Raw genomic sequence first — 138,254 nt, forward strand, 5'->3', positions numbered from 1 at the left:
TTCTCAAGGAATAAAGAACATGTAGGAGAGGACCTGAGGAAGGAGGCTCAAGCAGGTGAAGAGAGGCAATGGGGACACTCTTCCCAGAGGTAGACGCATGGGCAAAGGTCCCAAGGAAGGAGGGGGCTGGGGTCCTGCTGCCTGAAAGAGCTCTGAGCTTGTGGTGGGGGTAATTCTGGAAGTTCTATCTGATTAGGATTTGCCCTCTTCCTAAGAGCAGTGGGGGGCGGTGGGGGGTTTCAAACTAGGCAGCGTTCTCCACAGACAACTGGTAGCCACAGGGAATGAGATCGCAGCAGGTTAGAATTTGAGAGAAGGTGGAAGTCCAGGGTGATGGCTGATAAGTGTGCTGATCTCAATGTTACTTAAAGGTGGAGCCAGTTTGCCTTGATGGGAGCCACAAATAATGAATGGAGGTGAAGCTAGGCTGCAGGATTATGGTGTGAGCCTTGGGGCAGGCGCATGCCCTAAGACAAGAACACTGGAAGGAAGGAGCCAGCTTAGCCATCAGCGCTGGGGAGAGACTCTGGAGTATGCCATGTGGGGGCTTTGGGGGTGGGCCTCAGGTCTGGGTTCCGAATCAAGCTGCTCTTGCAGGTCAGGAGCAGACAGACACAGACCTGCATGGTGGGGAGGTTACCCCACCCACCTCCAGGAGAGGAGAGGTGTGACAAGGGGAAGCCTCATTAAGTTCTGAGCCCTTCCATGACACAGCCAGAACTACAGCAAACAGGTCGACCTCTGTCCACGCCAGCGGGTCACAATTAAGCAAGGATGCCCCCAAAATCAGAGTGCCCCAGGAAGAGGAAGGGAGCAGCTGTCAGAGCAGAGAGGCCACCTATCAAGAGAGGAGAAGGTCTGAGACTGGTGAAGGGCTGGGAGGGGAGGGGCTGGAGAGCTGGTGCAAAGGGCTCAGGGGCAGGGGGGTGGGGAGGACCCAAGGGGCTGGGGAGGGGATCTGCTCGTCAGAGCGGGTAGAGGTGTGTCCACTCTGGCTTTCCCTGGGTTGGCTTCCTGTAGAAGCCCAGGCACAGGGATGCCCTCCCAGACTCTGGAAGGCCCTGGCTCCCAGCATCCCAGAAGTAGGGTTCTCAGGGCCTGGGATGGCCACACTCAGCACCGACACAGACAGCAGCTGGGACAGTGTGTGCCCAGTGTGTTCTCTGCCCAAGCCCTGCCCCAAGACAGCCCTGGGACCCCCAACTTCCCCAATGGCCCAGTAGGAACAATGGGCCTACAGGAGTAGGGGAAAGAGAAAGAGACCAAGGCTGTAGGGACAGTCGGAAACCCAAGAGGGGCAGCCTCAGATGTAGGGATCAGCAGAGGACACGGGTGACATTTGCCACATTGGCCATGGCTGGAGACTATACCCATAGACATAAGCCACGCCCATCACAGACTCAGCATCCTTTATTGCACAGCGAGACTGCGATCTGCCACTGGTGTGGGTGCAGGTGGAGAACCTCTCAGCAGCTCGGCCACAGGAGGGTGAAGGCGCCACGGCTGCAGCGGAAATCCGGCTCTGGCTGCTCCGATCTGGGCTCCACGGATACCAGGCGCCGGGCCCCGCGCTGGGTCAGGGGGATGCAATCGGACACGCGGACCTCCAGGGCCCGTCCCTCCCTGAAGGAAGGAGGTCAGGGTCAGGATGGGCCAGGCCCCTCAGATAGGCAGCCGCTGCCCTGCCCGTGCCCAGGGACTCACCCCTGGCAGTGCGCAGCCAGCACCCCCACCAGCTCCCCGATGCGGTTGTCCAGTGGCGGCTGGGAGCGGTGCAGACACACCACCAGGTCGTCATAGCCCCGCGCATGCAGCACCACCAGCTGGTCCCGCCCGCTGGTCACGCTCAGCCCGGTCACCTGAGGGGGGCAGGGTCGCAGGGTGAGGGGTGCAGCAGGCCCTCCACCCCGACCTTGCATTCTGGAGGGCCCCAGCATCCCAGGAACACATGTCCGCCCAGCTGTCTTCCCCTCCCAGCACTCTGCCCTCTTCGGAAAACCTCTTCGAGCTCCAGTCCTCCATCCTCCCTGCAGGCTCTACAGTCCTGCTGTCCCCTCTAGGTCCCCTTCTTCCCTTTCTGGTCCTGCCCATTAAGGAGAGGGTTGGGCAAGGTGCACCGCACAAGAGGACTTTTGCCGTGATGGAATATTCTAGATCTGCGAAGTCTAACATGGCACCATTGCTCACCTATAGCTTTCTAGCACCTGAATGTGCTGGTGCAACTAAGAAGCTGAACTTTCATTTTTCTCTACTTGTCAATTGTATTTAAAATATCCACACTGGTAGTGGCCATGGTACCAGACAGTCCCTCATCCTGAGAGTTATAGGGACCCCCAGCCTCAGTTTCTGCCCTGGGTTGCCCCTTGTCCTGAGGGAGTATGAGCTGTAACTCCAGGGAGTAGTGGGCCATAGAGCTGGGCAGAGGGGTGAAGGGAAGGGACAGGGTCCCATGGGTGGCAGCCACACACTGCAGCCAGGACCATGTGGTCCAGGTAGGGAGGACCCCAGGCAGGCTCAGGCGCAGATGTGGGGAAGAGGGGCCGTTTGGCTCTGCCCAAGAGTAGAGCAGGAGGAGGGTGAGCAGGCTGAGCATGGAGTTTGGGGCCCTACACCCATGGGCAGGCTGTTCAGTGGGGGCTGAGGGGAAGCTGCCATCCTGAGCCGATGCTGAGTTCTAGATAGCTCTGGTCATCCCAGGGAGGCCTGAGGGGAGGGGCCCAGCAGCAGTGCCCAGCAGGACACTGGGCCTGCTGGAGCCCGGCGAATGCCTCTGCCCTCCCACAGGACTCACCGCATCCAGGGGCACGGCCCGCATCACCCGGTACTGCCGGCCTGGCTCCAGCTTGTAGAGGTGCCGATCTGTGAGCAACAGTGCCCGGTCCCGGCTTTTGTTGAAGCGATTCACCTGTAGGACGGGTGGTTTCAGGGTCACTGCCTGGCCCGGGGGGGCTCCCCAGGAGGTGTGGCTGGAGGCCTCCCCTCTGTGAAGCCATTCTCTCACTAACTGGGTTGGAGCTGAAGTTTTTGAAGTTCAAGAGTAGCTGTGAAACCTCTTAGCTGGGCCTGAACCAGGGCTGTCATCAGCCAGCAGCCCTGAACCCACTGCTCACCTTTCTGACGTGGCTGGAGAAGAGCACGGCCCCAAAGCCGTCTTTTTCCCGAAGCGTCTTCAGTCGCTGAGCAAACAGGCCTGAGGCTGTGGGGTTGTCTGTGGCCTGGGGACAGTTGGGGGTTGCTTAGGGTGAGGTCGTGGGACCATGCGTGATTGACCACGACTCTTAATGAATCCGCACAGCTATCCTTGACCTCAGAAAACCTCATCATGTCATGCACGGGCCTCCCAGTGGGCCCAGCCACCACGCTGGGTTCCCTGAAGCCCACCACACAGACCTCTGCAGCCCTAAGGTTCTAGGCACACGTCTGAGCCCCCCACACCCATTCACCCACCCAGCTCCTCAGGCCAGGCCTGGATAGACACTGAGATGGAAGGGGCCTGGCAAGACCTGGCTCCTCCATGCTAAGCCATTCATTTGGGCCAACCTCACACCCCTGAGGCTTTGGCCCCTGCAGAACTGGGCGAGGGGGCCACTCACAGAGCCCATGTGGGCCAACGGGAGCCACAGTGTTCGGTTCTGGTCAGGGGGCTGTGCCTAACAAGGGGGTCTGTGCCTGAGAATGGGGGGGTTGAGAACGGAGGAAAGGGAGTGGGAGTAGGGTAGAGGAGGCTCTCAGTAAAGCCTACGTCAGCTGGTTCTGAGTGAAAACCCTTAAATTGTGGAGGCAAGGGGCAAGGACACAGGGGGACAGCCCACAGGACAGCCAGGCCCAGAGACAGGACAGCTAAGGTGGACACAGGCAAGGTCTCAGCCTGGAGCCCCTTCCTGGCAGCCAGCCCCTGCAGCCCCGCACTTACGGAGGACAAGTAGTCCCGGGCCCAGGCCCGCCGGCAGCCCCAGTCCTGCCGTAGCTCCTGCAGGGCCGCCATGGCAGCCACCTTGGCCTTGATCTGAGCCATGTCCGAAGGCGGGATGTTCTTCACCAGCTGCCGGGCCCGCCACCTGGAGAGGGCCAGGTAGTCAGATGGACCGCTGTGAAGGCCTTGCCCCTCCCCACTCCTGGTTCTGCTCCCTTTCCTGAGAACACACGTTAAGGACTTTTCACGTCCTTTACCCCAGTAGGAGAAGGCCAAGCCCCTCAGCCAGGCACTGGCCGACTTCTGTGTCCCAGCCTCCCTGGTCTCAATGGAAGGTGGCCTCTCCTGTTCTGAGCACACTGGTTGCCCTTCACACCTTGTCCTAAAGAATTCCTAACTCAGCCTTCAAAGCCTGGCTCAGTTACAGAGTTTCCCCCACTTCTAGCTTCAACCCACTACCCACCCTGCAGGGCCCTAGGAAGGAGATAAAGGCCTGCAAGCCCTCCAGATGTCCGGAATGGTGCTGGAGACATTAGGAATCTTCTAGCGGTTGTGAGGTGTAGGCTGTCAACGGATGCGCACAGCCCTCTGTCTTCCTGTTTATCCAATGGGACTGTGTGTCTCCTAGCTGGCTCTGTGGGGTTCAGATGACCTGGTCCAGGTGTTCAATGGGCTCTAGCTGAGTGGAAAAGACCAAGGTGGGTGGGGGCGGAGAGCAAGTACCTGGAGAAGAGGGCCTGGCAGATGTCCTGGAAAGGCTGCAGCACGGTGGGTGGTGGGGGCCAGACGAGGTCACGGCCATAGTGCGGGGGCTGCCGCGCAGCCTGGAATCGCCGCTGCAGCTCTGTCAGGTGAGCACGCACCTTGTGCCTCCGGAAGCAGCGCATGATGGTGTAGATGGCCCTCAGTCGCCGGCAGCGCCTCCTGGCCAGCGTGCCCCGCCATGCCTGGGGAGCCGGTAGGAGGTGGTGCTCCGTCAGGCCGTGCCAGGCCCCACCTCCCTCACATGTGCTGCTGTGCTGTGCTTAGTCTCTCAGTCGTGCCCCATTCTTTGTGACCCTATGGACTGTAGCCCTCAAAGCTCCTCTGTCCATGGGGATTCTCTAGGCAAGAATACTGGAGTGGGTTGCCATGCCCTTCTCCAGGGGATCTTCCCAACCCAGGGATTAAACCCAGGTATCCCACATTGCAGGTGGATTCTTTACCATCTAATCCACCAGGGAAGCCCCTCCCTCATATGGGGAGACCCCAAATTGGAGGGGTACCCTGAGAATGTGACCATCAAACCCAGACTGGAGACCCTACAAGGTAAGCAGCCCAGTGAACTCACAGATTAAAACCTGACTTGAACAGACTGAGGATATGACTGGGGACATGTGGTTACTGACTGGACGGGACACAGGAAGTCAGTAACAACTTTCTAAATCCTATTTCTGGGATGGTGTGGTATTGTGTCATGTTCTTAAAAATAACCCTGTGTGTTAGAGGAGATATCAGAGGTAACAACAAAATGCAATGTGTCATCATTCATTGGATTCTGGGTTTTTAAAAGACATAACGGGTCATAGTGGAACCCATTCAAATTTCTTTCGGAAATTTGAATATGGCCTACATGTTAGATATTCAGCTATGTAGGTTATATTTTATCAGTGTTAGTTTTCTTGAATGGGCTAATGTCGGTGTGATTATAAAGGGGAATGTCCTTGTTCTCAGAATACACACCTGATAAAGGATTTAGAGGTCATTACTTTATGTGGCTAGGGAAAAAATACAAATATATGGGTATCTGTATGTGGATGTGGAGAGAGATAAAGACAGACAGAGATGGAGCAGTGGGTGAAAACACATAACTGTAGCTATCCAGGTGAATGGTACATTGTACGAATCTTTCCAGTTTCTATAGGTTTGAAATGTTTAAGTAAAATGTTATGAGAAGAGGTGGGAGAGTCCTTATCCTTTGGAAAGGCATACTGAAATGATTATAAACTAAATGACTTGATTCAAAATAATGGGAATGAAGGTGAGGTGTCTACACAAAACCACAGGGGTCATAAGGCAGGGCAGTCAGAGTGTGGGAATTTAGTACACCATTCTGCCCGATTTTCTCCAGGTTTGAAATATTTTAGGACAAATGGAAGAAAGGAAGGGAAAAGAAGAAAGTAAAGGAGCCAGATTCCTGATTATCTTGTTTTGAGCACCTGGGCCTGAGGCTGGTGGCCACAGGACAGAGGTGACCTGAACAGAAATCCAAACTTTTTGCTTGTCAGTTTCAATCTCCGTTTGTCACCTGTGAGCAGGGGACTTCTCTAGTACTTGGAACAGTGTCTGTGGTCTCCTCAGTGCAGGCACAGCACCCCTGCCTCCAGTGGTGCACACCCATCTCTCCCCTACCCCCAAGTAATGCTCAGAGCGCTCTCCGGCCCCTCTCTACATCGGCCCTGGCGGGCGTCCAGCCGGCCGCACCTTCTGCAGCAGCAGCACGATGATGGGGATGAGACAGGCGCGGCTCTGCTCCAGCGTGACCAGCGTCCGGGGCGAACGGATGAAGAGCTTGCTGTGGCCAAAGGCCACGTCCCCCTGCAGCCCATGCTGCTCCAGGAGAGCGCCCACGGCCGCCTTATCGGAGCCCAGGAGATGATTCGGCCACGTGTACTCACAGGTCATCTTATACCTGTCACGGCAGGACCGGGCTGTGGGCGCTGGGCCCTGGGGAGGGGTGTGGACTTAAACCCCCATCCTCCTCCCCTCTCCTCCCCCGACCCTCTCCCTCCTCCTCTCCTCCCCCTCCTCCCTCCGACCCTTTCCCCGAAGCCACTCCCACTCCAACGCCAGCTCCCTGCCACGCCCACACCCCGTGCCACGCCCACACCCCTCCTTGCCACGCCCACCTCAGTCCACCCTGCCTAGTCCCACCCCTTGTGTCACGCGAGGGGCCTCCAAGACTGGCAGTGTCCCAGGGTCAGCAGCATCCTGCAGGCTTCCGCACTGACGTCTGAAAAGCGCTCGTTGCTTTGGGCACCCCCTGCCGGCTGATGGAACTTCTCAAGGACCAATCCCCCGCCACGGGAGAAGGGGCCGTACCTGAGCAGGAATCGAGGATAGGGCTGGCGGGAAGCGAAGCCTGCCCTGCGGACCCTCACGTTCTCCAGCAGCCCCAGGTATGCGACTTGGTGGCGACAGTGGCCCTCGTCCAGCTTCCCGGCCACCTTGTCCTCATTGGGCTTGATACAGCGGACGTAGAAGGGCTCCTGTGAGGACAAAGGACACTCGGAGAGGCCAGTGTCACAGCCCTACAGTTACTCAGTTACTGGACAGGGGCAGCAAGGAGCTCAGGCCTGTCTCTATCCCTCCCATGCTGCCATCCATAGGGTAGAGGATCTCTCAGGGGGACAGGGAGGCCCAGGGACCAAGGGCAGGGAGAAGGGCAAGGCCAGCCAGGAGGAGAGTGGGGATGAGGGCATGGTGGGCAGAATGGGACCTGGGAGCTCCAGTGCTGGGTGTGGGCAGGGTGCTGGCCCACATTCAGGTCCTGACAGTGCAGCAGAGCCCCTCAGCCCTTCCCCTTGCCTTCCCAGAGGCCCTGCAGAGTCTCTGGACATTCTACTATTAAGCTGGCCCTGGCATCCTCCCGCTGCCCTCTCTGACTTTGGGCCCCAATTTCTGCAAGATGTGAGTGCCACTTTCTTGTCCTGGTGCCTCCAGCTTCCAGAAAACTAATCCTGGCTCCAGGCAGGACCAGGGCTGGGCCAACTCAAGTTCTGGGTGAGGTCTCCCCTAGCCCATCCTTGAGAAGCAATGGGGCCAGGGGAAGGCTACAAGGATCTTGTGTTTACTCAAGCCTTGGCCCGGCTCAGGGCATCGTAACCTGAGCAGTGGCAGGTCCCTTTCTGCTGGAGGAGGTATGGCTCACAGCAGACAGGAAAGGAACACCCTCTTATGATGCACGAAGGCAATGGAGGACCCAGCCTAACATCCAGGCACAGACAGAAGGATCTGGAAGGATCCAGATTCAAGGTGGGGGGGGGCCGTACCTTGGAGGCCAGGTTTTCCACCAGGGCCACCATGGAGTTCTTGAAGAGTGTGCCGGCCGTCAGGGGGCGCTTGGTCACCTCTGTGATGTCCTGCTGCCCATCTGGCCACATGGCCCGCAGGGTGGGATCCTTGCTGTGGACATAGGCCGCATGCCCAGATGCCCTCCAGGAGGACAGCCCCCACCCAAGCTTGGCCATGTGTAAACTTCAAGACCTTGGGCTGTGAGAGTCAGACCGAGTGTCTGAAGGCCCTTCCAGCCAGAGTGCCTGGGCCTTCACTGTCTGGCATCCACACACATGCCCAGAGAGCCCCCCTCACCTGTTGTACAGCAGACGCTTGAAGTCCTGGAAGAGGAAGTCTCTGTTCTTATCAATGAAGCCCTCCACGGAGTACCTGGGGGAGGTCCGGGGGAGGGCCAGTGAGGAGGTAAGGGGCTTCTGACCCCCTAGTATGCCCCTCCTCCTCCTCCCATCTGGTCAGCCTCCCTTCCTTTCTCCTCACGTGCTCCTCTTCCTTCCCCTCTCCTGTCTGCTTTCCCTCTCATCATATAAGACCTCTTCCCTCAGAAGTTTCTCTCCTGAAAGATGAGTCAAGGGGTTATGCCCACGGAGCCAAATGTTGCATCACTGAATCCTGGCTTTAGCACATACATGCTGTGTGATCTGGGACAAGTGACTTAAACTCTCTGTGCCTCAGTAGACATCACACCCTCAGAACAGTGCCTACTGAGTTTCCATAAATAAATGTCAGCGATTGCAGTTACAACCAGGAAATCCTGAGTCATTGGTCTGTTTGGCTCCTTGGCCTGGAGGACCTCAGATTCATCATTCTAGCCTTTGCTAGAAAGCTCAGTGCCAAAATCTTGGCTTCACTTGCAGTTCCTAGAAAGTCTCAGGGCCATGGGATCTGACTCCTGGCAGCTTTGTCTTTTCGATTCTATTTCTTCTCCTCATGAAGGACACGTGGGAGACTTGTGTCTTTCTCTGTGAGTCACCTCAGATCCAATTCCGGGTGAGATGTGTGACAGGGGAATTAATAATAATCATGGCCACTTCTGGAACACACTAGGGACTTTGGTGCTCAGTGTGTGGCCTGAGGACTGGCCATGTCCACCTCGCCTGGGAGCTCATTAGAAACACATCATCTGGCCTCTCTGTTCCTCCTCGCTGACAAAAGGTGACAAGAACTGGCCCCAGGGCTTTCCTGATGCTCAACGGTAAAGAATCTGCCTGCCAATGCAGGGGACGTGGGTTTAGTCCCTGGTCTGGGAACATCCCACGTGCCACAGAGCAGCTAAACCCATGCTCCACAACTGTTGAGCCTGGGAGCCGCAACCACTGAAGGCTGTGAACCCTAGAGCCTGTGCTCTGCAACAAGAGAAGCCACTACAGTGGGAAGCCTGTGCACCGAAACTAGAGAGTATCCCCTGTTCTCTGCAACTAGAGAAACGTCCACACAGCAACAAAAATCCAGCACAGCCAATAAAGAAAGAAAGAATTTTTTAAAAATAAAAGTACTGGCCCTGGGCTCAGAACAGAGGTCCCACCCTAGCTGCACCTCTGAGTCTCCAGCCGCTCTACCAGAAATTGGCTTTTTCTTTTTTAAAGCTGCCCAGAAGATTCTAGGATGCAGCCAGGGCTAAGAATCACTATCTTAAAAGCCCTAATTGATATTTCTCATTTGTGAATCTGGTGAAGAGCATATTTCCAGTGTCTTAAAAAGGGGAGGGGGCGGTGGGGGGGGGAACCAGATGCCCAGTGGGGGCCCCTTACGTGACATCCCCTGCATAGTGCTTGATCCGGAAGTCTCGGCCAAACTCCATGGTCTTGTCTGTGGGGCAGAGCTATGGATGGGGACAGCACAGGTCAAGACCTAGAAGGTGTGGGGGGATCTAGGGGAGAAAGGGGAGACAGCCCTGCAGAGGAGGCTGAACCACCACCAAGACCCCCTACCCACCCCAAGACAGGCAGTGTGGCACCGTGGGGTGCCCGCCAGTGCCGGGACCAGCTGGATGGGCACAGGGTGGGGAGACCACAGGGGCAGAGGGGCACCTGGCGGCTGGTATAGTGTGGGTGGTGGCGGTGGTGTGTGTCCAGGGTCTGCAGGAAGATCCGGTCAGTGATGGGGCCCGCAGTGCTGCAGGCCTCATCCAGTACAGCGAGGATGCCCCGGTGGGGCCGCTCCACCAGGTCCACGATGGTGGCGTTGTTGAAGTACTCCACCTGCGGCAGGCAAGCACGGCAGCTCCCGAGCCCTGTCCGCCAGCCTCCTGCCTGTGTTCCTGCCCAGTGTCCACATCTTGCAGCCCTCCTCTGCACACCCGCCGACCCAGCACCGTCCCTCCCCCCATCTCCCTCCCACCCGGGACCCGCGGGTGCAGGGAGGGCCGGGCACCCACAGTCTGCCAGGCGATGCCCTCCCGCTCATATTCCTCCTGCTCCTGCTTCAGGATGAGCTGGATGAAGAGCTGCTGCAGCTTCTCATTACAGTAATTGATGCAGAACTGCTCGAAGCTGGAGGAGGGGTGGGCAGAAGGGCCGTTCAGAGTCATGCCTCGACCACCCACACTAAGGCTTTGGCTCTGTGGAGAGTGAGTGCAACCAAAGCAGCTGTGCTGTGCTGTGCTTAGTCGCTCAGTTGTGTCCAACTCTTTGTGACCCCGTGGACTGTAGCCTGCCAGGCTCCTCTGTCCATGGAAGTCTCCAGGCAAGAATATTGGAGTGGGTTGTTATGCTCTCCTCCAGGGTATCTTCCCAACCCAGGGATCAAACCCAGGTCTTCCACATTGCAGGAGGATTCTTTATCATCTGGGCCATCAGGGAAGCCCAATGAATAGCAGGGATCCCCCCAGATAGATGCCCTGAAGATCGCCTGAGGGGTCTGGAGCCAGGCACCCCAGTGGCCTGCCAATAGGGGTGCATCTCTCACTCTGGGCTGCTCTTTTACCTGGTCCCTACTCCCTAGCCCACCCAGCACATGTGCCCTGAAGTGGATTGAGGAGTCCCTGTGAGGGGAAGTAAGCCAAGTTCTTGCCATCCCAGGCACCAGGGGTGGTGGCACAGCTGAAGCAGGCTTGAAGACATGAGCCTAGGGGCCAAGGACCAACCATGATGGACACTAGGCATCCTGTTCCTCTGCCCAGCCAAGCTCCCCAGGACTAAGAGTTGGGGCGGGGGTCAGAGTGTGGGATGTGGTGTCGGAACTACCCACCTATTGACGGGGAACACCTCAAAGCCATAGATGTCCAGCACACCAATGACTGTGTCCTTGCCGTCACGCCGGGGGTCCCGGTCCCGGGGTTCCATGACATGATTAATCCGGTCCACCACCCACTCAAATAGTCGCTGGTACACTGCCTGGGGAGAGGCAAAAAGCCAGCTGCTTCTGACTGCCTCTGGCCTTGTCTCCTCTGGGAAGGCCTCCGGGGTTCCCCACCCACCCCCTAGAATACCTTGGCACAGGCATCCCGGGCATAGCTGGCCTCGGCTGCAGTGTGGCCCTTCTCAATGACCTCCCTGCCTCCAGAGGCCACAGTGCGAGCTAGTAGGCAGCGCAGCACTAGCTCCCGGGGTGTGGCCGTCAGCTCAGCCACGTGGTCCACCAGCACTTCCTCGGTCACCGCCAGGCGCCCCTGCTCCAGGTTGCTCTCCAGCTCCACGAACTCAATGTTTCCCTGGTGATGGTAAATCGTCAAGAGTCAGGCTCTGTGTCTCAGAGGAGCCTGTACACTTATGCCCAGGGAAGGGAAGGCAGGGGCATGGGGAGCTGCTCCTGGAGCACACCAAAGCCTTCCCCAAGGCTTCCCACCGGGAATGTCATGTGAGTGGGCCCACCGTGTCCTCCTGTAGCTGGTTATGTGCTGCCCACACCTCATGTTTCCTGAGAGAGAGCAGAGGCTCAGAGTCACTGAGTAACCTGCCCAAAGTCACTCAACTTTTAGGTGACAGAAGCAAGAGCCAGGTCTGTGTGTTTGTTGTCAGTTACTAAGTTGTGTCTGACTCTTTCAACCCCAGGGACTACAGCATGCCAGGCTTCCCTGTCCTTCTCCATCTCCCGGAGTTTGCTCGAACTCATGTCCATTGAGTCAGTGATGCCATCCAACCATCTCATCCTCTGTTGCCCCTTCTCCTCCTGCCCTCAGTCTTTCCCAGCATCAGGATCTTTTCCAATGAGTTGGCTGTTTGCATCAAGTGGCCAAAGTATTGGAGCTTCAGCTTCAACATCAGTGGTTCCAATGAAAATTTAGAGTTGATTTCCTTTGATTGGTTTGATCTCCTTGCAGTCCAAGGGACTCTCAAGACCAGCAGTTCAGTTTGAAAGCATCAGTTCTTTGGTGGTTAGCCTTTATGGTTCAACTCTCACATCTGTACATGACTACTGGAAAAACCATAGCTTTGACTAGATAGATCTTTGTCGGCAGAGTGATGTCTCTGCTTTTTAATATGCTGTCTAGGTTTGTCATAGCTTTTCTTTCAAGGAGCAAGCATCTTTTAATTTCATGGCTGTAGTCACCGTCTGCAGTAATTTGGGAGCTCAAGAAGATAAAATCTGCCACTGTTTCCATTTTACTGAGCCCAAACTGCCCTTACCTGCTAAGTACAGGCTAAACTACCAGACGTGGACCAGGCACGTTATGGGAACCCACAATCGAAACAACTTGGGTTTCAGCAGAGGGAGGAGTGGGCCAGTTACACTGCTGGGTTGTTAGAGGCCAGTCTTCTCCTTCACGGGAGGTGCCCAGCCAGGGCACCACATGGGGAAGTGGCTGCAGTGCCCACAGGCAGGCTCACCAGGTGCAGTATAGCAGCCAGGATCCGGTGCACAGAGGCCACCTCCTCAGGACTGAAGCCGATCACCCGCATGGCCTCCGTCACTGCCTGGTGGTGGCTCTTCTCATCGATGTCCAGGACCTGGGGGGGAAAGGGCTCAGCACACCACTGCCACACTGAACCTCAATTCCTCTGCCTCAGTGCACTTGCTCGCCATTGCACCCCTTCCCCACTCTGAGCCCTGATTCCTCCAACTGAAAGCCTGCAGAATCAGGCCCCACAAGTCCTGCTGAGCCATTCATACCACCCTGGACCTAGCTGAAGCCACTGGTCACCAGCCCCAGGGTCCTGGGACTAGGAGTGACTAGAGCTTGGGCTCCCTGCCCCCACTCACATTGAGCCCCGCCCCCTGGCGGGTGAAATTATACACTGCAGGGTTTCTCTGAAGGTGTAGTTCTTGCAGCTCCTCATCCTCACAGCCCCGCAGCACCTGGAGGACCCAGACATCCCTCTGTTAGGCCCCTGAGGTCCAAGATATGCCCCCTCCCACCATACACCCTACCCACAAACAGATGGCATCCTTCAACCACTGCTGATCCAACGAATGCATGGTATGAGTCAGCAGGGTGATGGTGTGGACAGTGCCTGAGCCCAGGGAGGACCCACTTCTAGGTCAGACATGGTGTAGATTCTGAACAAGTCTGAGGAGAACCCACTCGATGTGGTGTAGACACCACTAGAATCCAGGGAGATCCCATTTTGGTGTCAGACACTGTGTAGAAACTGCCTGTGTCCTGGGAGGACCTACTTCAGTGATCAGACATATGTAAATATGGCCAGTGTCCAGGCACCCACTTTGGTGAGTCAGAAAGGATGTAGATACCACCTCCAAATCCAAGGAGATCCCACCTTAGTAGGTCAGACATGGTGTAGACACCACCTGAGTTCTCAGTGGGTCTTACCCAGTGTAGACACTATCAGTGCCCAGAAACCACCTCAGTGTCAGACACAGTGTAGACACTTCCCTGCCCAGGTCCAGGGAGACCCCACGTCAGGGCCAGATGAGGTACACACACTGCCATGTCCAGGGAATTCCCAGCCCAATGGGGGTGGCGAAAGACAGGGGGAGGGGAGGGGAATGGACTGTGGGTGGGGCCAACAGGACCCCCCTTGCAGGTCCCCACCTGCCAGCTTTGGCTCACCTGATAGAAGGCGTGGAAGTTCCTTTCACCTACGTGCTGCTTAAGTACCCGCGACTGTGGAGAAAGGGACAGCTGGACTCATGCCTGGGACCGGCCCCATCCCAGGGACCTGTCCCAGAGCCCCCAGGACAGGGCAGGTAGGGGGTGGCGGTGGACCTGGCTATGGAGGGAGCCCCGCCCTGTGAACCTGAGACATCAGAGAAGGTCTGTTCCTGCGTCCACGGCACCAGGGCCGGGAGAGTCAGCATGGTGGGACGGCTCTGCCTGGTCCCCCTGAGAGAGGCCTGTGTGCAGCCCACCTGTCCGGGGTCTTGGTAGCAGGGCCCACCTTTTCCAGCAGGTAGCTGTGGATGTGTCCCCCCACGGGGTCTCCTTTGAAGTCAAAGTTGATGTCCATGTACTTGCCAAAGCGGCTAGAGTTGTGGTTGCGGTTGGTGCGAGCATTGCCGAAGGCCTCCAGCACGCATGTGGACTTGAGCAGCACGTCCTTGACCCTGCATGGAGTGGGGAGGCAGAGGGGCCAGGACTATGACACGAAGACCTTGCACTCGGGACTGTGTCCCCATGCAGGATAGCTGCCTGAGGCTTCCCAATCACAGGAGGAGAGGGAGTCTGAGGGCCGGTCCCACCCTGCGCTGCCCCTTGCAGGCGCTTGACTCTGAGATGCTGGGAAATGCACCTGCCAGGCACTCATGCTGGTGACTGTGAAGCCTTGAGCCTTGAAAGGCATTGACCCGCCTTCTCAGACCAAAGTTGTAGCCCAGTGAGGAGCTGGATCTGGACACTTGGCACTGCCAGGCATGTGTGCTTGGGAATTTCCATCGCTGCTGCCACCCCAATCCTACCCCGAACCCCACCTTACCCCACCTTAACAGGAAGAGGCAGAGCTCTCACACAGGAAGCTGCTCCCACAGATCCCTGTTGGTGAGCTGCCAGCAGGTAGATAGGTCCTGGTTTCCGGGTTTCTGGCCCAGCCCTGACACTGGCCTGGCATCGAGGGCTTTTCTTACGGGCAGCCAACCTCTCTGCTCCCATTGGGTCCCCGTGAGGGCCCAGCACCTATCTGTTGGCCCTCTTCACCTCCTCCCTTTCCCATCCGTAGAGGAAGGGCACCCCTATGCTGGGCCTCGCCTCTACTTGTGTAGAGAGGTCCTAGCTGTGGGTCACTTAGAGTCTTACTGACAGCCACTGAACTTGGCCTGAGCTGGACTCCATTGTGTTTCTTGCCCTCCATCAGGCACGAGACACAGGCCAGCCCTTCCCTACCATCCCCACCCCACTGGCCTCACCTCTCCACCTCGGCCCGCTGGCTTGGGTTGGTAACGGCTGCGATGTATTGCATGATGTGCTTGCTGGCTTCTGTCTTCCCTGCCCCACTCTCGCCTGCCAACAGATGGACAGTCAGAATTTTTGGCTGCTCCCCCTTAACCAGGTCCCTGTGCCCACCCGTACTCCCAGGCACTCCAACCACCACACCATCATTGACAAATGAAAATACTGGGACCCAGGGAGGTTGTGGGCCGGCACCTGGGCCCCGGATGCTAGGCGGGTACCTGAAATAACAATGCAGGTGTCCCTGGACCGGCGCTTCATTGCTCTGTAGGCGGCGTTGGCCACAGCATACAGGTGGGGTGGCCTCTCATAGAGCTCGCGGCCCTGGTACCTGGCAATGGCTTCCGGCCCGTACAGGGGCAGCTCCTGGTAGGGGTTTACGGACACCAGCACCTCACCGATGTATGTGTAGATGCGGCCCTTCTCGAACCTGGCACAGGCAGGGCAGGTCCTCAGTGTTCAGGGCCAAGGGGACACACACATAGATTCTGGGGCATTGGGCCCAGGTGGGAAGTCTTGGGGCCCTGGCCCACCCCCAGGGCTGAGGGCAGAGAAGTGTGTGGGGGGGAAGTGGTGGGGTTGACTTGAGTCTTCCGTTGCCATCTTGCTAGGAGCCTCATCCACACACAAGGTAGTGTTGGGGTCCAAGCTGCTCTCCATGGGGTGGAGTCACAGGAATCCTGACTCTGTTTTATCAAGGGACTGACTTGCCCAAGGCCACACTGGGCCAGGCAGAACAGGCAGCTTAGGTGATGGAGTTGAGCCCAGGGAGGAGATAGGGGTGGGAGGTGGAGGGAGGGACCTCCAGTTGTTTCCGTCTCAAGACCTGGGCGGGGACCCAGAAGCAGAAGCAGGACCCGCCCAGCCCCACCCAGACAGCAGACTGGGAGGCACTGGGAGGGTGCCTGGGGCAGCAGTGCCGCCAGCCCCACCCTGCACTTCCTCAGACCTCTCAACCCTCAGCGTGAACCTAGTCACCCGCGAGGGTGCCTGTGTCCCTTGTCTCCTGACCCTTCTGCTCTGGGAGGAGCCCCAGCCCCCCTGCTCCCTTCGGTGTCTGGGACCCGCCCTGTCCCTGACTGCCGGTCCCGGGTTCCCCTTCCTCCACTGCTTCAGACACGGGAGTTCTCCGGTTTGGCTCCCTGCACACCCAGGACCTGCTGGAGACAGAGTCTCCACCTGCAAGCCGTGTGGCCCCGGGGTCAGGGTCCCAGTGGTAATATGGTGATGGTAGTACCTGTCTCAGAAGCTAGTTTGTAATCTGCTTAGTTCTAACAGAGAAGCTCATTTCCGGTCTGACTCTCCATCCCACAACCCTGGCCTTGACTCAGGGCCCGTGGTGTCTGACTTCAACAATCTGGGTTCAGGGGGACCTGTCCCTAGGCTCTGCACAGTGGGTTACCATCTGCTCCTCATGGCTGTTCAGGGATGAAGCCAGCTCCTGCTGCCACCCCTCATCACCACCAGCAGCTCCTCCCTGCCCTCTGCCCTCCGGCAAATAGGGCCCTGTGTCACTTCTACCAGCCACACCCTGAAGCACCCCACATGTCCCTTTGAGAGTGTCATCTCAGTTTATCCATCTGCACCCCAGGGAGGCACCTGACCACTTCCCTTTGAGCCCCTAGGGCTCAGCACAGCCTCACTAGGAAGATGGAGCAGCCACTCGGTCCAGATGCCTGGCACCTGCCTGCCCCTGCCCAGAGGAAGGCTCAGGAGACACCTGGGCTGTGTGGGAGGCACAGGCCTGGGGAGCCTGCTCTAGCACTGGCTGACTGTCCTGGCCCTGAGGGGACAGTCCTTCCAGCCCCCACATCTCCCTGAGGTCACCCAGATGGTGGGCTGATGGAGACCAGTTGGGGATGGGGACAGGGAGAAGGGGAGCCCATGCCCTGGGTCTACCTGAGTTTCAGATTCTCCATGAAGTCTTCCATGGTCACTTGGTCCAAAAGCACAAAGTCGGGCTTGCCACACTCAGGACCTTCATCGTCCTCCATCCTGCCGGCAGGGAAGCACCCAGGCCAGGTTGCCCCAACCTTCCTGTGCAGAGCGGCTAAGGGGAGGGGTGCTCTCGCACAGGCCCAGCCCTCCCTGCCCGCAGCCTCCCCGCCTGCCGCCCCAGCAGTGTGGTGAAGTAGGAAGTGGGTTCTTCTGGCCCCGGGAAGGGGTTGCCCTCCCCGCTTGCTGTCCCCTCCCAAGGGGCTCTGACCCCTGCTTCCTGGTTCCCTCCCCTCCGGGCGTGCCTAACGGTTGAGGTTGAGGCGGTCAAGGAAACTCCGACCCTCTGTGATCTCACCCTCACCCCAAGCAGAGGAGCCTCTGCAGTCCCCGGCCCTGCTGGTCACTTGTGGGACCCTGAGAAGAGATTTCTTGCTGTGGTCCTGGCTACAAAACTGTGTGTGTCTGTCAACTCTCAGACCTCAACATCAACACTAGGTGGATTTTTAGGGTAGGCACATTGTACCTTGAGAAAAAGTCAAAGAATGCTGATACCCAGGCCTTTGGGGCAGAAACCCAGGCAGTAATTTTCGAAGTGTGCGAGACCACGCCAGGATAAATGACAAATGACAAAGCCAGCTTCACGGCATACCCCGCCACGACCAGGGGCCTGATGTTTTGGGTTCATCATGCTGACATTCAGTCTTCCAGGCTTCTGGATGCTTCCTGGAAGAGTCCTGTGTCCTTGAGGCCCACCTGCCTGTCCCTCTAGTAGTAAGGACAGGAACTGCTTCAGGAGCCCCCCGTCCCACCTCAGTCCTCACCGCACAGAGGTGTGGCCTGACTTTGCTCTAGACCACGCAGCACCTTTAGAAGTGGCCAGACTGGCCAGCTAAGATTTTGACAACGTGGGGTCTAGGATTGGGGTTGAGGACGGGACGGTTCTCTCTTATCCCTCTCCTCACACAGGGAGGACAATGTTTCCCAAATTTCAGTCATCTCTGTACTAACTTTGGGATTCTGTACTCAAAGAGCTAGTTTATTTTGAAATATTGTTTGATATGCAAGGGTTTTTTTTCGCTTCAAATACCTTAAAATGACTCAATAGACATAAGTTTGAGCAGACTCCAGGAGATAGTCAAGGACAGGGAAGCCTGGTGTGCTGTAGTCCATGGGGTCACACAGTCAGATACGACTTAGTGACTGAATTAACATCAAAATTGTAAAGTGCTAATTTTCAAATGCCTGAAAAAACCAAGCCTCGCATTATTACACACCACTGTTCTGAGGGGACCCTTCTGTTAGGATCAAGCTTTGGTTCCACCCTGTGCCAGGCCTGGAGCTTCTTTTGAGCAAACTCTGGTCAGGTTTTATCCTCCCAGTCTCTTAAAGTCACCCCCTTCATCCCCTGCCTCTTGGGCTGGTGCTTTTGAAGGGTTTTCCAGACCAAAGTTCAGGAGTATCTGGGGAGTTCTCACAGAGCCTCAAGGTTTCACTTCCCCAAACTTCAGGCCTCCCCAACCTCCTGGCCCGGGGTTTACATTAAATTAACGCGTGTAAAAAATGATACGGTTGTTCCAGTGAAACTTGAGACACTGAAACCTGAACTTGATAAAATTTTCATGTCACAGAATAGTTTTCCCATGTAAAGATGTCAAGATTGTTCTTAGGTTGGAGATTGGCCTGTGGGTGGAGCTTGCCAGATCCTACTGCTGTGACCCTGAACTGCAATCATGACTACTCTCTACACTCTGACAGCTTGCAAAAGGACTTCCCCACTCAGTACCTCGTTTATCTCACGAGGCTGATGACAGCACACCAAAACTCCTTTCCCCTCCTGAATCTGGCTGGACCTCTGGGTCTGCTGGCCCCTGCCTCTTGTCAGGCAGGGAAAGTGGTGGCCCTATTTGCCACTTCCCCCGGGGAAGGGTGTGACAATCTGGGGCAGTGACTAGCTAACAGGTGGGTGAGGAAGGACAGCTGGGAGGGGCTCCTAGGGGCTGAGGGTTAAGTTTCACTGGTTATCTAGGTCAATTTCAGGATGCCACCCTCTAACCAGTCCCTTCAATAACCCCCGCTCTGGCTCCCCTTGCTGATGCCATTGACCTGTGTAGCAGGACTCCAGTTCCTATTTCTTAGCTCTCCTACACAGCTGTACCCATTTTAGGATTTGCTTTTACTTTCGCCTTGTCTCAGAGCACGCTAGTTTTTAGTTGCAGGGAAAGGTCCATCGAAGGGCCCTGGAGCCACCTATATCCGCAAAGGCCACATGACCTAGCCTGAGGGTGCCTGTGAGGAGCTGCTACCTCTTTTTCTCGTCTACTGGGGAGCTGTCAGGAGGGTTTCCCCTGGTATGCGGTTCTGAGGTGTGAGAGAGGCTTTCTGCCTCTGCCCCCTCAGGATGTAGCTGCAGTGACTCAGGGTGAAGGAACCTTTCGGTACTTTTCCATTCATGACATCAGTAACAAACTGAATGTAAATATGGCTTACTTAACTTTTTCTGGCTCAATCAGCCTTGGCCTAACCTGCTGACATTCCTTGAAAAGACCACCAATAACAAGCTAAATAGACTTCAATTATAAAACAATTTATCAGATGAAAAAGATCATGAGGATGGAGCAACTCATCATAAAAGTATCAATCCACACGCTGGAGTCTCAATACTTTGGTGTGTAACCGAGTCTGACCCACACTGGTATAGAGGACAAGAGCCAGAGAACCCTGTCAAGCCAGTGGAACCCACTCTGGGATGCAAGGTACAGCTCCTGATGACAGGTCCTAATGCTCTATCAACCACTCTGCAGTCTCAAAAGCAATGAGAATGGGGGACACCTCAGGGGCTCCCTCAAACTTGGCTGAAACTCCTTCAGGAAGGGCAGGGCCCTCCTCTTTGTACCTAACACACAAAAAAGAGAAACAGAGACTGGGCTGAATTACAAATTTTAAACTGTTTTATTAAATATCGCTTCTCATTCAGGAGATGTCAGAGGGGCCTGGGTCCCGATGTATAGCGAAGATCCTTGTTCTGGAAGTAGACAATATGGCATCCAAACCTGGGGTCAGAGGTCAGTCAGATGTGCACATGGCAGCTGGGCCAAGAACCAGAAACTCCTGACTCCTGGAAGGGGAACAAGTGAGGATTTAAACTTCTTCAGAAAACTGTGGTGCAAAGGCCTGAGTTCAAATTCTGCTGCACCTTCACCAGGGGCATCAATGCAGGCAAGCCACCACCTCAGTTCCCACTTCTTCATCTGTTAAAACAAGCTGGAAACAGAATGGAGGCCTGCTGTAAAAATAAAGTGATGTAAGGATATAGCCATGGATTATTAAATTAAGTGGATGGTTTTGAACCTCTTGGCAGGGAGACCTACAGCAAATGAATAGAAATGATCTGCTAGGACAGACCCGGCATACTCACCACTGCAGATTCCCTGGAATAATCTATCATCCACAGAAGGGATCGCCTTTCAAGTCTCTTCTAGCTCTCACATCCTGGGATGTCTGCTGCTGAAGCTGGAGCAGGAACACAGTGCAGAGTCTGCTGGGTTGGGGGAAGTGCCTGTCAGGAACTGTGAAGGACCTGATATACCCACAACCAAAGGCAGGTGACAAAGTATGCCTGCCAGTTACATGGATGCTGGTAGGAGTTGCTTATTAACCACAGCAACATGCAGAGCATCAGTGTTCTCCAACTGGCCCCATTTCCCACAGGTGACACAAGGGGAGCCAGAAGGCACCCGCACATGCAGTGGGCTGCATCACAGAAAAGGCTCTCTGAGCACAGGAAAGCCAAATCTTTTACACCAGACAGCAGGCACACCTGCTCTCTGCCCTAGAGGCACTACGTCAAACGTCCCAAGGCTGTGTGTTACTTGAATATCTTTGAAAATAAAGTCAAAAGGCAGCTAGCATCTCACTCCGAGGATTGCAGAAACATGAGACTCACCGAGAAGTGCCTCTGACAGCAACTTCAGGAGACGGGCGTGTTCAACGCTTGCACTGAAGAGACGGATCCAAATTTGCTAGAAGCTTTGACCTTCAGGGGAGAAGGTGTGGTGTGATCCCACTGTCCAGGAGCACAGGAGCTGTGCTGCTCCTGCTATGACCACGCTGGTCACTCTTTCCGTCCTCGCATTTCTGTGCCTGGACCCAATAGCCCTCACACCAATGGCATTTCCCTCCAATCCAAACTTCCTACCCATTTCTGGATTTCATTCTCCCCTCCCTGTCTGGCATTCTGGAAAAGAGCAGACTGTAGGATTGGAGAGGTCTGACTTGCCATTTTCTGGTTAGGAAAGTTGGGCACACAATTCTGACCATGACTCCTTCATCTGCATTGACCTAAGGCTATCTTATGGTGGTCCTCAAAGATTTAAATAGGGTCCTCAAAGATTTAAGATTTTGCGCCCAACTTAATTGGGTGCAAAACAGAGTTCAATCAACATTTGTGCCCTCCTAGCCCATGAGGTCTTCCTTTACAATAAATGCATACTGACCTCACCCTCTGTAAGTTCCATGAGTACCCAGCACTGTTGCAGAATTTAGCCTTTGGGTCTGTCTTGTTTACCAGCTAATAGTAACAGCCTGTATGTCAGTCCCTCAGGGCAGGGCCTATCCCCATTCTTTCTTTCTACTCTATACTCCCTGCTACTAGTCTAACTCCACCTTTACCACTTCCTCTGAGCTTCATTTTCTTCTGTGAGAATTTTGTTTGAAAGATATAATAAAATTTTCAAAGAGCCCGCAACACAGCTAACACCTAAAGTCCAAAACAATTTCTGCAAAGATAATCAATGTTCTCTAATCTGCATGGTCCAATACAGTAGTTTCTTGCCAAATGTGGCTACTGAGCACCTAAAATGTAGGTAGTGTGAAGGAAAAACTGAGTTTTAAATGTAACCATGTGTTGAGTGGTCACCACATCAAACAGTACAGGTCTGTGCGCTGACCAGAATGCCAGATAGGGAAGGGAACAGGCAACTGTCTGAAATTTCTATAACCTTGCTCTGGATGGAGCAGGGCAAGGCCTCAAACCGTTTCAAAATTTTCTTGCAAGCACTGTAGGAATGCACAGGGTCACTGCAGACCCAAGCACGCTGGAGGCTTGCAGCCCACATTCCTTCAAGTCCCTAAAGCTCTGGGCAGACAGCAGTACTTTCACTGAGCACCAGCCTGCACCAGAACCTGCAAGAGATCATGAGGTTCAATTAGGCCTACTTGGGTTTTCCATGGACACAAATAAGACAGACAGTAGTGAAGAACAGACGAGGGACAACAATCTCTTCTGGCTCAGAGAGTGAGGGAAATGGCCCCGGGGCAGGCAACCTTATCAAGAAGCTGACAGAACAGGGTTAACTTTAACTTCATTTCTTACGAGATGAAACCCTCACCATCACATCATTATACAAAATAGCTCTGTCTTCCATATTCTCGGGTGTGTTTTTTTTTTTTACTACTCAGAGAATACTTAGGAACGGGGACCCACTTCTGGGAGCGGGGAGCTGGGCCGGAGTAGCGTCACTTACCAGCGTATCTTACAGGAGCTCTGCTGCGGAGGAGCCGAGGGTCGTCCACCTGGAGGCGGCACACGGTTAGCTAGAGGAAGGTCTCGTATAGCCTCCCTAATTCTCGCCCCTTGGGAGGCCATACCCAAGACCCTATTCCTGCCGGCGCCGCCCGCCAAACCCGCACGTGTACTCCAAACAGGACTCGGAGAAGATCGGTTAGAGTCCCCCTGCAACCGCGGGATCAAACCGCCGGGGCCGAGCACCCGGAATGCGCACCGGACCGACGGGGCCAAGAGCGGGACAACTTGGGGATAGCGCGCCAGCTCCCACTGGGTCCAGCGCCCGGCACGTCACACCCTAGCAGGACCTCCAGCCTCCACGATCCTCACCTGTACTCAGCAGGTCGCAGGCACCAGCTGGCACCCTCGATGGCAGTGGATGGTAACAACGTCCAGGAGTACCCTCACCACCGCAAGCACACATGCCTGCAGCCGCGCACATTCTCCTTGCGTCATCACGCCGCCCGCCGGCAACGGTACGTGCATCACGTGGCCCGCGGTCCCGCGCGGCGCCAGGAGATGACGTCACGAGAGCGCCGGGGCGAGGCGGGGTACGCTTTAGCTGCTCATTTCAGCTGTCCTGAGAAGTGGATGGGAGGCGCGCCGAGTTACTGCTATCTCCGGGCGGGGACTGAGGGACTGGGGAAGCGGGCTTAGCAAAGGAACCGGAGTACCGGAGCCGGCGGGGAGAGGGGCGCGGGCAGGCTGGTTCAGGCCGAAGGCCGCTCACAACTCAAGATTATGTTTCAAAGGGCCTGGGAACCCTGTTTCTGAAATATTGTTAAGGGACTGAAACTCTGATCTCCTTGTGTCTTGGAAGGTTAAGAGCCCACTTGTCGCCTGACTTCAAATTGCATAAGCTGCCTAGGGTAACGGGTTATGTGCTTTTAGGTATATAGAAGAGTAGGATTTCTATGTTTGCATTTTTTTTTCATTGTGATGCGCATCACATTCTGGTTTAATGCTTATCCGATAATAAAATTGTTTTCTTCTAACTTTGTGGAGAGGTTCTCTGAGTTGAGAGGAAATTTTGGTTTTTTGTGTGTGTATTTTTTTGGCTGTACTGCGCAGCTTGTGGGATCCTAGTTCCTCCACCAGGGACTGAATCCTGGCCCACAGCAGGGAAAGCATTGAGTCCTAACCACTGGACTGCCGGAGAATTCAGCAAGTATTTCTGCCACACAGGCTTAGAAAAGCACATTGGAAGTTACTGAGACTAGCAAGGCATGGCTTGTTGGAGATACCGTAAGTACTAATGGGATTTTAAGAGTCTTTACGTAAGGAGATTGATGAGAACTACATATTCAAGTCTTCAACATCAGGCTAGGAAAGCAAGAACTTGGTTCTGTAAAGAGAAGGAAGCAATACTGGAAACTCATTTTATGTATGTGTGCATGCTAAGTAGGTTCAGTCATGTCTGGCTTTTTGCGACCCCATGGACTATAGCCCACCAGGGTCCTCTGTCCATGGGATTCTTCAAGCAAGAGTACTGGAGTGGGTTGTCATGCCCACCTCCAGGGCATCCTCCCAATGCAGGGTTCAAACCCGTGTCTCTTACAGCCCTGCATTGGCAGGAGCGGTTGGGGGGGTATCTTTACCGCTAAAGCCACCTGGGAAGCCCATTTTTATGTCTAGTACTTAGTAAATATATTCAGTTCGACTTGGAGAATTTTGAGCATTCCTTTGCTAGCGTGTGAGATGAGTGCAATTGTGCAGTATTTGAGCATTCTTTGGCATTGCCATTCTTTGGAATTGGAATGAAAACGGACATTTTCCAGTCCTGTGGCCACTGCTGGGTTTTCCAAATTTGCTGGCATATTGAGTGCAGCACTTTGACAGCATCATCTTTTAGGATTTGAAATAGCTCAACTGGAATTCCATCACCTCCGCTAGCTTTGTTCATAGTGATGCTTCCTAAGGCCCACTTGACTTCACATTCCAGGATGTCTGGCTCTAGGTCAGTGATCACACCATCGTGATTATCTGGGTCATGAGATCTTCTTTGTATAGTTCTGTGTATTCTTGCCACTTCTTAGTATCTTCTGCTTCTGTTAAGTCCATAACATTTCTGTCCTTTATTGTGGCCATTTTTGCATGAAATGTTCCCTTGGTATCTAATTTTCTTGAAGAGATCTCTAGTCTTTCTTTTCCTCTATTTCTTTGCATTGATCGCTGAGGAAGGCTTTCTTATCTCTCCTTGCTATTCTTTGGAACTCTGCGTTCAAATAGGTATATATTTCCTTTTCTCCTTTGCCTTTAGCTTCTTTTCTCAGCTATTTGTAAGGCATCCTCAGACAACCATTTTGCCTTTTTGCATTACTTTTTCTTGGGGATGGTCTTGATCACTGCCTCCTGTACAATGTCACAAACCTCCGTCCATAGTTCTTCAGGCACTCTGTTTATCAGATCTAATCCCGTGAATCTATTTGTCACATCCACTGTATAATCCTAAGGGATTTGATTTAGGTCATACCTGAATGGTCTAGTGGTTTTCCCCACTTTCTTCAATTTCAGTCTGAATTTGGCAATAAGGAGTTCATGATCTGAGCCACAGTCAGCTCCCGGTCTTGAGCAAATGCTCAAAATTCTCTAAGCCAGGCTTCAACAGTATGTGAACCGTGAACTTCCAGATGTTCAAGCTGGATTTAGAAAAGGTAGAGGAACCAGAGATCAAATTGCCAACATCTGTTGGATCATCAAAAAAGTAAGAGAGTTCCAGAAAGACATCTACATCTGCTTTATTGACAACACCAAAGCCTTTGACTGTGTGGATCACAACAAACTGGAGAATTCTTAAAGAGATGGGAATTACAGACCACCTTACTTGCCTCCTGAGAAATCTATATGCAGGTCAAGAAGCAACAGTTGGAACTGGACATGGAACAACAGACTGGTTCCAAATAGGAAAAGGCTATATATTGTCACCCTGCTTATTTAACTTCTATGCAGAGTACATCATGTGAAAAACCAGGCTGGATGAAGCACAAGCTAGAATCAAGATTGCCAGGAGAAATATCAATAACCTCAGATATGCAGATGACACCACCCTTATGGCAAAAAGTGAAGAAGAACTAAAGAGTCTCTTGATGAAAGTGAAAGAGGAGAGTGAAAAAGCTGGCTTAAAATTCAACATTCAGAAAACTAAGATCATGGCATCCAGTTCCATCACTTCATGGCAAATAGATGGAGAAACAATGGAAATAGTGACAGACTTATTTTGGGGGGCTCCAGAATCATTGCAGATGGTGACTGCAGCCATGAAATTTAAAGATGCTTGCTGCTTGGAAAAAAAGCTATGACCATCCTAGACATTATACTGAAGAGCAGAGACATTATTTTGCCAACAAGGGTCCATCTAGTAAAAGCTATGGTTTTTCCAGTAGTCATGTATGGATGTGAGAGTTGGACTATAAAGAAAGCTGAGTGCCAAAAAATGGATGCTTCTGAACTGTGGTATTGGAGAAGACTCTTGAGAGTCCCTTGGACTGCAAGGAGATCAAACCATACCATCCTAAAGGAAAACAGTCCTGAATATTAATTGGAAGGACTGATGCTGAAACTGAAACGCCAATACTTTGGCCACCTGATGCAAAGAACTGACTCATTGGTAAAGACTGTGATTCTGGGAAAGATTGAAGGCGGGAGAAGGGGATGGCAGAGGATGAGATGGTTGGATGACGTCACCAACTGGATGGACATGAGTTTGAGTAAGCTCTGTGAGTTGGTGATGGACAAGGAAGCCTGGCATGCTGCAGTCCATGAGGTTGCAAAGAGTCGGACACAACTGAGCAACTAAAGTGAACTGATGATGTTCAGTTTATAGTACTCAAATCCCATTATTTTGTTAAATGTCATGTGACAGAGTAGGAACAGTCTGCTAACATGGAAAGTAAGTGTGAAAAATGTGTAAGTGTTAGTTGCTCAGTCATGTCTGATTCTGTGACCCATGGACTGTAGCCTGCTGGGCTCCTCTGTCTGTGGAATTCTCCAGGCAAGAATACTGGAGTTTGTAGCCATTTGCTTCTCCAGGGGATATTCCCGACACAGGTAAGATCCAGGTCTCCTGCACTGCAGGCAGATTCTGAGCCACCAGGGAAGCCCCAACATAGAAATTAACCTAGAGAAGTTAAATGGCTTGCTGAAGATCTCACAGAAGGTTAGGGCTTGATACAGGTTGTTTAAGCTCAGAATTTACTGCTCTCTCCATTCTGTCACTGCCATGAAATAATCAAAGAGAACCAGGAAAGTAAATGGTTATGAAGGGTCAGAGTATGGATGTGAGGGGGTGTGTGTGTGTGTGTGTGTGTGTGTGTGTGACCAAAAATGGTGGACTTGCCAAGGACTGAAAGAAAATTTTTTTTCTGAAATGATAACCAACAAAAGTCACTAGAAAGGGCAAGATGCTCCAAGTAATAAAAAATGATACCAAAACATTAAAAACCACAAAATCAAAGCTCAACTGCCTTATATGAGGAGGCTGCATGAGGCTGGCACAAAGAGAGACAGACCTGTCAGCAGTATTTAACTACTTCAAATATTGAAAAGAACTTTTTCTAAAACCACATCTCCAGACTTTCCCAATGGTCCAGTGGTTAAGAATCTGCTTGCCAATTCAGGAGACACAAGTTCAATCCCTGGTCCTGGAAGATTCCAAATGCAGTGGGGCAACTAAACCTGAGCCACACAGCTACTGAGCACACACACAAGGGCCCGTGAGCCACAACTATTGAAGCCCTTGTGCCCTAGAGCCTGTGTTCCACAACAAGGGAAGCCACCACAGTGAGAAGCCCAATTGCTGCAACTAGGGGTCGCTAAGAGTCGGACACGACTGAGCGACTTCACTTTCACTTTTCACTTTCATGCATTGGAGAAAGAAATGGTAACCCACTCCAGGGTTCTTGCCTGGAGAATCCCAGGGGCAGGAGAGCCTGGTGGGCTGCCGTCTATGGGGTCACACAGAGTCGGACACGACTGAAGTGACTTAGCAGCAGCAGAGAGTAGGCCACACTCACGGCAACTAGAGAATGTTGGCACACAGCAACTAAGACCCAGCACATCCAAAAACAAATAAAAATAAAACCACATTTCCAAAGAGTAACTTCTTTATTCTTCCAAATCAATTGGGATGAATACCTTGAAATAAAGCTAGTGATTTGGCTCTGAAAGAATATATATATATATATAAATATAATATATATATATATATATATAAAAAGAATATATAGAGAGTAACAACAACCTGGAGACTTCAGTGATGGTCTAGTGGTTGACGCTTCCACGGCAGGAGGCCTGGGTTTGATCCCTGCTCAGGGAACTAAATCCCACGTGCTGCAACTAAGACCTGGCACAGCCAAACTAACAACCCTGATAAACAATAAGGAATCTGTTTTCCTGAGTTTTGTGAACCATTCTAACATATTATTTGCGTTCAAGGAGGGTATCCTGGGAACCTCCAATTTATAGCTGCTTAGTCAGAAGTACAAGTAACAATATGAGCTTTTAATTGTCATCTGAAGTGGGATGCAGGTCAGTCTTGTGGAACTGAGCCCTTTACCAGTGAGATCCAATGGTCTCTACAGGTTGCTGTATCAGAATTGATTTAAATATAGGACAGACAGCTGGTGTCAAAAAATTGCTTGGTGTGGAAAAAAAGCCCACACATCTGGTGTCAGAAGTGTAAATATGGTAGTGTGAAAAAAGCAAGGGAGAAATACAGGAATTGAGTGAGTTTTTCCTAACACTAGATTAAGGGAAGTTTTAGCAGGGTTATTTACAACATTATAGCATGATGAGTATGCAAAGGTACATTAGTGGAAGATCTAAAATATCAGGCCTCTTTTCAGTGAATGGTGGGGAATAACCACTGAATGCATTGCATTATTTGTGTCTGTTAATGTGGGAAGCTTAATTATTGCAGGAGGGAGATTGAAAAGTCATTTCCCACACTTTGGCTTTATGTACCAAAGGGACTGGAATGCCTAATGCCTAATCCCTAATGCCTTCAGGGAGTACTAGAGACCACTCATTTCTTTGGTATATTTATCAAATAGGGTTCAATCAGGAGATAGAAACAGTGTAGGAAAACTTAATAAAGAATTATTAAGTATAACAGAAAATTAGGGTAACAAGGGAATCGGTATTAAAGGCGAAGAGAACTCTGAATACAAGAATAGTAGATATAAGGAGCAACTATTATACTGAAGGCTACTGCAGGGAACACAGGCTCTTCCTCCCCCTGGGGCTGAGGTCCAGACTTTGTTGGAGATAGCATAGCTACAGCTCACGGAATGGCAGACAGGTGCTGGCAAAGCTTGCTGAAGTCTACCCTCTACTGCAGGGGCACCCAACCTTTTTGGCATAGCACCAAGGACCAATTTCGTGGAAGGCAATTTTTCCACGGGCATGGTAGCTGGGATGGTTCAGGTGGTACTGTGAGCAATGGGAGCCATGGGGAAGGCATATGAAACTTGGCTTGCTGGCCCAATGCTCGCCTCCTGATGTGTGGTGGCTTTGTTGCTAACAGGCCTCCCAGAGGATTGGGGACCCCTGCTCTAGAGTGCAGGGAAAACTGTTCATGGAGGGGGTCTTGCTGACCACTCCGGATATAAAATTTCTCAAGATGAGTACTGGAGGAATCTGCCGGCTGCTGGGTGTTGCTGGCAGGCCCCCACTGCAGCGTCAAGTGCTTGGGCAAACCCGGAGTTGGACAAACTACCCCTGATGTAGGAAGGTGCGCGCCTCAGAGGCCTCTTTAGGCATGTGCCTGCCAAGAAAACTCACTGAATCTAGGTAACAAAGCCCCTTCCCTCCCACACTGCCTCCAAGCAGTTTCTCCTGGCAAAGCTTCACACTGGGTTACTTGGCAAAGGACTAATGCTCAAAAGGCCCAGGTCCATCCCGCGATGAGAACTGAGAGTGAATGTGAAGCTGAGAGATAATCTACTGACCGCTGCTACAGGAGGCAATACTCTTTAAAAAGATCAGTTGAGGCAAACAGCGGTTTGTTTGCTGTAAGTTTGCATGCTACCTGTGCTGCAAGGTTCTTACTGGCAGCGTAGTCGTGGCAAAAAAGTGGGCTTGCTGCTGCTGCTGCTAAGTCGCTTCAGTCGTGTTCGACTCTGTGCGATCCCATAGACAGCAGCCCACCAGGCTCCGTCGACCCTGGGATTCTCCCGGCAAGAGTACTGGAGTGAGTTGCCATTTCCTTCTCCAAGGCATGAAAGTGAAAAGTGAAAGTGAAGTCGCTCAGTCGTGTCCGATTCTTAGCGACCCCATGGACCGCAGCCCACCAGGCTCCTCCGCCCATGGGATTTTCCAGGCAAGAGTACTGGAGTGGGCTGCCATCGCCTTCTTCAGGGCCTGCTGCGGCTAACTCCAATTTGCAGTGTACTTTTGGGCAAACCAATCCGTCCGGATCTCATTGTAAGACTGCTGTTACTTCTAGGTGACTGGTTAAAGTTCGAAGTTTTATTCTGTAGGGTCCGGACGTGTTCTGTTGCATTGAAACTTCCCTGACAGGTTTGAATAGGACGTCTGGAACACAGGAAGTCTTCCCAGTGCCTGCAGGAATGGAAAGTAAAGGGAGAAAAGAAAAGATTGTAGTTCTGCGCCCCTTCCCCAGGCCCGGCTCCTCGAGCAGGCCCGGCCTTTGGCTTCCCGCCTTCACCTTTCCGCAAGCCCCGCCCTTCTATCCCCGCCGCCCTCTCCGCCGGTCCTGTCCCTTTCGTCAGCTCCGCCTTCCTCTCCCACAGGACCCCTCCCATAGAACCACGCCCTACCTTCTTCCCGTCCTTTACCTTCCCCACAGGTCCCACCCGTCCCGCCGGCCCCGCCCTCCGTATCCTGTCGGCCCGAGCTCCCTCTCCCTGAGCGCGAGGCAGGCTGGGAAGTTGGCTGCCGTAAAGATGGCGGCAGACTTGAAAAGCTGGAGGCGCTCCTGTAGCTCTGAGGGGCAGGAGGACGGGCTGAAGGCGGGGCAGGCGCGCTCTGGCCCTCCCCGACGGGCGTGGGTGGTGGTGCGTAAGGGCGCGACAGACGCGCTCCCGCGGTCCTGAAGGGGCGAGGAGGGCAGGCTCGTTCTCAGCGGCTCTGAAGGGTTGGAGGCGGGGCGTGTGGGCCGAAGGGGCGTGCGCACACGGGGCGGGGCGTATTCGCGGGGGCGGGGCCGCGCCCTCGGCCCGGAAGTGCGGGGTGTGGGGTGCAGGGCGCGGACGGCCCCTGGCGGCCACGGGTGGAGACTGCGGCCGGGCGAGCGGCGCAGGACCGGCGGTGGCCGCGGGGCCAAGGCGAGCATGTAGCGGCAGCGGGCGGCGCGGCGCTCCCGGGGCGGGCCAGGCCGCGGGGGCCGCTCGCGGAGACATGGAGGAAGAGGGCAAGAAGGGCAAGAAGGTGAGCCTGCAGAGCGCGTTCGCCCGAAGGCTGAGCCGGGGGCGTGCTGGACCCCAGACCTAGGCAGGCGGAAGGCGGAGGGGTTGGGGCTGGGCGGGGAAGGGCTCGGGGGACATGGGAGGGTCCCTCGGGGCTGCCCGTCGGTCGGCCGGTACGGGGCGTGGGAAAGTCTGGCTTGGGAGCTCCGTGGAGGGGAGTTCTGATTTAGGAGGTTCGGTGTGGGGAGGTCTAGGACGGGAGTCCGGCGTGGGGAGGCCCGGCACGGGGAAGTCCGAGGTGGGAGTCCGGCGTGGGGAGGCCCCAGGTTGGAAGTCCGACGTTGGGAGGCCGGGAGGCTCACTCTGTTGGAGGTGAGAGTGGTGGGCAGGCCGGGGCCCCCCGGTGAACGGCGCACGGTCGGGCCCGGGACAGGGTCGCGGGAGTCAGTCTCCGCGCGGTGGAGTAGGAGACGAGCCCCTGGACAATGGGTTTAGGTGGTCTTTTGCCTGCAGGGCGCGCGGGGGAGGAAGGAGCCACGCCTTTCCGCCCCTTCCGGTCAGTGACTCTCCCCCAAACCTAGGCTCTCCACATGGCCTTCCCGGCGGGTGAGTGACCAGGGGCTGCAGAGGAGCTGGCCCCGATTATGGGCCAGAAAGTTTTCTAGGGATAGTGTCTTTGAGAAAATGGGGTGTAAGGTTAACGTAGAAACATTTGCTGCTTAATTGACTTCATTATTGGAGTATCAAGTAAAAACAAAAACTGCTACATGATACAGCCCGTTCACGCTTCGGCCGGCGCGGGCAGAGTTTTGCTCTACCTAGTACCAGCTGAGCGATTTCAGTGACGTTATATTTGGCAGTTGGATTTAGGACATAGTTCAAGAGGCTCCTTAGTCTGTGTACTTTTTAAACTATGTCTTTAATTACAGGCTCGAGTAATTGATAAAGAAACTCAACATTTTAAGGAGTCAAATAACCACATGGGATAAGCTATCATTGAAATGAATAGTGGATTTCAATGAAATGTATCTTTCTTAAGTACAGGCTTTATAATCCCAAGTGTCTTACTTGTTATTTTCATTTTCACGTATGTGCACTTTTATGCACAAGTTTAAAAACAGACCTTTATAAATGTTCTGATTTTCTGCTCTTCAGAGCCAGCTGTGTCCTTCAGTTGAGGATTACTCATCACAAGGGGCCCCATTTCAAAAGGTATTTCAAATGAAGTGCAGCCAGATGGTTTTCAGGAGATTGTGTCCTGCTTCTCTCACTTTCTTTACTCATTGCTTTGTTACGTTCTTAGCATGCCTGTCTAAATTCAAGTGCGGTATCAGTTGCAGTTACCTGCAAAGTTGGCTTAAGTCTGGAAAACAACCCAAGAAAGTGATTCTGTAAGCAATCGACCACAGAGGGATGCTGCCCACCAAAAAGGGAGAAATCTGAGTTTAATGTTTCTACCAAAGGTGGTAGAAGGCTCCATAAGAAATGCAGTCAGTTGCATCCTTCCCTGTCACAGATAGGCAGGTGGGCCAGGGCCCAATAGCAGGAGGCCTGTCACCAGCACTCTTGGCTGCCAGCATTCTGTAGATTAGCTGGCTCAGCTCTAGCAGAGGACCAATCCTAGCCACATAGTATCTTCCACAATCAGTCCAAACAGTGTCTGCTAAGAAGAATTACTCCTTTCAAGTGGGTACTAGCCTGTCTGTGACAGGGAAGGATGAGAATGACTGAATTTTTTCTAGAACTTTATACCAGCTCTGGAAGAAATATTTGAATATTCAGCATATTGAGAGAGAAGTGGTAAGACATTCCTGAGCTTTAGGAATAGAAGTAAAAAACCAGTGAAACTCAAGAATTTTATCATGGGGGGCAACGGAAAGATTTAAGCCTAGAAAAGATTAATACATTACATTGTCTATTAAAGGAGATAGTCTGTTAATTACATAGTTGCCTAAGCCAGGAGTTTTGTGTTTTCTCTGTATTTTGCCACTGCCCTAGCCCATTTTCCCACAGACAGACTAGACAGAAGGCTCTGAGGCATAGATTCCTATCCAGGCCACGACTTAGCACACTTTATCTCTTACTTTCAGCCAATTGCAAGCCAGCAGAACCTTTCTGCTCTCTCCCCCATTCAATGTGAGGTCACATACAGCTCAATCAGTTTGATGCTTAAGTTCTTCATTATGGTAAGTTAATCAGAGCTCTCTATTTTAAAGCTTCAACACCAGTTCAAGCTAAAGCAGCAAATAAAGACTTAATAGTTTTATGAAAATAGCATTTGGACATTTAAATTCTCTTTCCAAGTTAGCTTCCTCAAAAAATGCAGATTTAAACCTTAAAAAATGTGCATTGTAGGCTTTCCAGGTCTTCAGATACTTGTCTCGGTGTTCTGTCAAGCAGTTATTCAGGCTTGTTCTAACGTGGCCTATTTCCTCAGGACAGGACTCATCGAGCTGCCAGAGAACCAGTAGACCAGAGTGGATTTCATATAAAGTGCGCAGGTACAGCCCTGTCCTTTCTCAGGCTACCCTGGCACATATGATGAGGGTGACTTGAGCCAGTAATGCCCGGTGGAAGGTGCTGGGTGATGGGGTGTGGGAGGAGCTGGTGGGGAGGTGGGGAGGCCTGAGGGGTAAGCATGTGGACAGAGAGGTCCACTAGCTGCCAGAGGCCTGGGACCCGGGGAGTAGGAGTGACCACGGAGGTCCCTCTCCTGCCTAAATGTCCCCAGAGTAACTGGTGCCTTTCAGACCACAAGTCTTGCTTGAGGATTTGGAGAATAAGGCTGCCTCTTTATAGAACAGACCCAAGATCCATGCATTTCGATACTATTCTGTCAAGGTGTAATTCTTTTTTGTAGGAAATTTAGGTGTACATTTGAATTGTACTGTGTGCCTTTTCATAAAAACACTTGACTCAGATGAGGATCACAGCCCTTAGGAAGACATAGTTGTGGAAAGTCACTGTTGGCCCTCAACCAGGTTCAGGTCCTGGTTTCTGCTGCTTATGCTGCTGTTGGGTCTGAGGTCGCATGATTTCAGCCTGGATGAAGTTAAATCTTTTTACATTTATCCATTTATTTGTATTCTTTAAATTAAAAAAATAATTATAAAGTACCCTAGAAATATAGGACTAGGTGTAAATGATAATAAAGGGTTACTATTAATTTTGTTGGGTGTAATGTTTGTATTATGTTTTATCAAGTTCTGAACTGATAAACACATGCACTGAGATACTTATAGGTGAAATAAGATGACTTCTGAGGTTTGCTTTACTCAGACTAGAGAGAAAAGAGGGGAGATAGCTGAGTGCTTTGGCAATGGGTATTCATTATTTGTTATTCTGCCTACTTCTGTGAATTTTTGAAGTTTCCGTGTAAGAAGTAGGGAGAAAAAATTCCTCTCGGATGTGGGTCCCTTGTTATCAGCTCATGTACCTGCCAAGTCATCCCCTAGCTAATGTCTGTGAGGAACTCGGAGCTTGCGGTAGACCATACCTCAGGCAGCCATACGTTCCCCACAGGTATGTGTGGGTATGTATAAGTGTTTGTATGGCTGAAATGAAAGTTTAAAGAAAGAATTCTAACTATAGGTAGTGCATGCTGGCTTTTTTGAACTGCTGATCATGGCCTAGTAAATTGCTTTTATAACTAAATTGATTCTATAGGTGTCCCAGCCATAATATGGGTTAACAGAGTGACTTCAGGCCTCTATACCTTGTTTTGTTTTCTCTCAAATAGTTGCCACAGGGATTCTTGGGTGGCATTTTGGCGCCCTGGGCTGAGGAGGCCAGAAGACCACTGCAGGAGGTATCTGGTGGGGACCAGATGTCAGGTCATCAGTTGACGAGTCCAGAATAACTGGCAAACATGGGTCTCATTCCTTTTCCGGTTTGGATAATTACCATTTATGTCGCATCATGTATTTATTACTTTTTTGCATTAGGAACTTAGGTTCCCTGTTCTTCTTTAGTTGGGTTGATAATCCACTGACGATGATAGTTTAGACTCAGAAAGCTCATCAGAATCTTAGTAGTACTTTTCTGTTTCGGCTCTGATCATCATTTGAGAGGAAGACAGTAAGGGAAGACATTTCTGTGACAAGTCTAAAGAAGGAACTGCTTTGGAATAAGAAGGGATGTCAGTATTCTGCCCTGTGTGGTCAAGAACAAGTGCCTTCTGTCCCCTATAGGTTTGGTCACTGCAGTTACTGTGGTCTTTTATTTCTTCATTTCTGTCAGCACTAATAACCCAGCTGCCCCATCTTCATCACCACCCTGGTGTGACTCAGTTAAGTACTATAGATTTAGCTGATCTGTGTGAAATCATCCTGTTTATATATTTGAGTGCCTGTTTCATGCTTAGTGCAGTGAGAAGGGCTGAAGACATTGCATTTTATTTGCAGAGTAAGCTCTTTACACTATGTTAGAGAATGAGAGAGGGCCAGTGCCATTATATCAGGAGAGACACAGGCATCCGCTAATTCCTCTGGGGGACCATGGATGTGATATGCAGAAGCAGGAGAGGTGCTGGGGAGGGCTTGAGGCCCAGGGCATGGGAGGGCGGAGTTTGGTTTTGGTCCTGTGGACAGCTGAAGCCATTGGGGGTTTTCATTCATTCTTTAAAGAACTGTTCATTGCCATTGACTTTGCGCTGGGTGCAGATGCTAAGGAGACAAGTGAGCTCTGTGGCCACAGAGCTTGAGGGGAAGCTCAGTAGACGGACGAGGATGGATTTTAACGAGTGTGATTTGATAAGAGTGAATAAGGAAACATTTTTGTTACGAAGACATCAAGTACAAGTATAGAGAAAATCTAACAAAGCCCCTGTACCTCAATGTCAAGTATCGTCAGTGCATGGGCAGCTTGTTTCGGGTACACTTTTTCCTCATCCACCGCTGCCCCCCCAGCTGTTACGGGCTGAACTGTACACTGCCCCCGCCAATTCGTGTGGTGAAGCCCTGACCCCCAATACCTCAGAATGGGTATGCATTTAGAGAAGGGCTTTTAAAGAGGTGATTAAAGATAAATGAGGTCACTAGGATGGACCCTAATCCCATATGACTGTTATCTTTGTAAGAAGAAGCGGTTTGGACAAAGAGACACCAGGGATGTGCATTCAGTAGAAAGACGACATGAGGATCAGGGAGAAGATGAGCGTTTCTAAGCTGAGAAAGAGGCCCTAGGACCTTGGTCTCGGACGCGCAGCCTCCAGCACTGGGAGAAATACCTGTTTTTGAAGCCACCAGGTCTGTGGTGCTTTGCTCAGGCAGACTAAGATAGTGGGCTATTTTGAGGCTGACCCTGAATATCAGGTTGATCTGCTGAGTCTGGTGTAGTCAGTCCTGTGCTAGGATGGTTTTGGTGGGGCCCTGTCTCAATCTAGCCCAGAGGTTCTGGAACCTGGTCTCCACTGTCACTTTAGACATGGACGAGCTGCTTTAAGAGGCAGCATCATCTGCATGTGCTCTGGGCCACAAACTGACCACTGTCTGTGGTTGTGTGGCCTTGGGTCTGTGGAAGGGCGTGGGGCTGAGCCGTGTTGCCCAGCCTCCATGCTGCTATCATCCTGGCTTGGGATTTTTGTGGACCTTCTAACTACTCTGTTTGCTCTTTCTTATCTCTCAGTCCAAGGCCAGTGGCTCTTCTTCAAATGTGGTGCTCAGTTTTAACAGTTACGCAGTTGAGAGGGAGTTTAGATTTGGATTTGTCAATTTAGCAGGGATAAAAAGGACATTTTTTCTTAGGTCTGTGCCAGTGCCAAAAATGTTACAGTTTTTCCTCCTAAGTATGCCTGAACAGTAGCAGTTTTCTGCTGGATTGTGTTAAGAATTAGGTGATTTGACCACAGGCATTAAATGTGTACAGTGCCATGAAAATAATCCTCTTTAGGGAGTGCAGTGGGAAGTTGGAGTTTGGGCTTTTGTTTGAGGCTTAGTATGGTGAACTGCAGTGCATATGTATCTTGTAACCCAGGAGGCAGAACGAATAGTTGAATTCCAAAAGTGAGAAAAATGGTCAGTCTGACCCTATTATGTTACTGTTCTTCAGTAAAACCTGTTATGGGAGTCACCCGCTTGGGCTTGGGTATGTTGTTTCACCTGTGTTGTTACCTGTGACTCTGAGAAGAGAAACTTTTATTCGAATCGTTTATTCTTCATTCTAATTTGAAATTACACGCACTTATTTCCCCAGATATATAATGTGCTTCCATGTGTTGTTACAGTAACTCTGCAGTCAGGTGTGGTTTGGAATATTCCATTTTCCTTTTGCTGTTTACATGGTGGGGATACAGTTGTATTAATTAAAATGCCTCGAACAGACCTGTGTGTTAGGTATGTTATCCTCCTTGTCACATGTCAGGAAATGTTCTGGGACCGACTGTGTCTTAAGTATTTTATTACTGCTGGTGGACATATCACTCTTCAGTTTTGTTCTGAGATATGCACAGTGTCTGGAGTGGACTTGCCCATGGAAATCTGATGTCAGACCTTTTTCAGCTCTGTTCTAAGGCTCCTTTCCCAAATAATTGAGAATCTTCAGCCCCACTTCTCGAAAGAGGAGTATGCAGCCATAGTCTGCTTCCTCCACACCCAGCCCCACCCCGAAACATTTTAAAGGGTTTAAATTTTTATTATGTATTTATTTATTTGGCTACACTGAATCTGAAATCTTCACGATGGCATGTGAGATCTAGTTCCCTGACCAGGGATTGAACCCAGGCCCCCTGCATGGGGAGCACGGAGCCTTAGCCACAGGATCACCAGGGAAATCCCTACCCAAGCATTTTATTATGAAAAGTTTTGAATACACTGAAGTTGCAAGAATTTTATAGCAAATACCTATATATACACTGCCTAGTGTATTCTGCCATTAATGTTGGCTGTATTTGTTTTATCCCATATCTACCCATCTCTTCATCCTTCTACCCATCCATCAACCCATTTTATTTTTCTGATGCATTTCAAAGTAAATTGCAGACATCAGTTCACTATGATCTAAACACTTCAGCATACATATCATTAGAGTTCAATATTTGTTTACAGTTTTCTGTTACTGTAGAATTTATGTATGGTGAAGCGTATGCATCTTAAATGTACATTAGCTAGGGACTTCCCTGGTGGTCCAGTGGTTAAGAATCTGCCTTCCAATGCATGGGATGCATCTACTTCTTCATTAACTGTGCTAAAACCTTTGACTGTGTGGATCACAACAAACTGGAAAATTCTGAGATGGGAATTACAGACCACCTTACCTGCCTCCTGAGAAATCTGTGTGCAGGTCAAGAAGCAACAGTTGGAACTGGACATGGAACAACAGACTGGTTCCAAATTGGGAAAGGAGTACGTCAAGGCTGTGTATTGTCACCCTGCTTATTTAACTTATATGCAGAGTACATCATGCGAAAAACCAGGCTGGATGAAGCACAAGCTGGAATCAAGATTGCTGGGAGAAATATCGATAACCTCAGATATGCAGATGACACCACCCTTATGGCAGTAAGTGAAGAAGAACAAAAGAGCCTCTTGATGAAAGTGAAAGAGGAGAGTAAAAAAGCTGGCTTAAAATTCAGCATTCAGAAAATTAAGATCATGGCATCCAGTCCCATCACTTCATGGCACATGGATGGGGAAACAGTGGAAACAGTGTCAGACTTTATTTTCTTGGGCTCCAAAATCATTGTGGATGGTGACTGCAGCCATGATATTAAAAGATGTTTGCTCCTTCAAAGGAAAGCTATGACAAACCTAGACAGCATGTTAAAAACAGAGACATCACTTTGCCAACAGAGGTCCATCTAGTCAAAGCTATGGTTTTTCCAGTAGTCAGGTATAGATGTGAGAATTGGACCATAAAGAAGGCTGAGCGCCGAAAATGGTTTCTTTGGAACTGTGGTACTGAAGAAGACAGTTGAGGGTCCCTTGGACTGCAAGGAGATCCAGCCAGTCCATCCTGAAGGAAATCAGTCCTGAATATTCATTGGAAGGACTGAAGCTGAAGCTCTAATACTGTGGCCATCTGATAAGAAAAGCTAACTCGTTGGAAAAGACACTATACTGAAAAAGATTGAAGGCAAGAGAAGGGTGAGACAGAGGATGAGACGGTTGGATGGCATCACCAACTCAGTGGACATGAGTTTGAGCAAACTTCAGGAGATAGTGGGAGAAGGCAATGGCACCCCACTCCAGTACTTTTGCCTGGAAAATCCCAGGGACGGAGGAGCCTGGTAGGCTGCAGTCCATGGAGTCACTAAGAGTTGGACACGACTGAGCGACTTCACTTTCACTTTTCACTTTTGTGCATTGGAGAAGGAAATAGCAACCCACTCCAGTATTCTTGCTGGAGAATCCCAGGGACGGGGGAGCCTGGTGGGCTGCCGTCTATGGGGTCGCACAGAATTGGACACGACTGAAGCGACTTAGCAGCAGCAGCAGCAGGAGATAGTGAAGGACAGGGAAGCCTGGCGTGCTGCCTTCCATGGGGGTCGCAAAGAGTCAGATACAACTTAATGACTGAACAACAACGTCAGTATTCTATTTTACATATATACCACAATTTGTTTTCTGTCACCTTTTATTGGACATTTAGGTTCTTTTTAGTTCTGTATTATAATGGAAAGCTTCTATGAACATCTGTGAATGACTCATTGTGTGGACATATGTTGTCATTTTTCTTCCCCAGATACCTAATAATGGACTTGCCCAGTTATATGGGAACTATATGTTTAACTTTATAAAACACTGCCAAGCCATTTCCTACTGAATTTTTGTCTGCTAATTCTGTCAGTTATTGGGAGAGAGGTGAGAGGGGGTGTTAAAATATCCAGTTATTGTTTTAGATTTGCTTGTTTCTCCCTGTAGTTCTGTTTGTTTTAGCTTTGTGTATTTTTGAAACTCTTCTTATGTATATGCATATATAGGATTACTGTGTCTTGAAATGGTTGTTTTTTCATTATGAAATGACGGTCTTTATTTCTGGTAATCCTCTTTTTGAAATCTCTTTTGTCTGATATTAATATAGCCACACCAGCTGCATGTCTGCATGCAGTGTCTTTCTCTTTTTAAATTTTTGGCTGCTCTGGGTCTTCTTCGCAGCATGTGGGCTTCTCTAGTTGTGGCCACAGGCTTAGTTGCCCCATGGCATGTGGGATCTTAGCTCCCCAACTAAGAATCAGCCCGTATCCCCTGCATTGCAAAGTGGATTCTTAACCACTGAACCACCAGAGAAGTCCCCCAGAGCTGTGTTTTTGTTATAATTACCAGAGGCAGAAAAACCCACTGCAGCACATTTTTTTGGTGGTATTTTATCACGTGGAATTCTCTGGGTAGAAGACATTCCACAGCCATGAATTTCCCAGAGTACCAAATGCCTGCTTGGGAAACCCTTGTCTCCGGAGACTCCTGAGCACCGCCTCCCTTTTGGGTTGCCGCCTCTGCCCGCCTCGCCTCGTTGGACGCCCGCTGTCAGCGGTGGGGTGGCGTGTTCTTGCCTCTCTTCGTTCTTCCATTTTTGGATCTCAGACGCAGAGGCATAGGTTAAGCATACATATGATTGGTTCCTGCCAGGCCTGTCTGGTGTTTCCTGTTGGTTTTATTTCTTCACTTATTTGTTCTTTTTCTTTGAAACCCAGTCCTCACTCCTCTTTCATACCCCTCTTTTATTGACAACCATCCTTACCTATTTCACTCAGGTCCTTTTGTTTGTGCATGCCCTTGTAAAATGTGTGTTGTTTTGCTGTGTGTGTTTAAGAATCTTTTTCTCTTGAGATAATTTCAAAGTTAAGGAAAACTGCAAAACTAGCTTGGGAACTCCTGTGAACCCTTACAGAATTAGTGCTGAGGTGGTGGCTGTCAGTCTGCTGTGACTCCCACAAGAATGAAGCTCCAGCGTCACTCGGCATGTGCTGGCTTTGGGTGGCTGATGGAGAGTTCAGACAGTAAAGACCTACTGCTCACTTTGCCAGGTGCAGGCAGACTGACTTTTGTTTTCTTCCCAGAGGGCACAGCTTTCTTCTGGAAGGCACTGGTGGCGTCTGAGGCGGGAGACAGGGAGCTACCTGTTGTAGCAACACATTCAGGCCTGTTGCCATGTTGGGTCAGGTGGGTACAGTGACCCTGCTGTTTGAGGGCTCCATCGACCAGTGGCTTCTGTTACCCTGACTCGGTGGAACCTTGAGCCCAGACATGGGTTCAGTAGTGTGTCTTGGTCCTTTAGGACTGCCAGCCACTCTTGCCGTGCATTTGACAGGGCTTGCCATGCAGGGTCACCTCCACCAGTCTCCAGGCCTTCGCATCAGCTTCTCTCTCAGTTACATGGGTCAATGAAAACAGCTAGTACAGCTCAAACGGATAAACCACAGTCAGTGTTCAGTTCAGCAACGCGGGAATATGTAGGCCATGGGGGATCAGGCTCCTAAACCTTGTCCTCCTCCCAACATACCTCCGTGACTAGTTCTCACATCCCAGTCTGGGCTCCTGTATCAGTAGCCATCTCCTCCCACCCAGTTGCTCCACAGCCTCCCTAGCCAGCTTGGCTTTTCTTTTTGTTCTGTTGGAATTCCAACTTACAATAGAAGATCCTATTTACGATAACAAATACATACTTTAGGGTTAAAATTAATAGAAACATCCAGGGAATTCCCTGGTGGTCCAGTGACTAAGACTTCAGGTTTCACTGCCAAGGGCACGGGTTCAGTCCCTGGTAGGGGAACTAAGATCTCTATGAGAGAAACTCCTGAAACATACAAACATGAACTTAAAGGAGTGGAAGACACTTGGGTAAATAAGGGCGTCATGGCTGTATCAGTTCTCCTTGAGTTAATTTTTAATATGATCCCAATAAATATACCTTTGGACTCCTCAATGGAGCGACATCACTTGACTTAAAGCTCATTTGTGTTATAAACAGGCAAGAACGATCTCTGAAAAAGAAGAAAAACAAGGGAACAACCCCAGATTGGGTCATGCTGTCATCCCCCTGATTAAAGCTTGTGGGGTTGTCCTGGAATAAGCTTCAGGAAGTGGAGAAAATACAGAAACAGACCTCACTCCATGGGGAACCTAAGAGCACAGTAAAATGGTATTTTGAAGCGGTGGGGATATTGATTGATGGGTGGTACTAGGGTAACTGGACAGGTCGCAGATCCATCCTTCCTACACTAGAGTGAACAAAGGTGGTTCAGAGGTTTAAGTAAAAGCAAAAATGATTAAGCCGTAAAGGTACTAGGCAAAAAGATGGGTGAATTCTTCATTGATGTGGGCGCTGTGGAACCTTTCATTATCCAAAATTCAGAGCAGTGAGGGAAAAATTCAGAAGATCTGATAACATGAACATCAAAAAGTAAAAATTCTTCCCAGGTGACTCAGTGGTAAATAATCTGCCTGCAATACAGGCGACCCAGGTTTCATCCCTGGGTTGGGAAGATCCCCTGGAAAAGGAAATAGCCAACTCCCTCTAGTACTCTTGCCTGGAAAATCCTATGGACAGAGGAGCCTGGCAGGCTATGGCCCATAGGGTTGCAAACAAGAATGTGACTTAGCGACTAAACAACAAGCAAAGTAAAAAGACAACAAATATTTGCAACTTACAGAACAAAAAGTAGCTACTCCCTGTGTAAGGTGCTTCTAAAAATAAGGAAGACAAAAATAGGACCTGATAGGAAAAAACAAGTCAGAAGATGGGAAAAGACTGAAAAAGGAATGTAAATGGCTTTTAAATGTGTGAAAAGGCAACTGAGACTCTTGCATAATGAGAGGAGTGTAAATTAAGACCAAAGAAAAAAAAGAATGAGCTACCCCTGTTCACCTTTCAGGCCAGCAGAAATCCCTGCTTGGTCATGCGTGAGGAACTGACCAGCACAGCCCTGACAACTTGTAAGGGGCAATGCCTGGCTGAACTAAGGTGCCCTGACTGACCCAGCATCTCACTTCCAGAAACCTCCAAGGAAACATTGGCAAAAACATGAAGCAGTTTGTGTACCAAGCTGTTCCTTTTGGCCACTTTCCACTTCTAGGATACAGGCTCACTAAACTGTGGTACATCCTCAGCAGGGTGGGAGGCAGCATGGAGCCTTGTGCTTGGATATGGATCTGAATGCTCTGATGCTTTTTAGATTGTTGTCTAGTGGGGAGGGGTTGATCTCTTAGCATGGGCCTTGTGAGTTTGAAACCATGTTTTACAGTACTACAAGTTGAATCCAAACATTTTTTAAAAATAAAGTCATTAAAAAAAACCAAAAGCAAATTATAAAAATGGCAAAACCAAACAAGATGGAACCTCACAGAGAGGAATTCTTCCGGTTAATTAAATCATAGAAATTTGACAGCAGGCCGGCAGTGGGACATGCACTAAGGACAAGAAGAGTCACAAAGAAACTTTAAACAAATCGTTTTCAGTAATCATTGTATTAGTAATAATGGTGGTGGCGGCTTAGTCACTAAGTTGTGTCCGACTCTTGCGACCCTAGGCCCTGTAGCCTGCCAGGCTTCTCTCTCCATGGGATTTCCCAGGCAAGCATACTGGAGTGGGTTGCCATTTCCTTTTCCAGGCGATCTTCCTGACCCAGGGATTGAACCCTAGTCTCCTGCATTGCAGGCAGATTCGTTACCCACTGAGCTACCAGGGAAATGTAATACTGGTATTGTTATTTTGCAACTGTTAAAATTGTTTTAGGATTTATGGAATATAGTTACATTAGCAATATTATTCACTGGCTTTCATCCTAGGAGGATTGGGTGGGTGCAGAGAATACCAAAGAAGATAATCAATCGGCTTATAATCCTAAATTTGAATTCTATAAACTCTGGAGGTTTTTCTGTTAAACACAGAATGCTTATTTCCTCACTCTCTCTGGCACAGAGCCCCAGGAGGCAGTAGCACCCTTGGTGAGTGGTGGTGGGCCTGAGAACAGCACTTTACTTTGGAAGCAGCAGTGCCCATCGGAATAGTGGCAGATTCCACTATGCCATTAATAGTGGCGGGAGAGGCCGCCAATGGCCTGTGGTGTCCTGGCGCATCCATAAGATGACTAAAAAAGTTGGCTTAAAACTCAACATTCAGAAAACTAAGATCATGGCATTCAATCCCATCACTTCATGGCAAATAGATGGGGAAACAGTGGAAACAGTGAGAGACTTTATTTTTTGGGGCTGCAAAAGCACTGCAGATGGTGACTGCAGCCAAGAAATTAAAAGAGACTTGCTCATTGGAAGAAAAGCTATGACCAACCTAGACAGCATATTAAAAAGCAGAGACAATACTTTGCCAGCAAAGGTCCATGTAGTCAAAGCTATGGTTTTTCTAGTAGTCATGTATGGAGAATCCCAGGAACAGAGGAGCCTGATGGGCTGCTGTCTGTGGGGTGCACAGAGTCGGACACGACTGAAGCGACTTAGCAGCAGCAGCAGCGTGTATGGATGTGAGAGAGTTGGACTGTAAAGAAAGCAGAGTACCAAAGAATTGATGCTTTTGAAGTGTGGTGTTGGAGAAGACTCTTGAGAATCCCTTGGACTGCAAGGAGATCCAACCAGTCCTTTCTAAAGGAGATCAGTCCTGAATATTCATTGGAAAGACTGATGCTGAAGCTGAAACTCCAGTACTTTGGCCACCTGATGTGAAGAACTGACTCATTGGAAAAGACCCTGATGCTGGGAAAGATTGAAGGTGGGAGAAGAAGGGGATGACAGGATGAGATGGTTGGATGGCATCACCAACTTGATGGACATAAGTTTGAGCAGGCTCTGGGAGTTGGTGATGGACAGGGAAGCCTGGCATGCTGCAGTCCACAGAGTTGGAAAGAGTCGAACACGACTGAATGAACTGAATGGACCGATCACCTTGGGTGGTTTCAGGGAACCGGCATTGCTGTGAAAGCTATGGCCAAAGAGAAAGGATGATGCATTTAACTTCTCTGAATGATTGGTACCTCAGGGTTACCAGAGTCTAGGAGGGAAAAGCCCTCTTTATGTAAGTATTTCTACTAATAGAAGAAGGAGGAATGGCGGAATTAGAATGTTGAAAAATATCATATCCAAATATGAGGCAAAGGGGCCAGTCCATAGCCATCCAAGGCAGGTCACTGCCCCATATCATGTGCCCCCTGATGGAAGCGTTCTTGCAAAAAACATCACACTTGAGTTAGATAGAGCCTCACAGTCTGTAGGAAATGCCCCTCCCTCTCCCTCAACTGCATTTATGAATGCTGTTATCCTCGAACGCCTCTAAACCCTCTAGAATTTAAGCGCCTGTCCAGGCTCTCATTTGCCCTCTGTGCTCCCTGGCCTTTCTCTTCCATGCCTACCCTGGTGATCATTGCATCTGTGAGAACAGAACAGGTAGGCTTACATGTGCAGCTGGTTGGTTTCCTTTAGTTTCCTCTGTTTCCCTGGGTGTGGCAGCTTTGGGGCCTTGGAAGGGTTGTGTGTGCATGCAGGGGAACCTGTTGGGGAGCAGGCAGCGGACTCAGGCCCCACAGTCAGCCAAGATGAGGCATGGGGACCGCTCTGTATCCTGAGGTCTCTGTATCTCACTCTTGATTCCCTTCCCGTCAGGACCACCTGATCCTGCTCTGTGGGGACAGCTTTTATAAAGAAGGAGAAATTGGAGCCCAGATGGTACCTGCAGTGCCCTGTGTCTCTAAAGAGATATTCCAGACAGTACCAGATGTTTGTTCAAACAAATCTAGAGTGGTATTGCTTTCCCGGTTTACTGTATTTTCTACATCTGCAGCATGTGTGGTAGTAATTAAGGCATGAAATGACTGTTCTGAACCAGTCTTTTCAGAATCTAGAAATATTAAACTTTGTTGCAGTTTAAATTGAACCATATGAAATAGTCATTTTTATGGGCAGAAAACCACTGAAAATTAGCACTTTAATTTGATCAAATCTAACTTGGCCACCTGATGCGAAGAACTGACTCATTTGATAAGACTCTGATGCTGGGAAAGATTGAAGGCTGGAGAAGAAGGGGACAATAGAGGATGAGATGGTTGGATGGCATCACTGACTCAATGGACATGTGTTTGAGTAAACTCCAGGAGTTGTTGATGGACAGGGAGGCCTGGAATGCTGCAGTTCATGGGGTCGCAATGAGTTGGACACAACTGAGTGACTGAACTGAACTGAATCTAATGTTAATTAATATTAGTAAAATTGTATTACATTTGTTATGTTTTGAGTTGTGACTGTATATGGTCACTCTAATTAACCAAAATGGTTAATTAAGTAGCTTCTCCTCTTTGCAACCATTTTGGACTATCTAGAGAGTTTAAGAATCTTCAGCATCAACAAACCCAGTTTCCCCCTTTCAGGATCAGATTTGACCTTGAAGAAGTTAAAAGTGAGCTTGCTCAGGGACATACTCTTTAGTTTCAAAGTTGTATCTTAAACTCAAGAGTCCTGGAAGCAGGTACAGGCTTTTGTAGGCTGGGGGTCATGGAGGTGTGCTCTGTCCAGGCACCCCTGGACTGCTGTGCCCCAAAGCAGACAACACTCAGCCTGAAACAGGCAGGTTGGTGCTCCCACTGCATCAGGGACACCTCGTGGTCAGGAGGGGGAGCCCCAACAGTGCGCTCAGCTTGCTTGTTCATTCTTTCTAACTTTGTGGTTTGGTTTTGCAGAATGGTTGGACTTCCAAAATAATGTCTTTCAGCTGGCTATACCATATTGGCTAGAAATGTGGGGAGGCCACCTATAGGCTCTACATGCTAGAGATAGTAGGGAAGGTGTGCTGGTTTAGAAAGAAGATGTATTGGGTTTAGTAAGAAGATATGCTGGTTTATTTAGAAGATACGCTGGTTTAGTAAGAAGATGTAATGGTTTACTTAGACTGACTGGTTTAGTAAGATGGGCTGGTTAAATTAGAAAAATCCACTGGTTTAGTTAGAAGATGTTCTGGTTTAGTAAGAAGATGCACTGGTTTAGTTAGAAGATGTGGTGGTTCAGTAAGAAGATGTGTAGGGTTAGGTAGAAGAAGCACTGGTTTAGTATGAAGATGCGTGGGTTTTCTTTGCATCTTTTTGTGCACGCAGCCTGTTTGGATTTTGTCAGGAGTTTCAGGGTGTTGCCTGCCTCTTTAACTTTTTCAAAAAACTAAACAGCTTCAGTGGGGTTTGCAGAAGGAAGCTGTGGTTTATGGTCTTCCTGTTCATTCACATGTTTTTTTCAGAGGGAGGGCGAACATCTGACCATATTTTTCAACCAGATCAGAAGTGAACAGAGGAGAATGCACAGTAACTGTCGGCAGAGGGGGAGGAACCAGAATTCCTCCAGAGAAATTCCTCCTCAGACAGACTTTCCGACAGGGTATCCCATGGAGAACGAGGTAGGTGCAAGCCCAGTGTGGAAAGAGCCATCTAGAATGACTGTTGGGTCCTGTGACCTTCACTTTGCGAGAATGGGGTGGTGGAGGGTTCCTGCTGGCTTCCGCGTCTGAGAACCGGTGGCCGGTGAGAGAGATTGAGGAGCTTTTTGTAGGTGGTTGGGTTTGTCCACATTCGCCTAAGGAGTAAAAAGACTGTGGGTGTCAGGTCTGCTGTGAATTTATAGTCAGTCAGGACCCAAGATCTGAGTTCGAAAATGATTTAGGGAAAAGGTCAGGAAAAAGTGCAGTCCTAGTCTCGGACTCGCGCCTGAGTTTCATTTATGACGCCCAAGGGAAGACGAAGGGGCCGTGTACCTGGCCCAAGTGGTCTTGGCTGCCCGTGGAGGGTCAGACGCTGGGTGTCAGTGGAGCAAGCCGCTGCAGTGGAGGGCAGGTTCACACCCAGCCCTGAGATGGGGAACTTGAGTCTGTAAGGAGGTCCTGGGGCGCTGGCTGTGTCCTGTTCTTTATTTAGGACTCCGAGGCACCTAAGAAAGGCTCTTTTTCTGTTGGTAGGCGCTGAACTACTTAACTTTATAAATTTGTTGATTTGCATACAGGGAGTGTTGGAAGGTAGTTGGAGTTAAGATAGGCAATATTGCGGTGCCGTTTTAAACAGTGTACTTATAGGAGAGAATTTGTGAGGGTGCCTTGCGCACCTGGCAGGTCTGAACCTGGGTGGAGTAGCCACTGCCTTGCCCAGCTGGACAGAACTGTGGCTCTGCCCACCCTACCCTCTGGCCTTGGTGTTTTCCCTGGCCTTGCCCTGCAGCCCTGTGGAGCCAGAGCGTTGCCAAGCTGCTGTCTTCTCCCTCCCTCAGCAGAAAGGGCCCTGGGGCGGGGACAGGGGTCCTTCAAGGTATAGCCCCAGTGCTGGGCACAGGCTTGATGCCCGTTAGACATTTGCTGAATGCCCACTGAAGGACCCCAGGGCCTTGCTCTTGAAGCCTTTGTTCAGGGGCAGTTCTGTGTTACCTACTAAAGGAGTAAATAAGGCTTCCTGAGCACTGACTGGGGCATTTGAGATTCCCAGCACGGGTTTCTTTCCTGCACTGCCACACACTTTCTCCAGAACGTGCTGAGCTGCGAGTTGTGCCCGAGGAGCGAGTTGGTAGGTGTTTTCACCTTATCATTCCTTTTGGTCTCCAGGTAGAGGCTGCTTTTCCAGGAGTGGTTGTGCTGCTTCCTCAGCACATGCATTTCTTACTGTAAATTAATAAACAGACGCTCTGACAGAGAACATAGCCTCTGAGAATTTGTTTAGGATATGCAGATACTCAGAGCCTCGTCACCTCAAGTGAAAGTCTAGGCCAGGCTGTAATCTTAACAATGCTCAAGGCCAGCCTGACCCTGGGGCCTTCCTCTAGGAAAGTACTAAGTGGACCAGAGTCAGTTGTGTGTGTTTAACTAAAAGCTACATTTGAGATTTCCAACTTCAAAAGTTGTTTCAAGCATAAGATGGAAAATACTGCAAGAAAAGTTTTTTAAAAAAATATTTATTTTTTTCTTTGGCTGCACCAGATCTTTGTTGCAGTATGTGGGATCTAGTTCCCTGACCAGGTATCGAACCCGGGCCCCGTGCATAGGGAGTGTGGAGTCTTAGCCATTGGACCCCCAGGGAAGTCCTTTACCAAGAGTATTGTAAGGATCTAGGGATCACTTTCGGAGAAGGCAATGGCACCCCACTCCAGTACTCTTGCCTGGAAAATCCCATGGACGGAGGAGCCTGGTGGGCTGCAGTCCATCAGGTCGCTCAGAGTCGGATACGACTGTGCGACTTCACTTTCACTTTTCACTTTCACACATTGGAGAAGGAAATGGCAACCCACTCCAGTGTTCTTGCCTTGAGAATCCCAGGGATGGGGTCTCGCAGAGTCGGACACGACTGATGTGACTTAGCGGCAGCAGCAGCAGGATTCACTTTGGAGCTAGTTCTAGGAAGCAGCGTGTGTTGCACGTGCGACGTCTGCATGAAGCCCTGCGTCCGCCCCCTGGCTCTGTGCCTTGGACCCTCAGCCAGTTCCTTTCAACACTCAGGGCCCCATTTCTTCACAAGAAACTGGGACGCAGATGCACTCTGGGTGGCATCAGTGCCAGGGCAACATTCACCAAGAGAAACTGTGCTTGGTGTTGTGCTCTTTCCAGGGGCTCTTTCTTCCGTCTTTTGGGTCGAAGATTATAAAATCGTTATGGTGATGATGAACACGAGTGCTCAATAAATATACCTGTTGAGTGAAGAGTAAACAGTTGCACAGGCTAAAACCATTTTTTAAAAAACTGTATTGATTTGGAGGCTATTCCAGTGAATTAAAGAATCCACAATCATTTAATGGAGTCCTGATTCTGCATGTCAAGAATATTTTTAATTGTCAGTGTATTCTTTTTTTAAGCAACTTATTGACCAGAGACGTGTTAATATGTCTTGTTACCTGAATGTTATTGACCAGAGACATCTCAGCTTTCACTTACATAACAAATCACTGGCCACAGGTGTTAGTTTCTGCAAAAATCTCATGGTCAATAATGTATTAACTGGAACTTCCTTTTACATTTCATGTTTAAAAGCACCATTAGTTCCAAAACCCTGAGGTGCCGTCTTGTTCACTGTGTTTCTGGAAAAGCTGAGGGGCCCCCACCATGCCTGCCATACCCCAGCTCCCAGCCGGTGTGCTTTCTAGCTCCTGCAGTGGGAGCTGGGCGCGCATCTCCTGTGTCACATGCCTGCTCTCTTTGGGTGGAGCAGCTGCCCCCGTTCTGCACTAAAATGGGGCGAGGCAGCAGAGGAAGGCTGCAGGTTTGCTAGGGTGTCTTTCTTTACACAATGGTTTCAACATTCCACTTTCTAGAAAGGCTCAGCCACCAGTGAAACTTCTTTGGGACATTAAGAAAAAGCACATGGTGCCTTGTGTATGCAAGGCTAAGGACTGAGTTTGGGAAGCTGTGTCTGATTCCCAGTCAGTTAGGCCACGTTCACGCTTGACCAGGTGGTCTGGTGTGCGGTCCGGGTTGCAGGGGCCGCTCCCTTTGCCTCTGCTAGCCTGTGAGCAGTGGAGGTCTGGCACCACACTCCATCACAGGGCATGCCTTGTTGCCAGGGTAGCTCCTTTAAATACAGGACATTTTGGCACTGAAGCATACCTTTGAGGCACCTGACTAGCAGTTCTCATCGTGGGTTTAGTCCCTGTTCATCTTCTGTGGGCTCGGTGGTGACCGCCTTGAGGGTGGGGATTCTGTCTCATGCCTCCGCAGCACCTTCCTGATGCCTGGCTGGCAGAGGCACCAAACCCCTTCATTAACCAGTTTTATTTCTCCCCTGAGGGGTGCTGGGTCACAAGAGGTAAAGGCAGAGGAAGGCGGGGTGGGGCTCAGCATAGGGAAAGCTGATCCCTGAGCAGTAGGGGCATCTGCAGCAGGCCGTCCTGGTTTCTTCGGCTGGCAGAGTGTCTCCTTAAGGTGGGTTGTAGGTCTTGGGCTCTGGGTCCTTTCCAACACAGACTGACTTTATAACCCGTCCCTCATTGTTAAAACAACAGCTTGGGTTGCATGTGGTGTGTGGCCCTGGTGGTTTGGCTGACCTTGGCAAAACCTCTCACCTCTGAATTGGTTTCCTGTTGCTCCCAGGTGTAGAGGAGTGGCAAGGTGGAACATCAGACAGATTGAACTGAGCTGTTTTCACGCACCGTCAGATTCAGGATCAACCATGTCTGTGCCCCCGCTGGTTATGATCTGAGAGAGTGAATTCTGTGAGGTTAATAGGTAGAAATGGTGTAGGGACAGATGTTTACTCTGGCCAGTTTCAGACATAGGTCATCTCTGTAACGTGTTACATTCCTTGGTATTTCCACAGCTCTAGGGCAGTGCCTTGTACATCATAGAAGCTGGGAGGCTCTCAGCGCAGATACACAGTCAGGGAGAACAGGACTGAAGCGTCATCTGTGTGGGATGTCAGCCAGAGATGGAATCACAGTTCAGTATGGCCTGGCCTGGCCTGCCGCAGTCACGCTGGTGAAACATGATGTTTATATTACTCCATTCCCAGCTTCCCTTTCAATGTAAAGTTTACTATCGGTGCTTGAGTGGGAAATTGTGGGTGACCGTTTCCCACCATTTCCATGTGAGCCCTGCATGGCAACAACCTGGTCCAGACCCCGCCCCCCACCCCCGAATTTCACCTGAAGTGCCCCACCTTCTTCCCTCCCACTCTCCTAACTTGTGCTGGGCTGACAGTGCCTGTGGGAGGGAGGAGAAAGAAGCCTGAGAGGACCAGGAGGGTGGTCTGTCTGAGAGCTGGGATCAGCCGTCACGGGGTCCTCAAGGGGCACCCTCTGTCCACTCAGCAGTTCTGAGACGGTGGAGATGACACTGTCTGTGTGATGATGGTATTGATTATCTTGTCCATGGCTTAAGTGTTCAGTTCAGTTCAGTTGCTCAGTCGTGTCTGACTCTTTGCGACCCTATGAACCACAGCATGCCAGGCCTTGTCCATCACCAATTCCCGGAGTTTACCCAAACTCATGTCAGTGTAAGCAGCTGTAGATGGGAACTATATCCTTAAAATAACAATGTTTTGAACAATTTCACATATATAAACAAAAAGTAAATGAAGGCCCACATGCACGTTGTCATGATCATCCCTAGCCCTGTGGGCCTCATATCAGCATTATTTTACACCCACCCCACCCCACATCCAGTATGAAGCGCTGAGGGGCTGCACTGGGGTGTGGAGCAGCAACTAGGCTGATATTCGCCACAAGGAAGGGGTTCTCCAGGATTACTACTCTGGGGGATCAGAGGAGGAAAAGGCAGATATCCAGGTGCCAAGTACTCAGGGGTAATGAGCACAGACCAAGGAGCAGAGGAGAAAACCCAGACTCTGGCTAGAAGGAGCAGGAAGAATGCTGGGGTTCACTTTGTGGAGGGTGTCTTTTGGGTGGGGTGGCCTTTATAGCTGAGCGTCTCAGTGGGTGTGGGGCAGGCCCTGCAGGATCTCCCGGGAGGCCCCCAAGGCCTCACCTGCCTTAGTGGGGGAGTCACTGCCCCTCTCCACCTGCCATCTGTGAGACTGACGGGCTGACGAGGCACCTCACAGAATCATCGGCTCTGTGGCATTCTTTTGGGTGGGATATGGCGGGTGGCTGAATTTCCCATGCAGAGGAGAAACGGAAACGAGAGGTTTTAGAGCATGTTTGGTGACATGTACATTGTTCCTATAAGTGTTGGTCAGAGGTATCCCTGCTGTGGGTCCTGCCCAGGCAGGCAAGCTGCAGCATTGTAGACAGGACAGTGAAAGGTGACTTCTCCGTCTGGGATGGGTCACCAGCTCTGGGTTTTGCTCCCGTGTTTAGTGACATTTCCCTGCCAGGTCTGCATGCTGGTGTGTTGTCTTTGCTTTTATGTTCCTTTGGGTGACTGGAAGTGGTCACCTCCAAAGAGCCCTTCGGAGCTGCTGGGAGGGGTCCAGACCTTTTTCTGGGCCCGCAGGCGAGGCTGACTTCATTCTCCCTGACCTCCCTGGTTCTTGCTCTGCAGGTTTACTTTGATTGCAAGATTGGCCTTCAGGCTGGTCTAGACACTGATTTGGGGGTGAGGTTGCTCACCTAGGTGTTGGTCAGAGCCCTGAGCCCCTGAGGCCCTGGCAGAGGGAGGGGACAGTGGAGCACAGGCCATGCTTTCACAGGAGAGCGTAGAGGTGGCCTTGCGACTGTTGACTGCATTTTCTGTTGATGCCACAGCCCTGGGCACACCTCCCCACCTTCTCCGAAGACTGCAGTGAAGTGACCCGGCAGAGCCGGGAGGGGTGGAACAATGTAGCATTTTTGTCTTGTGGGGGAATCTCCCGTTTCTGCCCTGTTTTCGTCTCCTGAGTTTACTCACCTTGAGAACTGTCCTTTGAATCTTCTAAGTGTCTGTGAACAGGTGAGGGACAAGCCCCTCGGTACCCGAGGCAGCCCTCGGCCTGGCCCACCGTGGCAGCAATGGCCAGCCCTTGCCTGCACGGGGATGTGGCAGTGGCTTGGGCCACTTCTGCTTGTTAGCCGTGGGTACAACACCAAGCCTTTGTGAATAATGAACTCCAACCATTGCCGTTTCTGCCTGCAGCCTGGAATTGTGTCGCCGTTTAAACGAGTATTCCTAAAAGGTGAAAAGAGTAGAGATAAGAAAGCCCATGAGAAGGTGACAGAGAGGCGCCCTCTGCACACTGTGGTGCTGTCCCTGCCCGAGCGCGTCGAGCCCGACAGACTGCTGAGCGACTATATCGAGAAGGAGGTGAAGGTAAGTCCACGGCCGCAGGACACACCTTGCCTGTCGCCAGCAAAGGCTCTCAGTGCACCACACGCTGCGGTCTGGGACCCGTCCCCACGTGCACCTCGGCTGACTCCCACTCGGTGGTGCACCCGTGGTGGTATGTCTGATACCCGGGTGCCCAGTCCCCAGATTGCTCTTTTCTGGCCCCATTTCTGGTTTTCTCTCCGGGAGCAAGCCGCCTCCTTACTCGTAGAGGCTGGCCGTGTGTTTCAGTTCCTTGGTAAAGGCTTAGAGCTGTCCCCTGTGTCATTGTCACAGCCTAGGACACGGGCTTCTGAATCCTGTCAGAGACTGTGCCTGCTTGTGGATTAACAGAACGTGCACTGCTGTATTTTTAGTGCTTTCTCTAAACACTGGAGTGAGAAGAAATGAATACAAAGGTATAAAACTGTGCGGTCAGAGAGAATGGGAAAGGGGGCAGCAGTAACGAGCGAGCCCCATAAACTTGCAGAAGGAGCTGATGAAGGTGGGGTAGCAAGTTCATGGTGCCCTCGGAGCTGGACCCTCGTCCCTCAGAGGACGCAGAGCCATCCAGCTGGTCTCGGGGGTGTGTGGGGGTGTAGGGAGGCACCGTGCACATTGTGAGCGTGTGGAGGGGTCCGCTCTCACCTGGCGTGGTGGGAAGTGGGAGGTCTCCCTGGTGGAGACTCAGCACTAGGGGGACTTTAGACATGGGGGCACCTGGCCCAGGGGAGGGTGGGGAGAGACCCAGTGGGAAGATGAGCAGATTGAGTCAAAACCTGTCTGGAACGGTGAGAATCGCCAACCCCGTTTCCCTCAAGCTTTCAGAAGGCCTGCAACCAGGCCTTTGCCAAGAGGGATCCTCAGAGGGATGCTTTTATATGGAAGCCACGCAGCCCACAGAAGTGCTTCCTCACATGACCCTGCTGTGACCACCCCGCCAGCCTGAAAGAAGCGATGCTCTGCAGCTCTGCCTTTGCTCATGGCTTCTGTCATGGGCAGCCAAGGAGAAGTACATGTGTGAGGAAAAACGTGTAACCTAGGGACAGAGCCCAGCACAAACACAAGAAGTAAACGTGAATGCAGTGGCTACAATGCAGAAACTGGAGGAAAAATAAAAGTATGTGGTATTGTCGGAAAAATAAGAAATACTGTTAACTGTGAGATAACAGGAAAACAGGTGGAAACGAACTTTTGGAATTAAAAATATCTTAATTATATATCATAAACAATTCTTTAGAGGGGTCAAAAGGTAAAGAAAATCATCCAGAAAGGATAACCAAAAGATAAAGTAAACAAAGAGGAGAGAGAAAAATTGCAGAATCTATCCAGGAGGTTTAGCAGCTGACTCATGAGAAGAAGAAATGGAAGAGAGTGGGAGGAAGTTGTTAAGACAGCAAGGGTGTTTTGCAGAATTCACCAACAGACATGACTCTCAGATTGAAAGGATCCCTTTCTGGTCATAATAACCAGACAAATCAGCTTTCTAAAACATGAGCCTGCAGAGCCCATTCTGACGAGGTTCCTGGGGGATGTACTGCCTTAGTGCACAAGGGTGCACCAGGGGAATGGAAAACACAGGTCCAGAACTGGAGTTTAGGCACAGGGAGGAGCAGAGGGAATTCCCAGGACAGGAATCTGAAAAACAGACTAGAGCAGCTCTGGGAGAACAGAGTGCGGATGGTTTTATATGTTGGGGTAGAGGCTGCTGATGAATTGGGAAGACAGAATGTGCTTTGGAAACAAAGCAAGTGATAGGGTAGGCGTATATTACACCATGAAAATTTAAAGTTTGGGGGACTTCTTGGTGGTCCAGTGGTTAAGAATCTACCTGCCAGTCCAGAGGATATGGATTTGAACCCTAGTCCGGGAGGATTCCACATGCAGTGGAGCACCTAAGCCCATGTGCTGCAACTACTGAAGCCTGAACTCCAGTGCCTGTGCTCTGCAACAGGAGGAACCACCACAGTGAGAAGCCCAAGCACTGCAGTGAAGAGTAGCCCCTGCTGACTGCAACTTGAGAAAGCCCTTGCAGCAACAGAGACCCTCTGCAGCCATAAATAAGCAAAATACTTTTTTGGGGGGGAAAAAAAAAGTTTGGGGACTTCTGCTTCCAGGAAGATGGAGTCAACATTTTCCCTTATTATTCCCATTAAATACAACTAAAAATCCTGGACATTGTATATGTAACAACTATAAGAAGACTGAAAGGTAGAGAGATGGCAGAGCAGACCTCAGGACCCAAGCTGCGACCCAGTGAGTTCCCCAGTTCTGTTTTCCCTCGTGTATCTCAAGTCTGGAGCTGAAGAAGCTGGCAAACAAGAAGAACCAACAAAATTCACTCCCTCTGGCCAAAAGACCAAGAAAAGAATGGCTTAGCAGGACAGAAAATGTTTAACAGTACCTGCTCAGTTCCAACCAAAGGTGACTAAAAACCTGTGGCCCCACCACTGCTTCTGCTTGCAAAGGCCAGGTGGGGACCAGAACTCACCCCAGAGGAGGCTGAGTAAGGAGCAGAGACTTATCCCTGAAGAATGCCTAGTGGAACTGAGGTAACAGTGGAGACGTGGGGAGCCTGGAATTCTGCCCTCAGACAGCAGCAGTGACACACACCAGCCCTCCTGTCAGTGGGGGCCGCTTGGGGAGCTAGAAGGCCAACCATGCTCAGCAGGGAAGACGAGCTCTCCAACTCAGGTGGCAGCAGGGGCCAGTGGGGAGTCAGCCCCTCCACCTGTGCTCCCTCCCGCTGTGGAACTAGAGCAGATTTTCTGACATTTGTGTCATCAGAGTCCTGGAGGGAGAAGAGATGGCTGGCTGGGGTGGGGTGGAGAGAGCTGAAGAACTGATTAAAATAGTCATGGTTGAAACTTCTCTGATTTGGTAAAGAGACAGACTTAAAGATTCAAGAAGTTGCGTGCACCACCAACAGAATAAACCCAACACAGTGCACACTAAGACTTGTCATAGTGAAACTTCTGAAAAGTGAATACAGAGAGTCCTGAAAGCAGTGAGAAGGAACACTTTACCCATGGGGAAGACAGAATGACAGCAGACTTCTCATCAGGGGCCAGAAGGAAGTGACGGTCATCCTTCAAATGCTAGGAGACAAGGGCTGATGAGAAAGCACTAAAGACGACTCTAGAGCACCCTTAAACAGCAGCCCAGAAATGGGCTGGTTCCTTGAAGGGCACAGACTACCACAGGTCACTAGTAAATAGATTACTTGAAGAGCCCTATAACTATTAAAGTAGTTTAATATCTAATTTGAAAACACCCGTAAAAAACTTCACCAGGCTCAGGTGGTTTCTGGAAAATTGTATCAAGTGCTTAAAGAGTTAACAGGCTGCACAATCTTCCAGAAAAACAAGAATGGAGGGAACACTTTTTAACTCATTTTCTAAGGTTAAATAAATTTCAGACATGAATACAGTTGCTTCTAAGTCACCTCAGTCGTGTCCAACTCTGTGTGACCCCATAGACGGCAGCCCACCAGGCTCCTCTGTCCCTGGGATTCTCCAGGCAAGAATACTGGAGTGGGTTGCCATTTCCTTCTCCAATGCATGAAAGTGAAAAGTGAAAGTGAAGTCGCTCAGTCGTGCCCGACTCTTAGCGACCCCATGGACTGCAGCCCACCAGGCTCCTCCATCCATGGGATTTTCCAGGCAAGAGTACTGGAGTGGGGTGCCATTGCCTTCTCCAATGAATACAGTTACTTAGGTGTAAATCTAATGAAACACGTTAGAGTTCGTATGCTGGAAGCTACACAACACTGATGAAAGAATCAAAGATCTGAATAAATGGACAGAGATACCACGTTCATGGTTTGGAAGATTCAGCCTAGTTAACATGTCAGTTTTCCCGAAACTGATACATAGGTTTGATACAATTCCTATCAAAATTCCAACAAGATATTTTACAGATACGGACAAGAATATTCTAAAATTTACATGGAAAGGTTTTGAAAAGAGAAAAATGAGAGCAGTCAGTTCACCTGATTTCAGGATGTACTTCAGAGCTTCAGCAATGAAGACTGTGTGGTAGCATCAGAGGGATCAGCATAGTAATCAGTGGAACAGCATCACGAACCCAGAAACAGACCCTCACAAATATACCCAACTGATTGTTGACAGAGGTGCAAAGGCAAGTCAGTGGAGGAAGTGTCTCTTTACCAAATGGTGCTGGAGCCAATGGACCCCCATGGGCAGAAAAATGAACTACACTCTAAACCTCACATCTTACACAAAAATTAACTCAGAATGGACAATGGAATTAAAGGTAGAATGTAAAGCTATAACACTTTTAGGGGAAAAACATAAGAGGAAATCTTCAGGACCCAGAGTAGGCAGAGTCCTTAGACTTGACACCAAAAAGGGGACAATTGGTAAACTGGACTTCATAAAATTTAAAAACCTGTGTTCTGCCAAAGAATCCATCAGGAGAGTGGAAAGACGAGCTAACACTGGGAGAAGATATTTGCAAGCCACCTATCTGCTTTGCAAGGCACCTATCTGCTAAAGGTCTTTTATCTAGAATATATAAAGAACTCTCAAAGCCTAATAATAGAAAAGCAAATAATCTGATTAGAACACGGGCAAAAGTCATGAAGAGACGTTTCATACAAAAGAAGGTATTCAGATGGCAATAAGCACATGAAGATGTTCAGCATCACTAGCCATTAGGGAAGTGCAAATTAAAATACAGCGAGACATCATTGCATACCTACCAGAATCACTAAAGTTAAAACATTAGTGAGAATACCGAGTGCTGGTAAGGGTGGGGAGGATCACTCTTGCATGGCCGATGGGCTTGTAAAATGGTGCAGCCATACTGGAAAACAGTTGGGCAGATTCTTAGAGACTAAACCTGAACTGCCATGTGACCTGGCTGTTGCATTCTGAGTATTTCTCCCAGAAATTATGAAAATTTAAGTCGACACAAAAGCGTGTACATGATTATTAAAAGCCACATTATTCATAATAGCCAGAAACTGGGAAATACCCAGATGTCCTTCAGTAAGTAGATGGTTAAACAAGTGATGGACAGCCATACTGTGGAACCCTACTCAGCTGTAAAAAGGCGAGAATTACTGATTCCTTCAACAGTTTCCAGGAATCTGCAGAGCATTAAGCTCTGTGAAGAAAAACCAATCCCCAAAGTTAGATACTGTATGATTCCCCTTTATAACATTTCTTGATATGACAGAGTTATTGAAATGGAGAACAGAGAGGACTTGCTAGGGCTTAAGGAGGAGACCAGGTCGGTGGGAAGTGGGTATGCCTGTAAAAGAGAAATGGGAGGGACCTGGTGATGGAATGTTCTGTAAATTGACCATGTAGTTAGTATCCCGGTTGTGGTCCTGTGTGATCATAGGATGTTTACCTTAGGGGGTGACACGGTGTGGTGTACAGTGGATCTCTGTGTATTCTTTCTTACAACTGCATGTGATTTATGATTATCTTAAAGATTTTTAAAAAATGAAAGGTTATGCATAAAGTTGTGATTTCTGTATGTCTTGGCACAGTCATGAAGTAGAATTATACGTAACAGAATGATATAAGTGCCAGGTAATGCTTAGGTAATAGCTAATCTAATTGTGAGAGGAAAGGAAGAAGTGGGAGTGGTGGTAGAAGAGAGGTGAATCTTTCTTTGCCATAACTGGAGATCACCAGCTCCTGTCTTAAATTGATGAATCAGGCAGTAGCAACGTAAAACCTTTATTTAGAAAGTTAGTCCTAGTCCAGAAGACCCAGAGTTGCTGCCCCTAGGGAGCGGTGTATAGCGTTGCCTATTGGGGCCAGATTGTTCTTTGTTAATAAACACTTTGGGGGACTGTGTAACCTTTCTTTAAACTTCGCAGTGTTTTACTTTGATAAAATAAAAACTGTGACAGCAACAGAGCCTGCTAGTGGTGAGGAAACTTTTACTCCCACATACTGGAGTGTGGTTCTTTATGGAAAGTATTTTGTATTTAGAATGAACATTACTAACATGAAAGTGCGGAGAAGGCAATGGCACCCCACTCCAGTACTCTTGCCTGGAAAATCGCATGGATGGAGGAGCCTGGTGGGCTGCAGTTCATGGGGTTGCTAAGAGTCAGACACGACTGAGCGACTTCACTTTCACTTTTCACTTTCATGCACTGGAGAAGGAAATGGCAACTCATTCCAGTGTTCTTGCCTGGAGAATCCCAGGGACGGGGCAGCCTGGTGGGCTGCCGTCTATGGGGTCACACAGAGTCGGACACGACTGAGGTGACTTAGCAGCAGCAGCAACATGAAAGTGAGAGGCACGTAGTAGTAGCTTTCTCTGTGTTAAATGCTTGCTGTGTACAGCAACACTGTACCATTTTAACTCTTTTTCTCCTTGAATCCCTACCCTGCCTTTTTAAAGCAGAAGCATCCTTCCTCTAGTTGCCATCCCAAGCTGACATTTGTCCTGGAGGAACACAGTGCAGTGCAGGCTTGGGCCCTGTGAACTCACACTCTGGCTTTGAATTCTGGGCCCAGCACTGGGCACTCACATGTGTGATACCAAACCCAAACCCAGGATGCTTCCCCCACCTCACCCCGGGATGCTTCTTGATGAAGCATTTAGAAGCATCATCAAGCATCTTGGTTTCTTAATGTGTCTTACTTACTGTATTTTTAAAAGTTAAATACATAAGTTATGGACATGATGCAAAATTTAGATGGTGAGGAGATTCCTGGTTTTTTGAAAAGAGGTTCCCTAGTCCCCACCCCCACCCCACCAGAAGGAATTCCTGGCATCAGCTTCTTGTGTGCCTCTGCAAGGGGGATTTGTCAGTACACAAGATCACACGTGTGTGTCCCCAGATGATTACCTAGTGGGTCCTTTGCACCTTGCTGTTTACAGGCAACAATGGATCGTGACATATCTTGGAAGGTTGAGGCACATAAAGCTGCCTTGTCCATTTCGCTGGCTGTGTAGTAGTCCATTATTTAGCGGAACCATATTTTTATGTAACCAGTGATCTGTTCGTACATATTTGTCTCTGTTACACACATTTTACTAACTCTCTAGGTTAAATTTGAAGTAGAATTTCTGGGTGTAAAGCTTTCTTTCTATTTTGACAGACGTTTCCAGGTTGCCCGTCGTGTAAGATTTAAGCTGGTAGACACTGTTGTCAGTCTGGGAGAATGCCTGTTATCCACACTCTAAGGAGCGACACAGTGTACATGCAGCTTTTTGATCTTTGCCAATCTGGTGGTCTTAGTTTCATCACAGTTCATACTTAGTGAAGCTGTATATCTTTTCCCAAGTCACATCTCTTAAGTGTCTTTCTGTAGCCGTTTTCCTGTTGAGTGGTTTGTGGTTTTCCATACATCTTCCCCAGCACTGAGTGTGGTTGGTAAGTTCCCCCTTCACCGGGAAGTGAGTTGTAAGTTTTCCCTGTTTGTTGCTTGTTGTTGTTCGGGGACGTCTGGGTTCTCTAAGAAGCAGAGCCTGAAACAGAGCCTGAAACTAGAGATCGTGTTGGATGATTCAGGCCATGTTCTCAGGAGAAGGGCAGGGAAGGAAGCAGGATGGGACAGAGGAAAAAGATACGTATCTGCTCACTTATGGGCATGTAAGTGGCACCTGAAGGCCACACAGGCACCTTGCTGTCCCTATTATGCAGCAGCTTCCCTACCTCCTCCTCATGACCCAGGCCAACCCTTCAGTACAATGCCGCCTTTCTCTGCTTGCTTGTCTGTGGCATCAGGAGGATACTGCAGTTTTAAGTGTACATCCCTTTTGTTTCCCCTCACAGGAGCATTTTATCAGTAGGGCCAGGCTCTCAGAACCTACAGAGCCAATAGTCTCAGGGCTGGGGGCACACGCTCCTCATGTGTGTCTCTTGGATTGATGGTGACCAGGCCCACTCCCACTGCCCTATTTTGGGCCCCCAGACCCATGCATTCTGTCCACTGGGGACCAAGCGTGGTGTAATGACTGTTGCATCCAGATGTGCCCTGCATCTCTGAAGAGATGGCATCCTTTCAGATGTCCTCTCTGCATGTGCCCCCTCCCTGAAGGGGACCTTGCTGGCCACCTGGGCCTCTGAATTTCAACAGTGTCTCAGACTCTCTCTTTCACCCACCTTGAACAGGTTTTCCTCGAAGTAAGTGATGGAATGGGATGGTGGGGTGGGACATCCCTGCAGTATCAGTGTTACCAGCTCACTCTCCGGGGCTTGGCCTCTCCTTCAGGCACTTTGTGAGACTAGAGTCCGGCTCAGAGATTGCTGCTCTGCACTGGAGCAGTGCACTCAGTGGTGGTGTCCTTTGTATACATCAGGCGGGACCCCAGTTGGCTCCCAGCAGCTCTCTCGACACTGGGAACCCCTCTACTCTAGTATCTCTGTAGGGCCTGCATACCAGCTTCGCCCTCCCATCCTCTGCCTTGCCATTTGACCATTTACAGTAAGTTACTGCCCACTGCAGTGAGCACGCCTGCCTGTGCTCCTGGTGGCTAAGAGCTGCCCTCCTGGCTTCTGCTTTCCCAGGGTCCTGTTGTCCCCCTCACTCCAGGAAAAGTGAAGTGAAAGTCGTGTCTGACTCTTTATGACCCCATGGACTCTATAGTCCATGGAATTCTCCAGCCCAGAGTACCGGAGTGGGTAGCCTTTCCCTTCTCCAGGGGATCTTTCCAACCTCCGGATCGAACCCAGGTCTCCTGCATTGCAGGTGGATTCTTTACTATCTGAGCCACAAGGGAAGCCCAAAGCCTGGTTCTAAAGCACCTCCTCCCTTCACCTCAGAACAGCCACCACAGAGCTGCCTGGTGGTGCCAGCACCTCTGCCAGCTCATTTGTTCCAGCTTGTCCTTGAGAATGGGGTGTCTTCTTAGCCCTCCCAAGAAGCAGGGGTGGTCTTGGGGTTCTGTGTCTTACACGGTAGATCCCGTCCAACAGGCCTACCTCTCGGCGTGTTTTGAAACCTTTATCCACAGTTCTGCCATCTCCATTGGGTTTAACACAGGCTTCAAGTTTGCTGAGCTTCTAAGCTGTACAAGCAGCGAGTGAGAGCCGTGTCCGGGCCCCTGACCGGGGTTAAGGTCTGTGGGCAGAGCTCCATAGACAGTGCTCGTCTACATGGAGTAGTAGGGCGCCATCTGCTTCCATCTGGTACCTGCTGCTTCGTCAGTATTCAGGCTTCTCCGTTTAGTAGGACCAGCAGGTCCCAGTCCTGCTATGCTGAAATTTGACTTCAGGAACAGGTCTTTGGCTGGGAAGGGAGAGGGCAGACCCCAGGGAGAAGTATTGTCAAGAGAGTTGCCCATCCGGTGAGGCCTGTGTGTAGTTTGCAAGCAAGGCAGGTGTGTGTGTGTAGGTCTCAAGTGCATCTCCCTAGGTGTCCCCCATCCAAGTCTCAGAGTCCCTCCCTCCCATCAGCACCCATGCTCTGCCATAGGAAGCTTGTAGGTCAAGGCCAGAGAGGTGCATGTTCTAGGGAGGCTGACTTAGGCTTAAGGTACAAATGGACTTTTCTTGTATCTCATTAGCAATTATTTTTGGAAGTGCTTTCGGCTGTTTAGAGCTGAAGTGGTGAGCTCACCAGCATGCTCCTGAGTCAGCTGCAGTCTCTATAAGGGCACTAGAGAAAGCGGTGGGGATAGCCAGTGCCCAGGACAGTCCACTTTTGATACCAGGGCTGATGGAGCTGATGTGAGTGCTCGTCAGATGTTCCCTTGGTCTCTTTTGTCCCATCACATTCATCCCTCTGAGTTCATTGGCACAGCATCCGACACCATGTCACCTCACAGCAGGTGTGGACTGGTCCCTGATTTTGGAGTCGGAGGCACTGCATGTTGGTCAGCACTGGCCAGGGAACTGCCCAGGGCAGGGTCAGATCTGTCCAGAAGGCCCACACTGTCCCATCTCGAGTTCTGGCAGGGATCAGAGCTGCTCGTTTCCTTTTTGGTAACATTTGTTTTACTAATACACGTTGTACAGTGAAAAAAATCTCAAATGAATGAGGCCTCACCTCTGTGAAGACAGTAGAATCCTTTTTGGTGATTTGTGAGCCTGAATTTGAAGCATTGTGGCACTTTGAGAAAGATGAGACTGGTGGTGACGTTGTGTCCCCCAGGCCATGTAAAGGCAGGGGTAGTTCTTGTGCAGCCATGCAGATGTAATACCGGGGCATTTTTATATGACCCCAACTTAGTTTTTTATTATTATTATTATTAAACTATTTGAATTTAAACAAAATTAGCAATTTTGGATGCTGCAAATCTAGAAGTGGTAACTAATATATAGTATAATATTGATTATAATTCAAAAAGCTTTTAGCAAATACAGTTATTGAGTAAAGCAATGAAAAGATTTTTTCATTGTGGCAAAATATGCATCACATAAAATTAACCATGTTTAAGTGTATATTTCGGTGGCAGTAAGTACATTGATATAGTTGTGCAGTCATCATCACCATCTACTTCCAGATCTTTTTAATCTTCTCAATCTGAAACCCTTCCCATTAAACAGTAACTTCCTATTCCCTCAGCCCCTGGCAACCACCATTCTGCTTTCTGTCTCTAAATTTGACTCTTCTAGGAATGTCGTGTAAGTGGAATCATACAGTATTTGTCTTTTGTGATTGGCTTTAATTACATTTAGTATAACGTACTCAAGTTTCATCCATGTTGTAGCCTGTGTCAGAATTCTTTTTTTTTTTTTTTTAGACTAAATACTATTGCATTGTATATATATTCTTTTCAGCTGTCAGTGGGCGTTGGTTTGTTTCTACCTTTTGACTATTCTGAATAATGCTGCTGTGAACATGGGCATACAAAAGTTTGTTCAGGTATCTGCTTTCTATTTTTTTTCTTTTTCTAATTGTGTTAAAATATAGCATAAAACATGCCATCTTAAGCATTTCGAAGTGTGCAGTTCAGTGGGGTTAGACGTGCGCGTGTGGCTGTGCAGCGTCACCATAATCCTTTCATCTTGTAAATCTGAAACTGCGCCTAGTAAATAAAGACTTCCCATTCTTTCTTCCCCACAGCCCCTGGCAGCCATCTGTCTTTCTGTGTCTGTGAATTTGACCGCTCTAGAAACCTCATATTAGTGGAATCAGACGCTATTAGTCTTTCTGTGACGGACTTATTTCACTTAGCATAGTATTCTCAATTTTTACCCATGTTGTAATGTATTACAGAATTTCCTCCCTTTTTAAGGCTGAACAATATTCTAGTGTATGGATATACTTCATTTTGCTTATCCATTCATCCATCAGTAGACACTTGGGTTGCTTCCATGTTGTAGTTACTGTGAATAATGCTGCTGTGAACATGAGGGTACAAAAACCTCTTTGAGACTGTGCTTTCAATTCTTTTGGGGAATGAGGTGTGTGTGTGTGTGTGTGTGTGTGTGTGGAGTGGAATTGCTGGGTCATATGGTAATTCTGTTTTATATTCCCATCAACAGCGCACAGGTGTTCCAGTATCTCTACATCCTCACTAACAACTTGTTGTTTTCTGTGTGTGTGTGTGTTTTAATATTTATTTGGTTGTGCTGGGTCTTGGTTGGGGCACATGGGATCTTTGATTTGCGTTGTGGCCTGCGAGCTCTTGGCTGTGGCACGTGGGATCTAGTTCCCCAATCAGGGGTGGAACCCGGGCCCCTGCGTTGGGAGCTTGAAGTCTTTGCCACTGGACCACCAGGGAGGCCCTTTGTTTCTTTGTTTTTGTTTTTCACTAGCCATCCTAATGAGTGTGAGGCACTAGCTCATTGTTGCTTTGATTGTATGTATCTAATGACTGGTGATCTTGAGCATCTTTTCATGTGTTCACTGGACATTTGTGTACCTTCTTTGTGGCTTCTCTGGTGGCTCAGTGGTAAAGAATCTGTCTACCAGTGGAGGAGACATGGGTTTGGTCCCTGGGCCAGGAAGATCCCCTGAAGTAGGAAATGACAACCCACTCCAGTATTCTTGCCTGGAAAACTCCATGGACAGAGGAGCCTGGTGGTCTACAGTCCATGAGGTTGCAGAGTCAGACACAGCTGAGTGATTGAGCATGCCGCACACACGTCTTCGTTGGAGAAAAGTCTATTCAGGTCCTTTGCCCATTTGGCATCAGATGTCTTTTGTTGAGTTTTAGGAGTTCTCTTGTCAGATAGATGATTTGCAGATATTTTCTTCCATTCTGCTGGTTGCTGTTTTACTCTGGATAGTATCTTTTAAGGTACAAAATTTCAAAGTCTGTCTGTTTTTCCCTTTATTGCCTGTTCCGTTGGTGTCATAACCAAGAAGTCATTGCCAAATCCAATATCACAAAGCTTTTGCCCTATGTTTTCTTCTAAGAGTTTAACGTCTGCTTGGAATTCTTTTACATGTGTATCCAGAAGTGGACTTGCTGGATCAAAGGTTAATTCTGTGTTTTATTAAGTTATGACCATACTGTTTTCCATATCGACTGAACCATTTTACATTCCCACCAGCGGTGTGCAAGCATTCCAGTTTCTCCATGTCCTCAGCAACGTATTATTTTCTGTTTTGAGACTAGCCCTTTCAGATGGGTGTGAAGTAATATCTCATTGTGGTTTTGATTTGCATTTCCCTAATTACTAGTGATATTGAGAATCCTTTTGTGTGTTGGCCATCTGTATATCACCTTTGGAGAAATACCTATTTAAGTCTGTTGCCTATTTTTAAATCAGGTTGTTAGTTTTTTGTTGTGGAGTTACAGTTCTTTGTATATTCTGGGTATTAACTTCTTGTCAGATATCTGATTGCAGTTATTTTCTCCCATTGGGTAGGTTGCCTTTGGACTTGGTTGATTGTGTCCTTTGATATTTAATATTTATATTTTGATGTACAGAGTTTTAAATTTTGAAGAAGTCTGATTTATTATATTTTTTTTCTTGCTGCCTATGCTTCCCCCCCCCATTAAAAGTTTTTCTTAAATTGTGGTAAAATGCACATAACGTAAAATTTACCATCTTAACCATTTTTTAAAAAATAATTTATTTATTAAAAAAATAATTTATTTATTTTAATTAGAGGCTAATTACTTTACAATATTGTATTGGTTTTGCCATACTGTCTTAACCATTTTTAAGTGTACAGTTGAATGGGTTTTGTTTTTTGAATAGTTTTGACATTCACATTGCTGTGCACCCTTTACTACCATTCATGTTCGGAATTGTTTTCACCTTGCCATACTGACACTCTGTACCTGTTAAACAGTAATCCTATTTCTCCTTCGCCGCAGCGTCTGGCAACCACCGTTCTACTGTCTGTCTCTGTGAATTTGACCACTCTAGGTACTTCATATAAGTGGAATCATGTAGTGTTTGCCTCTTTGTGCCTGGGTTTATCCGCCTTGTTGGAAGGACTGATGTTGAAGCTGAAACTCCAATACTTTGTCCACCTGATGCGAAGAGCTGACTCATTTGAAAAGACCCTGATGCTGGGAAAAATTGAGGGCAGGAGAAGAAGGGGACAACAGAGGATGAGATGGTTGGATGGCATCATCGACTCAATGGACATGAGTTTGGGTAAACTCTGGGCGTTGGTGATGGACAGGGAGGCCTGGCGTGCTGGGGTTGCAAAGAGTCAGACATGACTGAGTGGCTGAACTGAACTGAACTTATCCATGTTGTAGCATGTGTCAGAATTTCCTTTTTAACAATGAGTAATATCCCATTGTTTATAACACATTTGGTTTATCCATTCTTCTGCCAAGAATTGAGGTGTTTCCACGTTTTGTTATTGCCTGTGCTTTTGGTATCATAGCCAATAAATCACTGCCACATCCAATGCCGTGAAGCTGCTTTTCTTTATGTTTTCTTCTAAGAGTCTTAGAGTTTCAGGTCTTAAATTTAGGTGTTTGATCCATTTGAGTTAATTTTTGTATATGGTGTTAGGTGAGGGCCCAACTTTATTCTTTGTGTGTGGAATGTTGTTTTCTCAGTACCATTTGTTGAAAAGATTGTCCTTTTCCCATTGAATGGTCTTGGTCCCTGTGTCGGAGATCAACTGATACTGTGTGTGCAGGTTTATTTCTGACTCTCTGTTCTATTTCATTGCTTTGTATGTCTGTCTTTATGCCAGTTCCTCAGTATTGGTTATTGTGGCTTTGTAGTAAGACTTCACTATTGGTTATTGTGGCTTTGTAGTAAGACTTGTGGAGAAGGCGATGGCACCCCACTCCAGTACTCTTGCCTGGAAAATCTCACGGACAGAGGAGCCTGGTAGGCTGCAGTCCATGGGGTCACTAAGAGTCGAACAGGACTGAGCGACTTCACTTTCACTTTCATGCATTGGAGAAGGAAATGGCAACCCATTCCAGTGTTCTTGCCTGGAGAATCCCAGGGACGGAGGAGCCTGGTGGGCTGCCGTCTCTGGGGTCGCACAGAGTCAGACACGACTGAAGCGACTTAGCAGCAGCAGCAGCAGCAGCAGCAGCAGTAAGACTTGAAATCAGGAAATGTGAGGATAGATATGCTAAGGTCTGCATGTGGTTTACATGAGCACATAAGAAGAGGATGGAAAGACCTCTGCTAACTGTACATCTGTAGAAACGTTCTGGAGTGTTCACTTGTGACACGCTAAGTATGAGCCAGTAATTAGATGTGCCGCTTATTTATTTCTAAACTGCTCTATCAGAGGAGTGGATTCTCGGCCCTGTAGAGTGGGGAAATAAATACACAGTTTGAAATGAAGTGAGGTGAAAGTCGCTCAGTCGTGTCTGACTCTTTGCGACCCCATGGACTGTACAGTCCATGGCATTCTCCAGGTCAGAATACTGGGATGGGTAGCCTTTCTCTTCTCCAGGGGATCTTCCCAACCCAGGGATTAAACCCAGGTCTCCCGATTGCAGGTGGATTCTTTACCAGCTGAGCCACAGAGGAATCCCAAGAATACTGGAGTGAGTAGCCTATCCCTTCTCCAGTGGATCGTCCTGACCCAGAAATCAAACCGAGGTCTCTGGCGTTGCAGGCGGATTCTTTACCAACTGAGCTATCATGGAAGCCCCAATACAGAGTTTAGTTTTATTTTCTGTCCCTCACCCCCACCTTAGAAAGGATAAACTCTAAAACTTTTCAGAATAAGTATGCATTTCCTTATGGAGTTCCCCAGCACTCACTGAACAGCTTTTGGAAGCAGCTTTTCTGAAGTTTAGTAGAACTGACTGCTTAGATTCAGCCTCTGTCTGCCACTGTGCCCTGTGTGAGCTTCTGCTAGTTCCTCTCCTCTCTGTGCCAGTTTTCTTTTTTGCGTGGGCAGGTGGTTGCCAGGCACAGCAGTTGGTGAACTGACTCAAGCTTCTGTGTTTACCTTCCTTGCATTTGATAATCCTCAGAGTGACCTGCCTGCTTGGTTCCCCGGTCAGAGAGGCATCTGCAAACAAAGTTTGATTTCTTTCCTCCCAATCTATACCTTTTATTTCCCTCTCTTGTCCTATTCCATCAGCTAGGACTTCCAATACAGTATTGAAAAGCAGTGGTGAAAGGGGACATTGTTTCCTTGTTCTGATCTTAGGCCATCTTAGAACTTCTTACCATTAAGTATTGATATTAACTGTAGGGATTTTGTACATGCTGTTTATCAGGTTGAGGAAATTCCCCTCTGTTTCAAGTTTGCTTAGTTTTTGTTATGAATGAATATTAAATGTCATCAGATGCTTTTTCTGCATTTGTTTGATATTACGATTTTTCTTCTTCAGCCTGTTAATGTGATAGATCACATTAAATGATTTTGAATGTAGAGTCAACTTTGCATACCTTGGATAAATACCACTTGCTTTTGGTGTATAACTCTTTAAACATTGGATTGGATTTGCCAATATTTTGTTGAGGATTTTTTTAATCTCTTTATGAGAAATATTGATCTTTCCTTTCTTACAGTATCTTTGGTTTTGGTACTAAGGTAAAGCTGCCTCATAGAATGGGTTAGGGAGTATTTTCTCTGTTTTTGTTTTCTGGAAGAGTATAGAAACTTGATATAATTTCTTCCTTAAATAAATATTAAGTTGAATTCACCAGGGAACCTGTCTTGGCCTGATACTTTCTGTTTTAGAAGTTATTATTGATTCAGTTTCTTTAATAACTCATACCTGTTCACATTATCCATTTCTTCTTGTGTGAATTTTGGTAGATTGTGTCTTTCGAGGAATTCCACTGGGATCTGAGAGCATAACTTTATATGGTTTCTATTCTCTTAAATTTATTTAGGTGTGTTTTATGGCCCAGAATGTGTTCCATCCTGGTGAATGTTCATGTAAACTGGAAATGAAAGTATATTCTTTTGAATGATGTTGTTGGATGAAGTAGTCTGTTGATGTTAGTTATATTCAGTTGATTGAGAAGGTTGAGTTCGCCTTCATCCTTAACCATTTTCTGCCTGCTGGATCTGTCCGTTTGTGAGAGGAGGTGGGTGCTGAAGTCTTTGATTGTATTAGTTGATTCATCTGTTTCTCCCTGTAGTTCTCAGTTTTTGCCTCATGTGAATTTTAAGCTCTGTTATCAGGTGCATATACATTAAGGATTGTTATGTGTTAGTGAAATGACTTCATTTTATTTTATGTATTTATTTAACACCTGTCCTTAAAGTGGGTTTCTTGTAGACAAAAGATAGTTGTGTTTTGAATTTTTTTAGAATCTGACAGTTTTTGTTTTTTAATTGGTATATTGAGACGGTTCACACTTTAAGTGATTGTTGATATCAGTGGATTAATATTTACCATATTTTTAATTGTTTCCTGTTTGTTCTTGTTTTTTGTTTGGTCTTCCACCTTTTTGTTTTTTCCGGTTGCACTAGGTCTTCGTTGCTTTGTGCAGGCTTTCTCTGCTTCATTGCTTTGTGGAGGGATTCCCTGATGGCTCAGATGGTAAAGCATCTGCCTGCAATGTGGGAGACCCGGGTTTAATCCCCAGGTCGGGAAGATCCCCTGGAGAAGGACATGGCAACCCACTCCAGTACTCTTGCCTGGAGAATCCCATGGACGGAGGAGCCTGGTGGGCTGCAGTCCATGGGGTCACAGAGTCAGACAGGCCTGAGCGACTTCACTTTGACTTTTCTCTAGTTGCAGTGAGCAGGGGCTGCTGTCCACGGCAGTGCTCATGCTTCACCTTGCAGTGGTTCCTCTTGCTGTGGAGCACAGGCTCTGGGGCGCGCGGGCTTCAGGAGTTGCAGCACACGGGCCTTAGAGCGGAGGCTCAGTAGTTGTGGCACACGGGCTTAGTTGCTTTGCGGCATGTGGAATCTTCCCAGACCAGGGATTGAACCCGTGTCCCCTGCATTGGCAGGCAAATTTCTATCCACTGCACAACCAGGGAAGTCCCCTTTATATGGTTTTATTTGGGCATTTTGTATGATTCCATAGTTTCTCCTGTCTTAACGTATCAGTTTTACTTCTTTATGAATACTTTTAGTGGTTGCCCAAGGGTTTGCAGAATACATTTATATCTAATTTAGATCCAGTTTCAAATAACAGTACCTTGCTTCACAGGTGGTGCAGATACCTCATAACCAAATATTCCCAGTTCCTCCCTCTGTCCCATATAATGTGCTGCCATTCATTTCACTTTTCCCTAAGCTATAATCATTGAATACCTCTTACAATCTTTGTTTTGAACAAACTGTTATTTCTTAGGTCAATTACAATTAAAAAAGTAGAAGGTATTATTTTACCTTTGTATATTTCTTCTCTTATTTTTTTTCCTTGAAATAGATCAGTTGCTGACCAAATCATTTCCCTTTTCTCCGAATAAGTTCTCATTTCTTGCCAAGTACTCATGAAATCCCCCAATTTTTGTTTGTCTGAGAAAATCTTGATTTCTCTTTCGCTTTTGAAGTTTCACCAGATACAGAAGTGTAGGTTGGTGGGTTTTTCTTTCAGTGCTTTAGTATCTCACTCTTCTGTTGCTTGCATGGTTTCTGAGGACAAGTTTGATACAGTTGTTGCTATATTATTATTCTTGTTTCTTTGTAGGTAAGGTGCTATTTGCTGTTTTCTTGTGGCTTCAGGGTTTTCTCTGTCTTTGATTTTTTTTTTTTTTTTTGCAGTTTGAATATGATATGCCTAGGTGCAGTTTTTTGGTTTTGTTTTTCGTTTTGCTGTTTATCCTGCTTGATGTCCTCTGAGCTTGCTGGGTCTGTGGTTTTGGTGTTGAGGAAATTCTCAGCCATTATCACTTCAGGTATTTCTCGTGTTTCTTTCTTTTTTAGCTGTGCCATGCAACTGGTGGGATCTTAGGTCCTCGATCAGGGATCACACCTGGGCCCTCCAACAGTAGAAGTGCAGAGTCCTAACCACTGGGCCGCCAGGGAAGTCCCTTCCTGTGTTTTTTTCCCTCTCCTTTTTCTGGTAGTCCCATTGCACATTTATTATTTATACCTTTTGTAATTTTCTGTTTTTGAATATTCTGTTCCGTTTTTGTTTGTTTTTTCCTCCCCCACCCCCAATTTCCTTTTCAGTTTTGAGACTTTTTACTGACATATCTCTGAGCTCATTGGTTTTTCTCTTGTCTGTGTCCATTTGCTGATGAACCCATCAAAAACATTTTTCATTTCTGTTGTACTGTTTTTGGTTTTTAACATTTCCCCTCGATTTTTTTAGAATTTCTGTCTCTTTGCTTACATTGCCCATCAGCTCTTGGATGATGTTCACTTAATTATAGCCCTTAGCATATTAATCGTGAAAGTATTAGTTGCCACCATGAGGTTGCAAAGAGTCAGACTACAGGCTACAGGTCTGTAGCCTGCCAAGCTGCTCTGTCCATGGAATTCTCCAGGAAAGAATATTAGAGTGGGTTGCCATTCCCTTCTCCAGGGAATCTTCCTGATCCAGGGATCGAACCTGAGTCTCCCACATTGCAGATTTGTTACCATCTGAGCCACCAGGCTAAGTAATTGTTAGTCACTCGGTTGTGTCTGACTCTTTGCGACCCCATGGACTGTAACCTGCCATGCTTCTTTGTCCGTAGAATTCTCCAGGCAAGAATACTGGAGTTACTAATCATAGATGTTTTAAATTCCTGGTCTGATCACTCCAAAACCTCTGCTGTATCTGAGTCTGATTCTGATGCTTGCCTTGTCTGTTCAGTGTTTCTTTGCCTTAGCATGCCTTGTAATTTTTTGTTGAAAGCTGGGTGTGGTGATTCAGGTGAGAGGAGCTGAGGTAAAGAGGTGAGGCTGTGTATTTATGTGGCCAGGAATTAGGCTGTGTTTACTGTTGGCTGCAGCTGTGTGCTATTAAAAGGGTCCGATACATGTCATCTCCTGTTGTACAGGCGCCCGTGGATGCAGTGGGGCTGCTGGGGAGGGGAGCACACTAGCCCTCTGATGAGTAGGTCTCTGTCGTCCTGTGAGCTTGTGCCCCTGGGCTGTGACCGTCATACACATGTCTTATTTAGGAGGGACAGAGCTGCTGGGGGCCTGGAGTTGGTGTTTACCTTTCCCCAGGTGGGTCAGGCCCTGGTCAAATAGTTTTCCTTGAAAAAAGACCCTTGTTGAAGAGAGCAAATTACTGGTCATAGTTGGAAGTGGTTTCTTCCCCCCGCCCCACCAGAAGCTGCAGACAACTTCTGAGAATCCTGGCTAGGGGGGCCTCCTGGAGGTAGAGCTTAAGTAAACCTGGGACCCTGTATGACTGGCCCCAGAGTTTTGTCTTAAGCTCGTCCATGCCCACGTCCAGCCTTTTGTCAGCCCCCTTCCAATGCGCCTGCCCACCTGGCCCCTGCAGCTTCTCCCTGGGGGCTGTGATTCTCTGTCCCCTGTTGCTCTCTCCAGTTTTGGGGGAAGCAATTTGTGACCTCATTCTCTAATGGATCTGAGAAGACATGTTCATTTGTTCAGCTCTTTTCTCTTGAGAACAGTAGTGACGACTTTACATGTGGAACCAGATACACAAAGTCCATTGTCATCCTGTTAACAGCAACCTTAAAAATTAGAGGCTCAGAAATGTCGAGTGTAAGAGATCTATTCTTGGAGAGGAATCAGTAAAATCCATTAAAGCACATATAACACCTGTGGTAATTGGTGGTGATGTGAACACAGCTCTCACTGTGTCCACGCCATATTCAAGACCCTTGAGGTTTGTTAGCCAAGTGCTTCATGGCCTCCTGTCACTTCTTTCTCTGTGCTCATCGCTCAGCTGCCTGGCCCTTTATGATTTAATATGTTTCCTTTTTAGCAGATTGTTCAGAGCTATTGTTTTCAATTTCCAACTGTGATCCGGGAACACAAGCCATCCTTGTCTTATCCTTTTATTTTTTTATCTTTTGGCCACACCATGTGGCTTGTAGGATTGAACCAGGGCCCCTGCAGTGGAAGCCCGGAGTCCTAACCACTGGATTGCCAGGGAATTCTCTTATCTGCCTTTTTAGAATACAAATTCCACCAAACTAGTTTTGAGGTGTCCTTTGCAGGACTTTGATGACAACATTGATGCAGTGTGGTGGGAAGCGTGGGAGTGTCCTCCTCAGCCAGTAGAGATTTTACTAAAAATTTGGAGCATGCTGCCTAGAGGAGGCCCCCACTGCGAGCTGGGACTACGGCCAACCAGCCTGTGGTGGGAATATACAAGGCTTTTGCGATGTTCTATGGCCCTTGATGGTGTTGGCTCATCTTCCCTTGCTCATGGCACTTCCTCTTTCCACTTTCTTTCAGTATTTAGGTCAGTTAACGTCCATACCAGGATACCTGAATCCTTCCAGTAGGACCGAAATCCTGCATTTCATAGACAATGCAAAGGTAACCCTTCTGCCTGACAGCCTGCTCTACCCCCATCCCTGACCTCTGACCCTCAGCCTGCTCCACCTCATAACCCTGACCTCTGACCCTTGTTTTCTGACACCAACTCTTGGCCCTCTGACCCTGGGCCTTTATGACCATGAGGGGTGACCCAGTCCTATCACATTAAGGGTGCACTTGGTCCCTGGCCTTATTTTTCCTCAGCCTGCGTATTAACTTTTATTCTCCAGGCTTGCTCCTTGTGGTTTTGGACTATTTTCAAAATTCATGTTTTCAAGATATCCAAACCACACCCCACAGGTCTGAATCTAAAGGCAGTTCCAGAAGAATTCTCCATGTGGTTTGAACACAGCAGTATCCCGGGAGCAAGCATGGGAGTGGCACCCTGCTTGTCAGCGTTGGCTATGTGGGTTGCGTGCGCCACACATGGTGCAGGGTCCTAGGGGAGCCCGTGGCCCTGTGTTCCCCTGTGTTTCTGATGCAGTGTGGTTCCTTCCAGAGAGCCCACCAGCTCCCCGGACACCTGACCCAGGAGCATGACGCTGTGATCAGTCTGTCTGCCTACAACGTCAAGCTGGCCTGGAGGGACGGGGAGGACACCATCCTCAGGGTCCCCATCCATGACATTGCCGCTGTGTCCTATGTGCGAGATGACGCCTCACACCTGGTGGTCCTGAAGACAGGTATGACCGGGGGCGGGGTCAGGAGGGTCCTTGCCAGAAGCAGCCCCCACCTCTGTCCTGAGGCGTGCATTGTAGATTTCATGGCACTCTGGAGACAAGTTTCTACAATGTTGGGTCAGCCAATTGCTGCCCGCTGTGCCTGGGAACTAGCCCTCTCTCCAGAGCAGGGCAGTGACCCAGGAGGCTGTGGTCTCTGGGTCCTGAGCTCAGCCACTGTCACTCGGTGCAGCCCCCTTTGGGGATGCTGGAGTGGCCTCTGGCACCCAGGCCTAGTAGACACCCTGGGCGCAGGCAGCTCCAGAGGCTGAGGGTGGGGCCTTAGCTCAGCCTAATCAACATTCAGGCCCTCCTTTGGCCACACAGCCTTCCCAGTGCTGGCAGTGCAGGGAGGAGACCCGACCAGCAAGGAGCTCTTGGTCTGTGAGACGCTCTGAGCATGTCCTTGTAGGAGAACCCGAGAGCCATCAGTCCCCGTCACCCAGCCCACTCCCCTCGCCTGATGAGGATACAGTACCACCTTACTTGGCACTTCCTGACAAGCTGTCTGTCGGGGTCTAGAACCTCTGCCCCGGCATTAGTCCCTGAGAAGTGAGGAGAGAAATCACGGTTCACTCATGCCATGCCCTTCCCAGGTGGGTTCTCAGGTTGTCACTGTAGCATGGACGCCATCCCTGGGCTCCTTTAGGCACTGGCAATGGCTGGGTTGCACCCTGGAGTTGTTCATTTTCAGGGGGCTGGTGGCGGTGTATGAGGGTGGCCAGCTGGATCAGCCTGGGCCACACACTGCTTTGGCCAGTGCAGAGGGAAGGTTGTGTTTCTGCTTGAGGTAGGTAGTCCACAGGGATCTGAGGGCTTATAAGAGCCAGGGCCCCGAGGAGCTTTCTCATTACTGACCCCTTGAGCTTCAAGGAAGTTCATATTAAAGGGCCCGTGAATCTGGTGGGGATGCGGCAGGCCACCGGCACAGGTAATGGGAAGGTTTTTTGAAGGTGGCTGCTGGAGTGTATCATAGTCCCTTGACTTTGTATGGCTGTGGCTTAGTGTCCCCTGCAGAGTCACACACACACACACCACACGTACTCACTGCACATACTTGGTGCACCCATCCACACACACTCATTCACATGCACTCACGTGCTCAGGTCCCACACACACTCACAAATGCTCACTTGTTCACACATACACACACACACTCCTATCATACTGCACTTGAGCACGGTCCCCTCTGCTCTGCTTATTCTTCATTTCCCTTCATTGTGTTCAGTAGTGTTGTTGTTGTTGTTGCTCAGTCTCCAAGTTATGTCCGACTCTTTGCAGCCACATGAACTGCAGCACGCCAGGCTTCTCTGTCCATCACTATCTCCCTGAGTTTCCTCAGACTCGTGTCCTTTGACTCAGTGATGCCATCCAATCATCTCATCCTCTGTCACCCCTTTTCCTCTTGCCTTCTATTATTCCCAGCATCACTGTCTTTTCCAGTGAGTCAGTTCTTCACATCAGGTGACTAAAGTATTGGAGCTTCACCTTCAGCACCAGTCCTTCCAATGAATACTCAGGACTGATTTCCTTTAGGATTGACTGGTTTGATCTCCTTGCAGTCCAAGGGACTCTCAAGAGTCTCCTCTAGCACCACAGTTCAAAAGTGTCAGTTCTTTGGCATTCAGCCTTCTTTATGGTCCAACTCTCACATCCATACATGACTACTGGAAAAACCATAGTTTTGACTATTTCAGGCCTTTGTCATTAAAGTGGTGTCTCTACTTTTTAAAACACTGTCTAGGTTTGACAGCTATTCTTCCAAGGAGCAAGTGTCTGTTAATGCAGGCATTATTTTGAACAACACAAAGCTGCCAATTTTTAACCATTTTAATCTAAAAAAAAAAATGCAATTTAATGTGGCTCAAACTAGTAGAAGGCATGTGGCATGAATGATCTTGTTGAGTCTCCACAAGAAACCTGTAAGGAGGATTCTGTTTCCTTCCACCTTTACCGGTGGACTCACTGGGAGCAGGTGGGTTGGGTGACTTGGCAGGGTCCCGGTTGTTAGATGGTGGCTGATTGGTTGAGGTACTGTGTAACTGCTTCCACCAGTGCTGCGAAGCACTGTGGTGACTGCTGTTCCCTGCGTGGGGACTGTCCCTGCAGGAGGCCCGTGGTATGGGGCCTCCCTGGGGACCAAGTAGTGAGGTGAGTGCTTCTGGCTGGGGGCCGCAGGCCTTAGGGCTGGTGGGAGGGGAGCTAACCCCTGGGTTTCTTGTGTCCAGAACATGTGTCAGTGTTATTTGTAGAACACATTGTCTGGAAAATGAGTAACCGATTTTCTAAGAGACAGAATGAACACCACAGGAGAAGCTTTCCAAAAAGAGATGAAAACCAGGACCCCCCAGGGTTTGAGAGCTTTCCAGTTAAAAGGAGAGTGAATTCCATTCTGTGTTCTGGAGGGCCTCCTCGTTCTAGTGGCTCTTCCTGAGGGAAGTCGCCAGCCCCAGGGGCCTCCCGGTCTCCCAGAGGCACCTGTCACAGCGAGTGGCTGTGTGTGAGGTGATGCACGTGGCTGTCCTCAGCACTGGCACTGGCAGTGGTAGCTAACGCTTACTAAGTGCTTCCTACATAGGGGCCTGTCTTTTATGCCTCCCCTGGCCTGGGCTGTGCTGGCCTTGGGGACAATGTTGTGTCGGGGGTCAGGGTCAGGTCTGGCTGCAGGAGGCTCTGTGTGGCAAGCATGGCTTGTGGAGATGTCTCATTAAGGGGTGTTTCTGTGGACATAGGAAAGTGGGCAGTGGATCTGAACCAGGACCTGTGGGGACAGCCTGTGGGACTGGGGATGAATGCTGCTGGGCGATTAGAAGTAGGCTCACTGTGCGTGGCTTCAGAGCCACACACTTGCTTCCTTGGGAGCAGCCACGGCTGTGAGCCATAAAGCTATTTAAAATGTCCTAGAACACCTTGCCAGCATGGTCAGTGTAGCAGTCACTAGTGAGCAGTCTCACAGTATTCTTTGTCCTGATTCTCAAACCCTGTGGGGGCTTTTCGTTTGGGGCACAGCTCAGCGCCTGTGGCCCATGGCTGTGGGATGGTACTGCTGCTGCTGCTGCTAAGTCGCTTCAGTCGTGTCCGACTCTGTGCGACCCCATAGACGGCAGCCCACCAGGCTCCCCCGTCCCTAGGATTCTCCAGGCAAGAACACTGGAGTGGGTTGCCATTTCCTTCTCCAATGCATGAAAGTGAAAAGTGAAAGTGAAGTCGCTCAGTCATGTCCAACTCTTAGTGACCCCATGGACTGCAGCCTACCAGGTTCCTCTGTCCATGGGGTTTTCCAGGCAAGAGTACTGGAGTGGGTTGCCATTGCCTTCTCCGGTGGGATGGTACAGTCATGTTCTAACAGTGAGATTCATGGGGCTCAGCCTCCACATGGGGTACCAGCAGCCTTGCCCTACAGAGCCCTGGTCTTTGCCAGCCCATACACCCAGAGTCTGGCTGTTCCTAGCTGGGGTCCTCTCTCTCAGCACTGTCTGAGCTATGGGTGGTCTTCCTGCTGGGCTGGGCTTGCCCTGAGATATCCTGGCATCAGGGGAGCTCCAGCCTTCCCTGGCACTTCCTGCTCCCGGGTGTGTCTCTGTGGATGTGCCTGGAGCCCTGGGCCACAGCCCCCACTTCCTGCCTCAGGAATCCCCCACACATCCTACGAGACCTTGTGTGTGAGGAGGCAGTGTGTAGTGTTAACGAATAGGTGGGTGCTCTCATGGCTAGATCCCAACCTGGGCTCTGCCTCTCATGCACCCTCAGACCCAGCCCTCTGCCCCCTCTGCCTCAGTTTCCTCATCTCCTGTCAGGATTGTGTCTTAAGACTGTCAGTAGAACTCTGTGAATACCTTCTTTTGTGAAGATCAGAAGCAGCTAAATATTCGCAGTTTCAGTCTGAGATATTCACTCTGTCTTTGGCAGAGAAGCTAGACAGTCATGTTAAGGTGGTGGTTTTGAGTGGGCAGTGGCAGGGAAGGGTGCTCTTGTGAAGGGAAGATGAGGGCGGGGGCTTGCCTGGTTCGATCTGTCCCCACCTGAGTCAGGTAGGGGCTGCCCAGAGCCTGCCGTTGAGCTCCCACATGGGCCCTAACCTGCCATGGTGTTGATTTCCCAGCCCAGGATCCTGGCATCTCCCCCAGCCAGAGTTTGTGTGCAGAAAGTTCCCGAGGCCTCACCACAGGCTCCCTGTCGGAGAGTGGAGTGGGGCCTGTGGAGGCATGCTGCCTGGTGATCCTGGCCGCGGAGAGCAAGGTGAGCAGGGTTGGCACCTGGGACCCAGGGCCTGCCCATCCCCACCCATATCCTGACTCAGCCCCACCAATAGCTTGACCAGGCTCTACCCATTCTAGCCCAAGCCCTGCCCACCACCTGACCCAGGTCCCACTGAGTCCCAGTCTGATATCTCCATGCTAGTTCCTTCTTCTCTTGGTTGGCACCCCCCTTTCCCTCCCCCATGTGGGGGCTGTTGTTTTCACACCAAGCTGTGACATTGGGGAAGACTCTGGGGGAGTGGCTTGAGCCCACCATAGAGCTGCCAGCCTCAGGGAGCCCCTTGATTGCCTTCTGTTTAATTTTCACGCCTTTAGTAAGACCAAAACACGGATGGTGGTCTTGGCAGCCTCTGATCAGTATCCCTCCTCCTCATCTCTGCCCACCTTCCACCTGAGTAGTTCTTCCTTCTGGGGCCGCCTCCTTGGCTTGTCCCCACTGGGAGCTCCTCCAGATGTTGTCCCCTGTCTCGGGGGAAGAGCCTTCCCAGATGGGACCCGCGTTGACAGCATACGTGTCAGAATGCTGTCCATGTGAACTGGCTCAGGTGCTGTCTGCTCTCTGCCCTTTTCCTGAGGCTGGCACGAGTGCTGAGATGGCTGTGGGTGGAAGAGCAGTGGAGGAGGAGGGCCAGAGGTGACGCTCCTGCGGGTCCAGAGAGCCTCCGGGGTGTGGCTGGCATCCTCGCGGCCCTAGTGGGCAGTGGGAGACAGTGGGCCCTGGTTCTAGGTGTTCGTTCTGCAAGTGAGGTGTCGGATGCCTAGGAAGTGACCTGGAAGGCTCAGCCTTGTCCTCAATTGGCAGGTCGCCGCGGAAGAGCTGTGCTCCCTGCTTGGCCAGGTCTTCCAGATCGTGTACACGGAGTCCACCATTGACTTCCTGGACAGAGCCATATTTGATGGGGCCTCGACACCCACCCACCACCTATCCCTTCACAGTGGTACGTGAGCAGCTGAGCTCCCTCTCCCCTTCCCACCAGGGCTTTGCTGCAAGCTCCTGGCAGAATAGCACCTGGGTGGCCACCATCCAGGGCGGACTTTGAGTCAACACCCTTCGTTTCCAGACTTCACTGTTCACGTGTTCCCCCCAGCTCCCTCCTTTAGGCCCCCTGGTGGCTTCCTGCGTAACTCTGGGGGCCAAGAACACTTACTCTGGAACCACAGGTGGCTAAAGTCACTGTACCAAACTTAGAAGTGAGGCCCCACCATGGGTGTGGGGCCCCTTCCCAGGTGCAGGCTGCCCAGGGCAGGGTGGGGGCGGCGGCAGGAAGAGCAAAGAGCCCAAAAGCAATGCAGGGGGACTGGCGCTCGGAGCTAGAGGACTGTTCTGGGAATTGTAAGCTCACAGCACACTTAGTTTACACGTAGCCCACTGAAGCTCAGTCTTCTAAACACCGGAGCATCTACTTTTCAAATAAATAGTTTACTGAGGATCTGTGGCTTCTGTCAGTCAGGGGAACAGGAAGAAAGATATTGGAGACAGTTCAGCGGTGGCCTCCAGGGCTGGAGGCCCCTGGTCTCTCTGTGGAGAGGAGTCCAGCCCCACTCCCTTCACTGCGACTCACACATCCTGTGAACAGCGCAGAACCCTCTGCGTGTAAACACGAAGCTGCAGGGGCTCTCTGAGAAAGGGCTGGTTCCCTGGCTGCGTCCTCGTCTCGCTGTTTGTGCTGGAGCTGCTTGCAGCCCCACAAAGATAGCCTGGTGAGGCTGGTAGTCTGTCCTCATGGGCAGGTGGGAAGGTTGAGGCCCCAGTGGGCAGCAGGTGGTTTATTGAGCTATATTTAAACATTCAGCTTTAGTGTGATTGCTTTGGCCCTTGCGTTTGTTTTTATAATAAACTGTTTTACTAAAAGATACACACAAATCGAAAGTGTACAGCTGAATGAGTTTTCACAAAGTAGACATAGGGATGTTCACTGTCTGCTGATGAAGCTTCTCTCGTTCTGGCCACTGGGGAGCCTGCTTCAGCCCCACCACTTGGCACATCTTCTGGGGACCAGAGCATCGTCCTGGCTCCTGTCCAGACCCACGGCAGGTGGTGCATCTCAGGAGAAGAAGGTGTGGGTGCAGCCCAAAGGGTGCACCCCAGGGGTCTGGGCGGCTCCCCACCACCAGGGCTCGGCCTCTTCTGCTTAGCATGTGAATACTGGGCTCAGGGCCCCCTCCCTCAGATAACCAGAAGCTTCTGTGTTCTGCATTTCCACACAGATGACTCTTCCACAAAGGTGGACATGAAGGAGCCATATGAGACGGAAGCCAGCACTTTGTGAGTACCCCCACCTGGGTCTCAGCGTTGCCCACACAGCTGCATGGCCCCACCTTCCTTCCCCAGTTTCAGGAGTCTTCCAGTGAATGGGCTCCTCCGGGTCACACTAGTGATGTCACTGCTCCACTGAGACCCTGCTAGGCTGCTGGCCCCTTCTGGGTCCTTCCCTGCACATGTCCTTCTCTGTCTTTGCCCGAGCACCTCCTCCATGACAGGCCTCCTCTTTGTTTCAGCCCCTGGCTCTCACTGAATCCCGGGGTGAGGGTGAGGCCTGGGGCAGGGCTAGGGGGCCGCCCACCCATGACTTGGCTTGCGCCTTGCAGCTCCTTCCCCGAGTGTGCACATGCAGGCGGCGTCTCGCCCTTGTCCTTCTGCATGCAGACGGCACCCCACGCCAAGACAGTCAGCGAGAGTGAGCTGAGTGCCACGGCTGCGGAGCTTCTGCAGGACTACATGCTCACGGTACGCCGCCTGCCACTCGCCCACCAAGGTCAGAAGACGCTGGCCCCGCCAGCAGGCCTGTGTGCAGTGCCTTCAGGCTAGGAGCTCCCTGGAAGAGATGGGAGGAAGGCTTGCTTCCCCGTGGGTGGAGCTGGGGGGAGCGTGGATGCCTTGTTTACAACTGGGCCTTGAAGTCTTTCCTACCAGGTCAGTTTTTGGAAAGAGCGCGAGGTGGCCAAGGCCTGAGCTTGGGGCTGCTCTGGCCTCTGGGGCTGAACCACAGACCTGTCTCTGGGTCCCTGGTGGTGAATGGTAGCATGGGGTGCTACCATGGAAGGGCCAGATGGGCCTTGTTATTGCTCAGCAGACTTTTCCCCTGTCCCTCGACTTCACGTCATTAAAAACTTGGTCAGTACACCGAATATCACTCTGGGCTCTGTGTGCAATTCGGTGGCTCCTGGCAGTGGTGTCAGACATGCAGCCTCCACCCAGCCACCTGGTGGCCAGCCAGGTGGCAGGTTAAAGCAGATGGTGTAGGCTGGTCTCCGAGGCACTCTCTGCTGGTGTGGGGACCTCGGGGCTGGTGTGGGGTTCTCCCTCCTGCTGGCCCTCCTGCAGGGGTCAGGCTGGGTGTGGGCAGGGTGGAGGCATCGCCAGTCACCTCCCCACGCGGTCCCGCTCTCTCGGCAGCTGCGCACCAAGCTGTCGTCGCAGGAGATCCAGCAGTTTGCAGCGCTGCTGCACGAATACCGTGACGGCGCCTCGGTGCACGAGTTCTGCATCAACCTGCGGCAGCTCTATGGGGACAGCCGCAAGTTCCTGCTGCTCGGTGAGCGCGGGGTGGGTGGGCTCCCTTAGGGGTGGAGGCCAGCCAGCCAGCAAGCCGAGTGGTTCTTCCGATGGCGCTTCCCAGTGGCTCTGGGGACCCTGCCCCCAGGGAAGCAGGAGGGGCCCCTTGGGAGCCAGACTCGGGGTGAGGTGGCCACTGTACTGCCCGGTAAGGGCTGAGGGAGGCTCTTCAGAGGAAGTTGGTGCAGGGACAGGTTTGGAGGAGTGGGCAGGAACTTGCTGGGCGGAGGAGTGATGACACCATTCCCTGTGATCAGCACAGGGAAAAGCAGCTTTAGCTGAGGCCCCGAGAGCAGAGCCTGCAGAGTCAGCAGGGCGGCCGGGTACTCAGTGCCTGCCACAGCCAGCCAGACACAGCCCTGGATGTGTGTCCACATGCACAAGCACAGTGGAGCGACTGCTTTCCCTGTGCTGATCCCAGAGAACATGGCTGGTGGAGGCTCCCAGGTCCTGGGCTCTGCCCCCGACAATCCAAGGAGGGTGCTATGCTGATGGGGTGGGGTGGAGGTGAAGGGTCAAGTGCAGACCTGCATCCAGTCTGATCTCTTGCTGACCCCACAGGCCCCTTGGAGTCAGCCAACAGCTAAGCCTGGGGTCCAAGGCCTGTTTCATATTGTTCTCACATCAGAGTAGGTGTTCTCACACCTACTTTCCAGGAAGTAGGTGGTCACTTGGGAGCTGGGCAGTGGGGCCTGGTGCTTGGAGCCCTGTGTCAGCCTCCCCTGCACCCTCTCATCTCCTGTGTTTGGAAGCCTGTGAAGTGGGGCTTTCCTGAGGACCAAGGGCAGTGATGTAAGAGTGTGGCTTCTGGCCTGCACCAGCCCTGTTGCCAAGGCAGGGCCAGTCCACAGCACCTGTCAGGACTGGGGCAGACACATGGTGTGGGTGGGGTGGGTTTATCCAGGCCATGGGCCCCCTGGGACAGGCACATGTGTGCTTTCAGCAAGAGGCTTGGCTCAGGGTCACGTGGGCCATGTGTCTGCAGGTCTGCGGCCTTTCATCCCTGAGAAAGACAGCCAGCACTTCGAGAACTTCTTGGAGACCATTGGGGTGAAGGATGGCCGTGGGATCATCACGGACAGCTTCGGCAGGTACCGCCGGGCCACAAGCTCCACCTCCACCTCCACCTCCAACGGGAACAGGGCCGCGGGCAGCTCTGACGACCAGTCCGTGCCCTCAGAGGGGGATGAGTGGGACCGCATGATCTCGGACATCAGCAATGACATCGAGGCGCTGGGTTGCAGCATGGATCAGGACTCGGCCTGATGGTGCCCGGGCCCCTGCCAGTCGCCCTCCTGGGCCCCGGACATAGGTGGCTCTACTGTGAAGGAGGCACCCCCGTGCTGGGGCAGAAAGTCAAGCCGCACCCACCTGCATGCCACCCTGCCTCGGGAGGGGGTCCTGTCAGCCAGACCCTGGACAGCTGTCATTTTGCACACGACGTTTCTATTGAAACTCTCAGAGACCTTAAAAGAAGTTTACTGCAATGTGAATAATTTATCTCTGGTTGCCATTGTGTTTCTGCTCCAGTGGGACAAGAGCTGGGGACTCCACTCTGGCCTCTGTCTCAGACCCACATGCCCTGGCTGGGCACAGTGGACTGAGCACCTGTGCCCGACACCTACAGGGAGGGCCTGATTGGGGTTTGTGGACACAGGGCAGGGAGCAGGTGTCTTGAGCACACGTGGACATGAGCACTGGGCTCTCGGAGGGGCTCGCTGTCCTCTAGCCCTTCACCTGAGCCCATGACCTCAGGCCACATTCACCGTCAGGGTGGTTCACAGCAAACCTGCACACCACGCCTTTACCAGAAGTGCCATCCCCACCCTGAGAGCATAGCATCTTGGAGCCCAGGGTCCCTCTCATCAGGGAGGCCAGTGGGGGCCAGTCAAACCCTGTGGCCTTGGTCCCCCCTGGGTGGGGCCCCTCCTGTGCCCTTGGGACGTGGGGAGGCCATGGGGGTGACCTCAGGGCCATCTGCCTGGAGGCTGGGGCCTGGGCACTGCAGTGCAGGCGCGGGGAGGCCCAGCTCTGGGACTCCTTCCTCACCCCCAAGATACCGCACCTCGAGGCTCCTGACTGCATATGCAAGAAGCCCCGGTGGGCCCCCGGGAGGGAGGGCAGAGATGTGGGCTCGCTGTCCAGCTCTGTGGGAACCAGGCAGGGGTCTGCAGTCCCCTAGGCTCCCTCCCTGCTGACAAGGGGCAGGACTGGAGGAGAGATCTCAGACCTCATTCTGGCCCTGGCGGACCAGGTGCTGGTTGTGGGCCTGGGCTGGGCAGAGCTAAGGGAGACAGTTGGTAGATGCCGTCTCTAGGTGAGTGTGTGAATCAACCTGCCCTGGAAGCATCTGGAACAGCTAAAGATGGCCACGTGGGCCAGGGGCCATCCCTTCCATAGCCCACCCTGTGCTTGTGAACAGTGGGGACCTTGTGTCCCCTGAGCCTTCTGTGATGGTCAGGAACTGCTCCTCTTCTCCAGGGGCTCCACCCACACGTGGTCCTGCACTCAGTGGTCTCCCTCTTTTGTCCTGGGACGTCACCCCCACCCTGCGGCTCCCTGGACTTTGTAGGAGAGAGAGGACAGGGAGAGGTGGTGACTCCTAGAGTTGGGCCACAGCGGGGGGCCAGGAACTTCGGGAGATTAAGTGCTGCTCACCTTAGCAGACACTACTTCCCACAGCTCTTCCAGCTCGGGGGCCCCTGCATCTGGGGAGTTCCTTCCAGAAACTGCCATTCCCAGGCCCATGATTTGGGCCACAGCCAAGTGACTGGACTGCCCACAATCCCTGGGCAAGGTGGATTCCCTGGGACGTGGGGGAGGGACCACCACCCTCCTTAGGACCTGTGTGGCTTCAGGAAGTGTCTGCACACCTCCTGCAATCCATTTAGCCAGAGCCTGCGCTGGAGGAGCAGAGAGGCGATGAAGGGACACCACTTTATTGAGCAGCAGAGCTAGGGGGCAGGGGTGGAGCCGGGTCTGGTCAGCAACTACATTGTCAGCTCCTGTGAGAATTGTAGAAGGAGAGGGTCATGTTGAGGGACAGGCCCTGGCAGAGACAGCAGCAGGGCATTTGCGAAGGGGCCAGCCACTCACCATGATGGCGTTGACGATGTCACTCTGGTTGTCCCTCAGGGCCCGCACAGCCTTGGCCCTTGACACGTTGGCCTGCGCCATCACCAGCTCAATGTCCCGCAGCTCCAGTCCTGCCTCATCCACCTGGAGCGGGATATGCAGGGAGGTGCTGGAGTGGCCCCCTCCCCCAGTGAGAGGCCCCCAGGCAAAACTGCTCCCCTCCACAAGACTGAGCTGTGGGCCCGTTGGCCTCACCTCCTCCTCGTCTTCCTCCTCCTCCTCCTCCTCGCACTCGGGTCTCACCCTCGGCCCAGGTGCTGACTCGGGCACCAGGGCGGAGGGCTCCGAGGGCACTTTGAACTTCTCAGCCGCAGCTCTGTGCACCTGCTGCGACAGGTCCTCGATCTGCAGTACAGAGGTCAGCTGTCAGCTGAGCCCACGCCCCAGACCCCCTCCCCGCGCCCGTGGCCAGCCGCTCAGACCTTGGCCTCGCCGAAGACCACGTAGGTGTCTGAGGCTGGGCTCTTAAAGACATCGGGCTTGGCAATGACAAAGAGGATGTTCTTGGACTTCTGGATGGTGATCCTGGTGACCCCCTGGATCTGTCGTAAGCCCAGCTTGGACATCGCCTGGAAGCACAATGGTCTCAGACCTGGGCATGGGCCCCAAAGTTCCCAGTCGGGTTGGGGGAGAGGAGCAAGTCCAGGGGAAACGCCAGGGACACAAGGGTTTCCGCCACCCACCCTCTGTGGAGCCTCCCAGGTGGCTCCCCATGTGAGCAAATAGAACGTCGGACTCAGGCTGTGTCTGTTTGAACTGACAGCCCGGCCCCAGTTACTTCACCCAAGGCATTCAGTTACTCCCTTTATCCCAGGGCCCCCATCGATGGGATTCATAAGCTGTGGGGTGGGAAAGGGTCCCCTTACGCTGCCAGCCCCACTCTTGGGGTGGCTGGGGTTGTCTGGCCAGCCTGGCCCCTCCTGGAGGGAGCAGAGTCCCAGCTGGGTGCCCAGCACACCTTTCGGGCCTTCTTCTCACTGCGACTCTGCTTGGCTTTGGCAACCGTCTCCTCGCTCCCGCTGCCGGCTGGTGCCTGGAGAAGAAAGGGGGTCTGAGCACCCGAGGGCAGGGCACGGAGTCCTCCCCTGGGCTCACAACCTGGCTTTTTGGGCACCTGGGCTGGGCACTGTGCAGTCTGTGGTCCTGGGAGGTCCTGCTCCTCCAGCTCAGCTGACGACTCCCCGTGGCTGTCCGAGTGCTGGCCGGAGCCCAGAGCGCGGGGTGAGTCTGAGGAAGGGGAGTGTGAGGATGGCCTGCCCTTCTGGACAGGGGCACGGGGCGAGCAGCTCTGGCATCCCTGCCCAGCCCTCTGCCCCCTGGGTCCCTGGCTCAGGACAGTGCTGTCGCCTGCATCCCACTCACCTTCCTCCAAACTGTCACCGTCATCCTGCTGCTCGGTGGCTGGGAGCCCTCGAGGGCCGGCTGGGCTCCGGGGCCCAGAGCCAGGAGGCACTTGGCGAGGGGGCGAGAGCCTCGAGGCCGGGTCTTTGGCATGGGTACCCCTCTTGGGGGCTGCCTTGGGGCTGAGGAGGGTGGGGTGGGGTGGGAGGCTGACCTGCCCAGCCCCAGGGGGGTTTGTGATCCCTGAGGAGGCGGCCACCGCCCGCTGGGCTCTTGGCCGAAGTGGTGGGTGGCTCGGAGAACCCAGGGGCTCCGCGCCCTCCACCAAGTCTTCCCGGGGGCCCCGGCAAGGGCAGGGGGCAGGGGATGCCAGGGGGGTTGGGACTGCCTCCATGAGGATACCAGGAGCAGGGGGCTCAGGGCCCTGGATCCTGTCTTGGGGTGCACTGGGCAGGCCCCCTATGGGGCTTTCTGGAGGCTGCAGTGGGGAGGGGCCAAGGACTCCAAGTGCTGCCTGAGCCTGCTCTCCCTTGCCCGGGCCCAGCACAGGCTTTGGCTGCCTCAAGGGCAGTGGAGATGTTGGGGCAGGATCTTTGGCACAGTGCCCTCCCAGCCTGGGCACAGCTCTTGAAGGAGACTGTGAGCAGGAGCCCAGCCCAGCCTCTGAGCCCACAGCCATGGGAAGCCTGTGCCCAAGAGTGGCCCTTCCCTCCTCCACTGGGCTTGGGGGCCCCAACTGGCCAACCTCTAGGCTGGCAGTAGGACACACCCCTGGGCCATGAACCACTGGCTTTAGGGCCTCATGCCCCTGGTGCTCAACCCCCAGGGCCACCTTTGGGGGTGAGCTGGACTCAGCTCCATCACCCCCATGTGCACAGATATCATGACAGGCTTCCTGCTCAGGTGCCAAAATGCCCTCGGCTACTTCCTCCCCGCTGGAGTCAGGCTTTGGGGGACCTTGGGCGGCTGTGAAAGGCTTAGGTGTGTCTGGGATCTCTGTGGCAGGCTTGGAGGGGCCTGCATCTCCCTCCAAGGGTGTCCGAGCATCTGCAGGTAGGTCTGGGCCACCCAGATGTATCTGATCCAAGGCCAGAGAGTCTGATCCTCCAGTGTGGTCTGGGTCTCTTTCCTCAGGCGCTGGCCTCAGTCCCAGGGTCTTTCTTCCTTTCCTATGGGCTGCAGTGGTTGTGGGCTCTGTCTTTTGGGTACAGCCTGTGTCAGTCATCAGGGCTTGAGGGCTGGCACTGGTGGCAGATACTTGACTGGAGGGGAGACCTGCATCCTGCTGGGGCGGGAAGGCTATCAGCTCCTCTTCTTCTGAGTGGGGCTCTGGGCTGGCCTCGAAGGCTGATCCCTGGACCAAGGGGAGACCTGCATCCTGCAGGGGTGAGGAGGCTGTCAGCTCCTCTTCTGAGTGGGGCTCCAGGCTGGCCTCAGAGGCTGATCCCTGGACCAAGGGGAGACCTGTGTCCTGCAGGGGTGGGGAGGCTGTCAGCTCCTCTTCTGAGTGGGGCTCAGGGCTGGTCTCGGAGGCTGATCCCTGGACGAAGGGGAGACCTGCGTCCTGCAGGGGTGGTGAGGCTGTGAGATCTTCTGACTGGGGCTCAGGGCTGGCCTTGGACGCAGATCCCTGGACCAAGGGGAGACCTGCGTCCTGCAGAGTTGGCAATGCTGTCAGCTCCTCTTCTGACTGGGGCTCTGAGCTGGCCTCGGAGGCTGATCCCTGGACGAAGGGGAGACCTGCGTCCTGCAGGGGTGGGGAGGCTGTGAGATCTTCTTCTTCTGAGTGGGGCTCCGGGCTGGCCTTGAAGGCTGATCCCTGGACCAAGGGGAGACCTGCGTCCTGCAGGGGTGGGGAGGCTGTGAGATCTTCTTCTTCTGAGTGGGGCTCCGGGCTGGCCTCGAAGGCTGATCCCTGGACCAAGGGGAGACCCGCGTCCTTCAGGGGTGAGGAGGCTGTGAGATCTTCTTCTTCTGACTGGGATTCAGGGCTGGCCTCGGAGGCAGATCCCTGGACCAAGGGGAGACCTGCGTCCTGCAGATGTGAAGATGCTGTCAGCTCCTCTTCTTCTGACTGGGGCTCTGAGCTGGCATCGGAGGCAGATCCCTGGACCAAGGGGAGACCAGCAACCTGCAGGGGTGGGGATGCTGTCACTTCTGACTGGAGCTCAGGGCTGGCCTTGGAGGCAGATCCCTGGACCAAGGGGAGACCTGCATCCTGCAGAGTTGGGGATGCTGTCAGCCCCTCTTCTGATTGGGGCTCTGAGCTGGCCTCGGAGGCAGATCCCTGGACCAAGGGGAGACCTGCGTCCTGCAGGGGTGGGGAGGCTGTCAGCTCCTCTTCTGAGTGGGGCTCTGAGCTGGCCTCAGATGCAGATCCCTGGACCAAGGGGAGACCTGCGTCCTGCAGAGTTGGGGAGGCTGTTAGCTCCTCTTCTTCTGACTGGGGCTCTGAGCTGGCCTTGGAGGCAGATTCCTGGACCAAGGGGAGACCTGCATCCTGCAGGGGTGGGGAGGCTGTCAGCTCCTCTTCTGATTGGGGCTCTGAGCTGGCCTCGGAGGCAGATCCCTGGACCAAGGGGAGACCTGCGTCCTGCAGGGGTGGGGAGGCTGTCAGCTCCTCTTCTGAGTGGGGCTCTGAGCTGGCCTCAGATGCAGATCCCTGGACCAAGGGGAGACCTACGTCCTGCAGAGTTGGGGAGGCTGTCAGCTCCTCTTCTTCTGACTGGGGCTCTGAGCTGGCCTCGGAGGCAGATCCCTGGACCAAGGGGAGACCTGCATCCTGCAGGGGTGGGGAGGCTGTCAGCTCCTCTTCTTCTGACTGGGGCTCTGAGCTGGCATCGGAGGCAGATCCCTGGACCAAGGGGAGACCTTCATCCTGCAGGGGTGGGGAGGCTGTCAGCTCCTCTTCTGAGTGGGGCTCTGAGCTGGCCTCAGATGCAGATCCCTGGACCAAGGGGAGACCTGCGTCCTGCAGAGTTGGGGAGGCTGTCAGCTCCTCTTCTTCTGACTGGGGCTCTGAGCTGGCATCGGAGGCAGATCCCTGGACCAAGGGGAGACCTGCATCCTTCACGGGTGGGGAGGCTGTCAGGTCTTCTTCTTCTGACTGGGGCTCAGGGCTGACCTTAGATGCAGATCCCTGGACCAAGGGAAGTCCTGCGTCCTGCAGGGGTGGGGAGGCTGTCAGCTCCTCTTCTGACTGGGGCTCTGAGCTGGCATCGGAGGCAGATCCCTGGACCAAGGGGAGACCTGTGTCCTGCAGGGGTGGGGATGCTGTCACTTCTTCTGACTGGAGCTCAGGGCTGGCCTCGGAGGCAGATCCATGGACCAAGGGGAGACCTGCGTCCTGCAGATGCGAAGATGCTGTCAGCTCCTCTTCTTCTGACTGGGGCTCTGAGCTGGCATCGGAGGCAGATCCCTGGACCAAGGAGAAACCTGTGTCCTGCAGGTGCAAGGATGCTGTCAGCTCGTCTTCTTCTGACTGGGGCTCAGTGCTGGCCTCAGAAACAGATCCCTGGACCAAGGGGAGACCTGCGTCCTGCAGATGCGAAGATGCTGTCAGCTCCTCTTCTTCTGACTGGGGCTCTGAGCTGGCATCGGAGGCAGATCCCTGGACCAAGGGGAGACCTGTGTCCTGCAGGGGTGGGGATGCTGTCACTTCTTCTGACTGGAGCTCAGGGCTGGCCTCAGAGGCAGATCCATGGACCAAGGGGAGACCTGTGTCCTGCAGGGGTGGGGAGGCTGTCAGCTCCTCTTCTTCTGACTGGGGTTCAGGGCTGGCCTTGGAGGCAGATCCCTGGACCAAGTGGAGACCTGTGTCCTGCAGGGGTGAGGATGCTGTCACTTCTTCTTCTGACTGGAGCTCAGGGCTGGCCTTGGAGGCAGATCCCTGGACCAAGTGGAGACCTGTGTCCTGCAGGGGTAAGGATGCTGTCAGTTCCTCTTCTTCTGACTGGGGCTCAGGGCTGGCCTCAGAAGCAGATCCTTGGACCAAGGGGAGACCTGCATCCTGCAGGGGTGGGGAGGCTGTGAGATCTTCTTCTTCTGATTGGGGCTCAGGGCTGACCTCAGAGACAGATCCCTGGACCAAGCGGAGACCAGCATCCTGCAGGTGTAAGGATGCTCTTAGATCTTCTGACTGGGACTCAGGGCTGGCATCGGAAGCAGATCCCTGGACCAAGGGGAGACCTGCATCCTGCAGGGGTGGGGAGGCTGTGAGATCTTCTTCTGACTGGGGCTCAGGGCTGGCCTCAGAGACAGATCCCTGGACCAAGGGGAGATCTGTGTCCTGCAGGGGTGGGGAGGCTGTCAGGTCCTCTTCTGACTGGGGCTCTGGGCTGGCCTCAGAGGCAGATCCCTGGACCAAGGGGAGACCTTCATCCTTCAGGGGTAAGGATGCTGTCAGATCTTCTGACTGGGGCTCTGGGCTGGCCTCAGAGGCAGATCCCTGGACCAAGGGGAGACTTTCATCTTTCAGGGGTAAGGATGCTATTAGATCTTCTTCTGACTGAGGCTCAGGGCTGACCTCAGATGCAGATTCCTGGACCAAGGGGAGACCTGCATCCTGAGGGGTTGAGGATGCTGTCAGATCTTCTGACTGGGGCTCTGGGCTGGCCTCAGAGGCAGATCCCTGGACCAAGGGGAGACTTTCATCTTTCAGGGGTAAGGATGCTGTTAGATCTTCTTCTGACTGAGGCTCAGGGCTGACCTCAGATGCAGATTCCTGGACCAAGGGGAGACCTGCATCCTGAGGGGTTGAGGATGCTGTCAGATCTTCTTCTGACTGGGACTCCGGGCTAGCTTCAGAGGCAGATCCCTGGACCAAGGGGAGACCTGCATCCTGAGGGGTTGAGGATGCTGTCAGATCTTCTTCTTCTGACTGGGACTCCGGGCTAGCTTCAGAGGCAGATCCCTGGACCAAGGGGAGACCTGCATCCTGCGGGGTTGAGGATGCTGTCAGATCTTTTTCTTCTGACTGGAGCTCCGGGCTAGCTTCAGAGGCAGATCCCTGGACCAAGGGGAGACCTGCATCCTGCGGGGTTGAGGATGCTGTCAGATCTTCTTCTTCTGACTGGAGCTCCGGACTAGCTTCAGAGGCAGATCCCTGGACCAAGGGGAGACCTTCATCCTTCAGGGGTAAGGATGCTGTCAGATCTTCTTCTGACTGGGGCTCTGGGCTAGCTTCAGAGGCAGATCCCTGGACCAAGGGGAGCAGGTGTGAGGATGCTGTCAGCTCCTCTTCTGGGGCCAGCTGAGGCAGATCCCTGGACCAAGGGGAGCAGGTGTGAGGATGCTGTCAGCTCCTCTTCTTCCAGCTGGGGCTCAGGGCTGGTCTCGGAGGCAGATTCCTGGACCCAGGGGATACCTGCATCCTGAAAGGGTGGGAATGCTGCTGGGTCCACTTCTGGCTGGGGTTCAGGGCTGGTTGCAGCGGCAAACCCCTGGCCTGTGTCTTCCTTCAGGGTTTGTAGAGAGTTGAGGTCTGCTTCTCTCTTCAAAATCCAGGGCTCTGGGCCTAAAGTAGCAGTATCTCCCTCCTGCAGGGGCTGAGACATGATTGGGGCAACAGGTACTGGCCCCATGGTGGAGCCTGGCTCTTCTCCCTGGGCCTGAGGGCTCACCCCAGTGAGGTCCAGAGATTCCTGTGGAATGTGAGGGGCCATAGCAGAAGACACCTGGGCTGCAGCGGGACCCACCCTCATTATCTCGGAGATGGGTTCCTGATTCTTGGCAGCCTGGCCAGCCTCTCCCTTGGACACCCCAAGAGCGAGCTCTGGGCCCCAGGAGGCAGCCTCCCCAGGGCTGTCCTGGAGCAGTGTGGCGGGCTGTGCGTGGGGCTCTCCACTGTACAGCCTCTCATCATCCACCCCCGTGTAGGATGCCGAGTCGGGGTCAGAGGAGGCAGCCGAGGTGTCATCCCGGAAGGCGAAGGCCTCGTCCACGCCCTCAGTGATGGACAGGTCGGACAGTGACTGCAGGGAGGATGCGAATGTGCTATCATCCTCGCCCTCCCCGGCTAGGTCCCCTCTGGGGAGGGGGACCTCCTGCTCCTCTTCTTGCTCCTCCTCCTCCACTTCCTCCTCCTCGTGGGGCAGGGGTGTCACCTCCACCGCCTCCACCTGGAAAATCAGGCTGCCTTGGAAGGGCAGGAGGTAAGCAGGGATCATCGGGTCGTTGGCCAAGAAGTCCAGCTCGAAGAAGTGGCCCTCCTGGCCCCAGGAAGAGCTGCTGTCTGCTGAGAGGCTGGACTCTGGGGACGAGCTGTCCGGGGTCCCGGCAGGGGGCAGCTCCCTCTCATCGACCACAGATCCAGATGGAGAAAAGCCCCAGCCAGAGGGCACATCCAGCCCTTCGGCCAGGGCCTGCAGGCTCAGGGAGCAGGATGGGGATGAGGCCCAGCTGTCCCCATCTGCCGTGATGTACGAGCCAGTGGGTGAGGCTGGCGGCGAGTCCCCCAGCTCAGCCTGGGCATCCTGGGCGTCCCTGTGGGGCCCGGGGCCAGGGAGCAGGGTGGAGGCTGTCTTGGTGGGGGTGGAGGGAGGCGTGAAGTAGGAATCAGAGTCTGGGGCGGGGAAAGGCACAGGAGGGTCACCCTGAGAACAGAACTCGGGGGGTGGGTTCAAATTAGCATGCCCACCCTCCCAGTCCCTGAGCTCCGGCATGGTTGCCCTGGGCAATGGGGCTGCCTGGCATGTCTCCTCGCCCATGACAATCCGGGGCTCCAGGGAGGCTGGGAGAGGACCTTCAGTAGGCCGAACCTCAGCAGGCCCTGGACTGGGGCCGCCCTCTGCCTGGACTGTCCAGGCTGAGGGGGCGCGGCCCGGCCCTGCATCCCAGCTGGCTCCCTCAGGTGGGGGCCGGGCACCAGGCTTGCCGTGCAGGAACGTGAGAGCCAGGGTGCTGGGCCCAGATGTCAGGGCACAGTGCTCCAGCCGGTCCCCCTTTGGGGTGGTAGCCTCAGCTGCATCACAGGACAGATCTGTGGAGACAGAAGGGCGTGAGAAGGGCAGGCATCTTCCCTGAGAGGCAGCTCCCTGGCTGCAGCTGCCCCTCTCTCAGACAAGAATTGAGCACAGAAGTGGGGGCCCACGAGGGTGAGTGTCCGCTGAAAAGCGAGGTCAGGAGAAGGAAAGGGTATTGCTGTGCCTGAGGGATGATTTCCAAGAGTTCTTCCGTGGCGAGCAGCTTGGGGTCTGGCTTTTCTCCAAGATGCTCGTTAAAGATGAGACCAGCTCCTGTCTCTTAGGACACTAACTTGCTGACTCCATGCACGTAATCTGTGCCGCCTCAGCCGGGTTTGCCAGGAAAGGTCTGCTCATGACCTCCTAGGTCAGTGGGCCCCCAGGGAGCAGGAAGCCTGCTCTCCACTCAGCTCTGGAACATTCCAGATCTCACACTTGCTGTGAAGTGGGAGTCTTGCTTCTCTGCCTCATCTCTCTCCTTTCTTTGCTGCCTACACCTGAGGACAACCTGTCAGGGTCTCACTGGGCTCCGCTGCCCCACCCCTGTTTCTAGAGTTGGCACATGCAAGAGGGAAAGCAGGGGCCACGGTGTGCTGTCCTCAGGCAGGACATCCCAGCTCACTGCTGGCACGGTGATGGCCAATGGTGGAGCACACAGGGGCCCCGCCCTGCCCCATAAGCAGCTCTGAGGGGCTGTGGGCTCTTGGGACTCCGAGTGCATCCGACTGAGTTGCCAGCAGCAGCCACCCTCACAGAGCTGAGGCTCATTTGTGTGGGTCCCATGGCAGTGGATAGGGGCTGCCCAGCTCTGGCCATTTTCTCTGGAGGCTTCCACGTTCACCCATGACCACCCACAAGTACATCTCCTGTGCTTCAGCATTCTGTCTGCAAAGTGGAGGTGAAGCTTAGGGCAACCCCCTCCCCAGGCTCTGCCCATCTGCTGCAGCAGTGGCAGAACCCTGGGCCCTTGGGCCACACTGCTGGGGTGCTGGCGTGGCCAGAGGGTCCTGAGAAGGGGGTCCTTTGGGTCTATGGGAGTGTGATGAACACCTAAACCCTGGAGGTGGGTGTGGCTGGCGGGGCTGGGTGCTGGAGACCAGGCTCTTGGCATTGGCCTGGTAGGGTACCCCTGCGCACCCTCACTGGACTCCAGGACCCTGAGGCAGGCTGAGGGTGGGGTTGGGCGCCAAGAAGACAGAGGAAGGGAAGCCAAAGGTCAGAGATTTTTGTGCCTCATTCAAGGTTGTTAAACAGTTGGAGCAGAAACAGTCCCGACCCACTTTACTGAACCCAGAGGGAGGCCAGGCCCCTGGGCCCAGTATGGGTTTCATCGCCAGGGGACTTCTCACCCACAGCAAAGTGCCCTTGGCCCTCCCGGAGCCACACATGGCTGACCTCCTGCCCAGTGGCCATCCTGGCTGGTCTTCCTGGGCCTAAGGCAGATCCCCTCCAACGCTTGCTCCCTAAGTCTCTCCAAGGATTTGGGCTTGCACTACAGGGCTGATGCTCCTCAGGCCTTGCTCCCCCAGGGCCTCCCACCTTCCAGCCCTTGGGCTTCCCCAGGCTCCAGCTCCAGCCCTGTTCCTCCCTCCGAGCCAGAACCAGTCACCCGCCAGCCGCCAGCCGCTTGGAGGCAGCTCTCAAGCATAGGGGGGGTGGAGGGGGGTAGGGAGTGGGGAGGGCAGGCGCCCCTAGAATCTGCATCCCCAGTGGCTGGGGTGCAGGTGACAACCCACGCTGCAGGGGCCGTGAGGCCCATTGCCACCCCCACAATGGGGCGCGGCGGGGGACGCCCGCCCACGGGAGCCGGGAAGCTCACGCCTTCAAGTCGCTTTTGGCTCCCGGAGGACATCTAATCCACCCCGCCCTTCCCTGCGGTCCTAAGTAGGGGCCAGGGTTGGGCTACGTTGGGCGAGGACTGGGGACCAAGGAAGGGGACAGTGCGGGGATGGACAAGGGACGGGAACAGAGAGAGGGCGGGGAGGGGGTCGCGAAGAGAAAATGGGACGGAGCTGGTAGAGGGACAGGGTCGGAGAGGGAGAGGGGTAGAGACGAGAAGGGACGAAGAGAGGGGTTGGCAGAGACACACGCAAGCGGGAGGGAGAGCGCGCCGCGGCCTCACCTGTGCGGGGTCCCGGCCCGCCCGCCTCCGGCAGCAGCAGCTCGGCGCGGGCAGCCTCCCCGGGCATGGCCTGGCCGTACGCCCGTCCTTCCGTCCCCTGTCTGTCCGTGAGTCCGTCCCGCGGAGCCTGCGCGGCCACCGCCCCTCGGCCGGGGGGTGAAAGGGGTCAGTGGGTGACGTCAGCGCCGCCCCGCCCGCCCAGCGCCCCGAGTGAGCTAGTGAGCTTGCGCGGGCGCGCCAGGCACTGCGGTGTGCCGGGAGCGCAGGGGGTGGGACAGCCTCCCTCCCTCCCTCCCCATACCCCACCCCGACTGCACTCTTCTCCCGCGGTCCGCGGCCCCGCCTTTCCCGCAGCATCCCAGCCCTTGGGCCCCCTCCTCCCCTCCACTAACGGGAGAGGGGTTCAGGGCCAGTCGGAGGTATCACCCATTAGTCGGGTCGGGAAGAGGCAGAAGGTCGTCAGAATTCGGGGTGCGGGACCGGGGAGGGTGTTGGGGATTCTGGGGGACCGGCGCTTTGGGGGTGGCGGCGCCACAGGTCCCCTGCTCGAACACCCGGCTCCCAGCTGCCTGGGCAGGGGTCCTCATCCTAGCCCGGTGCCTCCATCCAAAAGGTGAGCTGGCGCCGCAGCTCTTCACTGATTGGTCGGTCCTCGCACGTCGGTCTCCGTGGCAACCGCCTCCTGGCTCTATGGTAACCAGAGCCGGCAGGCAGGAGCGCATCAGGGAAAGCAGCACCAGCGGAGCCTCGGGTTGACTGGTCCCCGGGGTTCCCCGCAGCTCAGTGCTGTCCCATCCTTCAGCTCTTGGGCAATGGAAGGAAGATGGAGAAGCTTGCCTTCCTCCATTCTCAGAAGACTCCCTGCCACACCCCCAAGGTTGCAAACCCTCCCTGAGCTTTCCAGAGATGCGCGCTTGCTTCCACACAGGCCCTCCTGCACTCAGATTCACCGAACATCCGCCCCGTGCCAGGCTCTGGGAGACAGTTGAACATTGTCACCATTCCAGAGCTAGACGGAGGCGGGGGTAGGCAATCAGAACGGCCATTGTTGTGGGGGAGGCTCCTCTATCCTCAGTCTTCTGTTGGCTCTACCCCGGAGCCCATGGAGCCAGGGGCTGCCTGCTGGGCATCTCCCCAACACACCAGGCACCAGACCCATTATGTTCCAATCTAACCCCTGCATCTTGCATCCCTCTCAGTCGCTGGAGATCTGTCCATCTATCCACTGATGGGGAGCTCCTCTTCTTTGTCCCTTTTCTCCACACCCATCTTCATCCTCACCTCCTAAGAGTTTCTAAGTTGCCTCCTCCAGGGAATTCCCTAGTGGCCCAGTGATTAGGACTCAGTGCTTTCACTGCTGTGGCCCAGGTTCAATCCCTTGTGGGGGAACTAAGATCTCACAAGCTGTGTCATGACCAACAACAACAAAAAAAACTTGCTTCTTCCTATGGCCTTTCTCTCATCGCCTTAGCTGAGTCCTTCATAAGTCTTCACCGTTCTGCCAACCTCTACCACCTGGCCAACACCACTGACATTCCAGAAAACAAAAGGCTTTCATCAGTGCCTGAGTAGCTTCCTCTTTGGACAGGATGACACAAGTTTGTCTCTCTGCTCCTCCTATAAAGATGTGGTAAATTAGAGACCACCAGAACTGAACTAAGACAAAAAGAGAAAGGTGAGCTGGGGAGGGACCCCAGGATTGGAGGAACAGCAGAGCAGCCTACTCAACAGAAGGGGACCCAAGCCTGGCATTTCCTGTCACCACCAGCTACTACATACTGGGAGGACCAGGCATTCACCCTCATATGAACTGGAGCCTGTGACAACTCTAGGGAGTGTGGCAGAACTGATACTGAAAATCAAGGGGAAGCCTCCTGATAAGGGGCCAAGGGAAGCCATTCCTCCCCACCTCATGCACCCCCTCTCTAGCTCTTGCCCCCCACCCGAGTCTCTGGAGGGTGGGGGCCACTGGCAAAGGAAATTGCACCACAGCAGGTTTTCAGCCCAGTAAGCTGGGTTCCCCACCCCACCCCGACCCCCCACAAGGGCACAGGATGGTCCAGAGCAGGAAGTGCCTCATATCCATTCAAGAGCACCAGCAGAGAGCCCAGTGGCAGGAGACCAACACAGTGCTGTGAGTCATGAGAACCACAGGCCATGTGGCCCAGGACTGCAGCCTGAACCCAAACAGGCTGACTGCCTGCTAAAATTTGAACATGACAGCCTATCTGGGGTATGTGTTTTTTAAAAAAAACCACCCATCATACCAGGAAAATCAGGGACGAACCCAACAATAAGGAAAATTACAACGAGAATAAGAAAAATGTTAAGAAACACAGAACTGAAGTGAATGAAAATAAAGACATTAAATTATGTGGTCTGCAGGTAGAAATGCTGAGGGATATTTACAGCACGTTGGAAGAGAAGAAAGGACTCAAATCGATCATCGAAGTTCCTACCTCAGGAAACTAGGAAAAGGACAAAATCAACTATACTCAGCAGTAAGAAGGAAATAGAGCCAAGAGCAGAAATCAATGAAACAGAAAACAGGAAAACAGCGGAAGAAATCAATGAAACAAAAAAAAAATAATAGTTCTTTGAGAAATCAGTAAAATTGCAAGATGGACAAAAATAGAGATGACACAAATGACCAGTATGCCACAGGGGCTATGATGGTTAATTTTATGTGTCAGCTTGGCTGGGCTTAGGGATGCCCAGATAGTGGATTAAATGATGTTTCTGGGTGTGTGTGCAAGGGCATCTCTGGAGACGAGCATGACTCAGTAGACTGAGTGAAGAGATTCAGTCTCACCAGTGCGGGGTGGATATCAACCAATCTGCTGCTGGGGGGAGGGTGGGTAGGGGCAGAGAAAAACAAAAAGGCTAAGTGTGAATTCACTCTCTTGAGCTGGGATGTCCACCTCTGACCCTTGAACATGGGAGCTCCTGGTTCTCCAGTCTTTGGCCTCTAGGGCTGACACCAGTGACACCACAGCCCCACCTGCCACCCCTTCCCATTCTTGGGTCTTTGCACTTGAACTGAATTTACACCAGTGGCTATGGCTTTCCTGGTTCTCCACCTTGAGAACAGCAAATTGTGGAACTCCTTGGTCTCTGTAACTGCAGAGCCAATTCCTGTAATAAATCTCTCATTTTCTGCTGGTTCTTTCTCTGCAGAATGCTGACTAATAACAGGGCTAACACTTGAGCCTGAAGACATTACAAGGATACTAAAGGAATGCTACAAACAACTTAATGCTCATAAATTCAACAGCTTTGAAGAAATGGACAATTACTTGAAAATTAAAATCTACCAAAAATTCAAACAAGATGAAATAGTCCTAAAACCATGAAACTGAATCTGTAGCTTAAAAAAAGCTTCCCCCAAGAAATCTTCAGGCCCAGATAGTTTTGAGTTCGATGAAGTAAAGTAGTTCAGTTCAGTCAGTCATGTCTGTTTGCAACCCCATGGATTGTAGCACGCCAGACTTCCCTGTCCATCACCAACTCATGAAGCTTGCTTAAACTCATGTTTAAATGAGTAGTTAATTCTCATTTAAAGTAGAATTAACATCAATTTTGGACAATCTCTTTCACCCAAATTTGGAACTTTTTGTGTTTCAAAGGACACGGCTAGGCTCCAGTTATAATATTCAGAATTCCTGAAATTATCTCTGGTAAAACTAATTACAAAAATTATGTAATTCAAGGATAACATGGTTATCTTAAACCTTATATGACTTGTAACTTGCTTACAGCTATCCTTGGATTTGGGTCAAAATTATCTTTCCACTAGAAATAACTGCCAGTGGAGAAAAGTTTGTTAGTTGTATAGTGTCCAGTGAAGAATATTACTATCTTAATTTTGCAATACACTGTGTTTGCTGGTGCTATTTTTATACAGTGAAGCAACAGCCTTGCAGGAGAATAAACAATTTAATAATAAAATATTCAACTTCTTAAAAAAAAAAAAGTGGAAATATAGTCCACAAAATGGGAGAAAGTATTTGCAAGTCCTCTATCTGATAAGAGACTTGTTTCTATTTTTTGTTTGTTTGTTTGCTTCTAAATATATAAAGAACTCTTACAACTTGGTAAGACAGACTAGTTAAAAACTGGACAAAGAGTCTGAACAGGTATGTCTCCAAAAATTACATGTAAATAGGCCATAAGCACATGAAAAGACACCATTAGTCATCATGGAAAAATGAAAATCAAAGCCACAGTGATACCACCTCATACCCACCAAGATGACTAGAAGTCAGGTTAAGTGTTCCACATCCCTAGCCTTTAGGCAAATGCAAGTGAAAAGATGACTCCACACCCATCAGAACTGCTCTGGGAATCCTTGAGAACACCATAGGCCGGCTGGGATGTGAACTTCACTGCTTCCCACACTGCTGGTGGGAATATAACAAGGCATAGCACCTTTGGGAAACCGGTGGCAGTTTCTCAAACAGCATATAAATCCCGTATGACCCAGCAGCTGTACTCACAAGCACTTATCCCAGAGAAATGAAAACTTGGGTTTACACAAACACCCACACGTGGGACTGAACCACAGTCTAACAGCAATAACAAGGACCTACTGGATCAAACTCCAGAGAACTGTGCCTGTGAAGAAACCCAATTTCCAAGCTTCATATACTGCATCATTCCTGTATGGAACATTCTCCAAGTAACAAAATAGAAATGGAGGATGTGTTGGTAGCTGCCGGTTGGCTCAAGGCCAAGGGGGTAGGCATGAACATACAGGGCAACATGAGGTGTCCTGATGGTGACTCAAGTGTCCTGCGCATGGGCACGTTCTTGTCAGTATCCTGGTGTGACACGTGCCCATCACCTTTGAGGCAACTGATAGAGGGCACAGGGGACACTGTGTAACTTCTTTCAGCTGCGGGGGTAATCTGTCAAAGTATCTCAACTACAAGCCACAGATCCTGAATGGTGAACACGAGCTTTCCTTTGTGGGTGCTCCCAGAGGCTCCCGAACCTGGCTCAGCACCCCTGATGCTTGTCCATGCTGGCCCTTCACTTTGGCACACTCTTCCCCACTCCCTCACCTTGTCTGGGCTCTGAGTCACCAGCTTCAAAAAGCCATCTTGGCTGTTTTGTTCTCTGGGCAAGAACCTCAGCCAGCCTGTGCCGAGTGCCAAGCACCCACATCCTCAGAGCTGCTGCTCTACAGCTCCTCCTCTAACCCAAAGCTTGTGTGACTCGCTTCCTGAGGAACCACTTTAGAGGGAGTGGGGATCAGTTGAGAGGGGGGCCCAGAGAAGCCAGATGGCCCCTTTCTGCTCAGCTCCACAACAAAGTCTCTTGTGATGGACTAGAAGCTAGAAAGCCTTTCTTGGGCCTTGGTACTCGGCTTGTAGGATCTTAGTTCCCCGACCAGGGACTGAACCTAGGCCCCCAGCGGTGGAAGCAAGGAGTCCTAACCCCTACACTGCCGGGGAAGTCCTGGTGGCGCTGCTGCTGACGTGGTGAAGGGGGCTCTGGGATCCTCAGGCAGATGGTTACCAAGGCAGCAGCACACCACCATGGCACTCTGGTGACAGCAAGGGGTCTCTTCTGGCCCTGCAGTGTCAGTCAAGTACACTCCTTTCTTTTTCTCAGAGCCAGCGCCTCCTGAGGGACTGGCACTTATACCACATGGCAGCACAGGCCGTCAGGGTGCCCCACTCACCCAAGACCAACGGATGGGAGGGGACCTCCCAGGATGCCACGCACTGAAAACCCAACTGGCCTCCCCTGGGAAGGTCCTCACACGCTGACTGAGTTCAGAACTCCAGGACTCAGCCCGTATGGGGGCTGACTGCAGGCTTCTGAGCAACAGGCCAGCCGTGCACGAATGTATATGAGAGGGATCCTCTGTGGGTGGCAGAGAAGCCAGGATAGTCGGGCAGTTGATTAAGAATTTATTACTCATGGGAGAATGACCTGCTACTCAGAGACGTTGGCCACCAGCCCACTCCCCCACTTCCAAGGCCAAGGTCCTGCACTGAGGTCTGTCCTGAAGCGTGCCACGTCTTGCCCACCCAGTGCCCATGGCTAGGCCTCTGGAGAAGTCCGGCCCCCTGGGCACACAGTCCTTGCTATGGGACAGGTCATTTGGCCAGCTCCTCTGCCACTGCTTTGCGCATCTTGTCCTTGAGATAGGCGCTCTTCTGCCATTCAGACTTGAGTTCCATCCACTCATAGTATGGGACCTGGAGGAGGCAGTGGAAATGAGTCAGGGCAGGTGCAGATCCCTGTCATGCCCCCCGCCCTGCACATCACGTCCCTGGCCCCCAAATCCTGAAGGAAGACGCCTATAGAGCTAGAGCAGAATGGGTGGGAAAGAGACCCCCACTTGGTCCGTGCTCAGAGCTGCAAAGGCCCATGAATAAATGGGACCAAGAGTGGCTTCAAGATTTTAAAAGCCGTATCAAAAGCAAAATAGAACACTCAAAATTGAGTCACTTGTGTATTTTCTGGCCCCATACAGGAGAGCCTGCTCTCTGGTGCAGATGTCTCCACGGTGAGAACCTGGGGCCAGGCCTGGGGCCGGCGCTCAGCACAGAGCCCCACGGGAGGCGCAGGCCAGCACAAGGCCCTGGGCACCCGGTTTGTCTTACCTCTTCCTCTCAGAAACCCTGGCTGTGGAGATGCGAACAGCATCAGATACTTAAAAGCTGTGTGACGTTGGGAGAAATCTAACACCCTTCTAAGTTCCTATTTTCTCATGTGTGAAGGGGGAACCCCAACACAGGTGACCTCAAGAGCTAGGGTCCGACACTGGCTCCCATCGGCCAGCTGGGTCTAGCAGATACTCACGTCGACCAGCAGGAAGCCAGCGGCCAGCAGGTGGCGCCGGGCCAGTATGAAGCGCCCCAGCAGGTCTTTGCTTCGGCTGTTGAAGTTGGGGAACTCCCAGCGAAGGAAGGCTAGCCTGGAGGGGCAGACGGGGTGCTGTGGATGGTGACAGCTCCCTCAGGCCCTCAGAGGGAAGAAGGAATTTCAGAACCAAATGCACACGGCCCCCAAGGGTGGTGTGGCCACCTACCTCTTGGCCCCAGGGGGGAGTGGCTGGCTGCCAGAGGGGGGCGTGAGATGGGGTGCCACAAAGTCCCTCAGGGGCAGGAGTTGGCTCTCGGTGTCGAGCAGTACCTCAGCATCTGAGGAGGGCAAAGAATGAAAATGTGGTGGGGACTATCCCTCAGAGATCAACGGGGCTCACAGCCCCTGCCCTTACGATGGATGACCAGATGGGACTGTGGGGAAGGAAGGGGACGATGGGTCCTCACCCAGAACCCAGCCATACTGCGTGGCCACCATGAAGCTGCCCTTGTCGGCACTCCCCAGCAGCCCCTTCAACGTCTCCTGCAGCTCCTTCTGCAATGGGGTCATCTTCTGTTCAAGGGCTGAGGGGCTGGGGACCAAGGCTGAGGTAGGCAGAAGGGGTCCCGTGTACTCAGGGTGCTCCAGCTGGGCAGTGGCATTGATATGCAGCAGCTTCTGGAAGGTGCTTTGATCCTTTGGGGACTTGCCACCTAAGGGGAGACGATGGAGTGAGAAAAGAGGCTCAGGAGGACCGGGATGGAGGGACACAGGCGCCAGGTGGGAGAGTCGGCAGCACCCTCCCCCACACCCAAGTCTCACCCTGGACTCTGGGTCAGGAGCAGCAGAAAGAGGGTCTGCCGGTCACCCACTAGGAGTGGACAGAGAAGGAGCAGATGCTGGGTGCGCCCTGGCCTGCCCCATCTCCCCAGTGCTGAGTGGAGCCCAAGGCTGACAACCAGGCAGCCATCCCAGCTGCAGTGGTCCCTGGGTGAGGTGGGGGAGGGGGCACACACGGCGGGCTCGCCATCACTCAGGAGAGGGAGGGATGTCCCCCCACCGCTCACCTAGAAACTGGGTGTGAAATTCAGGGCGGAGCACAGCTTGTAGCTCGGCCTCCCGCACCTGCTGCAGCACACACAGGGCCCACACCACGTCCACCTGCAGGGCTGGCTCCAGGCCCACCAGCTCTGACCCCAGCTTCTCATGCACCTGGGCAAGAACAGTGCAGGGTGGGGAAAGCAGGTTCTGCTCAGTGGCCGCAGGCATCCCTGGGCGGGCAGCAGCTGGAGTGGCCCTATTGACCTGGACGTGCTGAGGCCCAAGGGGGTGAGGCGAATAACCTTGGCCGAGGCACCCTTGGTCAGGTTTGGGGGACCCTTGGTGGCAGGTACCAGAAACCCTCCTCTTCCCTTAGGCCCAATCTGGACAGCAGCTGGGCTACCCCTACTGCCCCCTCCTCCCACCCACTAGCAAGAACCTATGCACAAAACCGTGCCACCAGCACAGGGGAGGTGTTTCTGGCCCCAAGAGCTGGAGATTATGAAAAGGGAAGCAGCTGGCCGGCTGGGGGAACACCCACTGTGGGGGCCGGGGTCATACCCACTTCATTCATAGGAGGCTCTCACCCTGGCAACTGGATTGAGTCTCTGAGTCCCAACAGGGCATTAAGAGAACACCAGGAAGTAAGATAGCTCAAAGCTTCCCTGGTGGCTCAACCAGTAAATCTGATCACAATGTGGGAGATCCAGGTTTGACCCCTGGGTCGGGAAAATTCCCTTGAGAAGGGCATGGTAACCCATTCTAGTATTCTTGCCTGGAGAATTTCATGGACAGAGAAGCCTTGTGGGCTACAGTCTATGGGGTCACAAAGAGCTGGACATGACTGAGGGACTAACACACACATAGGAAGTAAGAACAGGGGTCCTCCAGCCCCACTGCCAGTGAGCCACTGGATGCCTTCCTGGTCCTTGGCTGCCATGCTGGCTCTCGCCTGTCCCCAGACAACCCCTGGGATGTACGGCTCCAGCTGGCTCCTTCCACACTCCCACCAGGCTTTCTTCATTTCTGCCTCCCCACCTAGGGCTCCTCAGTACAAATCCGGTCTCTTCCCTCCCTCCTTCTCAGTCCCAAGCTGCTCCAAGCATAGCAGTGGAGGGTGTGAAGACTGTACCAGGCTGAAGAATGGATCCTCCCGTTCCGGGCGGAAGTTCACACGGGCAAAAGCCAGGAGCATGTTGCACAGGTGTGGCAGAGTGATGCTCTGGGCTCTGTCCAGGACATGCTAGGCCGATCAGGGAGGACAGAAAGGCAGGATGAGAGGGGCCCGGTGGTACGCAGACCTGGCCCTCCCCCAGAACCCATGAGCTCCCAGCCCAAAGGGGTAATTTACACAGGGCGATGGGCAGAGGGCTAGCCCCTGTCCATTGCCACAGGGCAATCATACACACACAAAAGGCCCCTGACAACAGCTTCAGATACTCTTCAGCCTATAGACACAGCTGCAACCTGCTGCACCTAAACCTCAACGCAAACATCCTCTTTCTTCACAACTCCCATTTTGCAGCTCTTGGAAGTTTAGGGAGAGTTTTGAGTGGATTCTAGGCCTAGCTCCCTGCACAGTCACCCAAAGACACACACAGTCTGTCACCTACAAAGTTTGGTGAGAGAATGAAAGGGTTTCAACTATGCTTTCTTTCACAACTGAGTCATACTGCTTCTCTCCAAAGAAACTGGAGTAAGGACTCCATTATCTGCCACTAGCAAGTGTTCTAGACTGGCCGGGCCTCCCGTCTGAAATGCCCATGGAGTGTGCCTAAGCAGGGGGTCAGGCAAAGAGGGCCCTCAGAACCCAGGCCTCATGCCTGTGCCCCAGCTCACCTGGACGAAGGCCTCAAACAGGGGCAGGTTGAGCCACTTAAGGAAGGCGAAGGACTTGGTGCAGCGGGCTACCTCGCTGGACGTCATGCTTGGCGTGTGGGGCAGCAAATCGGCTGCCAGGCGCTGGAACACCTGGGTCTGGTGGAAGCCGAGTTTGCCTTGGGGACAGAGCCTGAGATTTAACTGGTGAGAAGTGGCAGGCCGCCCTCAGGGCCACCCCACCACCCACCCCGGTCTTAAGGAGTAAGAGCTTGGTGTCTGTAACCAAATTTATCCCTGAGGCCTAGCACAGAGGATCAGGGCCCATGAGTCACAGTATTTCTGTAGCAGCCTTTTGGGCCAGTGCCTGCCATGGGTGAGGTAGGCAGTGAATTTGACACAGCTGCAGCCAGAACCCTCCCCCTCCCAGCCTCACTCCCCGTGCACAGGGCTCACCATAGGCATAGGCCAGGTCCAGGAGGATGCTTTTAGTCAGGGGGAAGGGCTTCTGGACCAGGTGGTAAGAGATGGCCCGCAGCAAGGGCACTGATCTCCGGTTCTGAGCTGCCAACGTCACCAGCACCTTCCGCAGCTCCTCAGGGCCAAACTGCTCCACCAGCTCCAGGCACTGTCAACCACAGCCCGCAGGGGTCAGCTTGATGGCCCGAGGGCCAGGGGTCCCATGCAGTGCAGGCCCTGTGAGACAGCAACTAGGCCTGAGCTTACTAAACATATGTCCCATCTGGGCAGGGCCTGCCTCTGTTCCCACCCCAGCGAGTCCCTAGACCGGGCATACCATGTCCGAAGCCAAACTTATCCCCAGGTCCCAGGGCAGGGGACCCAGGGCCCATGAGCTGCGGAGTTTGCTGTGGCAGTCATCCGGGCCAGCCCCTGCTACCACGGGAACAGGGCTGAATTTGACTTGACTGCAGGACTGAGGCAGGGGTAGAGCAGGGGCGGCAGGCGTGATGTCTCTAGGAAGCACTAACTAACGCTGAGCCAGTGGGGCAGCGAAGGCCACACTTCAGGAGCTGCTGGCCGTGCTGTTTCCAGGTCACGTTCAAGATGCAATTTTGGAGGAACTCCAATTTTGTTCAGGCTCTGCAACCCCCTGGATCCTTGAAGGAACCAGTGGGCACAAAGTACTGCCTGCAGCTACCTGAAGTGCCAGTCCTGCCAGTGCCATGCCCGGACTATGGACAGAAGCCACAAGGCTCTTGTCCCTTAGTACCTTGTCCTCCAGGCGGTTCATCAGAGACTCCGAAAGGTGCCCAGTTTTCATCATCATGGCCACCACCATGCGTCTGTCTTCAATTTCTGCCCAGCGCCGCTCAAGGTGCACAAGCAACTCAGCCAGCAGCTCCCGGGAGCCCTGCTCCTGCATGTAGGTGGCGCTGGACTCGGCCAGGAAGGCCAGATGCTTGTACTTGAGCCTGCGCATGCGCCAGCGAACCTCCTGCTCCACAGACCGCAGGTCCTTGGAGGTGGCGGGGAGCCCCAGTGTGTAGAGGCTCCGGAGCAGCTTCACGAGGGTCCCATGCCAGACTACAGTTATCTAGGTGGGGGGTGGGGCGGGCGGGAGAGACACAGAGGCAAAGTCACACCTGGGACCTTATTGATCCTGACCCTCAGGGAAGGCAGTATGTGGTAAATGAGAATGGCTCTGCTGTCTGCTATGCTAAGGCTGTTAACTCTGCCTTAACTCTGTTAACTCTTAACTGCTGTTAACTCTGTTAACTCTTTTAGTCTCCAGACTCTTCTGTGAAATGGGGCTGCATTGCCAAGAAAGGGAACTGAAATCATACACACGAGGTGAGGGGCAAACAGAAAAGCAGCTGTGTGAAGGGCTGGGCAGAAGGAGAAAAGTATGGGGGATTCCCCGGCAGGACAGTGGTTAGGACTCCAGGCTTTTACTGCCTGGGTCCTGGGTCCAATCCCTGGTGGGGGATCAACAATCCTAAAAGCCAAGGTGCGGGGGGAAAAAAGTATGAGTTTGATCTCAGCATCACATGAGCCTTCAGTGACTTCTGCTGCTTCTGCAGAATTCCCAGACAGTAGGGCTCTTTAAAAGAAAGCTTGAACAGTTTATATTTCTAAATCCTGGTTCATTATTGGCTTGTAATTTTGCTACAATATGTTTGCTGCTACTGCAGCTAAGTCGCTTCAGTCGTGTCCGACTCTGTGCGACCCCAGAGACGGCAGCACAGCAGGCTCACCTGTCCCTGGGATTCTCCAGGCAAGAACACTGGAATGGGTTCCCATTTCCTTCTCCAGACAATATGTTTAGTCTGTCTCTAAAGCTTTTGGGTAAAAGGTTTAATAAATAATGAGTAGAATGATAGTCTTAGAACAAGAAGGGATCTAATTAAGATAATTTTATATGAGCTCTATTCTCAGTAAGAAAAAAATCTGTACCATGACCCCAACACACGGGCTCACAGTACAGATGTGTCTTTCAACTGAAGACAAAAACTTCCATGAAACAATACTTCTCTTACTATCTGTGAATGGTTTCCAATATTACTCTATTTCTACATCTACTATACTCTCATAACCTGCAGCTGAAAAAACTCATTTAACTCAACCCCTCCCTTGAGCTGTGAGTCTCCTCATCATCCCTGACAAGCGGACATGGCCTTGCCTTTCCAGAGCAGCCGGGGTGAGGGTCTGTACCTCTCTTCTGTGTCACAGGCCCTTTGGTTCCAGCAGACCCCAGGGTGCCTGAAGTCTGCATGGAGTCCTTCTTCACGCTGAACAGGAACTGGGTTGAGTTCTTCCTGCACCCACCCCTGCCACACACAAGTCCCTTCTCTCCATGTTTCTCCTCTAAGGATCTGACTGGCTGGGATAACACCCATGGTCAGTTCAAGTTTCTGAGACTCTCCTAGTCACCCTTCATCTCCTCCAGTTTCAAGAGTGTGTCCCCTGTCAGCCAGACACAGAGGAGGGGCCACATCAGTCAAGACTGCACGGTGAGGGGGAGGCCCCCGATGCACTGAGAAAAACCAGGCTCAATCCTTTTGTTTGCATTTACTGTGTCTGGGATGCCTGTAAGATGAGGACAGCAATATGCACCTAACAGAGCTGTCAGGAGGATTAACAGAAGTGAAAGCACATTACAGTATTCTGGAATCTATAAAATGAAAAAACAGCACAGGATGTGGATGGACGAAGCACACAGCAGAGTTTCTGTCTATACTGGGAAAGTGACTGGATCCTTTGGATTCCGTGGCCTCTGCTACGTTCTGCTTGCCGAACCTACAGAAAAGGCTCCAGAACCCACCTGGCTGTTGACAAGATGGAGAAGTTGCCAAAAGCGAGCATCCTGTATGAGCGCGGCTTTGTCTTTTGGCTTTTCAGAGAGCAGGCGAGAGAGCTGGATAAGCGCGAGGGCGGCATGGTTCTGCTGCAGACAGTGACCACTGCCCAGGAGCTCCAGGAGCTCCTCAGGCTGGGTGGCCTTCTCAATGAGCTGCTCCACCTCCTGGCGCCCAGTATAGGGAGTAAACACCTGTTCCTTCTCCACAAACTCTGACAAGAGACCTGGGAGGCGGGAGCTGGGCGAGGTAGCTGAGGAAGTCAGCGGCTTCTGGGTTCCCTGGGGGAGTCTCAGCTGGCCGACGGGGGACACAGCAGGGGCCAGGCGGGCGGCCTCCCTTAGGAGGCATGTGCATCGCCTCACCAGCCGAGTGGCCATGGTGGCCCGAGCAGCGGGGAGGGGAGCCTCCTAGCAAGTGACTCCAGAGCCCTGAAGAGAAAAAGGAGAGAGAAAGGGGTGGTGCAGGGGCAGTTCCTGGTTCACAAACACAACAGAAGAACCTGACAAACCAAGGAAGCCACAGCCACATTCTCCATAGGGCAGCCCAAACTCCTCCTTTCTGACTGACCACCCATAGGCAAAGGCGTGTTCTGAAGCAAAAATCTCAGAGGGCTTTTGTTTCAGTACAGAATGTAACCCAATACTGAAACTCAGGAGCATTACAGTCTGGGCTGGAGGGCTTCTAGTCCTGGTTGTGGAATTACCTTGGAATGGTTCAACACTTCAGAACCCCAGCCTGGTCCAAGACCTCTTGAGTAGGAGTTTCTGCAAGCAGGGTTTGAATAGCATTCCACCCACTCCCCCCAACTCCCTTTTAAGTTTTAAAAGTACCCAGGATTAAAAAATTATTGGCTTACAGAGAAAATGAGACAGAATATTTTAAATTAGACTACTCCTAGAAAACCCTGGATATATAATCCGTATATACATCCCACAGCTTCTGTGGATGTATTTTTAATAACTTTATGTGAGTGAGCCTTCCCAAACCAACTCGCACTATTACATCACTAACCTACTAAACACACATACACCCCTTCTGAGAGCAAAATCCCTGAACCAATCATAAAAAGCAGTTCACAACATGGCGCGGAATTATTTTCCCAGTTTTACCTTTTCTTCCTCCCTGGAGCACACTCCCTTATTCTCCAGGCCTTCTCAAAGGCCTTGCACTTTCATTACACCTGGGCAGGGCAGGGCAGGGGAAGGCCTGCTGGCTCATTTTTTTTTACCCGCCATCATAGGGCTCAGGAAATCACCCTCCATCTTTCCTCACTCAGATAAAACATTACCTCCTCCCAAAATGTTACATACCCGATGCTACTGCTTTTTAACAACTCTGTCTCGCGCACTAGCGTGATTAAACGACCTAGGGAAGGCAGACCACCGGCACACGATAAAAGGTTAACCCGGGCTCCCTTCTGCCAAAGCAGAGAGCGTGTTTGACCTTAGATTTCCCAGAACTTGGTCCGGAACATTTTAACATGAGCTGATTGTTGCAGCTGTAAAAAGTTTAGACTCACTGTACACAAAACAAGAGGCTCAGGAAGGAGAAATACTGGCCCAAGGGCAACATCCACATACATCCACAAAGCCCCAGCAGCGGGGAAGCACTGGAAACGATCCCTACTAAAGACAGTCCTACGAGCTAGTGAGGAAACGAGTTCAACTCAAATGGACTTAAGGATCCTTAACACCAACCCGGAAGTTCGGCCCTCATACGCAGAAAAGAGAATCACCTTTACAAAGAGCACGCAGCGACCGCGCCGAGGGTCAGCGCGGGGATCGTAGGCTGTCACGCGGGACCTCAGAAAAGGGGCGCGTGCGCACGAGCGGGCAGTGCTTTACACCGGCCCCGGCCCCTGCCACCCACCCCGATCCACTGCGTCCCAGTGCGCGCTCCAGGTCTCCTCTCTCAGCCATGACCCCAGGTTTTCAGGACCCCCTTTCTCCCCTGGTCCCGATACGTACGGCGCCCCCGCCGCCGCCGCTACCGCGAGCTCCGCCGCTGACCTCCATGCGCCCCAGTACAGACCTCGGTCCACGCTGCGCGGCGCGCTCGTTTACGTCACTTGGAGCGCCGCAGGAAGCGAGGCTCGCCGCCTGCCGCCCGGCCGGAAGTCATTGCCGGTTCCTATATCCGGCCGGGTGCCATCTTTGCTGAGATCGGGAACTAGGTGGTGGTACGGAGAAGGCAATGGCACCCCACTCCAGTACTTTTGCCTAGAAAATCCCATGGACGGAGGAGCCTGGTGGGCTGCAGTCCATGGGGTCGCGAAGAGTCGGACATGACTGAACGACTTCATTTTCACTTTTCACTTTCATGCATTGGAGAAGGAAATGGCAACCCACTCCAGTGTTCTTGCCTGGAGAAACCCAGGGACGGGGGAGCCTGGTGGGCTGCTGTCTATGGGGTCTCACAGAGTCGGACACGACTGAAGCGACTTAGCAGCAGCAGCAGCAGGTGGTGGGAAGTGAATTAGATGTGTTGAGCGATTTAGGAAAAAATGGAAGGGAGAAAAAACAGAAAAGTGTCTAGAAACTGAGGCTGGGGGTCTTGAGCGCCAGCCTCTGGTTAGTACCTAGTTTTCATAAGGCGTATAGGAAGCGACCCTTTGTCGTCAATCGGCCCCCGCGGCCCACCGCCGCGCCTTCCCTGTCGGCCTCTATGTCTCTATAAAGAAGTCCTGGCTGTAGACTGTCCAGGAGTGGGCTGGGCAGTGACTCGCTGGGGAGGCCTCTCAGCCTAGGTCAGCGGAAATGTAGGGCACCATTTGCCGAGATCTTCCAGTTTTTCCAAAAAAGAATGTGGGATTATGGAACTGTATGTGCAATCTCTTGGTTTTTAAGTGTTTACCTTTAATTACAAAAGCAACTGCGGGGTAAGCCAAGCAAGATATATTTGAGATCTGTATGTGGACTTGATTAATTTTTTTTCTTGCACAAATTTCAGTTTCCATGAAATTAACTGCTTTTTTGGGGTTTGATTAAGATTCCATGTATTTATCACAAATTCTCCAAATCCTTCACAGCTTCAGAGTCTAAATCTCTCAAGATGTTCTGACACTTAAGATAGGTCACCAGGTTAATCTTACCGAAGGAGTCTCTTTTTTGAGGCATATGACCTCCAGTGTGGATTATCACCTCTATGCTCTCGGCGCAGGTGTCATCCTGGGATCTGTCTCCCTTTACCATGTGCTCGGTTCCTTTTCCTTCCCATGATGCTTGCTCTCTTATTTCCTGTCCTTTACCTTATTTCCTGGTTTATGCCCTTGTTTGGATGGAGCACATCCTCCAGTACTTCTACGAGAAATGATGCCAAGGAGGTTATGTTTCTAAAGGCCTTGCAGGTCTAAAATGCATTTTTTTGTATCCTGCCTGATTGGTAGTTTGACTGGGTACTGTATTTTAGAAATCATTTTCTGATTTTGTAGGCTTAGTCTGTGAGCTTCTAGCTTTCATGCTTCTGGTGTTTGTGAGGAGTCTAGAAATTGTATGTGAGATTTTTGTTCACCTGCCCTCCTTTCCTTCTTCCTTCCTGTCTTGTCCTTCCATCCGTTTTTTATTTTTCCCTCAAATTTCTAAAAGTTTGTATCTTCTCATTATGCCTAGGGTTATGATATTTCACAGTGATGTTACTCGGTGTGAGTCTATGTCTTATTGACTGAGCACAAGAAGAGCCTTCAATCTAAAAACTCATTTTCTCAGCAGTGAAACTTGCTATATATTTTGTTGAATATTTCCTTTCCTCTGCCTTCTCTGTTCTCTCTTTCTGAAACACCTAGATTTGAATATTGGCTTTTCTGGGCTGATACCTGATTTTCTCTAGCTTTCCCATTTTACTTCTTCTACTCTTTATCTTTTTATGTGTTGATGCTCTACTTTCTTGGAGATTTCCTCAACTTTGGCTTGCAGCTCTTCTGAAAATTTGATTTCTGCTGTCATACTTTTACTTTCCAAAAGCTCCTTTTTGGCTGTTGAATGTTCCTTTTTTATGATATGTATCTTTTTTTGTTCTTTCATGATTGAAGTATTTTATCTCTGAGGATTTTTGTGATAAAGATTTTTTCTCTAAGCTTTTCTTCTCTCTGTAGAATTGCTGTTCTTTTTTCCTTTTGTTGGTATTCATATTTGGTTTTTATCCTCAGATATCTACTTATATTTAAATATGGTAAGAAGGAACTCATCTTTTGCTGGTGGGAGTGCAAAAACGTACAGCTACTTTCAAAGACAGTTTAGTAGTTTCTTAAAAAACAAAACATACTCTTAAACCGTGTTCTGTGAACTGAATGTTTATGTTCCCAACACTCCCCCCCCCGCCTCCCCACCCCCCGCAAATTCATTGAAACCTATTGCCCACGGTGATAGTATTAGGAGGTTGGGCCTTTGGGAGGTAATTAGGTAATGAGAGTGGTGGCTTTGTATTGGGATTAAGTTCTCTTATGAAAGAGACCTCAGAGAGCTCCCTTGCTCCTTCCACTGTGGAGAACATTGTGTGTGTGTGTGTTTATGTATGCACAGGTGCTCAGCTATGTCTGACTATTTGTAACCCTATGGACTGTGTGTGTGTGTGTGTGTGTTTGTGTATGTGTATGTATATGCACAGGTACTGTTATGTCTGACTCTTTGCAACCCTATGGACTTTAGCCCTCCAAACTCCTCTGTCCTTAAGATTTTCCAGGCAAGAATATTGGAGTGGGATGTCATCTTCCTGGCCTAGGGACTAAACCCACTTCTCCCACATTGCCAGTGGATTCTTTACTGCTGAGCCATTGGGGAAGCCCAGAAGAACACAGTAAGTCTATAATACAGAAGAGAGCACTCACCCAACTGTGCTGATGCCTAATCTTGAACCTGCAGCCTCCAGAACTATGAGAAATAAATTCTTGTTGTTTTTGGGCCACAGAATGTATGGTATTTTTGTTACAGTGGCCCTAATGGACTAATACTATCCAGAAGCCGTGCTCCTTGTTATTTATGCAAAGGAGTGGAATACTTACATCCACACAGAAACCTGCACATAGATGTTTATAGCAAATTTATTCATAATTGTCCAAACTTGGAAGCAATCACGATGTCCTTCAAGGACCTCTTTGGTGGTCCAGTGGCTAAGATTCTGCCCTCCCAATGTGGGGGGCCCCAGTTCGATCCCTGGTCTGGGAACTATATTGCACATGCTGCAACCAAGACCTGGTGCAAATAACTGTTTTTTTAAAGTGAAGTGAAGTCGCTCAGTCTTGTCTGACTCTTTGCGACCCCATGGACTGTAGCCTACCAGGTTCCTCTGTCCATGGAATTTTCCAGGCAAGAGTATGGTGTGGGCTGCCATTTCCTTCTCCAGAGGATCTTCTCAACCCAGGAATTGAACCCGGGTCTCCCGCATTGCAGGCAGACACTTTACTGTCTGAGCCACCAAAAAGATATCCTAAATAAATTGTGATAAATTCAGACAGTGGAATATTTTTCAGTGTTAAAAAGAAATGGAGGAAACTTAACATGTCAGTTACTAAGTGAAAGAAGCCAATCTGAAAAGGCTGTGTGCTGTATGATCCCAACTATAAGACATTCTGGGAAAGGCAGAATTATGGAGACAGTAAAAAGGTCAGCGGTTGAGGGGAAGGAGGGATAAATAGGTGGAGCACAGATTTTTAGGGCCCTCCAAATTGTATGATACAATAATGGTGGATACGTGTTACATACTTGCCTAACCCATAGAGTGACTCCTAATGTAAACTGTGGTCTTTGAATGATAATAATGTGTCAATGTAGATTCATTGATAATACATGTGTCACTCAAGAGGGTATGTGTGTGCATGTGTTTGAGGGCTATATGGGAACTCCTGTACTTTTCATTCAATTTTGCTATGAAGTTAAAACTTCTCTAAAAGAAAACAAAGAATACTAATTAGAAAAAAGAAATGAAAATCCGATTCACGTAAGGACATACATGAATCTCAAGTATGTCGAATAAAAAAACTCATAACAATAAAATGCAATAACCCAGTTTAAATATGGCCAAAAAATTTGAATTGACATTTCTCCAAAGAAAATACATGAATATCCATGAACAAATGAAAAGATTAGGAAATGCAAATGAAACAGCTACTTCATATCCATGTAGGATGGCAGAAGTTAAAAGCCCAGAAAATAAGTTTTGGTGAAGGTATGGAGAAATTGGAATATGCATACATTGTTGGTGGGTGTAGAAGTGGTGCAGCTTTGGGAAACAGTTTGGCATTTTCTCAAAACAGAATTACTGTGTGACTCCTTAGTATGTAGGAAATGGAAAACGTTAACACCAAAACTTGTATGCAAATGTTCATATGAGTATTACTCATAAAACCCCCAAAAGTATAAACAGCCCATATGATAACCAATGGATGAGTGAACAAAATATGGTATATTCATAAAATGGAATATTAGCCAAAATTAATATAGATGAAACTTTAAAACATTATGTTATGTGAAAGAAGTGTGAATGAAGAATGTTCCCTGCTGTATCAGTGAACAAAGGAGTTTGCAGCCATCAAGCCACTACAGCTGTGTGCCTCCCACCCCACCTTCATCCTCAAGGAACTCAAGTTGGAGACAAATGGGCTGCCCTGGGCTGCCTGGCCCTCAGCTGCTAATAGCCACCCCTCAGTGATGCACCCTAAGGGGACTCAGAATGGGAAAGACTGGGATACTGGCCCTAGGTAACTAAGGTGCATATCAAAGGAGTGATTTCAATGAGCCCAGACTCTTGCATCTTCCCATACACAGAATCTAGCGCTAAACTAATTAACTTGAGATGCCAGGTTTTCTTTGATTAACAGTAACCTTTTGATGGTCTGACTACATAGTTTTTGTCACAAAACTCCTACATATCCTGACTCCTCTTTTACCTCTTCAGAGTCATCCTCAGAGCAATCTGAGAGTCTGCTCCCCTAGTCTTGAAGTCCTCAGAAAGTCCACCAAATAAAACAGAATTCTCATCTTTTAGGCTGTGCATTTTTTTTTTTCAGTCAACAGAAGCCAGTCAGATGAGACTATATATTATGTCTTCATTTATATGTAATGTCCTAAAGAGGCAAGTCCATAGACTCAAAAGTAGATGAATGATTTCCAGGGGCTGGGGAGATGGTGGAGGTGGTGATCTGGGTGGTGGTTGGGGAGTGGTGGTGATGTAAAAAGGGGAGTGATGGGTATGGGATTTCTTTTTGGCGTGGTGAAAATAATCTGGAATTAACTGAATATATAACAAGTCACTGAGTTCACATTAAAGAATGAACTTTATGTTAGGTGAATTATACCTCAATAAAGCTGTTATGTTAAGAAAAAAAGAAGAGTGGGCTAAAAGGAAGGAACTCTAGCACATGAGTAGAACAGATTGGAAAAATAGTAGAATAACCTTGCCATCAGGTCATTTTGTTGGGTCATCTGCTGTCATCTTTTTAGGTCTTCCCTCTTGGGCTGGTGAGATTTTGCAGAGGCGTTTCCAGAGTTGCCAACATTTTGGGAGCCTGGTTGAGGAGGACAGTAGGCTAATGAGCCTTCTGCCCTCGTGAATCCTGAACACTGCCAGCTGCTATGGCCCCACACCCCACAGAATGACTTGTCCAACCTTCCCTTTTGCCCTTCTTTCCACCATGTTCATTGTACCTTTCCATCCCCCCACCCCTTGCCCACTCCCCCACCTCCGGCAGCCTTCCACCTTGTCCAGCAGCAAGTCCTGCAGAGCCCTCCTGGTGCGGGGTGGAGAGGTGCGCAGTACAGCATGCAGTACGGGGCCTGGGGGTGGCAGCCCGTGGGCCAGGTGCTGAGCTGCACTAATGGGGCCCTTCTTACATTCTTTCCTGGCTTCCACTTGGGCTCCTGCTCTGGGGGCTGTTGGCACTGAGGACCTGTGTAGCAGGGGACAGCCTCTCCAGGCAATATTGGGGTGCTGAAACTGTGGGAGGGCCAGGGGATCAGCCTAGTAGGGAGCTCTGGGGTGGGCTGCTGTGAGCAAACCTTGAGAGGTGGTGGATGGGGAGAGAATCCCCTCACAGCCTCTGGTTCTCTCTGGGAAGGACGTCTAGCTCCCAAAGTGACTGTATTAAAATACAATGTGTTAATAGAAAATCTGAGATGACTCCCAGTGAAGATAGTTTATTACAGTTCCCAAGAGAAGGAGACACATCACTCCACGAAGGACCACAGGGGGAAGTGAGGGTCTGCCAGGAGATGGGGGGTGGAGTCCAGGAGAGGGGAGAAACTGGCAGGAGCCTTTACTGTGGTTTCCTTGGGAGGAGCGGGAGAGTCAGGATGAGCAGGCTTAGGACTGGCTTGTGTGAATAATGTCAGTGTGTTCTGGGGTGTGGGGGCTGTCCCCAGTCGTCTGGTCCCTGGCCTTGCACTGGGAAAGTGACCTGGAGTATAAGACCTCCATAGAGGAGGTGGTGGTCTCTGGGTTGGTTAATTTGCACACCCAAGGAGGGAGGTGGGGGAGGCAGGAGGGAGCCGGCATATCATCGAGGTGTCCAGTATATGCCTGTAGGGCAGGTGTTAAAGGTTATAGAAGCTGGACACGTGGTTACTGAAAGGACTGGGGTGTGATGAGTGTTCTCTACAGGGAAGGAGTCTCCAGCATGGAGATGGGAGGCTGGTTTAATGTGGGAGACCTGGGTTTGATCCCTGGGTTGGCAAGATCACCTGGAGAAGGGAAAGCCTCCAGTATTCTAGCCTGGAGAATTCCGTGAACTGACTAGTCCATGGCGGTCACAAGGAATCGGACGCGACTGAGCGACTTTCACTCTAAACACAAGTCAGGGTGGGCTGGGTACTGTCTAGGTTGGGCTCAGTATCCTCCAGAGATCATTCAGGGCTCACCTCTCTTCCCAGAAGCTCTTCCAGCACCTTCCCAGCACAGGCAGGGGTGGGGGAGTATGTGCCCGCTGTCCTCTAGCTCCTGGAAGGGGCTTCCAAGAGGCGCAGTGTCACTGCACTGTGAGGCCCTTTGCGTGGTGGGTGTGGCTCCCCCAGGACCTGCAGTCCCATTTCTCAAATGGTGGAGTGGCCCTTTACCTGCCCAGCATTCAGGCCTCCCTCTGTGCATCCTTCTATAGCACCTCCTCAGAGAGGGTCTCCTCTCCTCTCCCGAGCTGTGCTCCCGGTTGTGCGTTACCCAACTGGAGAGCTTCCAACGTGGCCTCCTGTGCAGTCCTCCTACCACCTGGCCTCCGATGCACCCCTGACTTGGGAAGGCCAGCCGCCTTTCTTTTTCACTTCCCCTGGGAGCAGAAACACAGAATTCCAGACCTTTGGAATCAGAGTCTGCATTTTGGTAAGATTACTGGAAATCAGGAAGCCCTGCAGCCTCACCTTCTTGACTTCCCGGAGCTGGTGGAGGGCCCCACTGGCCTTTCTGACCCAGTAGGTCTGGGTGGAGCTAACACCCCAGGTGATGGTGCTGCCTTTTTGGGACCACACTTTGGGAACCGCCCTAAATTGGCTGTGCTTTAAGCCACCTGAGGTAGCAAACTGGTCTAGATATTTACCCTGACTGGACAGACAGAAAGGGGCTCACAGGGAGGTGCCGAAAACTAGGCTGCACACGTAGAAACTAAATCTGGTCTTTGGCCCTGGCACACGGTTTCAAAAATTCTTCACATTTCTTGAGTGAAAGAGATAGAAGTCTTTTGTTTGTAAAGAGCCCCCTTTCTGTATCTGTGTGTGTGCGTGCTGGGCCGTGTCCGACTCTTTGCGACCCCATGGACTGTAGCTCGCCAGGCTTCTCTGTCTGTGGGATTTTCCAAGCAAGAACGCTGGAGTGGGTTGCCGTTTCCTCTTCCAGGGGACCTTCCCAACCCAAGGATTGAACCCGAGTCTCCTGTGTCTCCTTCATTGGCAGATGAATTCTTTACCACTGAGCCACTGGGGAAGCCCTTTCTGTACCTGAGTTTACGCTAATGAGGTGACTCCTGGCGTGGGGGTGCCTAGGTAGCTTGGGAGTGGGGCTGGTGGCCGGAAGAAACAACTGTGTGATTCGAGGACTCGGGCTTGAGTTAATCACTGATTGCTGGTGATTTTCTCATAATGTTTTTAATAAACTTTATGAGAATAAACACATTAAAATAATAAACATTATTTTTAATAAACAGACGCCTTGAGGGAAACTCTGGATGCAGAAGCTCAGGGGTCATCTGGGTTGGTGATGGTTAATGTGCTGGGACAGAGGCTCCTGTACCCTCTCCCCTCCTCACCTTACATGTCTCTTCATTTGGCTCTTCCTGGTCTGTATCCTCTGCTGCTGCTAAGTCGCTTCAGTCTGTCCAACTCTGTGCAACCCCATAGACCGCAGCCCACCAGGCCCCGCCGTCCCTGGGATTCTCCAGGCAAGAACACTGGAGTGGGTTGCCATTTCCTTCTCCAATGCATGACAGTGAAAAGTGAAAGTGAAGTCGCTAGTCGTGTCCGACTCTTAGCGACCCCATGGACTGCAGCCTACCAGGATCCCCTGTCCATGGGATTTTCCAGGCAAGAGTACTGGAGTGGGGTGCCATTGCCTTCTCCCCTGTATCCTCTATAACAGAACTAAAACAAGCATTGTACTTTCAGAGTTCTGTGGGTCTTTCTAGCAATTTATTCTGTACCTGAGTTTACTCTAGTGAGGTGACTCTTGGCGTTCTAGCAATTTATTCTGTGGTGGGTGTGGGAATCCCCTGAATTTACAGCCTTGTGGGATGAGCCCTTAATTGTGGGGCCTGACTTGAACCTTGGGTGGTTTTCCCTTTTTATTTTTTATTTTTTTTTGGCTGACCCGCACAGCTTCTGAGATTTTAGTTCCCAGACCTGGGACCTTGGCAGTGAAATTGAGGAGTCCAGTCGGACACGACTGAGCAACTTCACTTTCACTTTTCACTTTCATGCATTGGAGAAGGAAATGGCAACCCACTCCAGTGTTCTTGCCTGGAGAATCCCAGGGATGGAGGAGGCTGGTGGGCTGCCGTCTATGGGGTCGCACAGAGTCAGACACGACTGAAGCGACTTAGCAGCAGCAGCAGCAACCACTGGACTGCCAGTAAATTCCCCTCTGGGTGGGTTTGTCAGAACTGAAATGAATTACCGGGCACTCATCAGGTGTGGAGTGTACATACTTCACTGGAGGTTCTAAAGCAGGCTGCCAGGGACTTCTCTGTAGCCCCGTGGTTAAGACTCTGTGCTCCCAATGCAGTGGCCTGGGTTTGATACCTAGTCAGGGAACTAAGATCCTGCATGCTGCAACTAAGGCCCAGTGCAGCCAAAAATATATATATAAACTCCAAAAACCCAGGCTGCCTGGGGAATGGCCTGTAACCCTTTGCCCTCCATGTGCCCCCTGAGCAAGTCAAGGCTAGTGAAATCTGGTGACTTCTACACCCCAAGCCCTCCATGCAAGCTCTGTTCCTGTTCCCCAACCCGAGCCCAGAAACACTTCCACAAGGGGTCAGACCAAAAGCCTGGTGGACAAGTCCCTCCCAGCCCAGAGCCCCAGCTCCCAGCTCCTGGCTCTGCCTCCATACACACTCATCACCAGGTGGAACTGCCTGTTTCCAGGAGCTTCCAGGCAGGCCTGCTGGGGAGCTCCTGGAGGCAAGGCCTGTGTGCTTCATCCCTCCCAGCAGGTGCCAAGGACAGACAGAGGATGGAGAGTAATGAGGCTGAGTGTGGGTTTTATTAGCAGCAGGTAGGAGGCATCTTGAGCTGTCTGGATCCGAGAGAGAAGGTTCCGGTTGAGCGGACTCAGACTGTCACTCCTGGCAGCCAGGGGCTCTCAGAGCTGTCCCTCACTGCAGAGGGTCCCCTGCAGGGGACACGGAGGCCTCAGAGGAGGAGGAACACAGCCACGGTGGAGGCAGGGGAGGGAAGGATGCTGTGGGAGGGCCAGTGAGCCCTCCACACCCACCATCCGAGACCCTCACCATCGCCTGGCAGCTCACAGCTGGTAGGGACTGTTATTTGGGAACCATGACTCTGGACTCCTAACGCAGAGCTCCTTTCCAGACTAAGTGGCATAGGAACAGACGTTGCTGGCGGGCCTAGCTGAACCATGTACCACCAGGCATGTCTCTCGGTTCCTCTGAGCCCCCTTGGCTGGTTTGAGACCCACTGTGTAACCCAGTGGCGTGAAGGCTTTGCAGAAACCTGCAGCTGGTGCAACTCTGGTCACTGCCATCTGAGCCCCTGCCCTCTTCTGTATCGTACTCCTCTTGGGGCCCTGTGGAGGCCCCCAGGTCAGGGGAGGCAGAGAGAGGAGCCAAGCCCACCAGCCTCAGGGTGGTGTCTCAGGGTGCTCACCTGTGGTGGGGATCATACACCTCATGGCACATGAGCTGAAGCAGCACTTCAGGTTGTCCCTACATTGGTCGTCCCTGGAGCACTCACTTCTTTCCAAGCAGAGCTTTGGGGCCAGTGGCGCCTGCACTCAGGGGCAGTGGCCAGCCTTCAGGACAGGTGCTGGTGGAGAGATGGGCCAGGGGTCACTGCCTGCTGGCTCACTGGGTCTGCTCAGCTGCTGGTCACCGGGAGACACCCCCATCCCCCACCACCACACACCCCCTTGGTGGCCTGGAGCCTGCAGGGCCCAGGCTAGGAGAGAGACAGCACTCACTCGTACATCGTACATTGCTGGGCAGGGCCCTGGTGATGCTGGGAGGAGGAGGGGGAGCCTCAGCTGGGCCTCAGGTCAGTCCAGCTAGTGAAGTCCTGTTATGGGCGGGCTGAGTTCACGGGGCTGCTAGGGGGTTCACTGAGAGAAGGGTGTGGAGTGCAGGGCTGAGGGGACTCTTGACAAAGCTGGCCCCTCCCTTCCTCCAGTTTATGGGGCTCCGCTGCGGTGCAGGGTCGGAGGCCTTACCCATGAGGGGGACCACATAGGACTGGCCACAGGGACTCTTGGCACAGCACTTGGTTCCCTGGGGACAGCTCTCATGGTTGACACAGGAGGCAGTGCAGGAATCTTTCTCTGAGGAGCTGAGCTCTGGGCACACAGCCTGTTCTGCACACAGGATGGGCCGGGGGTGGGGGGTGGGGTGGCTGGGTCCCTCCTCCCATCTCCCCTTGGCTTCTCAGGGAAAAGGAAGATGGGGCAAAGACAAAAACCATGGGGAACCCAGTCCCCAGCACCCCAATGCTCTGCTTCTAGGAAGGAAAAAACTCTCCCAGAAATATGATCCGGCTGGCAAAGTGTAAGTCAGCTGTGAAAATTAGGAAACAAGGCTGCAGGCCCATGGCAGGGGGTAGAGTTAAGCCTCTGAGGGGCCAGGACAGGCTCTCTCCATGCCCAGTTAAGTGCCCAGTCACATTTCGCCCCAGGACATGGCCTCGGCCCTGCAGTTCTAGGCCTCCAGCTCATGGGCATTTCTGGGCAGCACCCTGTTCTGCCATAGTTACTGGCCCTCCCCAGGGTGACCTTCCCCGTTCTTTCCTCTGGTCTCAATCACCAAACTGCCAGGTCTGGAAGTGTTTCAGGGGCACACCTGCAGTGGAGGGAGATCAGGATGACCCTCCTGGGCCTACCTGCGAGCTGAGGGCAGGGGCCAGGGCGAGGGCAGGCTCCAGGGTGATTAGGGTCAGAGCCAGGGTGGCAAGACACCGCATGTTGGCGGGTGGCAGGCAGGTGGCAGGTGGTGGCTTGTGGCCCTGGGGCACTTTTAAAGGATGTGGCGGGGGGAGGACCATGGCAGGGCTGGCGCTGGCCCAATGGGGCTGAAGGGCTTCCGGTTTGGAGAGACCTTAGGCTGGGCAATCGCTGCCTTGGGCCACATTTGTAAACAAAAAAAGAATTCCTAATACAGTGTACCATTTTTTTTTTCCACTTTGAAAGTAACGCATGCTTACTGTAAGAATTAAGAAAATGAAGGGCAGAAGGAGTAAGAAATATCCACCATGACCCAACATGGTGTTGTTTTCCATGGTCACAGAAGGGCCCTTCAGGGACAGGGAGGGACCGGCCCAGTTCAGTACGTGGTCCACAGGTAACGGAGAAGGAGAAGGAGCCCAGGGATGGGGTTATCTGGGAGGGCGTTGTCTTTCTCCCATGGTGTCTTTTTTTCTTTTCCTGAATGTTCTACAGCAAGAAGGACAGACAGAAGGAAGAAACACGACCTTGTGTTTATAGGCTGCATGCTCTGTGAGAAGAATGTTAGGGATCCGAGAAAGGGAGGGGCAAGTTCAGTGTCGGGGCCATTTCCTCGCAGCGTGGACACTGGGAAGGCCTCTTCCCAGAAGGGCCCCTCCTGTGCCCTGAGAGCGGGGCCCGGGTAGGGCGGGATGAACACCCAGGTGACGTGCCCCTCCTTCTCTGGGGAAACTTCCTCCATTCTTCTGCCCTGAGGGCCTGGACAGGAAAGGTGGCCTTGGCGTGACCACATGTGTTGAAGGCCAGTGCCCACCCCTGGTCCAGACTGCACTCCTCTGCCTGGCCCACGGCCTCTTGACCTTTAACACAGAGCCCCTCAATGCTTCTTGGGTGCTCACATTTCCAGACGTTCTAGCCCAGAACACCCTGCCACTTTGACAAGCAGCTCAGGTCCCCATGGCTCTCCCTGCCCCCGGCCTTGTGTAGCACTGTCTTGGTCCCTATGACCCCTCAGCAGGGTTCTTGGACCTCTCCGCCCAGGCTCTTCCTGCGGTGACCAGCGCCAGTCTTCAGGGATGGGGGTCTGAGGTCCTGGCCACTGGTGACTTGCTACTTCCTGGTGCCTCTCGACGCTGCAGCTCACAAAATGTTTCCCTTTCAGCTGTTTCCCTCCTGCAGCCTGAGAAGAATGAAGTGCACAGGCCAGAGGGGGCTCTGAGGTTCAGAGAAGTGAGGGGTGGCCAGGCCAGGGCCACTCGCTGCCTGGCCCTGCTGGCCTTTCTCTCCCTGTTCTCTATCCCTCCCTGTACACCACGGCTGGGAGGATTCAAGCTCCTCCTTGCTCAGGTACTGGGTCTGAGGCCAGGCTGATGACACCAGGAGCTCAGGCCACGGGGCCATGTCCTCACACTGAGTCGCCAGCCTCTGACTCCCTGGGACAGTCTATGAGACCTGCGGTCATAGGTTTACAAGGCCTGGCGCCTTCCTCCCTGACCATAGGACTGGCCACATACTGTGTGGGGTGTTTTGTTCAACAAGCGAGAAAAAAGTGTTGGTAAAGATACTAAACACAAAGTGAAAGTCGCTCAGTCGTGTCCAACTCTTTTCGACCCCATGGGCTATACAGCCATGGAATTCTCCAGGCCAGAATCCTGGAGTGGGTAGCCTTTCTCTTCTCCAGGAGATCTTCCCAATCCGGGGGTTGAACCCAGGTCTCCTGCAGTGCAGGTGGATTCTTTACCAGCTGAGCCACAAGAGAAGGTTTTCCTTTTTTCCATGTCTTTCTTTTGTTTTTAAAAATAGTGTTTTAAAAATTGTCACTCTAGGGACTTCCCTGGCGGTCCAGTGGTTAAGAATCTGCCTTGCAGTGCAGGGGACACAGGTTCTATCCCTGGTCCAGGAACTAGGATCCCACATGCCTTGGAGCAACTCAGCAGGCACGCTTAGTTGAGCTACTGAGCCCACGAACCACAGCTAGAGTCCACACACAGCAACAAAGATTTGCATGCTGCTGCCAAGACCCAAGGTGGTCAAATAAATATTAAAAATGTTACTCCAGTTAAACCACAATTAAATGTTTGTTTATTATTATTATTAGTGTTATTAGTGTGAATATTATTAGTGTGAATATTACCACTCCTCTTTATATTGTGCAATGCCAGTTTAAATGCGAACACAAGAGCATTTGACTCTTATGTGGAATCACCAAAATCACACCCTTCATGTTCCTGGCTGGGATGGGCATGTGTATTCCATTCGGCACAAAACTCACACTGCTTTGTCTTCCCATTTTTTTTCCCTTTTATTTTCAGATTCACTCTTGTTCTGAGGAATCCATTTCCTTGGAAGCATTATTATTTTCCTGACACAATGAACTGGTTGACTGCTTTTGTCAGACTAGACTCTCCATCAACAAAACCACTTGAACTCTTGATGGTCCTGACCACGCCCGAAGGCAGGAGGCCAGACGCTGCCTAGAGGTCTGGTTTGCTTCGATGGCCACTCATTTCTGTGTGTATTTTTATACTAGTGAGGATCAATTTTTTTTATTTTTATAAAAATATAAATTCTCTGTTTTTATCTTATTTTTATTTGTGTGTGTGTGTTAGTTGCTCAGTCATGTCCAACTCTTTGCAACCCTATGGAAAGTAGCCTACCAGGCTCCTCTGTCAATGGAATTCTCCAGGCAAGAATACTGGAGTGGGAAGCCTTTCCCTTCTCCAGGGGATGGTCCTGATCTAGGGATCGAACCTGGGTCTCCTGCATTGCTGGCAGATTCTTTTCTGTCTGAGCCACCAGGGAAGACCCATTTTTATTTTTCACTAAGATTTACTCCCCATGTGATATAATTCACCCTTTTAAGTGGTTTTTATGTATTAACAGAGTTTTGCAACCAACTCTTTAATTCTAGAACATTTCATAATTCCTAAAAGAAACCCTGTCCTCACTAGCAGTTATTTCCTATCCCTCCTCCCCCAAACCCAGCAACTGGCAACCACCAATCCACTTTCTGTCTCTGTGGATTTGCCTATTTTGGACATTTAGTGTATATGGAATCATACACTATGTGTCCTTTGGTGTCTGGCCTCTTTCAGTGAGCAAACGATCTTCCAGATGCATGCACACTGCAGTGTGTGGCAGTGCTTTCTTCCTTTTTACGGCTACATGATATTCCACCATGTGGATGGACCACATTTTATATAACCTTTCACCCCACCAATGGACGCTTGGGCTGTTTCTGCTTTTTGGCCTTGTGAGTAATACTGCTGTGAGTATTCATTATTTTACTTCATATGTTCACAGTCTGCCCACATGCCACCTGGCCGACTGGGAGTCTGCCAATCTGAAGGAGAAGTAGCTCCTTCCGTCTCTCCCTTTCCTCCTCTGTCATCATTTTCTGAGTAACTGTTGGGTCCTATGGGGAAGAAGCTAGTTAGAAAGAGAAGGTGGGGTTCCTTGATCTCTTGATTTTCTTAGAAGCCCCTGCCCTCTCTCAGCATCTGAGGTCTTCCAGGGCCCGGGGTGGCCTCTCACCTCCATCTGGGGTCCTGTGGGACATCATGAATGCCGTGTGCACGCGGGGTGGCTGGGCACGGAGGACACACGCATCTCCCTGCCTTCATGCAGGCTCTGTGTCTTATCAAGTATTCCACTGAGTATGAGGTTAGAAAACCTGGGGACACTTTAAAAAAAACATTTTCAAAACCTGAAGTATAGTTAATTTACAATGTTGTAAGGCACCCAGGAGAGGAAAGTGAAAAAAGTTGCCTTAAAACTCAACATTCAGAAAACTAAGATCATAGCATCCGGTCCCATCACTTTATGGCAGATAGATGGGGAAACAATGGAAACAGTGACAAACTTTATTTTTGGGGGCTCCAAAAGCACTGCAGATGGTGACTGCAGCCAAGAAATTAAAAGACACTTGCTCCTTGGAAGGAAAGTTATGACCAACCTAGACAGCATAATAAAAAGCAGAGACATTACTTTGCTAACAAAGGTCCGTCTAGTCAAAGCTATGGTTTTTCCAGTAATCATGTATGGATGTGAGAGTTGGACTATAAAGAAAGCTGAGCACTGAAGAATTGATGCTTTTAAACTGTGGTGTTGGAGAAGACTCTTGAGAGTCCTTTGGATTGCAAGGAGATCCAACCAGTCCATCCTAAAGGAAATCAGTCCTGAATAATCACTGGAAGGACTGATGCTGAAGCTGAAATTCCAATACTTTGGCCACCTGATGCAAAGAACCGACTCATTTGAAAAGACCCTGATGCTGGGAAAGATTGAAGGTGGGAGAAAGGGATAACAGATGAAATGGCTGGATGGCATCACGGACTCCTTGGACATGAATTTGAGTAAGCTCTTGGAGTTGGTGATGGACAGGGAGGCCTGGTGTGCTGCAGTCCAGGGAGTCTCAAAGAGTCGGACATGACTGAACTTAACTGACGAAGGCACCCAGAGCTCCTGGGTGCCTGAATTTCTTCTATTGGAGAACAGCCTCCCCAGAACTTGTTAGTTTTAGAGGAAAGTGATTTAGTTAGTTAGTTTAAGTGTAGAGGAAAGTGATTCATTTATACTCACATCCATATTCTTTTTATAGAGAAGGCAATGACACCCCACTCCAGTACTCTTGCCTGGAAAATCCCATGGACGGAGGAGCCTGGTGGGCTGTAGTCCATGGGGTTGCTAAGAGTTGGACACGACTGAGTGACTTCACTTTCACTTTCCACTTTAATGCACTGGAGGAGGAAATGGCAACCCACTCCAGTATTCTTGCCTGGAGAATCCCAGGGATGGGGGAGCCTGGTGGGCTGCCATCTACGGGGTCACACAGAGTCGGACACGACTGAAGCGACTTAGCAGCAGCAGCAGCAGCATATTCTTTTTAAGATTCATTTACTTTATAGATTATTACAAGATATTGAGTATACTTTCTTGTGTTATATAGTAGGTCCTTGTTTATCTTTTTTATATATAGTAGCACGTATATGGAGAAGGCAATGGCACCCCACTCCAGTACTCTTGCCTGGAAAATCCCATGGACGGAGGAGCCTGGTGGGCTGCAGTCCATGGGGTCTCTAAGAGTTGGCACAAGTGAGCGACTTCCCTTTCACTTTTCACTTTCATGCACTGGAGAAGGAAATGGCAACCCACTCCAGTGTTCTTGCCTGGAGAATCCCAGGGACGGGGGAGCCTGGTGGGCTGCCGTCTATGGGGTCCCACAGAGTCGGACAGACTGAAGTGACTTAGCAGCAGCAGCAGCAGCACTATCCACTTTGGTGACCCTAAGTTTGCTTTCAATGTCTGTGAGTCTAATTTCTGCTTTGTAAACAGGTTTACTTGTGCTGTTTGTTTGAATTCCACAAATAAGTGATATCATATGATATTTGTCTTTGACTTAATTCACTTAATGCGATAATCTCTAGGTCCATTCATATTGTTACAAATGGTGTTATTTCATTCCCTGGGGACACTTTCATACACATTATATTCTCCTAAGGGTTTGGGAGTCTGTCCTGTCTCCTTTTTGGGTGAGATGAGTGACCTCTGTGGGTTGGAAGGCTTCTTTCTGTCTTTTTCTCCCTCTGTCTCTGGCTGCTGTGGTCTCACCCTCTCCACCAAGTCTGGCCCCCTGTGAAAATGCGCCCCTTGATCCCCCTCTGTCCCCCTTCCCTTCTCTCTTCAGCCCTAACTCCTCCAGTCTCCCCACCCCCGCCAGCCCGTCCTGGTGGGCCACTTGCCTCCCCACCCTGCTCCTACTGCTCTGCCTTTTTTGGGGTCACATGTTCACCTGACCCCCAGCCTCTCTGCCTCCCAGGTGCGGCAGCCTCTCCTGGGATGGGCAGAGGCCAGTTGCTGGCTTCTCAGGACTCCTGGGCGCCCGAATCTCTTCTGTTGGGGAACAGCACCCCTCCGCACTCCCAGAGCTTGAAGCCTGGAGCCAGCCCTGCCTCTTCCCTTCTGCCCTCCGAAACCCGCATCCCTGCTGCTGCCCATCTCCCGGGCTGGTGCCCCGGGAAGGCTCTCACAGTGCTGGGGTTCTGATGACTGCCTGACTACATTCGTCTAATTAGAGATGATCTTAGTTATTTGTTGGTTTTTCTGTTCACTTTCTGCTCCTCCTCAGTGTAAGCCTCCTGTGCTCGGGCTCCTTTCTGTTTCACTGATCAAGTGTCCCAGCGTCTGGGACAGCATCCTTTATTCTAGGGGAGCTTCGAGGACATGTGGGTGTAGGAGAGGGCTGCAACAGGGCTCCCCTTTCCAGGGAGTTGCCCACGCTGATCTTCCCCACCAGCTGAGCTTTCACACGATCCTATCACCACCCCGCCCTGACCCCATCTGAAACTCTTCCCATACAGCCTGGAGGGCTGGTGAAGTCCAAACACAGAGTGTGGTTTGAATGCCCTTCCTATGAGTGGCTGAAAGGGAGGTTTGAATGTTTGAGTGGATTGGTGCAGCCCTAGTGACCTTGAACTATTTACTGTTTTCTCACCTGTGCCTTGGCATGAGGATGATACCTAGGGGACTGGCTTGTTGTGAAAGCATTTGACGCCCACTTCATAGCACATTAGCAGATATTCCTGTCCTTGACCTCCTCTTATCTTCATCGTCTAAGTTGGGACTTTTGGGGCCGTGAGGGCTGTTAGCAGATCACATCTCAGAATGTCTTTTTTAATCAACACGAAGCACTGGCTACAATAAGTCTTGGCTAAGATTTGAAGGCTCAGGATTTAAGGCCCCCAGGCAAACCCATCATGGGAGGAGTCTGTCCTTGGGAGTCAGGCTGTGGTCTCATTAGCTGTGTGACCTGAGAGAGGTCGTTTCCCTTCACATGTTCCTCAGTTCTCCCATCTATGAAACGGAGACAATGACGCTGTCTCTCCTTATGGATGGGCATAGGCGTGAGGGTTACGTGATGTGCTAAGGTAACGAAGGTGCCTCTGAATCTAAAAAACTGTCTACAGATTTCAACTGAGATGATTTAGAAGCTAATATAAAAAAATTTAAATTGGAAAAATAACAGATACATGTTGTAGAAAACTTGGACAATTCAGAAAAGCATAAAGAAGAAAGAGAAAATCGCAGGTGATCTGTGTCCCAGTGCTTCCCTGTTAATGTCTTGGTTCACCTTCATTTTTTTTTCCCTCTGTAAGCACCTGTGTATGTACCACATCCTCCCATATATACACAGACTGTCCACCACCCCTTCCCCCTGCAGACAATCTCGTGTCCCTGGGGCCGGGCTGCAGGCATGATGTGGTCACACTTTACCCAGAGCACTCCCATGCCCTCAAGATTTCTGGAAGGCATTGTGGTCAGTGGCAGGGAACCAGGTCACTTTACTAGCAGGCCACCACCATTAACCCATTTCTTCAGCTTCTAAGAGAACCCTTTACTCAGCAGCCATGGGATTGGGACTGCGCTTCTCACCTGGAGGGGAAGTGGAGGCTTGCTGTATCTGCTGGGGGCCGGGGAGGCCAGGCCAGGAGGGGTTGGGGGCCAGGGGAGAAGTGGGAGGTGTTGGCAGGTCTGGCCTTCAGGCAGGTGCTCGGCCCAAGGGCCGGACAGAGAAACCAGAAGTTTCCAAGAACCATGTTCCCTGGGCTCACCTGCCCCAAGGCAGGGTCGTGGGGTTTCTGGGGCCCTGGGCGTGTTCACTGGCCCCTCTGGCCTGGCCTCAGCCCATCTTCTTCCAAGACCTTCAGGCCTTTTCTCTCCACACATCTCCTATGTGCTTGGATGGATGGGGAAACTGAGGCCCAGCTGCGGTCTCCCGGAGCATCAGTCACATGATGGGCCAAGTGCATAGGGTCCCCACTGGTCCTGTGGGGTCAGCTGGGTCAGAGTTTCCTTCACACTCTCATGCCCCTGGTTGGGAGCTCTGTCCTCAGCCTTCCTCGCAGCCAGTGGGACACTTTCCACCACTTTCAGGGGTTACGAGTCCTTTTGTTTGTTTCCCGGTAGGTGGCGCTATCTCACGTGTTTTTGGTTTCTCTTAGCCGAGCTGCCTCTGGTTCTATCTCAGCGCACTTTCCAACTTCACCATCCCTCTATGAAGTCCACCTCTGTGCCTTTATTGTCGCTTCTTGTGTCTCTGGGGTCATTGCTGCCTTGCTTCTGCCAGAGCTGCTGTCATCCCTAGGGTGGTATGGCTCTTTCCTTACATCTGGGATCCCTTGAGACACAGGCTCCACTGTGGGGGGTGGGATGTCTGAAGGGGAGCCGGGGTCCACAGGCACCTCTCCTGTGTGTGGTGTTGTTAGGTTCCCGGACTCCACTACTGCAGACAGGAGGGTGCGTGGGCACCTTGGAATCTGGAAGGATGGTACCCCAGGCCCACTGCCGTTTGCTACTACCCAGTTACCTGTGGCCACAGGCGCAAGTGCAGCTGGAGACCTGAGTTGTGTGTGCGACTGCTCCTGGGTTGTCTGTGGCTGTGGGCTCAGCTGCTGCGGTCAGAAGGCCGGGACTGCGGACACCCACTCCACCGTTTCCACAATTCTGTCTTCCCTATTCCAATCCACCCACCTTTAGATGTACTGTTGTGTGGAATTTTCTCTGTCCTGTTGTTTTGCGGGGAGGAACCTTTGTTGAGTTGTGGATGTTTTATTGGGTGTAGACTGAAGGGGAAGGACAAAGGTAGTTTTTCACTCAGCCATGTTTCTGATGTCACTCTTTAACTTTTAAAAAAGAGTTTTACAATTACTGCTTGGCAGGTGGTGCTAGTGGTAAAGAACCAACCTGCCAATGCAGGAAATGCAAGAGATGCAGGTTTGATCCCTGGGTGGGGAAGATCCCCTGGAGGAGGGCATGGCAACTCACTCTAGTATTCTTGTTTGGAGAATCCCATTGACAGAGGAATCTGGTGGGTACATCCCGGGGAACCAGTCCATGGGTCGCAAAGAGTTAGACACAACTGAAGTGACTTAGCATGCTCTCAGAATGATCATAACAAATTTAAAAAAAATTTTTGACATCTTCCATGTTCTATTATTTTATATTAATTAAAAATTTAAAAAGCTGTTTGCACAGCAAAAGAAGAAACCATGCAGTGGGAAGCATGCAGCAAGACCAGAGGAAGGACCAGCATTTGGGCTCTGTCTCTCTGCAGACTCGTGTTCTCCACGGGTCATGCCGCCTGGCAGTTTCATTAAGTTCAGCAAAGACTGTCTGTTCCAGGCATTCAATGGCAAAATGCATTTCCCTAAGTGCAGAGGGAGTGGCTTGGGGCCACCAGATGTGACAGCTGTGACCACAGAGCATCCTGAGCCCAGAAGTCAGGGTGTTGAGGAAGGATCCAGGGATGGATGCTCAGAGAAGGTAACTCAGGGGCTGGATCTTGGTGGATGAAATTGGGGGCTGAGCCAGGTGGAGACAGAGCACATCAGGTCAGGGGGCAGACCCAGAGGACGGCCCCAGAGGCTAAGTGTGAAGGAAATGGTGGTTTCAAAGAGTAAGAAAAGTCAGCATGCTAAGTGTCCAATAATAGCACAGAGAAACCCAGACAGGAGCAGAGGCCCCTTCCTGCTAGAGAGGACACCACAGCTCTCCCCACCAGGCTCAGTGCAGAACAGACCTGGCAGCCTCTGAAGCCACTCCTGCCAAGGTTCTGGTCACATCTGTGGCGTCCCTGGGCCTCATCCTCCTGGCCCTTTTGATGTGTGGTCTTCCGGTGCCCACTGTGACACCAGGTGCTTCTGGTTTTCCTCCCATCCTTGGTGAACCCTTCTGTGTGCCTTGCTGGCTTAACCTCCTTCTTGCTTAACCGTGTCTGACTCTATGCGACCTCACAGACTGTAACCCGCCAGGCTCCTCTGTCCATGGGATTTCCCAGGCAAGAATACTGGAATGGGTTGCCATTTCCTTCTCCAGGGGATCGAACCCACATCTTCTGCATTGGCAGGCAGATTCTTCACCACTGAGCCATCTGGGAAGCCCTGAATTCAACCTCTAAATGTTGAGGTTCTGAAGGCACATGGCTGAGCGCTCCGCTCAGAGAAGGTAACTCTGGAGCTGGATTGGGTTTCTGCATGATCCACCCCCAGGCAGTCCCGTCTCTCTTCTGAGCTCTGGGTAGTCTCTTGAGCCTGGCCAGTACCCTGGGGGTTTAATTCCATTTTAATTTTGTGTCTCTAACTACTAGCAAGGTGACTACAGTTTATGTTACCTGCATTTCACTGCCTCTCGTACTCTGCTTGTTCATACTCTGGGGCCCAGCCACTTTCCATCAAGTTGCCTCTGACTTTTAGGTATTCCTCTTACCTTTTGGGTATGAATTCTGTGTGTTGCAAATATTTCCTTTCATTAGATTGTTTTTATTTCCACTTTATGGTATTCTTTTGTCTTGTGAAAGATGTAAAATTTTATGTGGTCAAAATTATCTGCTACTGGGACTTCCCTGGTGGTCAGTGGCTAAGATTCCGCACTCCCAATGCAAGGGGGCTGGGGTTGATCCCTGGCCAGGGAACTAGATCCTATATGCCGCAACTAAGAGTTCATATGTTGCAAAAGATCCCGCCTGCTGCAATGAAGATGGAAGAACCTGCATGCTACGACTGAGACCTGGCACAGGAAAAGAAATTTAAAAATTATCTTAAACTACATGTCTTCTTGCAATAACCCAGATGAACCTAGCCCAGAGATATAACCACATCTTTCTGTAGTTTTAATAATACTCTGATGGATTTTTTACCTAAAGTTCTTCCTTTTAAAACATCTCTTGGCTGCTCTGCACTACATATGGAATTTTAGTTCCCTAAACAGGGATTGAACCTGTGCCCTCTGCAGTGGTAGCTTGGAGCCCTAATCACTAGCCCACCAGGGAAGTCCCTGGGCAGCCATCTTTGACTCCTCACTTTCTCACACTCCATCCATCCTTTCCTGGATCCCGCCAGTATCTGACAGCTGTGCTCTCCCCTTGGCCAGAGGGGCCTATGGAAAGCACCAGCTAATTAGCTCTGCAGAACAGACTGATCTCACACAGAGTAAAGCAGACATTCCCTGTGTTCCCCGGGGGTCTCCCTCCTTTTGGCTGGGCCCACACTCCTCTGAGGTTGGACGTCCTCCACCTCCCCTGTGCCCTCTCCTGCTTCTCCCGTCTCAAGTGCACCCCACTCCCCTGTGCCTCCCCAGTAACCACTTGTGTGGGGCTCACGCTGGTTCCTGGTGTCAGGATCTCCTTTGGGGAGCCCAAGTGGTGACATGAGCTCTGTATTTGTTTTAGGGTGATGTGAGCTCTGTGTCTGTGTTAGGGTGATGTGAGCTCTGTGTCTGTTTTAGGGTGCTCTGTATTTGTTTTAGCTCTGTATTTGTATCTTTTGCAACATGTGAACTCTTTGTTGCAGCATATAGAATCTAGCTCTGTATAGGTTATCTGGGGCTGCCATGACATTGACTACAAATGCAGCAGCTTGAAAGCACCCACATATCATATTACAGTTCTGTAGATCAGAAGTCCAGATCAGGCCCCCTGGGCTGCAGGGGAGGCTCCGTTTCCTTGTTTGGTCATGTCACTGGCAGAATTATCTTCCTTGAGGCTGTAGGACCAAGGTCCTTCTTCCTCGATGGCTCTCAGCTTCTGAAGTGTGTTTTCCTCAAAACATTTTCTGACAGATTTTACAAAAATGAAATCAAATGAAAGTTAACTTGTTTTGTTCACTTAAAGAGGAAATGGGTGACAATGAATAGATAAACGAAATGTGTATATACACAGAGCAGAATATTATTTAGCCTCAAAAAGGAAGGAATTCTGACACCTGTTGCAATATGGATGAACCTGAAAAACATTATGTGAGGTAAAATAAGCCAGACATGAAGGACAAAGGTTGTGAATTCTCTTGTGAGGTGGTCAGATTCATAGAGACAGAAAGTAAAACGGTGAGTGCCAGGGGCTGGGGGAGGGGGCAGGAGGAGCTAGTGTTTAATGAAGGCAGAATTAAGTTCTAGAGATGGATGCTCGTCCTGGCTACACGGTATGTGAGTTTGCTTACTGCCCCTGAACGGTGCTTTGAAAAGTGGTTAGAGTGGTAGATTTTATGTGGTGTGTGTTTTACAACACCACCACCAACAACATAGAGAGTTGAGTCCTGGGCCCTGGGAAACAGCGGAGGGTCAGAATCCCACTCTCACAGAGGGTTATCTCCCTGCCGCCCCTTCCTAGACAGACCCTCTGGCTCATTACATGCAAGTCTCAGGCCCCGAGCTTCACTGAGGATGGAGGGACAATGTTTTACCGGCAGGGGGCGCCAAGCACCCGCGTCCCGGCCCCGCCACGCAGATCTCTGCAGCCAAGTCTCCCAAGGCTTTGCAGGTTAATCTCCCATTTGCCTGCCCTAAACTTCAGCTCCTCTCATGCTGGCTCCTAGACTAGATGTGTGGAGCCGAGCCGTGTTTCTCTGATTGCATTTGCTCACAAAACCTGCATTTAGAAAAGAGGCTCCTTTATTGTCGAGAGAACTTGCTTTTAAAACCATTATAAGAAAAATTACCGAATAAATATCTTGATAATTCTGCCTCGGTCAGGGCTGGATTAGGAGAGAGAAGCCACATGGTAATTGGCACTGGTGCGTGCTAAGTTGCTTCAGTCCTGTCTGACTCTTTGCAACCCTATGGACTGTAGCCCACTGGGCTCCTCTGTCTATGAGATTCTCCAGGCAAGTATACTGGAGTGGGCTGCCATGCCCTCCTCCAGGAGATCTTCCTGATCCAGGGATCAAACCCAAGTGTCTTATGTCTTCAGAACTGGCAGGTGGGTTCTTTACCACTAGTACCAACTGGCACCAGAAAGCTTGATACAGAGATGGGGTGGCCTACCAAGGAACGCAGGACGGCAACTGTAGGGACGCCTGGTTAGCAGACCCCTGCAGGGGCAGGGGAGGGGAGGTGCACCCTTGAAAGGGGCGGGTCAGGGTCACGCACTGCCTGGGCACATTATACATGGGGGTGGTAACCGAGCAATCCTGGGTCCCAGGTGATGGGGCAGCTGCGTCCTCTCTGGGGTTTCAGACCCTGCGGTCCAGCAGTATAGACTGGCAGCAGCCCCTGTGGGATGCAGCAGTGGGCCCTGTTCTCTCCTCTTGGGGCAGGGGGGTCTCCTCACCCCATGACACCTTCTGAACTAGTTTCTGGGTGGCAGTGGCTCCCAGGCCACTCACAGAGGAGCAAGACCCCTCGGGTTCCTCCTTGAGGGCTCCGCTTACTCCAGGGGCCCTGAGCCTACTAAGAGTCACAGGGGAGGGCCTGTCTTATGGTGAGGGCTGGGGTGGGGGGTGGGAGTCTCATGCTCATCCAGTCCCTGTGTTTCCTAGAGGAGCCTGCAGGGGCCTCTGGTTAATCAACACATCTGCTCAGTCTCCTACCCGTGGCTAAGCAGGGGTGAGGAGAGTACCCTCAGGGGTCCTGCAGGCCTGCTACAGAAGGAGGAGTCTGATGGCCTTGCTTTCCCAATGCGGAAGTCACCTGCTCAGAGTGACGGGGCTGCAAGGAGGAGCCAGACAAGGCTGCCAGGCATGATGACTACTCTGGGACTGCCTCGGCCATCTGGTGCCTCTACCGTCTTCACCTCCACCATCTCCATTGCTCAGGACCTGTGGATCTCAGCACAGAGAAGCTCCTTTGGTGTCAGTCCTCACCGCTGATCTGAGAAAGAGGCTGTTATCCTCTTCAGTTTCAGATGGAAAATGTGAGGCTCCCTGAGTGTCTTGTGTTGGGGAGACAATGGAGCTTGGCTGGACCTATGTCTGTGCATCTCCCCCACTCCTCTGCTCTGAGACCCAGATCAGAGCTGCTGATCTGGGCCAACATGTGGGGAGGGGGCCATGCTGGTGGTGTCGAATGGAGGGGCCAACACCAGGACTTGGACCAGATTTGTCATTTCAAGGGGAAGTTTTCAAGCTTGGGGCAAGTTCCTGTAAAAGCTGATTTGACCTGTTGTTCTCAAGGATGTGTGGGTTTAACCGAGGGCATCTGGGACAACAGGGGAGCAAGAGGAGGGCTGGAGGAGACCCCAGATGGGTTCCCAGATCCAAGGAGCGACTCTGGGATTCCATGCTTGGCAATGGAGAGTTGGGTTGCAGGGATGCCACCTCCCAGGGCAGATAGCCCTGGGAGGAGCTAGAGGAGCTCGCCTTTGGATGCCCACTAACCAACTGGGCTGAGTCCTGTGCTGTTTGGGATTCTGAGGTAGAGGAGAGTTGCCAGAGAAGAAGGAGGAGCAGACAGTTAGCGGGGATTTCAGAGACTGGGCTGAGGCTTGGCAGAAAGGACCCGACCGCCCCTGAGGAGTGGCTGGAGGACAAGGGCGGACAGAGGTGGGGGGCCAGGCCAAAGAGGAGGCCTGGAGGGTGAGCTGGGGGCCAAGCAGGTGTGAAGTCCTCTCTGTGGGCAGGGTGACTGGTTCTTCTAAAAGCAAAGCCTATGAGCCCAGGGAAGGAGCCAGACAGCAGCACAGCCCCTGGGCCTGTCCTGTCCTCTCTGCCCTGAGGCCTGCGGATGGCCACTGGCCTTCCAGACCTCGCCAGCTTGGCCCAGAGGAGCTGGTTGTCTTGTGAGTGGGGGCTTCTGTCCTTTCAGGGATCCAGGCTACATCCTCTCCTCCTCTTAAGGGCAGGCTGCTTGTGGATCAAACAGTGTCATCCTCGGGTAGCCCCCAGGGTCAGTCAGCATCCGTTGTCATGAGCACTGACCCTCACCCACCTGCCCAGGGTGTCCTATTACCCAGCCTCCACTGCCCCATGTTCCCTTCTCAAGCTCATCTTTCCACAGGGACAGCCCCTCCTGTCTGCCTGGAAGGTCCCATGCTCACACTCCTGCTCCCAGACCTAGCGGTGTACACAGCACACTCGTGTCCTTCCTCACTAGCCTGGGGTGACCGGCTTTGACTCAGCCAGGACCTCAGGGAAGCCAGAGGAATGTCAGGGTGAGCTCTCAGCCCAGGGCCGCCACGTGGCGGCTCCTTGTCCAACAGGCAGCAGCTTCGAATAGCATTGAGCCACAGCCTCAAGTCCTAGCCCTGGAGTTTCCAAAATGTCTCTTCTTCTGCCGTCCAGAGGCCACAGCAACCACTAATGCCAGTGGTTTGGATGGATGGTGGGGGCAGTCTAGAGTCTCTGATGACCTTTGAATCATCTCTCTAGAGTGGGGAGG

General features: G+C 51.5%; 5 protein-coding genes, 1 long non-coding RNA gene and 3 other non-coding genes across 17 annotated transcripts; 1 reads left to right on the forward strand and 8 right to left on the reverse strand.

Annotated features, from left to right (window-relative positions):
• Nucleotides 1-1,396: 1,396 nt before the first annotated feature.
• Nucleotides 1,397-17,370, reverse strand: MYO1G (myosin IG). The gene is made up of 22 exons (XM_070369398.1): nt 17,148-17,370; nt 15,470-15,678; nt 15,206-15,299; nt 14,245-14,410; nt 13,917-13,970; nt 13,109-13,204; nt 12,736-12,855; nt 11,397-11,618; nt 11,156-11,301; nt 10,344-10,458; nt 9,997-10,167; nt 9,718-9,788; nt 8,264-8,338; nt 7,945-8,077; nt 6,995-7,161; nt 6,377-6,584; nt 4,637-4,860; nt 3,914-4,058; nt 3,111-3,215; nt 2,792-2,905; nt 1,705-1,859; nt 1,397-1,623 (listed from the first exon to the last, which is right to left on the reverse strand). Exons 1-22 carry the CDS (start codon nt 17,240-17,242, stop codon nt 1,467-1,469), a joined length of 3,042 nt encoding a protein of 1,013 aa, XP_070225499.1. The 5' UTR covers nt 17,243-17,370; the 3' UTR covers nt 1,397-1,466.
• A 2,742-nt stretch (nt 17,371-20,112) lies between these two features.
• LOC106700672 (uncharacterized) lies at nt 20,113-23,231 on the reverse strand. Its single transcript, XR_011463887.1, has 5 exons — nt 23,080-23,231; nt 22,709-22,757; nt 21,130-21,219; nt 20,602-20,721; nt 20,113-20,301 (listed from the first exon to the last, which is right to left on the reverse strand). It is a non-coding gene; the product is annotated as an uncharacterized lncRNA (long non-coding RNA).
• LOC138987672 (small nucleolar RNA SNORA9) lies at nt 22,162-22,293 on the reverse strand. Its single transcript, XR_011464056.1, has one exon. It is a non-coding gene; the product is annotated as a small nucleolar RNA SNORA9 (small nucleolar RNA).
• Nucleotides 23,232-25,498: 2,267 nt separating the features above from the next.
• On the reverse strand, nt 25,499-31,103 carry LOC138987609 (uncharacterized). The gene is made up of 2 exons (XM_070369408.1): nt 30,546-31,103; nt 25,499-30,309 (listed from the first exon to the last, which is right to left on the reverse strand). Exons 1-2 carry the CDS (start codon nt 31,040-31,042, stop codon nt 30,102-30,104), a joined length of 705 nt encoding a protein of 234 aa, XP_070225509.1. The 5' UTR covers nt 31,043-31,103; the 3' UTR covers nt 25,499-30,101.
• Nucleotides 30,998-86,852, forward strand: CCM2 (CCM2 scaffold protein). 8 transcript variants are annotated; one of them, XM_070369400.1, is made up of 14 exons: nt 30,998-31,137; nt 31,629-31,721; nt 32,271-32,327; nt 33,553-33,616; nt 47,280-47,435; nt 53,574-53,747; nt 74,360-74,443; nt 74,943-75,126; nt 79,265-79,401; nt 80,224-80,359; nt 81,630-81,687; nt 82,011-82,149; nt 82,819-82,957; nt 83,963-86,852. In XM_070369400.1, the coding sequence occupies exons 5-14, from the start codon at nt 47,337-47,339 to the stop codon at nt 84,241-84,243; spliced, it is 1,431 nt and encodes a 476-aa protein (XP_070225501.1). In that variant the 5' UTR covers nt 30,998-31,137; nt 31,629-31,721; nt 32,271-32,327; nt 33,553-33,616; nt 47,280-47,336; the 3' UTR covers nt 84,244-86,852. The 8 variants fall into 8 exon arrangements, with proteins under 8 accessions (XP_070225501.1, XP_070225500.1, XP_070225502.1 ...); XM_070369399.1 differs by lacking the exon at nt 32,271-32,327; XM_070369401.1 differs by lacking the exon at nt 32,271-32,327 and having other exon boundaries at nt 33,558-33,616.
• NACAD (NAC alpha domain containing) lies at nt 85,993-96,693 on the reverse strand. Its single transcript, XM_070368848.1, has 8 exons — nt 96,538-96,693; nt 92,724-94,432; nt 87,475-92,689; nt 87,227-87,339; nt 87,071-87,145; nt 86,535-86,681; nt 86,308-86,457; nt 85,993-86,196 (listed from the first exon to the last, which is right to left on the reverse strand). Exons 1-8 carry the CDS (start codon nt 96,602-96,604, stop codon nt 86,008-86,010), a joined length of 7,665 nt encoding a protein of 2,554 aa, XP_070224949.1. The 5' UTR covers nt 96,605-96,693; the 3' UTR covers nt 85,993-86,007.
• A 5,749-nt stretch (nt 96,694-102,442) lies between these two features.
• TBRG4 (transforming growth factor beta regulator 4) lies at nt 102,443-111,633 on the reverse strand. 2 transcript variants are annotated; one of them, XM_005891868.3, is made up of 11 exons: nt 111,503-111,633; nt 109,499-109,963; nt 107,447-107,770; nt 106,672-106,843; nt 106,237-106,394; nt 105,530-105,640; nt 104,424-104,568; nt 103,824-104,069; nt 103,583-103,694; nt 103,354-103,468; nt 102,443-102,746 (listed from the first exon to the last, which is right to left on the reverse strand). In XM_005891868.3, the coding sequence occupies exons 2-11, from the start codon at nt 109,910-109,912 to the stop codon at nt 102,645-102,647; spliced, it is 1,899 nt and encodes a 632-aa protein (XP_005891930.1). In that variant the 5' UTR covers nt 109,913-109,963; nt 111,503-111,633; the 3' UTR covers nt 102,443-102,644. The 2 variants fall into 2 exon arrangements, with proteins under 2 accessions (XP_005891930.1, XP_070225510.1); XM_070369409.1 differs by lacking the exon at nt 111,503-111,633 and adding an exon at nt 111,271-111,420.
• On the reverse strand, nt 106,489-106,623 carry LOC138987668 (small nucleolar RNA SNORA5). Its single transcript, XR_011464052.1, has one exon. It is a non-coding gene; the product is annotated as a small nucleolar RNA SNORA5 (small nucleolar RNA).
• LOC138987669 (small nucleolar RNA SNORA5) lies at nt 107,011-107,146 on the reverse strand. The gene has a single exon (XR_011464053.1). It is a non-coding gene; the product is annotated as a small nucleolar RNA SNORA5 (small nucleolar RNA).
• Nucleotides 111,634-138,254: the final 26,621 nt, after the last annotated feature.

This window comes from Bos mutus, chromosome 4 (assembly GCF_027580195.1).
Source record: "Bos mutus isolate GX-2022 chromosome 4, NWIPB_WYAK_1.1, whole genome shotgun sequence".
Lineage (NCBI taxonomy): Eukaryota > Metazoa > Chordata > Mammalia > Artiodactyla > Bovidae > Bos > Bos mutus.

Bases quoted from the DNA above. Each gene is read 5' to 3' on its own strand.
- MYO1G (XM_070369398.1), bottom strand. From the start codon at position 17,242: ATGGAGGACGATGAAGGTCCTGAGTGTGGCAAGCCCGACTTTGTGCTT. The intron at 10,168-10,343 runs GTGGGTGCCCGG...TGCCTGCCGCAG, and splicing joins AGGGCATCGCCTGGCAGACT to GTGGAGTACTTCAACAACGC. The intron at 1,624-1,704 runs GTGAGTCCCTGG...TCCTTCCTTCAG, and splicing joins CTGGCTGCGCACTGCCAGGG to GGAGGGACGGGCCCTGGAGG.
- LOC138987609 (XM_070369408.1), bottom strand. From the start codon at position 31,042: ATGCTCGCCTTGGCCCCGCGGCCACCGCCGGTCCTGCGCCGCTCGCCC. The intron at 30,310-30,545 runs GTAAAGGACGGG...CCATTCCTGCAG, and splicing joins GGGTGGGACCTGTGGGGAAG to GCACTGGGAAGACTTCCTGT.
- NACAD (XM_070368848.1), bottom strand. From the start codon at position 96,604: ATGCCCGGGGAGGCTGCCCGCGCCGAGCTGCTGCTGCCGGAGGCGGGC. The intron at 87,340-87,474 runs GTGAGTGGGATG...CCCCTTCCTCAG, and splicing joins CGGTGACAGTTTGGAGGAAG to ACTCACCCCGCGCTCTGGGC. The intron at 86,682-87,070 runs GTGTGCTGGGCA...TTGTGCTTCCAG, and splicing joins GTGAGAAGAAGGCCCGAAAG to GCGATGTCCAAGCTGGGCTT.
- TBRG4 (XM_005891868.3), bottom strand. From the start codon at position 109,912: ATGGCCACTCGGCTGGTGAGGCGATGCACATGCCTCCTAAGGGAGGCC. The intron at 106,844-107,446 runs GTACTAAGGGAC...TGTGGTTGACAG, and splicing joins TGAACCGCCTGGAGGACAAG to TGCCTGGAGCTGGTGGAGCA. The intron at 103,695-103,823 runs GTGAGGACCCAT...TGCCCTCCTCAG, and splicing joins GCAGTATGGCTGGGTTCTGG to ATGCTGAGGTACTGCTCGAC.
- CCM2 (XM_070369400.1), top strand. From the start codon at position 47,337: ATGCACAGTAACTGTCGGCAGAGGGGGAGGAACCAGAATTCCTCCAGA. The intron at 74,444-74,942 runs GTAACCCTTCTG...GGTTCCTTCCAG, and splicing joins ATTTCATAGACAATGCAAAG to AGAGCCCACCAGCTCCCCGG. The intron at 82,150-82,818 runs GTACGCCGCCTG...CTCTCTCGGCAG, and splicing joins TGCAGGACTACATGCTCACG to CTGCGCACCAAGCTGTCGTC.